We start from the raw sequence: 144,179 nt of genomic DNA, 5'->3' as shown, positions 1-144,179 counted from the left end.
CGTCCAGGTAACTCTCCTCCTCCCTGATGCATCGCAATGTCTGCAGCTTGTACTCCAGCTCAACAACTCTGAGCCGAAGTTCCTCGAGTTGCAGACATTTACTGCAGATGTGGTTGCTCGGGATCATGATGCTCTCCACAGGCTCTCACATGCTGCAATTACAACACACTACCTGCCCTGCCATCTCTAACCTTGTTTTATTTATTAATTAATTAGTTCAAAATTTTATTCAATCGATATTTTAGCTTTATTGTTTGATTATTTTATTTGGTTTAAGATATTAATTTAATAAGTACTAGCAAGTTACAGTTTCTCATTGGTGCAACAAAGGTTCACTAGTTTGATCCCTGGGATGAAAGGGTTGTCCTATGAGAAGAGATTGAGTAGATTGGGCCTATACTCTCTGGAGTTTAAACAATGAGAGGTGATCTTATGAAGCATATAAGATTCTGAGGGGGATTGACAGGGTAGATGCTGAGAGGTTGTTTCCCTGGCTGAAGAGTCTGGAACTAGGGGGCATAGTCTCAGGATAAGGGAGACTATTTAAGACTGAAATGAGGAGTAATTTCTTCATTCAGAGGGCTGTGAATCTTTGGAATTCTCTACCCAAAGGGCTGAATCGTTGAGTATATTCATGGCTGAGATAGATAGATATTTGGACTCTAGAGGAATCAAGGCAGGGAATCAAGGAGATCAGGCAAAAAAGTGGAGTTGAGGTCGAAGATCAGCCATGATCTTATTGAATGCTGGAGCAGGCTCGAGGGGCCATATGGCCTACTCCTGCTCCTAATTCTTATCTTCTAACATTCTTAGGCAGGGTGGCCATGATAATATCTTTGCCAATTCCTATCCCAATCCATTTCCAGTCTCTAAATCAAGTTTGCTGTTTCTGTAAACTGTGATAGGAAAAGTCAATATCAGTTCTTCTATCTAACCCTAATGGTTTTCCCTATACCCAACTTTCATATATACAATTTGCATTCTTCTCAGTGCATTTAATCTCTTAAGGGAGATAATAACAACAGGTAAATCTCTATGAAAAACTAACCAAAGGTAAATCCCAGAATATCAATCAAACTTTAGAATCATATGATTTGACTCATTGTGGTTCACAATTATGTGCCATTGTGACAACAACAACCAGCAACAACACAGCTGACACTTACACAGCACCTTTCATGTATCAAAACATGCCATGGTATTGCACAACAATGGGGAGAATGTATACAAAACTGGAGTAGGCGTGGGATAAAAGTTAAAGGAATGACTGAAGGAACGGCCAATGTAATAGGTTGTGAGGAAGCCTTTGAATGTTGAACCTCTGTCACCTCCAGTCCAGATCCAAGGTCGTGCCATCCTCTGTCATCGAATTACAGTAGGCAGACGACACTTGTGTCTGCGCACGCTCTGAGGCCGAACTCCAAACCGTCGTCAACACCTTTACCGAAGCGTACGAGAGCATGGGCCTTACACTAAACATCTGTAAGACAAAGGTCCTCTACCAACCTGCACCCGCCACACAGTACTGCCCTCTGATTATCAATTTCCATGACAAGACCTTGGACAACATGGACCACTTTCCATACCTCGGGAGCCTACTGTCAACAAGGGCAGATGTCGATGACGAAGTCCAACACCGCCTTCAGTGTGCCAGTGCAGCCTTCGGTCGCCTGAGGTAGAAAGTGTTTGAAGACCAGGACCTCAAACCCAGCACCAAGCTCATGGTCTGCAGAGCAGCAGTGATACCCACCCTGCTGTATGCTTCAGAGACATGGACCACGTACAGCAGGCACCTCAAAACACTGGAGAGGTACCACCAATGCTGCCCCCGCAAAATCCTGCAAATCCATTGGCAGGATAGGCGCACCAACGTCAGTGTTCTCGCTCAGGCCAACATCTCCAGCATCGAAGCTTTGACCACGCTCAATCAGCTCCGATGGACAGGCCACATCGTCCGCATGCCTGATACGAGACTCCCAAAACAAGCGCTCTACTTGGAGCTCCGACACGGCAAGAGAGCCCCAGGTGGGCAGAGGAAATGCTTCAAGGACACCCTCAAAGCCTCCTTGAAAAAGTGCAACATCCCCACTGACACCTGGGAATCCCTGGCCCAAGACCGCACAAAGTGGAGGAGAAGCATCTGGGAAGGCGCCGAACATCTCGAGTCTCTTCGCTGGGACAAACGGAAGCCAAGCACAAGCAGCGGAAGGAGCGCACGTCAACCCAAGCACCCCACCCACCTGCCCCTTCAACCACCGTCTGCCCCACCTATGACAGAGACTGTAGGTCCCGCATTGGACTCATCAGTCACCTGAGAACTCATTTCAGTGTGGAAGCAAGTCATCCTCGGTTCCGAGGGACTGCCTAAGAAGAAGAAGAAGAAGAAGAAGAAGAATGCTAGGAGAAGTATAGCAAGGTGCAAGGGTTTAGGAAAGGAATTGAAGAATGTAGGGCCATGGTAGCTAAATGCTCTGGCACTGTCAATAGGGAAGTGGGAGGGGGAATACATTATAGACAGTGTCAGAAGAGTGGAAGATGCAAGCTGGATCATAGACAAAGTTGCAGAGATAGGTGGGGTGATGTCATGGAGGGGCTTGTAAAAGAACAGGAGAAATTTGGAGGACAGCCAGATAATGAAGGGCAATAGACAGTGGTACTAACTGAGTGGAACCTAGTTTGGGGTAGGATGCAGGCAATAGATTATATATCATTGGAGCCTGGGAGTCCAGTGAGGATAACAGCTAGATGGTGTTCCATAGTGTTTGATCATCTGTGTCAATAGAAAGGGTTGATATAATAGCAGAAGCAATATGGATAGAACTGAGTAAAAATAAGGATGGCAAACTATTAACTGATAGCTGCAATAGACCACCTACACAAGGTGAACAGGCAGATGAGGAGCTGTAGAACATTGTAATGCACTAATCGTGGGAAATTTTAACATCCCACAGATTGAATGAACATATCAGGGTACAATCTGAAGGGAAGTGTGAGAATATTTTTTTTTAAATCAGTGAAACAGACAGGACTGGTTGTTCATACAACTTTTGAGCCAGGCTACTAGAGTCAGGCTGTGTTGGATTTGGTATTTAGCAATCAACCAAGGCTGGTTTGTAAATTGGAAGTAAACCTTTAAAAATGTGTTACTAATGTGCTAAGAAATGTGCAAAGATCTTGACGTCTATAATCTGGCAATACAGTCCTTACCACAACTAAACTAATCAATGATATAGTAATTTAATCTAAACAAAAGAAAACACCCAACAAAAACATGACATACACAGAATTGATCAGACTTCTGAAATGTATTTATGAAAAACTTGGCATTAGATTAACCCTTATGTTGAGCATTCAGAATCAAATAATTGGATCACATCTTACGCTTGCCTCAGGATTTTATATGTAAATGCTTTCCTTAGTTTAGGAATCCTGCATAATGGATGGGAATGATGCATTACATTTAATTTTGGCACTCAATTAGGGTATACCTTTATTTTGAGTCAACAGTTGTAAGGGGTCATTTCCCAACTCTGATTTACTAGTGGGAAGCCTCGCCTGCTTAGAATACATATCAGAAATTCCGAAGCATGCTACACATGATTTGACGACCATTTAAAAGAAAGGCTGAAAGCCCGAGGGCAGGGTGGCTGAAATATATCCAATAAGTTGGTAGGCAAGGTTCCTCCAAGTTGAAAAATTTCCCTCAATAATGTGCATTCTGCTTTATGCCTGACAGGCAATAGGTTGTTATAGACATAGCCTTGTGGAAAGAAGGACATAAATTTGATTTAGCAGTTTTATTGTTTTTGAGTAATTGCTACAGAATTTTTTGAACCTGTGCTTTCAAAAGTTTGACAAAACATTTGGCATTATAGTTCCAGGAAGAATGAATTGATCTGCTTAGTGTGTATGAGCTTCGTAATCCTCACAGCAACTATTACCACAAATGTCATAAGAGCATGGTAAATGCATCATAAAAGATTTAACTTCAGGTTTCTGGATTTATATGAACAGCGGCAGAATTGTGAATGGGATATCTGGTTAGTAACATCTGTAATGCACAAGCTTTCTGTGCAAAGTCTAACAAAAATTGTGTTTCCTGTGTGGTACCATTACAATTGAACTAGATAGGTCAGAAAGGTTCGTGATTCAGCTGATGGTCTGTGCTGAGATAGCTGGTTTCTGCCAGGGATGCGGTTTCAGGGCTACAATTGGTCTCTGTGCCCCTGTGCTAGGAAGGGAGAAAGAAAATCAGGAAGTGTTCCTACTTCTGATCATTATCAAATGACACCCGCTGGAAAGTGCACAAGTTGGGTGAGGAAAGGATCACTAGAGAACCATCTGTGGTTGAATGTCCTGCTGTTCAGCTATGGGGGGCGATTCCATGATCTGCTGCTCCTCGTTGGAAGCACTGAGTGCACCTTGGGAAATTGTGGGCCGACATTTGATGATTTTTTTTCAACCACTATGGATGGAAATTCATGAGCCATGTGATTGTGATTTTTCAAGGATGTGATCCCAATAAGTGCAACTTGCCTCCCCCCGGCAGTGGCATAGAAACATAGAAGATAGGAGCAGGAATGGGCCATTCAGCCCCTCGAGCATGTTCCACCATTTAATTAGATCATGGCTGATCATCCAAATTCAGTACCCTGTCCCTGCTTTCTCCCCATATCCCTTGATCCCTTTAGCCTTAAGAAATATATCTAACTCCTTCTTGAATATATTTAATGAATTGGCCTCAACTGCCTTCTGTGGTAGAGAATTCCACAGGTTCACCACTCTCTGGGTGAAGAAATTCCTCCTCATCTCAGTCCTAAATGGCTTACCCCTTATCCTTAGACTGTGAACCCTGGTTCTGGACTCCCCGACCATTGGGAACATCCTTCCTGCATCTAGTCTGTCTAGTCCTGTTAGAATTTTATAAGTTTCAATGAGATCCCCTCTCATTCTTCTAAACTCTAGCGAATACAAGCCCAATCGACCCAATCTCTCTTCATACGTCATTCCTGCCATCCCAGGTATCAGCCTGGTGATACTTCGCTGCACTCCCTACATGGCAAGAACATCCTTCCTCAGATAAGGCGACCAAAACTGCACACAATACTCAAGATGTGGTCTCACCAAGGCCCTGTACAACTGCAGCAAGACATCTTTGTTCCTGTACTCGAATCCTCTCGCTATGAAGGCCAACATACCATTTGCCTTATTAACCGCCTGCTGCACCTGCATGGTTACCTTCAACGACTGGTGCACAAGGACACCCAGGTCTCGTTGCACTTCCCCTTTTCCCAATCTATTGCCGTTCAGATAATAACGTGCCTTCCTGTTTTTGCCACCAAAGTGGATAACCTCACATTTATCCACATTATACTGCATCTGCCATGCATCTGCCCAATCACCTAACCTGTCCAAATCATACTGGAGTTTCTCTGCATCCTCCTCACAGCACACACGCCCACCCAGCTTTGTGTCATCTGCAAACTTGGAGATATTATATCTAGTTCCCTCATCTAGATCATTAACATATATTGTGAATAACTGGGGTCCTAGCACTCATCCCTGCAGTACCCCACGAGTCACTGCCTGCCACTCAGAAAAAGACCCGTTTATTCCAACTCTTTGCTTCCTGTCTGCCAACCAGTTCTCTATCCAAGTCAGTACCTTACCTCCAATCCCATGTGCTTTAACTTTGCACGCTAATCTCTTATCAAAAGCCTTCTGAAAGTCCAAATACACCACATCCACTGGTTCTCCCTTATCTATTCTACCAGTTACATCCTCAAAAAATTCCAGTAGATTAGTCAAGCAAGATTTACTTTTGCAAATCCATTTTGACTTTGTCCGATCCTGTCACTGTTTTCCAAGTGCTCTGCTATTACATCTTTTATAAGGGACACTAGCATTTTCCCCACTACTGATGGCAGGCTTACTGGCCTATAAGTCCCCATTTTCTCTTTACCACCTTTTTTAAATCGTGGGGTTACATTAGCTACCCTCCAATCCATGGGAACTGTCCAAAAGTCTATAGAATTTTGGAAGATGACCAGCATTGCATCTGCTATTTCTAGAGCCACTTCCTTAAGTACCCTAGGATGTAGATTATCAGGCCCTGGGGATTTATCGCCCTTCAATCCCGTCAATTTCCCTAACACCATTTCCTTACAAATACTGATTTCATTCAGTTCCTCCCTTTCATTGGACCCTATGTTCCCCGACATTTCTGGGAGGTTATTTGTGTCCTCCTTTTTGAAGACAGAACCAAAGTATGTATTTAATTGGTCTGCCATTTCTTTGTTCCCCATTATAAATTCCCCTGATTCTGACTGCAAGGGACCTACGCTTGACTTCACCAATCTTTTTCTCTTCACTTATCTATAGAAGCTTTTACAGTCAGTTTTTATGTTCCCTGAAGCTTACTCTCATAATCTATCTTCCCCCTCTTAATTAATCCCTTTGTCCTCCTTTGCTGAATCCTAAACTGCTCCCAATCCTCAGGTTTGCTGCTTTTTCTGGCCAATTTATATGTCCTCTCCTTGGATCTTATGCTATCCCTAATTTCCCTTGTTAGCCACAGTTGAGTTACCTTTTTTGTTTTATTTTTATGCCAAACAGGGATGAACAAATTCTGTAGTTCATCCATGCAATCTTTAAATGTTTTCCATTGTCTATCCACCGTCAACCCTTTAAGTAAAGTTCCCCAATCCATCCTAGCCAACTTGCGTTTCATACCGTCGTAGTTTCCTTTATTTAAATTCAGGACCCTAGTCTCTGAGTCAAATACTTCACTCTCCATCTTAATGAAGAGTTCTATCATCCAGAAATTCGGGTCCCCATGGGTGAGTATGTGCTGGGTACGCACCCGTAGGCCCAACGGAAGTGCCGGTTTCGTGCATGCACTGCGCACGTGTGGGAAACCGGAACTTCCGTTCCCTTAAAGGAAGGGGTTCAGAGGTCGAACGCGTACGCCGAAGAGGCAGTGCGTGCACCTAGAACTTACATTTTTTTTCCAGGATTCTCCGGGATGGTAAGTCTCCAGCAGTTACATTTTTAAAAAGCAGGTGAATTAATTAACATTAAAACATTTTTTCCACAGGTTTATTATTTTTAAATACTTTAAAGAAAGGTAAGTTTATTTTTAGCCCCGTTAGAAAATGTAATTAATTTTTTCAAAAATTTAAATTATTGTTTAAAATAGTTATTTTATGTAATTTATAGTTATTTTAAAAATGTGATGTTTTTATCGTTTTGACAGCTCTTCCTGTCAATTTTATGAATGGGCATTTCCCTGCTACCTTTGGCTCTCCGTGGCCCACGTGATCCCAGGGGACGCTTCGAACTAACTGCGCCCCTGGGATACGCAAGCACTGCGCGCTGGCAGTTGGAGGAGGCCCAGGATCGGAATCCCACGAGGGCCCACAGCACAACGGCCGGCGCACTAGGTAAGTGCAGATCGGAGGCTTGCACCTGCGGGAAGCCTCCAACACGCATTTCTGGGCCATCATGATCGCTTCTCCCCAAGGGGCCTCGCACAACAAGATTGCTAATTAATCCTTTCTCATTACATAATACCCAGTCTAAGAAGGCCTGATCTCTAGTAGGTTCCTTGACATATTGGTGCAGGAAACCATCCCGTATACACTCTAGGAATTCCTCCTCCACAGTATTGTTACTAATTTGGTTAGCCCAATCCATAAGTAGATTAAAGTCACCCATGATAACTGCTGTGCCCTTATTGCACGCATCTCTAATTTCCCGTTTAATGCCATCCCCAATGTCAGCATTACTGTTTGGGGGTCTGTATACAACTCCCACTAATGTTTTCTGCCCCTTGGCATTTCTCAGCTCTACCCATACAGATTCCACATCATCAGAGCTAATATCCTTCCATACTATTGCGTTAATCTCCTCTTAAACCAGCAATGCTACCCCACCTCCTTTTCCTTTTTGCCTGTCTTTCCTGAATATTGAATACCCCTGGATTTTGAATGCCCAGCCTTGGTCACCCTGGAGCCATGTCTCCGTAATTCCAATTATATCATATCCGTTTACATCTATTTGCACAGCTAATTCATCCACCTTGTTACGAATGCTCCTTGCATTAAGACACAAAGCCTTCCGCCTTGTTTTTTTTAACACTCTTAGACCTATTAGAATTCTTGGCCTAGAAATTGGGTATAGCCTCGCTTGAGGCGTTAGAACTGGCGGAGCGCTAAGTTTATAGCCAGACGAAAGTTATCGCTGCCTGGCGAGATATTGGGTTGCATCGCCCCCAAAGGGGATTGAGGCGCTAATTCAGCCGTTGCATGGTGCTCTTAAGGCGCAAAAGTTCAGGCGCTACTCAATATCGACGCGGACGGGCGCAGCGCAGGTGATCTCAATTACGGGAAACCACAAGACCTCCAGGCACCGGCCGGCTCTTAAAGGGGTGGGTCAGTCAGCTTGAGCTTCAACACCCAACGCCCTGTAGGCCTCAGATTCTGTGCTCGCCCTTGTCTGGCGGTACAAACTTGTTCAGCATGGAGAAGGTTAGACAGAGAGCAGAGCGCTTCACCACTGAGGCTCTGGACCACTTGGTGGCTGCAGTTGAACGCTGTCGAGAGGTCCTGAATCCGGATAATGGGAAGAGGCCGAATCAGAAGGCTTACCGACGATCTTGGAGGGAGGTTGCTGTGAGGGTCAACTCCAGCAGCATGGCGACCAGGACCCCTGTTCAGTGCAGGAAGAAATTCAACGACCTCACACGGATCGTTAGGGTGAGTGGTGGTTTAGCAATCTTCTGATTCCCTCCATCTGCAGCTGACTTCGGGCACCCTGCTGCAATGATGCCCCAATGGCCATCTGTCAGCATGCACCCATGGCCCTTTCTGGGCACACACATGGACAGATGCCTCAAGGCCTCATGTAAGGGCTCTTGCACCATGGGGGGCATGCGATGATCTCTCAAGGCCTCATGTAAGGGCTCTTGCACCATGGGGGGCATCCGATGATCTCTCAAGGCATCATGTTACAGAACTTCCCCTTCTTTCCCCTGCAGTCCAAGCTGGCGGTGATCCGGAAGGAGCAACGTCGAACCGGTGGCGGACCTCCACAAGTGGTCACTCTGACGGATCTGGAGGAGAGAGTGCACCAGATACTTGGAGGATGTCTGTCTGGTCCTGTGACCACTGCATCTGCAGACCCCATTACCGACAGCGAGGGTAAGACTCTCACCTTTTTCACCTGTTGCCTTCCACTTGTTCCCCCCGCCAGCATGCATCCTCAGTGTGCAGCCATGTCAGAGCCTTGCCGCAATCTGGCATGCCTTTCAGCAAACCTGTCCTTTTGCTAAAGCCACTCTTCCACCTCCCACTTTCAGATGAAGCAGCACCAACTCGGGCACAACGCGCTGAAGCTGCCAGTGCCAGTGCCACCGGAGGCGAGGACAAGGAGGAATCTGGACCAGCCGTTGCAGAATCCGGGGAGCTGACACATCTACAGACTGGGGATAGTAGTCCCCTGGAGGGGAGGGGGGGGCTCTGAGGATGAACCAGTTGCCAGACCAAGCGGCATGCAGCAATGCACGGGGGATAGGCAAGTTCGGCCACCGTCTCCCCGGAGGGCAAGGCAGGTCGTGATGACTGCTGCACAGAGTGCAGATGAGGTGCGTCGCCTGGCTGAGATGAGCAAACAGGCCCAGGTCAGACACACGGAGCTGATGGCTGCAGTCGAGAAGATGCCTGAGTCAATAGATGCATTGGCTAAGAGTATGTTGGACATCGGGGCAACAATGGAGAGGACTCTCCAGGGCTTTGGGGCAACAATGGACAGGACTCTGCAGGTGTTTGGGGCAACAATGGACAGGTCTATCCAGGGCTTCAGGGCAACAATGGACAGGACTATCCAGGGCTTTGGCCCAACAATGGAGAGGACTGTCCACGGCTTTGAGTCGGCTATGGAAAGGACTGTTCAGGGCTTCGGACAATCCCTGGCAAGGTCTGTGCAGGGCTTGTCCGAGGCAGTGGAGCGGTCGGCACCTGGCTTGTCCGAAGCAATGGGAAGAACTGTCCAGGCCTTCTCCGAAGCACTGGCACCTGGCACACAGGTCCTCACCGTTGCCACGCAGTCACTTGTTGGGCTCCTCCACAGCCAGATTGACGCAACGCGATCTCTCACTGTAGCCACCCTCTCTGCATCAGTTAGGATCACCCCGGGCCCTTCCAGTCCCACACAAGGCCAGCAATCAGTGGAGCATGCGATTGTGGCAGATGAGCCGAGCCGCTCCCCTCAGATAGCCAGTGTGTCGTCCGACCATGGTGCAGGTGTTCTCTCTCGGCAGGAGACCACTGCACATGCCAGCGCTGGGACGCCTGCATTGCAGCTGCCACCACCTGCAGGCCATATTGCTTCCAGCCATGGTCACATCAAGCATCCTGCGTCCGCACCCTCCAAGCCCAGAGGTCGGCCAGGCCGTCCCTCAGGGGCTTCTGCACTTCCAGACAGTCAGCAGGCGTCTCCCAGCCTTGAGGCCGCCACTGGGGTCCAATTACGTAGGAGCAGCAGGGAGGGAAGGGGCCGGGCGCGAAAGAGAAGTCGTTCTCCCTCAAGGGGCCAGTTGTAGAGGGAGGTGCTGAGACATTTGTTTGTCCAAATTCAAGGACACCCTCACCTGCTGTTATATTTGCAGAAGGTTTGTTGAGTTTTGCGGCTTTGCCGAACAGTTCACAGTTATTTTGAAAGTTATGGTTTCTGTTGACATTACGTTGTTTAGCTGTAATGAAAGACTTTTGTGCCAATAAACAGAAGTTTCAATGTGGCATGGTGCATGTGACTAGTTTCAGTGATGCTGGCATTCAGAGGCCCTCAAACATCCAAAGTGCGCATGAGTTAAGACTCTCATCATTCCGCCACAGGGGTCTCGACACGAGTCCAGATGAGCCTCTGACGTATGGCCCTTCCACTTTCAGCAGCCCTTCCATCTTCCTCCTCCTCCTCTACCTGCTCTTCCTCCTCCTCCTCCTCCTCCTCCTCATACTCCTCCTCCTCCTCCTCCTCCTCATACTCCTCCTCCTCCTCCTCCTCTGCCTGCTCTTCCTCCTCCTCCTCCTCCTCCCCCTCATACTCCTCCTCCTCCGCCTGCTCTGCTGGTCATTGAGGGACAGCTGGAATTGGCTGGGTGCGTCGATTCGCCAAGTTGTGGAGCATGCAGCAGACGACGACGATGTGTGGCACTTGCTGCGGCGAGTACTGCAGGGATCCCCCCGAATATTCCAGACATTGGAAACGCTTTTCGACAACACCAATAGTGTGCTGTTTACTGTGCCTGGTCGCCTGATGGCCGCTGCTGATCAGCTCTTCTGCTGGGGTGTCGGCCACACGGAGTGTTGTCATCAGCCATGGCCAGAGAGGATAGCCCTTGTCCCCAGTAAGCCAGCCTCGTCTTCGAGGCAGCCCCTCAAAAAGGTTACAAACTGAGGTCAACCGCAGGATAAAGGCATCGTGGCTGCACCCTGGGAAATGCGCGGTGACTGCCATGATGATTTGGCGGTGGTCACAGACCAGCTGCACGTTGAGGGAGTGCAACCCCTTGCGGTTGCGGAAGTCCTAAGGATGATGGCGTGGTGCCCTCAAAGCCACGTGTGTGCTGTCACTCGCCTCCTGCACCATGGGGAAGTCTGCAATAGAAGCGACACCCTGCGCGCCCTCCGCCTGCTTGTGCAGGGTCCAAGGGAAGGTCATGATTTGATGCCTTTGCCTATAAAGGGCTTCTGTAACTTGCCGGATGCAACAGTGGACTGCAACCTGAGCGACAGTCGCAATGTCCCCAATGGCTGACTGAAAGGATCCGTTGGCATAAAAATGGAGGCCATCAGTCAGTTTAGCCATCACGGACAGAAAGGTTCTGCAGCGTTCACGCGGCTGCAGATCCTGACCAAACAGGTGGCACAGATCAGTAACAATGTCCATCCAGAATCGGAGCCTTCCCAAACACTGCTCCTCTGACATGTCAAGGCTTGTCACCTGCTGCCTAAAGACCCTCGCAGCTTCCCGTTGGATTGGCCGACCTCCATTGCCCCTCCTCCTTCTGGCCAATCCCGGCCCTCTCTCCCGCCGTCTCTCAGCCCCTTCACAGTGTTGGGCGATGAGGCCGTCGCCCTCCAAACAAACTCTCATTCCGATGCCAATTGGTCAAAAGGCTTTTAGGTGTAGTGCTGCAAGTGCTTCGGACAGGTTTGAAGGACCCAAGTACTGTAAAGCTAAATTCCCAGAACTCGGCTCCACATTAGCTCGCCAACTCTCTCTAGCAACGATCGCAATGAGCAGGCCAAGTGGCAGAAGATTCTGCACTAAAGCTGTCCCCTTTAAATAGCGCCCCCCTACTCTGAGAAGGGCCTGTTAGCCCTCCTTCGAACTGTCACTAATAGCGCTGGGCGCTAAGGCTCCGGGCGCCACCCAATATGCGCTCAGGCGATCCTAGAAGGCATTGCACACTGAAATGACGTCATGAACTGCTTGCGCTCGCGGGCGCGCGCAAACACTTAGCGCAATAATATCTGAGTTGTCGCTATCTTCATAGCGTCCGCCCCAACATAGGGCTTCGCCCCAATTCTAGGTCTCTTTAGGCGCTCAGCGCCGGCGCTACCAACCCAATTTCTAGGCCATTATTTATTGTGGCCATGTTTGATTTACTCCATTGATTTCTCTGACTGCCACTTTTGCTTTTATCCTTCCTGTCTTTTGCTTCTATCCTTGCTTCCCTTTCCTCTGTCTCCCTGCACAGGTTCCCAAACCCCTGCCATTTTAGTTCAAGCCCTACCCAACAGCACTAGCAAACACTCCCCCAGGACATCGGTCCCAGTCCTGCCCAGGTGCAAACCGTCCAGTTTGTACTGGTCCCACCTCCCCCAGAATCGGTTCCAATGTCCCAGGAATTTGAATCCCTCCCCCTTGCACCATTCCTCTAGCCATGTATTCATCTGAAATATCTTTCTATTTCTACTCTGACAAACACGTGGCACTGGTAGCAATCCTGAGATTACTACCTTTGAGGTCTTATTTTTTAATTTACCTCCTAACTCCCTATATTCAGCTTTTAGGATCTCATCCTGGTTTTTACCTATATCATTGGTACCTATATGCACCACGACAACTGGCTGTTCACCCTCCCCCTCCAGAATGCCCTGCAGCCACTCCGAGCCATCCTTGACCCTTGCACCAGGGAGGCAACATACCATCCTGGAGTTTCGTTTGCAGCTGCAGAAACACCTATTTATTCCCCTTACAATAGAATCCCCTATCAGTATAGCTCTCCTGCTCTTTTTCCTCCCTTGTGCAGCAGAACCACCCATGGTGCCAGGAAGTTGGCTGCTGCTGCCTTCCCCCGATAAACCATCTCCCTCAACAATATCCAAAGTGGTATATCTGTTTGAGAGTGGGATGGCCACAGGGGACCCCTACACTACCTGCCTACTACTCTGCCTGGTGGTCACCCATTCCCTTCCTGCCTTTACCTGCGGTGTGACCAACTGATTAAACGTGATATCCACGACATCCTCAGCACCGCGAATGCTCCAGTATGTATCCATTCACAGCTCCAACACTGCAATGTGGTCTGCCAGTAGCTGCAGCTGGATACACTTCCCACACACATGGTCGTCAGGGACACAGGAAGTGTCCCTGATTTCCCACATAGTGCAGGGGGAGCATGCCACAGGGCCGAGCTGTGCTTCCATGACTTACCCTTTAATTAATTTAAATTAAATTAAATCAAATCAATGCCACTAATTACACTACAATTAAATGATATACTCAAGGGCCCTTGGTTACTAGCACTCCCCAAATACCACAAAAATTAAGATCTTCTAAATTTTATAAACTATTAATCTTAACTGTCAAACTATAGAGTAGTATAAATACTCACCTGGCCATACTCACCCAATCAGCTGCTTCCTCTTGCCCGCATCACTTTTTGAACCGTGGCGTGGCTCTGGAACGCCACCGCCGGTCTGCAAGATTGACCGGCCTTTGAAAAAAATCCTGCAAAAGTAAGTTTAAATATTCACTGTACTCTCCTGCTGCTCCCAACACCGGCCTCCAACTCGCAGCACTTTGTTCAATCCGCACTGAGTGAATCACAGAATCACCTCTTCAATGTCTAAGCTCATACAAAACATAAACAAAAATCACCACTTGGGCAAGGTACCAGAGGCATTTGGAACCATATCCTACCATGAGTCAATGACTTCAAGAGAGGAAAGTAGAGTATGAAGAGAAAACTATTAAAAGATTCTACAATATTTTCATGGTGTGAATATCTCTGACCTATTAGGTACAAGTCTATAACATATAAAATTTGAGGGGTCATTTTCTAACTTTACGATCCCAACAGGAAGCCTTGCCTGCTGAGAGTGCCTGTCATAAATTCGGGCTTGCAACTAGTTTGATTGAACAATCATGGTCAGTATGCATGTGAATTTCAAATATGTATTCTTGATGGGTGAGGCTCCCTGCTGAGAACATGAGGTCAGAAAATTATTCCTTTTTTATCTTATAATCTACGTCACAAAAAGAATCTTCAGTAAAATTTAAAAGCTAGTGATTTATTCCTTCAAAATTTGATTTCAGCTTTCCCCATATATTTAAAATGTTGCTGTTAAAGTGACATCTTTCCATTTTTTGGGTAAATTACAAGATATAAATGACAATGGCATTTTGCTAATGACCATGGATCTGAACCAGTAAAGTGAACGCTTTATGTTGGTCTTTTCTTTGTTTATAATCCTATGCATCTACCTATAGCCACACATTTTGTTGGCAACACATCTAATCCTTTTTAGCAGGCTAAAGTTTAATCCATGTTTACTTGTCTATAGAACATGACTAAAAGTAGAACTTGTAGTGTCCGTGTGTAGATAAAGACACTGAAGACAGGAGTTGGTTCATAGGTATTTACTAAGCAAGTCTGGGGGGGGTTCTAAAGGATATACACAATACACAGGCTTATATAGCCCAAGTGGCAATTACCGGCATTACGCACACCTGGGGCTCTTAAAGGCACATACACCACAATTCCTCCCCTTCTAGCTAACTATTACATCATATTTTAAGTAATTATTAATTACATGTTATATGCAAAATAATATACATTGCTGTATTAATTAATTATAAGTTAGTCTCTCAGGAGGCTTCCTGACTCGGTCCGGATAACGCCTCGGGGGTGTAGTAGTTTCTGGTGGTGTAGTAGGTTCTTCTGGCAAGGCTGATTCGGCTTGAAGGCCAGTGTCGGGTTCATCGGGTTCCAGTATCACCGGATCGGAGGTAGATATGGGTATCTCTACTTCATCGTTAGATGTATAGCGTGGTGGTGTAGGTTGTCCCTTTTCGGATGACTTGATGATTTGGTCAGCATGGTGCCTTATTATGCTTTCTCCGATGTCCACGGTATACATCAGTGGTCCTAATCGTGTGCAGATAGTTCCAGGCTGCCATTTCTCGGTACGGTAGTCCCGGGCCAAAACCGGTTGGCCTATCTGGAAGGCCCTAGTTGGCCTTTCATTCATGCCCTGAAACTGCCGGTTCTCCACGTCCCTTCGGATGTTGGGCTTGTCAAATCCAGCCGGCATCTTAGGTTTCTATTGTAGAACATCATGGCGGGAGTTTGGTTTGTAACCATATGTGTTGCATTCCTATATGCAAATAAGAAGTTATCCACCTTGTGCTGAAGTTTTATGTCTTCATTACCCATGGCCTTTATGGCCTTCTTAAAGGTCTGGACAAACCTTTCAGCCAATCCATTGGTGGCGGGATGGTATGGGGCGGATGTGTAGTGCTTTACCCCATTGTTCTTTAAGAACTTTCTGAATTCTTCGGACACAAATTGCGGTCCATTATCAGAACATATCTGTTCCGGCAGCCCATTCCTGGCAAATATGGTCCTTAATACTGTGATGGTTTTTTCCGTGGTGGTGGAGGACATCTTTATTACCTCCGGCCACTTGGAGTGTGCATCAACTGCGATTAAGAACATTGAGTCCATAAATGGACCAGCAAAGTCGATGTGCACCCTTTGCCAGGGAGATGAGGGCCACTCCCATGGATGTAGAGGGGCCTGTGGTGGAGCATTTTGGACCTTCTGGCATCCTAGGCAGCTCTTGGTCATGTCTTCGATGTCTCCATCGATACCTGGCCACCATACAAATGCCCTAGCTAGGTTCTTCATTTTCACTCCACCCAGATGCCCCTCGTGAAGCTCCTTTAGCACTTTGTCCTGGAGTTTGGGTGGAATCACCACTCTGGATCCACACATCAAGGTTCCTCGGCACACTGACAGCTGTTCTCTTCTTTGCGAGAATGCTGGCAACAGTGGTTCGCCATGTGCTGGCCATCCCTTCATTGTTAAATCGTAGACCCGTGAGAGAGTAGGGTCATTTCTGGTCTCCCTTTCAATGGCAGAATTTGTCACCGGTAAACATTCCACTATGGTAGAGTGGAATATCTCTACTGGGTCTACTGTAGGTGCCTCTTCTATCGTTGGCAATGGCAGGCGCGATAAACCGTCAGCATTCCCATGCTGTTTTGACCCTTTGTATTCAATGTTGTATTGGTGTGCCCCTAGAAAAAGGGACCACCTCTGTAGTCTTTGTGCCGTCATAATGGGGACACCTTTCTTAGGGTTGAATATGGAGATGAGGGGTTGATGGTCAGTCAGCAAGGTAAATTTTTGTCCGTGTAGGTAATGGTTGAATTTCTTCACTCCCCATACCAGGCTGAGTGCTTCCCTGTCTATCTGGGAATAGTTATGCTCAGCTGAGTTCAATGAGCGTGACGCAAAAGCTATCGGCCGTTCCGAGCCATCAGGGAATCTATGGGACAATACCGCTCCTATGCCGTAAGGGGATGCATCGCACGCCAGTCTGATTGGTAGTGATGGGTTGTAATGAGCCAAAACTTTCTCGGATGTGATTAAGTCTTTACATTTATGGAAGGCACGTTTACAGTCTTCGTTCCATTTCCAAATCACTCCTGTGTGTAGAAGATCATTAAGAGGGTGTAGAATAGTTGATAAGTTCGGTAAAAATTTATGATAGTAATTTATGAATCCCAGGAATGACCTCAATTGTGAAACATTTTCAGGTGCTGGGGCTTTTATAACTGCTTCAATTTTTTCAGGTGACTTATGCAACCCTTCCTTATTAATTATGTGGCCACAATATGATATCTGATTTTGGAAAAATTCGCACTTGGGGCGATTTGCTCGTAGGCCCCGTTCTTTCAGCCTAGTGAGCACCTGCTCCAAATTGGCAAGGTGCTCGTTGTCGTTTTCTCCTGTTATAAGGATGTCGTCTAGGTAACACTGAGTCCCCGGAATCCCTTGCAGGACTTGCTCCATAGCTCTTTGCCAGATAGCTGGAGCTGATGCTACTCCAAAAACCAGTCGATTGTACTGGTACAGGCCTTTGTGTGTGTTTATTGTGAGATACTTTTTAGAGGTCTCCTCAACCTCCATCTGTAGATATGCCTGTGCCAAGTCAATTTTTGTGAAACATTTTCCTCCGGATAGTGAGGCGAAAATATCTTCTATCCTCGGAAGAGGATACTGTACCGTGTGAAGGACCGGGTTTACGGTCACCTTAAAGTCCCCACAGATGCGAATTTTTCTCTGTTCCTCAGAGTTATTTTTCAATGCTTTTTTCATGACTGGAACGATGGGTGTTGCCCATTCGCTCCAATCTATTTTGGATAATACGCCTGCCTTTTCCAAATTCTCCAGCTCTGCCTCGACTGCCGGACGTATTGCGTATGGCACCGGTCTTGCCTTAAAAATTTTTGGAATTGCTGCATCTTCCACTTTTATTGAGGCGGTGATGCCTTTCAAGGTTCCTAATTTCTCTTGAAACACTTCTTTGGCGTTGGCCAAGATGTCTTTTAATCGTTCAGGTATGATGTCATCATTGTTTTTTTCCTTACTGGTCACCGTCAGTGCCTGAATGGAGTGCCAGTCTAAACGTATTTTCCTTATCCATTCACATCCCAACAACGGTGGACCACCATCTTGTAGAATGTATAAATACAACTTTTGTATTTCTTTGCCGTTGTATACCACAGGCACCTTTATTTTTCCTTTGGGGTATACTTTCTGCCCCGTATATGTTTTTAAGATAATGGATGTGTCTTTTAGAGGTATATGCGAAAATAGCCTCTCGTAATCTCGTCGATTTATTACAGTTAGAGCTGATCCTGTATCTAGCTCCATTTTAACTGGGGACCCTGCTATTATGAGGGTAACCCAAATGGTCTGGTAATCTTCTTTGGCAATTACATTATGTAATTTGAGAGAGCTTAGTCTCTTGTTCCCGGAGTTGCTATCGCTCTTCTGGTCTTTGGAGCTACTGTCCGTCATCATTTGTACCTTTCTGTGCTTTTCCTTATTGATTCTTTTCCCGTTAGTGGATTTTTTATTTTCAGATCGGCATACACGTGGAATGTGTCCCATCTTCCCGCATCGCCTGCATGCTTTTTCTTTGAACCAGCAATCCCTCTGGTCATGGTTGGATCTGCCGCAGCGATAACATCTCTTGAAACCCCGTGTCATTTCATGGGTGCCGAAGTCCTGTGGCCTTTGCTGTATCTTTGCCGTTCCTATTGCACTGAAAGCCTTGTCCAGTGTTAAATCTTTTCCAGAAGATACCTTTTTTGTGTTTCTACACTTAGGGGATCGCAGATGAATTTGTCTTGCAGAGAATCTGCCAGTCCTGCCTCGAATTGGCAGTGTAGGGTATCAACAATCTCCTCAAAATTCTTGTCCATCGGTTCGGCTGGAGTGATTAAGTTGCGTAACAGCTTGTATGTTTCTGCGCCCATTAGATCCAGAAGCACTGAAGCTTTTTTTTCATCTTCTATTCCATTTGCGGTGCAAAACACCTCCACTCTTTCTACATATGTGGTCCAATTCTCTATCTTGTTATCAAAAACATCAATATTGCCAAAGTTAGGCTCTGTTTCGTTATCAAAAGCATCAATATTGCCAGACTTAGGCATTTCAAAAAAAAAATATGGCGCTTCCCGCGCTTTTTTTTTTTTCTCTGTAGCAACGATATGGCGCTTCCTGTGCTTTCCCGCCGCTGCTACCGATAACAACACTGTTTTACTGTGGTTTCCGTTTATTCACTGTTGGAGACTCGTTCCCGACGGAGGTCTAAACGCTGACCTGCTTGCCGCGCCGGCCGTCTCCCGAGTGCACCCTCCCAGTCCGTTATTGCTTGCCTCCGATTTCGCTGCCTGTCTCAGCTGTAGAGCCCGACGCTGGAGCCCCAGCCTGACGCCCAGGAAGGATTAGCGCAGTACCTGCCACCAGCTTGGCCAGCTGGTGAAACCACAGTTTCTATAACTTCCTTGAGTCTTCTGGACGCTGGAGGAATCGATGTCCTTGAGGTGCTGCCAAATTGCAGGTAAGTCCGTTTCCACTTCGTCGCCACTGTAGTGTCCGTGTGTAGATAAAGACACTGAAGACAGGAGTTGGTTCATAGGTATTTACTAAACAAGTCTGGGGGGGGTTCTAAAGGATATACACAATACACAGGCTTATATAGCCCAAGTGGCAATTACCGGCATTACGCACACCTGGGGCTCTTAAAGGCACATACACCACAGAACTGATAGCAGCTAAAGTCTTGTCACTCTTAAAAATTGACTAAAATCTAAAAGACAACTAATGATGTCCAGGTGGAATGTCATGAAGTCCATTCTCTTTTGCCATAGTTATTTTCAAATACATGTGAAAATGAAACTGATCCCTGGGGCTATTCTGTGTAAATGGAATGATGCATGTTACAAATCTGATGTAATGTTGTAAAGTATAAAAAGGCAAAACATTGCCTTGAGGACAGACAGGTACTGATGTGCTCAATGTCTCATATTGCTTCTAACCTTTCAATATCTGACCATAACAGACGTTGCTGAATATTGATTTGTAAACCATTGAAAGCAGTGAGTGCAACAAATGTCATTACAGAGTTCCCTTTCTATACAGAAGTGGCTTCTGATTGTGGATATGGGAACCTAGTTCAAGTATTGATGAGATTGCTGGGTGAACAGGCAGGACACACTGAAATGTCATTGGGTATGTTTTTCCCACCCATCATTTAATTATTTTGAACCTAATTTCGATGGTTTACATGTAAATTGGTAGCACTAGAAAATGTTTTATACCTTGTCAAACTGAAAATCTGATGGCACTAAAGCCACAGCTTGTTTGATCGAGGTGCCATGTTAGTAAATTACTTCTTGAGGTTTCTGCTTGGTTAATAGCCATTCGTTAGAAATTGCAGCACCAATTGTTTCCCAAGTGCCCCATTCAACAACAACAACAAACGCTTGCATTTATATAGTGCATTTAACATAGTAAAATGTCCTCAGTTCTGAATAATTTTCCAGGTGTGTGCAGGTGGGATATTGTGTGGGTCAGACATTGCTGTTATGAACTGCATAATCCAGCTCCAACTTTAACCTTGAAAGATGGCAGGGATGAAATTGGAGCTCACTACGCCCGTTCTCGTGGGTAGGATGGGGGAGTAGCCCCCAAGCTTTCGTTGTGGGTCCCAGCGTAGCTCTTGTTCTTCCAGGCCCCACAATAATAAGTTTTACATTTATCTTACAGGACTTGGCTTGGTGTCCATCAGGTTTTACTGAGCGAGGTGTCCGCACAGGGTGCCCGTGCTAACTTGGCCAGCATGAAACTGCAGATAATTTTACTCTTCCCAGTTGATCGAGCCAAACTCTTAGATGGGGACTGATTCTGATCACTGTGACAACATCACTAGCTGTTACAGACAAAAGTATTTTTTTTGTTGAGAGAGGTGTGCAAAGAAGTGTGAAACTGGGCAAACAGAAGTCACAAAGAACTCTGCAGTTGGCAGAGAGGTACTTTCAAACCATCGAATGGATCGGATTTAAACTCAGGTTACAGAGGTGAAAGTGCAGTGTGCTCACCTAGGCCAATCTAGATTCGATAATCTGGTTCCAATACGTTAATTTTACTCAAAGACTCGTATTGTTTGATATTGAACTAGGCAAGAATCTCTTGAATGACTTATGGTAAAATGTTTCAAATTTTGGTTTGAACAGTACAAAAATAGTTACAAAACATTTGTGATGTTTGCAAGCTTTTAGTGTGAGTTTCTGTGTTCCCAGATTGTTTACAATATGATTTATTCTTCGCTTTTGTGATATTTAATATTGTGATGAATATAAAAATGTTCTTTACCATGGTATGAGACAGCAACGTGCGTCCTAGAACTTTGTCCTTTATAGATGTTTCCTGTGGCTAGTTATGAAAATAATGGGTGAGGTGACTCACTGGTAATAACATTTAAAGATGCTCTTTACAGAATATGAATCAGCTACTTTATTTAAAATATGGCATTCATTATTGTTGACCCACTTGAATTGTAGGCATGCAGGTATGATTATTTGGTGGTTCGCTTGCTTGAAAATGACTCTTAGAGTGGAATGCTTGAGAAGTAACCAAGCTTTTCTCAGTTACATCATAGGCCAGTTGGAACGAACGCACAGAGATAATTGGAGTCCATTACAAGTAGTGTACGCTATCCATCATTTATGCTATCTGAAAATGCCTGATGGATGTATTGGTGATTAAACAAAGAAGGTACAAAAAATGTAATTCATATGCACATTTATCACACTGCTGAGATAACTATCTTGAACCATCAAGTTAATAGGTTTGCATAAGACTTACTAAATGTCCCTTCTATGTTATTTAGCAGCAGCCTCTTTAATGATTGTTTAAACTATATTTTCAGGTAAATATAATGTTGTTTGTTTAGAGAGCATAATACTATAGACCTCCATCACTCATACTTATTTCTAAGCACATACATATGATGTAGTTTATGTACCTTTAAGAGAGAACTACTTTTACAGCTCCTGTACACTGTAGTACCGGCAGTGACCACACCTGTATATAAGCCTTGAGCATGCCTCTGTACCCCAGTCTTGAGATTACCCTACTCCAGTAAATACCTGGTGATTGTTAAGTTACAGCATCCGTGTGGTTATTGAAAAACATCATACTCTCAGAATCACGGATCTAACAGTGGCGACAAGTGTCAATTCGAATCTACCTGCAACTCTGCATTTCCCTTCGAGGATTCGCTCCGGGAGGGCGGTGGAAGAAAGTCGAGGCCAGAAACACGGGCATCGACCATGAGCAACCGCCCAGTCGCCCGTCAGAGAGTGAACATCGCAGGGGAGGCTGTGGAGAGCCGGGCTTGGTTCCCCAGCCACGACGATCAGCAATAGACTGATGACAGGTAGAGTTGAGACCCTTTACGGACAGCGGCGGCTGGAGCCGACCGACGGCGGAGACAAAGCCGAGCAGCGTCGACGGGGTAAGACAGAGGGTGAAGCGCACAGGGTGCAGCCGGGGGTTGAAAACCGAGCGGCGTCGAGGAAAAACAAAACGGAGAGAGAGAGGGTAAAGCAACAGCCGGGTTCAGGACCGAGCGGCGGAAACGGGAAAGGCGCACAAAAAAAAAAGAATGCGCAGAGCACAGGCAGGGCTCAAGGGCTGAACAGTGTCTGTGGGGAGAAGAAGGGAGAGCGCGGGAGATGCCATTGAACCGCGGAGAAGAAGGAAGAGCGCGGGAGACGCCATTTTTAGAAGCCGCAGCGGAGAAGAAGAGCAAGCGCGGGAAGGAAGGAAAGCGCGGGAGACACCATTTTGTGCCAGCGGAGAAGAAGGGAAGCGCAGGAGACGCCATTTTTGACAGTTAAATCACACCCAGGGATACAGAAGAGTGGCAGTATCTCTACGTTCGACAATGGAGTCGAAGATTGGGCGACATATGTGGAATGTATTGAGGTGTACTGCAGGGCGAATGAAGTGCCAGATGCTAGGAAAGCACTGGTTTTGTTAAATTCCATGGGTGCAAAAACTTATGGGTTACTGCGAAACCTAATAACCCCAGAGAAGCCTGTGAACAAGAATTTCGAAAGCATAGTAGAAATCCTACAGGACCACTTAAACCCCACACCACTGCTGATAGCAGAATGATTTAAGTTCCATAAAGGAACCAACACAAAGATGAAAGCAATGCTGAGTACCTAACGGAACTGCGCAAGCTATCGAAACACTGCCAGTTTAGAGCGGGACTAGCAGATACGTTAAGGGACAAGTTTGTGTGTGGGCTGCAAAGTGAAGGAACCCAGAAACGGCTTCTATCAGAAAAGGATCTTATGCTGGACAAGGCTTTCAGTATGGCAGTATCACACGAAGCGGCCGCAAGGGGCGCTGCAGAGATACAACGGAGACCGCAAGAATATGGCACCAATGAAATGTACTATGGAACAGGGAAGTGCTATCGCTGTGGCAGAACAACACATGACCAGAAGGATTGTTGGTTCAAGGACCAAGTGTGCAGACAGTGTGGAAAAGCAGGACACATAGCAAGAGTCTGCAGGTCTGGGAAGAAAACCAACAGTAAGAAATCTCCACAGGAGAAGTACAAAAAGGAACACCAGGTGATGGACAGTAGTTCAGACGAACAGAAAAGTGACACAGACTCTGGAAGCAAGGAGCTGGGTTGTCTGAAACTACATAAGGTAATCAAAATGGAGGATCACCAGACTATCTGGGTTACACACAGGATAGACGGAGTCCAAGTGAAAATGGAATTGGACACAGGATCAGCCCTAACAGTCATAAACCAAAGAGACTACAAACGGCTATTTTCACATATACCCTTGAAAGCTACAGAGATTATCTTGAAGACGTACACGGGGCAAAATGTCTACCCCAAAGGAAAAATAAGGGTGAAAGTGATATATAAAGGCCAGGAAATACCTAAAATGGACATATATGTATTGCCAGATGGAGGACCACCACTGCTAGGACGCGAATGGATCCGGAAGATACAATTAGATTGGCATTCCATACAGGCACTGAAGGTTGTGGCCAAAAAGGATGACGACGTCACACCTGGACGACTGTCAAAAATGCTAACTGACGCAAAAGAAGTGTTCCAGGAGGGACTCGGAACACTAAAAGGCATATAAGCAATGATTAAAATAGAGGAAAATGCAAGCCCAAAGTTTCTTAAGGCTAGACCAGTGCCTTATGCGATCAGACCAGCTGTTGAAGCAGAGCTGGAAGGGTTGGAACGTTCAGGAGTACTGTCCAAAGTAGACTGGAGCGAGTGGGCTACACCCATCGTTCCTGTAATGAAGAGGTCGTTGAGTAATACGCCTGGGGAACCAAAGAAGGTCCGCATCTGTGGGGATTTTAAGGTGACAGTGAACCCAGTCCTTCACACGGTACAATATCCGCTTCCACGAATTGAGGATATTTTCACCTCGCTATCTGGAGGTAAACGCTTCACCAAAATTGATCTAGCCCAGGCGTACTTGCAAATGGAGGTAGAAGAAGCCTCGAAACAATACCTTACGATTAACACTCATAAAGGTCTTTATCAATACAACTGGCTGGTGTTCGGGGTAGCATCAGCTCCGGCTATTTGGCAAAGGGCGATGCATCAAGTCCTGCAACGGATTCCAGGGACCCAGTGTTATTTGGACGATATCCTGGTCACGGGCGAAAATGACAGTGTTCACCTCGCCAACTTGGAGAAGGTGCTCACCAGATTAAAGGATTATGGGCTACGAGCTAATCGCCACAAGTGTGAGTTTTTCCAGAAGCAGATCTCGTATTGTGGCCACGTCATCGATGAAGAGGGGTTACATAAGTCCCCTGAAAAGATTGAGGCAGTAGTCAAGGCTCCAGCACCGGAAAATGTGTAACAACTGAGGTCGTTCCTCGGGCTGGTAAACTACTACCATAAGTTCTTACCAAATTTGTCCACAGTATTACACCCACTGAACACCCTACTGCAAACAGGGGTACCATGGAAGTGGAATGACGAACGTAGACGAGCTTTCCAGAAGTGTATAGAATTGATCACATCAAAAGAGGTGTTGGCCCATTTCAACCAAGCACTACCAATTCGTTTGGCATGTGATGCATCACCCTATGGTATTGGAGCGGTGCTGTCGCACAAATTCCCAGATGGATTGGAGAGGCCAGTAGTCTTAACGATTTGGAGGAGGGGACCGAGTGTAACATATCAAAGTTTGCAGATGATACTAAGATGGGAGGGAAAGTAGTGAGCGAGGAGGACATAAAAAACCTGCAAGGGGACATAGACAGACTAAGTAAGTGGGCAGAGATTTGGCAGATGGAATACAATACTGGAAAGTGTGAGGTTATGCACTTTGGCAGGAAAAATCGTAGAGCAAGTTATTATCTTAATGGCAAGAAACTGGAAAGTACTGAAGTACAAAGGGATCTGGGGGTCCTGGTGCACGAAACTCAAAAGGTTAGTATGCAGGTGCAGCAAGTGATTAAGAAAGCCAATGGAATGTTGGCTTTCATTGCTAGGGGGATAGAATATAAAAATAGGGAGGTATTGCTTCAGTTGTAGAAGGTATTGGTGAGACCGCACCTGGAATACTGCGTACTGTTTTGGTGTCCATACTTAAGAAAGGACATACTTGCTCTCGAGTCAGTACAAAGAAGGTTCACTCGGTTAATCCCGGGAATGAGGGGATGGACATATGAGGAGAGGTTGAGTAGATTGGGACTCTACTCATTGGAGTTCAGAAGAATGAGAGGCGATCTTATTGAAACATATAAGATTGTGAAGGGGTTGGATCGGGTGGATGCGGGGAGGATGTTCCCGATGATGGGTGAAACTAGAACTAGGGGGCATAGTCTTAGAATAAGGGGCTGCTCTTTCAAAACTGAGATGAGGAGGAACTACTTCACTCAGAGGGTGGTAGGTCTATGGAATATGCTGCCCCAAAAAGCTGTAGAAGCTACATCATTACATAAATTTAAAACAGAAATAGACAGTTTCCGAGAAGTAAAGGGAATTAAGGGTTACGGGGAGCGGGCAGGAATTTGGACATGAGTCTAGGTTCGGATCGGTCATGGCCCTGTGGGTAGCGGAGCGGGCCCAGGGGCCGTGTAGCCTGATCCTGCTCCTATTTCGTGCGTCTAATTCTGTTAGATTCAGGAGATGGTTCTGTGATAGTGGATTGGCGGTTAGGATCAGATCAGCCATGATCTTATTGAATGGCGGAGCAGGTTCGAGGGGCCGATTGGCCTACTCCTGCTCCTATTTCTTATGTTCTTATGTCTCGGTCACTAACCTCAGCCGAGCGCAACTACGCCCAGATTGACAGGGAGGCCCTCAGCCTAGTATGGGGAGTAAAAAAATTCAACCACTATCTGCATGGGCAGAAGTTCACCTTGCTGACTGACCACCAACCACTTGTCTCCATCTTTAATCCAAAGAAGGGCGTTCCAGTGATGACTGCACAACGGTTACAAAGATGGTCCCTGTTTCTAGGGGCAAATCAATATGAAATAGAATATAAAGGCACGAAACAGCATGGGAACGCTGATGGGCTATCACGCCTGCCACTGCCTACTGTGGAGGAAGCACCAGCAGTGGACCCTATCGAGATATTTTATTCGTCAATAATTGAATGATTGCCAGTAACGAACGCGGATATAGAGAAGGAGACCCGCAATGATCCGACGCTGTCTCGGGTATATGATTTGACGGTGAGGGGATGGCCAACACATGGCGACTCACTGTTGCCAGCTTTCTCATCCAGAAGAGAACAGCTGTCAGTATGCCAGGGGACAGTGATGTGTGGATCCAGAGTGGTGATTCCACCCAAGTTAAGGGAGAGACTGCTAAATGAGCTCCATGATGGTCATCTGGGGGGAGTGAAAATGAAAAGCCTTGCTAGGGCGTATGTGTGGTGGCCGGGAATCGATCAACAAATCGAAGACCTAACCAAGAGCTGCTCAGGATGCCAGAAGGTCCAAAATGCACCACCACATGCCCCTCTACACCCACGGGAGTGGCCCTCCTCTCCATGGCAACGGGTGCATATTGATTTTGCTGGTCCATTCATGGACTCAATGTTCTTAATAGCAGTGGATGCTCATTCGAAGTGGCCTGAGGTGATCAAAATGTCCTCAACCACTACAGAGAAAACGACTGCAGTCCTACGGACCATATTTGCCAGAAACGGCTTGCCAGAGCAGATTTGCTCTGATAATGGACCACAGGTTTTGTCCGAAGAGTTTCAAAAATTTATGAGAAGGAATGGGGTAAGGCATTATACATCCGCCCCGTATCATCCAGCCGCAAATGGATTGGCTGAGAGGTTCGTACAAACCTTTAAGAAGGCGATAAAGGCCATGTGTGACGATGAAATTCCACTACAGCATAAGGTGGACAATTTCTTATTAGCCTACCGAAACGCGACACATGCAGTTACCAACCAGACCCGGCCATGATGTTCTTTAACCGAAGATTGCGATCTCGTCTGGACTTGCTTAGACCAAATGTGCGAAGAAATGTTGCGGATAAACAATTCCAGCACATCAATGAGAAGCCGACAAGGAGCTTCAATGTCAGACAACCAGTCTTGGCCCGTGACTACCGAACAGAGAAATGGCAACCCGGAACGATATGCACACGGCAGGGGCCATTAATGTACACAGTGGATGTTGGGGAGAACATTGTGAGACGCCACGTTGATCAGATCTTAGCGTCACAGGAATGAGTCAACCCCATGTCTTGCGTACCTGGGGATGAACCCGACATACCGGTAGCATCTACCTCCGAACCAGTAGCAGTGGAACCCGATGAACTAACTGATGAAAAGGGGCCAGAATCGCCTCCGCACCAAGAACAAGAACCTCAGGAAAGGCGCTATCCCGAAAGGATCAGGAAGCCGCCCCAAAGACTGAATCTATAAATGGACTATTGTTGTTTAATGTACATGTTAAAGTGTTAATTGTTATTTGAATATTATGGGTACTACTAATCTAAAAGGGGAGGAATTATACTGTATGTACCTTTAAGAGAGAACTACTTTTACAGCTCCTGTATACTGTAGTACCGGCAGTGACCACACCTGTATATAAGCCTTGAGCATGCCTCTGTACCCCAGTCTTGAGATTACCCTACTCCAGTAAATACCTGTTGACTGTTAAGTTACAGCATTCGTGTGGTTATTGAAAAACATCATACTCTCAGAATCACGGATCTAACATATGACACTTCAAAACAGCACTGAAATTGATTGTGAATGGATTGTAAAGTAAGTTTCAGTTCCTGCACTTGACACAAGTGTTTGGTCATCCTGACTGGGTGCTGCTATTAAACAGTTCCTAACTCCTATTGGTAATTGTGAAGGATGGCTGGTTTGTCCAACCCTCAGTGGTGCCATAAAGCTGCATTATTAGACACTTTACAGAAGTGATAATAATCGGTCTCTTGCATAGCACTTATGCAGCAAGTGGCTTGCCTTTCTGTACGTGTTTCCATCTTTCTCTATTTGTAGAGTTAGGAATCTAACTATTAATATCAGCTCCATGAGTCAATGCAGAAAGAAGTAATTGCTGTTTATCACTGAGGTATGCCATCAATTTAAAACTTAATTTAGAAGATTTACTTCAGGATGGTAACCAATCGCATCTTATGTAAAGATTGAAAGCCACTCAAAGGTCGCGATTTCCCCTACCTCGGCAGGTCCAGTGCGACCCCGCTGCTGGCACCAGCCCGCTGTCCAAAGTGATCTTACACTGATTGGGCTTGTTAAGCCTGCCCAGCACATTTCCCGGTCAATTGAAGGAAGCGGGTCTGATGACATCACTTGATGACACGTCATCAGCTGGTTTCCTTAAAGGGACCATGCGCAAATTGATTTTGACAGTTGTGCTGTTAGTGTTCTACAGCATTGAGGTGTACCCAGGCTCTCCCATGACTCCCTCCATATGCTTGTGGAGGGAGTCACAGCACGCAGGGATGTCCCCTTCCCTTCCGATGGGAGGAAGAGGCCGCCCCAGGAGGTCAACGCAGCCTGGTTGCACATTGCACAGGAAGACACAAGCAGAGATGTCGTCAGAAGGACCAGGCTGCAGTGGCACAAACCTTTCAATGATCGCAGTAGATCACGAAACGTTACTGCAAAGTCACACTCAACCTCATCCTGCTGTGCCACTCATCACATCCCCATCACTTTGCCTTCCCTACCCTACTCCTGCACATCCTTACTCACACCATCTTACCTTGCACTTCCACCCATCCCTCCCTATCTACATCATCATATCCCCATCTCACCAGCCACCCCTCACACTCACCCTCATCCTAGTCCAATCATACCAACTAACAACATACAAGAGTAGGCACTTGTGTGTTTTAGCCAATGTTCATGTGAAGTTTCTGTTAATGAGCTGTCAAACATTGAAATCTTTATTTTCAAAATGTTGCGTTGTTGAACAGATTTGTGTGCACTTTGGAAGTGGCTTAGTAAGTTGCAGTGAATGTTGAGACATAACGGTACCACCTGCAATGGCGATGAATGTGAAAGGAATGGCTTGGACATTGTAGGGATGCTTTATGGTATTGGTGTGGGGCGATGCCAGCTGCCGCATTATGTAGCAGCCAGGGTGTACAACGTCAAGTGAAATAAATCTAGCTATGGTGAGGGCATCCTAGGCAGCAATGTGCTCGGGCGCTGCTGCCCTCTGTCCTGTGCAGCATCAGTTGATTGCAGAGAAGGTTGGTGTTGTTGGCGCTGCTGGTGTGCCTGGTGCTGCTTGTGTTGGGGCTGATTATGGTGGGATTCTGAGGATCAAGGTGAGATAGTTTCAAGGCCACCAATACTGATGGAATAGATGGCAGGTGAACTTGAGATGACAGAAATGATCTGTCAATGGTGAGAGAGGTTGTTCCAATGAGGTGACTTTGGATGGAATGTTTGCTCCAAACACTTGCAAGCTGCATAAAGCTCAATCTATCTTCCAAATGCAGTAAGCAACAGCTTCTGACCTTGGAAAGTGAACAGCTATGAAATGGGAGCTTTTATAGACCATTGCAGCTGTCAAGTAAGAAATGATCCCATGCTGACACAACTCCCGACCTCCTTACCTGACGTGATCCCCGAGCAGCAGGGAAGCCATGGGCGAACTCTTAAAATCTAAAGGTGAGCTTAAAATAGCCTTTTAACAAGCTCTTAATCATCTAAATTGACTCTCCCGCCGTTTGGTGTCAGGTCTGTTCAGCGATGACAGACCCGACATCTGGGAAACTAGCAAGGCGATGGGTTGACAGTGGGTTCCTCACATTTAGAGGAAGGAAAGCAGCACACCTGTGATTTCCCAATACACGTATCCAGCTTGCAAGGCTCCCAGCTTGTGGCATGCATTCATAAATATTGGCCCAATATGTGTTTATGACTTCATGACTTAAGAGTGGAATAAACTAATTATTTCACTTTCGCCATAGTGTATCATCTGTGTAGAAGATGAAAAACAATTTCAACTCTAATTTTTAATAATTTAATTGGAACAGACACTGGGACAGGAGCTGTAATAGATGGCACTGTATTCTATACTCACGTGATCATTTTTTATGACTGAGTGAGATATGAATTATCATCATCCTTCGATCTCGGGATTTTTTTGGGGGAGCTCTTTGCTATAAACTGGTGTAAAATAATTTAAAAAGAAGCCTTTGTGGAACTTATTAGACACTTTATTTCCTTCAAAGTGAATGATATATTCTTACTTACAAATACATAGACATAGAGGTTATAGCAGTTCTACGTGGGAAAAGGGACAGGCTTTTATAATTATTTTAACATGGTGTTCACCAAGATGCCTGTTTAAGATATTTTCAGTTCTATTTGGCTTTCCCTTTTTTTCTAAGCTTTTCTTCAAAGAACTCATTGCAAGCAACAGTCAGAGCAGCAACTAAAATAACAAATTCATTGAAATCCACCTCATTATCTTTATTGGAATCAAGATCTTTCATGATATTGTCCACTAGAGATGGGTCCTTTTGAGACTGAAAAAAGAAGAGAAAGATAATTAGACATATTTAACTTAATAAAAGGTATGACTCATTGAAATATCACTGAAGAAAATTAATGTAAATCATACAAAATTGTTTAAATACTCCTATCCTACACAATGGGGGGAATTTTTCATGGGGTCAGCAGGCGCGTTCGGTGGTGCGTCGGGTGGGAAAAAATGTTTTTGACAGCAAGTCAGGAACCCGCTGTCAACCCACCGCCACGTGACTTTTCCAGATGTCAGGTCTGTCAGGGTTGAAGAGACCCAACACACAGCGGCGGGGGAGGCAATGCAAGTCATTATGACCTTGTTAACAGCCCACTAAAAAGTATCTTGAGCTCACCATACCATTTTTCGAGGTCGCCCACGGGGTCCTTGCTGCTCGGGGATCAAGTCAAGTATGGAGGTCGGGAGTTGAATCAGCATGGGATCATCTCATTGCTTGACAGCTGCAATTGTGCTATAAAAGCTCCCATCTCAGAACTGTTCACTTTCCAAGTTCAGAAGCTGTTGCTTACTGCATTTGGAAGACAGATTGAGCTTTATGCAGGCTGCAATGTTTGGAGCATTCTCTCTATCCAGCGTCACCTCATGGGAACAACCTCGCTCGCCATTGACAGATTGCTTCTGTCATCTCAAGTTCACCTGCCATCTATTACATCAGCATCAGTGCCCTTGAAATTATCTCACCTTGGTCCTCAGAATCCCACCACGATCAGCCGCAACACCAGCAGCAACAGCCACAGCAGCAGCAGCAACAACAACACCAAACTTCTCCGCAATCAACTGATGCTGCACAGGACACAGGGCATCAGCATCCGAGCACATTGCTGCCCGGGATGCCAGGGATGGCCTCATCATGGCCAGGTTTATTTCACTTGACGTTGTACACCCTGGCTGCCACCTGATGTGTCAGGCTGGCACCACCCCACACCAACACCATAAAGCATCCCGCCAATGCCCAAGCCATTCCTTTCACACTAATCACCATTGCAGGTGGTACCGTTATGTCTCACCATTCATTGCAACTCACTAAACCACTTCCAAAGGTGCACACAAATCTGTCCAAGAACACAAAGTGTTGAAAATAAAGATTTCAATGATTGACAGCACATTAACAGAAACTTCACATGAACATTGGCTAAAACATCCACGTGCCTACCCTTGTGTGTTGTTAGTTGGTATGACTAAACTAGGATGAAGGTGAGTGTGAGGGGTGGCTGGTGAGATGGGGAAGTGATAACGTAGATAGAGAGGGATGGGTGGAGGTGCAAGGTAAGTTGGTGTGAGTAAGGATGTGCAGGAGTAGGGTAGGGAAGGCAGAGTGATGGGGATGTGATTAGAGGCACAACAGGATGAGGTTGAGTGTGGCTTTGCAGTAATGTTTCGTGATCTACTGTGATCATTGAAAGGTTTGTGCCACTGCAGCCTGGTCCTCCTAACAACATCATTACTTGTGTCCTCCTGTGCAATGTGCAACCAGGCTGCGTTGGACTCCTGGGAAAGTCTCGTCCACCCATGGGAAGGGAAGAGAACCTTCCTGCCTGCTGTGACTCCCTCCATAAGCTTATGGAGGGAGCCACGGGAGAGCCAGGGTGCAGCCGTGCACCTCTGTACTGTGATTGTCAGTGTTTGCAGCACTTCAATGCTGTAGAACACTGACAGCACAACTGTCAAAATCAGTTTGCGCATGGTCCCTTTAAGGAAACCAGCTGATGACACGTCATCAAATTACGTCATCAGACCTGCTTCCTTCAATTGGTTGACAAACACGCTGGGCGGGCTTAACAAGCCCAATCAATGTAAAATCATTCTACAGAGCGGGCTGGAGTCGGCAGCCGGGTCAGGACCCGGCACCGATGTCACCCGCCATGGATCTGCTGAGGTAGGGGAAATCGCGGCCAATATTGTTGAATACTAAAAAAAGGGAGAAAAAAACTGATCACAATAGCATAGAAAACAAAATGAATAAGAATGAACACTTTTATGAAAATGTGGCTTCTAAATTTCAATGGGTGGGTGGATTGTCCCCACCCTTGAACCTGTACACTATTAAATGTCACAAAGACACCCAGAGGTAGGGAAACACTTGAATTAAAGCTTTATTTTACACTAGGCACAGAATGGAAATTAAGGCCCATATCAAAATTGTAATAGCTGCCATTGAAGAAACACTTGTTCTGGTGTTCAAAACTGTCTACTGCAAAAGTAGAATTATTTCATCACATACACCCAACAGCCTTTCCAAAAAGCTATGCTTTTATTAATGATTATGTGCAGGCATTTCAATCGTGTGCTTTTAATGCTGACAGTTTTCATTTTCTTAGAATTTTCTAGAGCATGCCAAACAATTGAGTTATGTGAAAGTTTATTTTCTTCAAGACTAGCTGCAGAGGTGTTTTTGATACTCGAAGACTGTTCCTGTTGTGAACACATTAACTGGCTTTACTTGAGCATTCCTGTCATTGCATTTGCCCAATTGCTGGAGATAAGAAACAAAGTAGAGGCTTGGAAAGGTGATGAGTTTTACTTAGTTTAAACAATTACCCTGAGATGCCTACATATACGATTTTACTACACTCTGCTATTATGATGTATCGTTCAGACAGTTGGCGGGGGGGGGATTTTAACTCAGGTGCGGGATGGTGTCGTGTTATCCGAATTTCGTGTTTCCCACACAAATCTAAATGGATGTGGGAGATTGATGCAATTTTAACTGAATTGGCTAATTGATTTCCAACGTGTGGGAAGCCTTTGCAAATGGGTTTTTCATGACTGAAAGTCCCCTCCGATGATGTCATCATTGCTACTGCATTTAAGGTCCACAGCAAGCCTTGCTTCTTCTGCAGACTGCCAAGCTAATTGGCTGTGCAGTGTGAGGGAGCTGCAGTAAATATGACAACCGGGAGGGCCAGATCAGCTCCTCGCTTTGACGAGGTGGTACTGCAGGCATTAGTAGATGGGGCTAGAGCCAACAGGGAGGTGCTCTTCCCTTCATCAGGGAGGAAGAGGCCTCCCACTCAGACCAAGGCAGTGTGGTGCAGGTGGCTGAGGTCAACTCCTTGGGAGTCACCCGCAGAACCTGGATACAGTGCAGGAAAGATTTCATGACCTTTAGCGCACTGGAAAAGTGAGTATGAATTTCCCATCACCCTCAATCTGATCCCCATTGCCTTTCCTCACCACCACTCAGCTTTAGCAATCTCTTTCTCCACATCCCACTTGACACTGACATCCATGCACCCTTACCCATTCCATCTCTCTCTATACTCACAGTCACATAGCTATTCGACCATGCAGCCCTCACACTCCCTATTACTCTGATGCTTTGAACACAACTGACAACACACAGGGAGGGCCCTTGGTCTTGCAACCTCACTCCATCTTTGTCTCCTTCTAAGTATCTATGCTATGCAATCTCTACACTCACTCCTTCATTCTCACTCAACCTCCACTTGTCTCCCTCATTGCAGGAAAAGAGAGCTCACAACAAAAGAGAGCGAGCCAGGACAGGAGGAGGGACAGCCTCAATAGCCCACCTGACCCCCTGGGAGGAGGCCGTCCTGGAAATTATGGGAATAGAGGATGATTCGTGCGTGGGGGACGGAGAGACAGGTGTAACACAGCAAGCTGGTGACAGAAAAGTTTCCCATCTCTCTCTTTGACATTGCATGAATCGCTGATAATGATTGTGAAGCTGTAACAGATGGACTTATGAGCATCTGCAAGAAGCTATGTGCATGTAGCCTTTGCATCACATCTCTGACTTTCCTTTACTCCCCCACAGGACCATCACAAGCATCCGTCGCCCCTAGCCAGGAAGAAGAGGTTGAGCAGCCAGACTCCTCGGAGGAAGCTGCAACCTCTGAGGGCGCAGCGTCAGCAGAATTCATCGCACCCAGCACCAGCGCAGACACTCACACCTCGGTGGGACTTTCGGGACATAGAGTAGTGTAGTCACCTGGTGTATCACAGCTCACAAGTGAGCATCAGCAGATTGTGGAGACAGGGACAGCAGTGGAGAGTCCTAGTTGGCAGGCGCAGTACTCTGCCAGCTCGGCTCAGCAGCATGTCGACCCTCTGCCTCTGGGTCCATCCTTAAGATCAGAGGTGATAGAACTCCAGGCACAGATGCAGGAGTCTCTGGCAGGTTTTGTCTCTAGTTTTGTCGCTGTGAGTATGGAGCAAATGGAGGAGTCCATAGCGAATATGAGCAGAGCCTTCGTGGAGTCATTGGCGCATGAACGCATCACCGCGGAAAGGATGGCAACCTCCGTGGAAAGGATGGCTACCGTAGAGGAGAGGATGGCTATGGTAGAGGAGAGGATGGCTACAGCCATGGAGGAGCTTAGTCGCCAGGGTATGGAAAACATGGTCATTGTTCAGAATAGAATGACATCTCTTGAGGAGCGATGAGCATCTATTGAACAGAGAAACCAGACCTTCATGGAAGTCCTTCTGAGTCGGACTGCCATTGCAGATACGGGTCCCCATGGCCCCCCTGATGTGCAGCAAGGTGCTCTCCAGCCACTTCCAGGCGCTGGCCCCTTCTGGTCTGTGCAGCTTCAGGTGGGTGAGTAACAGCCTGGCGCTCCTGCTGCTGCTGATGTTGCTGTTGTTCCTGGTTCTGCTGGTGCCGTGGCTGGTGCTCAAGCTCCTCTTATGCCCAGATGGGAAGGAAATAAATGGCTCCCATGCTTCTGGTATATGCCTCCGTTGAGGAAGCGCTGAGTGAAGGTGACGAGAGGGGTTTCCCAGGAGGTCACACTGGAGATGGGTGAGGTTCCAACCTTCCACAGGTATGGTTAAGCCTTCTAAAAGTTGCCCCAGACCTGAGACCACTAAGTCCTGCCACCTGCAAATGATGGCTGATCAAATCTCCTCTTTAATGGTTGACCTGCAGTTGATAGTCAGCAATCCAATAGTGCTCCCGCCAGGTTTCACATTCGTGTTTCCCACCAGGCGTGTTTTACGTGGGAAAAGGGTTAAATTTGCAAGGGCCTTTTAAAATAGGATTACAGAGGCCATTTAGTGGCTATTAAGGGCCTTAAAAACCAGTCCCGCCTGTTGGATGCGGGACAGAGTCGGGGCCATCAGACACGCCTGAGTTAAAATTGCTCGGAGTCGGGAACCAGGCGGGAGGGGGGGGTCCCGCCCGCCAGTTTTTGCGATTTTAACCCCCCGCACGCCTCCAAGCCCGACTCCACGGCTCAATGAAAATTGAGCCCTTGGACTGTTTTGGGGTGAGTTGCAGTGACCAGTAAGGTTCGGTAACTTTGAAACCAATTTTCAGTTTGTTTAGACACTCACGGTGGATATACCTTTATTATCATGCATTAACAGTGAGAGAACTCACACCATCTATAGTAGAGCGGAAAACATCCACATGGACATGTAAGGAGGGATTGATTACTTTGTGAATCCTTCCCGAGGGGAAGAAAATAGGAGTGCCCTGTTCTTCGGCCCTGCTCAGGTCTCAGGTTCCCCCCTGCTCAGGTCTCAGGTTCCCCCTGCCGGAGTAGCATCTGGGTGGTTGCCTCAGCTGCACTTCTGTGGGAACGGGCCACCCGCCCCAACTATTTAAATGACCCTGTCCCCACAATTTTTGATGGAGTCAACTCCAGGGAACAATGGCAGCTGGAATTTACACCCCGCCACCCCCCCCACCCCCCGCCCCCATACTTCAAGGAGGGGAGCAGGGACACCTGAATTCCAATTTTCTGTATTTTTTTTAATGATTATAGTGTGGAATACGATTTTATTTCGAGGAGAATAAACCTTTTCCAAGGTGTCAAAAGAGCAGAAAACAGAGCACTGCTGGCGATAATAGCAGATGAATGCGTTCAAATGCAAAACATGCAAAAAAATAGCAGAGGTCCTGGCGAATGGGCAAGATACAAAGAACAGCAAAGGGATCACAAAACAAATAGAAAGAGCTACAAAAATGGGATAAGAAACTCGCAAGGGATATCAAAATCAACACAAAGAATTTTTACAATTATATTAGGAAAAAGAGGATGGTCAGGCGCAATTTTGGCCACTTAAAAACTGAAAGTGGTGATATTGTCAATGATAATAAGGAAATGGCAGACATTTTGAATAATTGAATGGCGGAACAGGCTTGAGGGGCTCAATGGGGCCTACTCCTGTTCCTATGTTCCTATCTTCCTCCATCTGCTGTATTAATGATGGACATTAAACCCTTTGGGTTGTAATTTGCAGCACCTATGAGTGCATATGTGGTGTGTACGCACCCGTAGGGGCCACGCAAGTTCCTGGTTTAGGCATGCGAAGCACATGCGGGAAAACCCAGAACTTGCAATCTGTCAAGAATCTTCTTGACAGATCCAATGCATCCCCAGGAAAAGGGCATCTACGGGTGGAGAGTTGGGCTATTTGCCCAACTTCTGCCCAGCGAATGCCCATGAAATTCTTACGCCTGGTAAAAGTAGGCGTAAGGCCTGCTTTTACCAACGTAAGAGTTTAAATTAATATAAAAATAAATTATTATCAATCATTAAAAAACCTGTACAATAAGATAAGGGCCCAGAAATTCGGGTCGGGGGCTTCCCGCGGGTGTAAGCCCCCAACCTGCACTTACCTTGTGCGCTGGCAATTGAGCTGTAGGGCCCCGTGGAATTCCGCTCCGGGGCCTGGTCCAGCTGCCGGCACGCTGTGCTTGCGTGTCCCAGGGGCGTAGTTAGTGCGATGCATCCCCTGGGATCACGTGGGCCATGGGCAGCCAATCGGCGCAGGGAAAAGTCCATTCATAAGTAGTGACAGGAAGACCTGTCAAAACTTATAAATACTACGGCCCCAAAATAGTCGTAAACCTTCAAATAAATTTAAAAAAATCATCACACTTTTTAAATAAACTATAAATTACATTAAATAACTATTTTAAACAATAATTAAAATTTTTGAAAAAAATAATTTTATATTCTAATGAGGCTAAAAATAAACTTATCTTGCTTTAAAGTATTTAAAAATAATAAACCTGTGGAAAAAATGTTTTAATTTTAATTAATTGACCACTTACCTTTTAAAATGCAGGCCTTACGCCTGGTTTTTACATTTCTAAAATCTAAAGACTTACCCTCACGGAAAAACCTGTAAAAAAAACGTAAGTTTAAAGCGCACGCGCAGACTCCCGCGCGCACGCATTTGACCCGAATTTCTGGGCCAAAGTTATTTTTAGCCCCTTTACAACATTTAAATTTAGTTTTCAAAAAAGTAAATTTTTATTTTAAATATTTAATTAAATGGCATTTTAGTTAGTTTTAAATATATAGGCCTAGAAATTCGGGTCCCAACGCGTGAGTACGCACGGGGTACTCACGCGTGGAGCCAATGGAAGTGCCGGTTTCTTGCATGCACTGCGCATGCGCGGGAAACTGGCACTTCCGTTCCTCTGAATGAAGGGGTTCAGAGGTCGAACGCGTGCGCGCGGGAGTCTGCACGTGCGCTTTGAACTTACGTTTTTTTTACAGGTTTTTCCTTGAGGGTAAGTCTTTAGATTTTAGAAATGTAAAAACCAGGCGTAAGGCCTGCATTTTAAAAGGTAAGTGGTCAATTAATTAAAATTAAAACATTTTTTCCACAGGTTTATTATTTTTAAATACGTTAAAGCAAGGTAAGTTTATTTTTAGCCCCGTTTTTTTATAAAATTATTTTTTTCAAAAATTTAAATTATTGTTTAAAATAGTTATTTAATGTAATTTATAGTTTATTTAAAAAGTGTGATTTAAAAAAAAAATTATTTGAAGGTTTACTGTTATTTTGGGGCCTGTATTTTCATAAGTTTAGGCAGGTCTTCCTGTCAATCTTATGAATGGGCTTTTCCGTCCTCTGATTGGCTGCCCATGGCTCACGCGATCCCAGGGGATGCATCGCACTAACTACGCCCCTGGGGCACGCAAGCACAGCGTGTCGGGAGTTGGAGCAGGCCCCGGAGCGGAATTCCACGGGAGCCCAGAGCTCAACTGCCGGTGCGCAAGGTAAGTGCAGGTCAGGGGCTTGTGCCCGCGGGAAGCCCCCGACCCAAATTTCTGGGCCATTATTTTTTTAATCTGATGTGTAGATGTACTTTTTGGGGTATTCCCATTCATACTTACGGGGTTTCCGTACGTTCAGGAATCTCCACAAGCATGAATGGGGATTCCGTTCTTTCATTCGTTAGGCCGGCCCACGTGATTCCAGGGGCGCTTGCAAACCGTGTGCGCCCCGGGATAGGTGGGCCTCTTCCCGCAGGTACCCAGAGAGGCCCAGGACCACGAGTCTCAGTACCTCCCGGACCACCAGGTACGTGGGCATTTTATTTGCGGATCGGAGGTATTTCTCCGCGGGAAGCCTCAGGCCACAAATTCAGGGCCTTTGTTTCAAGCAAGTTAAATCACCCTGTTAGAAAAACAGAGTAATGTCATTCGAGCATATTTTGGGGGAAAAATTCAGTTGCTTTGTGCCTCCTGTTAGTGCCATACTAACGGGGCGCAAAGCAACTAGCACCCGGGCGCGGCGCCACCAACGCCTCCCGTGAAATTCAGCGGTAGGTTAGCGGCGGTGGTAACCGTTAGCGCCCTGATCGCCATGCATAGCGCCCCACTCGCGCCCCGGCTGCGATCTTCGGTAGTGCCCCCTGACTTACCGCTGGACGCTATGTCCGACGGGGTCGGGGGGCCTACCTGCGGCCGGGGCGGCGTTAACTAAAGGCGAGGTGCCGGGCAGCCATTTTTGTTGCTGGCTGCCTACCAGCACCAGCCCCCGTTGCCGTCCCCGGCCTCCTGAACAGCCCCCCCACCGCGGAGTGCCGGCTGCACTCCGTGAGCCCAGCACTCCTCTTGAGTGCCGGGTTCTTTTGCCGGCACTCCGATCCCTGGTGGCCCAGCTGGGCCCTGCGTCACGCTGCGCAAGGCCCCTCCCCTTTATGAAGGGGAGGACGGCCTGCAGTACCGCGACACATAGCGCCGCAATATTCCCTTGCAGCGCCCCAAGAGGGAAGCGAGGCACTTCCAGTAGCGCCCCGCTTCCCTCTTGGGGCGCTGCTGATGAATTTCAGCTGCGGGGGCGCTAATTTATTTGGGGCAATAAAAGTAGCGCCCTGGTGAAGTTAGCACCCCAAAGGGGGCGCGACTCAATTTTTCCCTCTAAGCCTTTATCTGCTATTATCACCAATGGCAATTTGCGGCTTCATATGTTAGAAAATGCTGGAAATGCACAGCACGTTGGCGAGCATCTAAAAAAGGAAATAGCAGGTTAATGTTTACGTGTGACCCTTTATCACAACTCAGTTCTACTTTCTCTTTTTTAATGATATTGACTCACCCATATCCATCCTGAAGCTCCTCAAAAATAATGGTTTTTATTTAAAGTAGTTACATCAGCTTACTCTCAATTCATGTAATCCCACGGCTGTCGGTGGGGATGGAGACAGGGTGCAGATGCTATAATGAGGCAACTTGCTTTGTACATGTAGATTGTATTGCTGCATGAGATTATGGTAGGTGTGTGTTGTAAAATATTTCAGTTAACAAATTAACATGATGTATTTGGGGTCAGTTTTACAGGTACTTTCATTTTCACATTTAAAGTATCTGTAATCCATTTCAGAAGAAATTATTTTCAGCTCAAAATGCTAAAAAATAAAGGAGGTGACTTTCGACTGTCGGCCGTCTGTTCCTCGCCAGAAAATTGGTGCGGGGGGCGGGGCTACCTGGACACTTCAGGTCTGCCTCATGCAATCTTCAAGCACGCCTGTAAATTGGCAAGTAACATGCAACCAGAAGGCTGCTTAAATATGCAAATTTGGGTCCTATGCTGGTTACAGGACCCCGATTGTCATTTTCAGGAACGAATGGGTGGACCGTGTACTGTGAACACTCTGCCCATTTGTACCAGGCATTGAGTGACCTAACCAACAGCCTTTAAAGGGAAAACGGTGGCCACTCAAAAGAACAGCCCAGCAAACTTTAATTTTTTTTGGCGGGCTCAGGAGGCCCTTTCAATCTAACCCCTAGCCTTCACGTGCCGTAAGGCCCACATTTATGTCTGTCAGCTTTTTGAGGGCTGTATCATCTTTTTTCGGTCAGTTTCTGCCAATTTTCCAGATTACATAGAAACATAGAAGATAGGCGCAGGAGTAGGCCGTTGGAGGGTCAGCAACTTGGACCACCCTCGCTCCACTTTTAGCAATGATGGCAAAAGCTTAGGAAACATAGAAACATAGAAGGTAGGAGCAGGTGTAGCCCATTCGGCCCCTCAAGCCTGTTCCGCCATTTAATAAGATCATGGCTGATCATCCAAATTCAGTACCCTGTCCCTGCCTTCTCCCCATATCCCTTGATCCCTTTAGCCTTAAGAAATATATCTAACGCCTTCTTGAATATATTTAATGAATTGGCCTCAACTGCCTTGTGTGGTAGAGAATTCCACAGGTTCACCACTCTCTGGGTGAAGAAGTTCCTCCTCATCTCTGTCCTAAATGGCTTACCCATTATCTTTAGACTGTGACCCCTGGTTCTGGACTCCCCCGCCATCGGGAACATCCTTCCTGCATATAGTCTGTCTAGTCCTGTTAGAATTTTATAAGTTTCAATGAGATCCCCTCTCATTCTTCTAAACTCCAGCGAGTATAAGCCCAGTCGACCCAATCTCTCCTCATAAGTCATTCCTGCCATACTAGGTATCAGTCTGGTGAATCTTTGCTGCACTCCCTCCATGGCAAGAACATCCTTCCTCAGGGCAGCACGGTGGCATAGTGGTTAGCACTGTTGCCTCACAGCGCCAGGGACCCGGGTTCGAATCCGGCCTCGGGTGACTGTCTGTGTGGAGTTTGCACATTCTCCCCGTGTTTGCGTGGGTTTCCTCCGGGTGCTCCGGTTTCCTCCCACAGTCCAAAGATGTGCGGGTTAGGTTGATTGGCCATGATAAATTGACCCTTAGTGTTAGGGGGATTAAATACGTGGGGTTACGGGGATAGGGTGGGATATGTGTCGGTGCAGGCTCGATGGGCCGAAATGGCCTCTATCTGCACTGTGGGGTTTCTGTGATCTGTGATCTGTGATCTGTGAAGGTGACCAAAACTGCACACAATACTCAAGGTGTGGTCTCACCAAAGCCCTGTACAACTGCAGCAAGACATCCTTGTTCCTGTACTCGAATTCTCTCGCTATGAAGACCAATATACCATTTGCCTTCTTAACCGCCTGCTGCACCTGCATGCTTACCTTCAGCGACTGGTGCACAAGGACACCCAGGTCTCGTTGCACTTCCCCTTCTCCCAATCTATTGCCATTCAGATAATAATCTGCCTTCCAGTTTTTGACACCAAAGTGGATAACCTCACATTTATCCACATTATACTGCATCTGCCATGTATCTGCCCAATCACCCAACCTGTCCAAATCATACTGGAGTTTCTTGGCATCCTCCTCACAGCACACACGCCCACCCAGCTTTGTGTCGTCTGCAAACTTGGAGATATTACATCGAGATCCCTCGTCTAGATCATTAATATATATTGTGAGTAGCTGGGGTCCTAGCACCGATCCCTGCGGTACCCCACTAGTCACTGCCTGCCACTTGGAAAAAGACCCATTTATTCCAACTCTTTGCTTCCTGTCTGCCAACCAGTTCTCTATCCAAGTCAGTACCTTGCCCCCAATCCCTTGTGCTTTAACTTTACACGCTAATCTCTTATGCGGGACATTATCGAAAGCCTTCTGAAAGTCCAAATACACCACATCCACTGGTTCTCCCTTATCTATTCTACCAGTTACATCCTCAAAAAATTCCAGTAGATTAGTCAACCACGATTTACCTTTTGTAAATCCATGTTGACTTTGTCTGATCCTGCCACTGTTTTCCAAGTGCTCTGCTATTACATCTTTTATAATGGACACTAGCGTTTTCCCCACTACCGATGTCAGGCTTACCAGTCTATAATTCCCCATTTTCTCTCTAGCACCTTTTTTAAATAGTGGGGTAACATTAGCTACCCACCAATCCATGGGAACTGTTCCAGAGTCTATAGAATTTTGGAAGATGACCAGCAATGCTCTACTATTTCTAGGGCCACTTCCTTAAGTACCCTTGGATGTAGATTATCAGGCCCTGGGGATTTATCGGTCTTCAATCCCATCAATTTCCCTAACACCATTTCCCTACAAATACTGATTTAATTCAGTTCATCCCTCTCATTAGACCCTATGTTCCCTGACATCTCAGGGAGGTTATTTGTGTCCTCCTTTGTGAAGACAGAACCAAAGTATGTATTTAATTGGTCTGCCATTTCTTTGTTCCGCATTATAAATTCCCCTGATTCTAACTGCAAGGGACCTACGCTTGACTTCAGCAATCTTTTTCTCTTCACATATCTATAGAAGCTTTTACAGCCAGTTTTTATGTTCCCAGAAAGCTTACTCTCATATTCTATTTCCCCCTTCTTAATTAATCCCTTTGTCCTCCTTTGCTGAATCCTAAACTGCTCCCAATCCTCAGGTTTGCTGCTTTTTCTGGCCAATTTATATGTCCTCTCCTTGGATATTATGCTATCCCTAATTTCCCTTGTTAGCCATGGTTGAGTCACATTTTGTTTTATTTTTATGCCAAGCAGGAATGAACAAATTCTGTAGTTCATCCATGCGATCTTTAAATGTTTGCCATTGCCTATCCAACATCAACCCATTAAGTAATGTTCCCCAATCCATCCTACCCAACTCGCGCCTCATACCATTGTCGTTTCCTTTATTTAAATTCAGAACCCTAGTCTCTGAGTCAAATACTTCACTCTCCATCTTAATGAAGAATTCTATCATATTATGATCGCTCCGCCCCAAGGGGCCTCGCACAACAAGATTGCTGATTAATCCTTTCTCATTACATAATACCCAGTCTAAGATGGCGTGATCTCTAGTTGGTTCCTCGACATATTGGTCCAGGAAACCATCCCATATACACTCCAGGAATTCCTCCTCCACAGTATTGTTACTAATTTGGTTAGCCCAATCTATATGTAGATTAAAGTCACCCATGATAACTGCTGTGCCCTTATTACCACGTCTCTAATTTCCCATTTAATGCCATCCCTAACTTAGCATTACTGTTTGGGGGTCTGTACAGAACTTCCTCTAACGTTTTCTGCCCCTTGGTATTTCTCAGCTCTACCCATACAGATTCCACGTCATCAGAGCTAATATCCTTCCTTACTATTGTGTTAATCTCCTCTTTAACCAGCAATGCTAGCCCACCTCCTTTTCCTTTTTGCCTGTCTGTCCTGAATATTGAATACCCCTGGATGTTGAGTTCCCAGCCTTGGTCATCCTGGAGCCATGTTTCCGTAATCCCAATCATATCATATCCGTTTACATCTATTTGCACAGCTAATTCATCCACCTTATTACAAATGCTCCTCGCATTAAGACACAAAGCCTTCAGGCTTGTTTTTTTAACACTCTTAGACCTTTTAGAATTATTATTTACTGTGGCCATGTTTGATTTAACCCCTTGATTTCTCTGACTGCCACTTTTGCTTTTCTCCTTCCTGTCTTTTGCTTTTATCCTTGTTTCCCTTTCCTCTGTCTCCCTGCACAGGTTCCCAACCCCCTGCCATTTTAGTTTAAACCCTCCCCAACAGCACTAGCAAACACTCCCCCAAGGACATCGGTCCTGGTCCAGCCCAGGTGCAAACCATCCAGTTTGTACTGGTCCCACCTCCCCCAGAACTGGTTCCAATGTCCCAGGAATTTGAATCCCTCCCCCTTGCACCATTCCTCTAGCCACGTATTCATCTGAAATATCCTTCTATTTCTACGCTAACTAGCACGTGCCACTGGTAGCAATCCTGAGATTACTACCTTTGAGGTTCTATTTTTTAATTTACCTCCTAACTCCCTATATTCAGCTTTTAGGACATCATCCCGGTTTTTACCTATATCGTTGGTATCTATATGCACCACGACAACTGGCTGTTCACCCTCCCCCCCCCACAGAATGCCCTGCAGCCACTCCGAGACATCCTTGACCCTTGCACCAGGGAGGCAACATACCATCCTGGAGTCTCGTTTGTGGCCACAGAAATGCCTATCTATTCCCCTTACAATAGAATCCCCTATTACTATAGCTCTCCCACTCTTTTTCCTCTCGTCCTGTGCAGCAGAACCACCCATGGTGCCAGGAAGTTGGCTGCTGCTGCCTTCCCCCAATAAGCCATCTCCCTCAACAATATCCAAAGTTGTATATCTGTTTGAGAGGGGATGGCCACAGGGGACCCCTGCACTACCTGCCTGCGCCTACTACTCTGCCTGGTGGTCACCCATTCCCTCCCTGCCTGTGCAGATTGACATGTATGTGCATGGAGCGATTTCCCACCTCTGTAACTTGCCTCTAAAATTATTGGCCCTGAATTTCAGTGGGTTTTGTCCCAATCTCCTGCAGTAACTTCAGCGGGAGATCGGAAGAACCCCAGGAGAAGGAAGTTTTTTATCCGTTTATGCCATTTCTCTGAGGATTCCGCCGATCTCTTGCCAAAGTTGAGGTCTGGACAACCAAAGTTGAAATCCCCCACCTAGCAGAAGATCCGGTTAACCTTAACCCCTATAAGCATTCAGGGCCACTGATGTGTGCTTTACCTAAAGTTACAAAAGCATTTGTGTGTACTTCAGCAAAATATTAATCATGTTTAAATAAATCAAATCTATCCTGCAAAAGGAAAAAGAAAAGAAAGAATTTACAACCCGTGCGAACATATCAAATCCAAAGTGGATTCAAATGGAAACTAAAACAGAAAAACAAAACTTTAAGAACTAATAAGTTGTTCCATTGGTTAAATACTGAGCTTTAAAGCTTGTCTGACACAGCTAAAGCATACTGTATTATGAGAATCAGGCTGAATATAAGAAGTACAGAGGAGAAGTGAAAAGGGAAATAAGAGGGGCAAAAAGACAGTACGAGAATAGATTAGCGACTAACATAAAGGGAAATCCAAAGGTCTTCTATAGGCATAATAACAGTAAAATAGTTGTCAGAGGAGCGGTGGGGCTAATTAGGGGCCAAAATGGAGAACTATTGGTAGAGACAGAAGGCATGGCTGAGGTACTAAATGAGTACTTTGCATCGGTGTTTACCAAGGAAGAGGACATTGCCAAAGCTATAGTAAATGAGGAGGTTGCTGAGATACTGGATGAGATAAAAATAAATAAAGAGGAGGAACTGGAAAAGCTGGCGGTAATTAAAGTGGATAAGTCACCTGGTCCGGATGGGATGTATCCTCAGTTACTGAGGGAAATAAGGGTAGAATTTGCAGAAGTGCTGGCCACAATCTTCCAATCCTCCTTAGATACAGGGGTGGTGCCAAAGGACTGAAGGATTGTAAATGTTACACACTTATTCAAAAAAGGGGAGAAGGATAAACCTGACAATTATAGGCCAGTCAGTTTAACGTCTGTGATGGGGAAGCTTTTAGAAACAATAGTCCAGGAGAATATTAACAGCCACTTGGAGAAGCATGGACTAATAAAGGAGAGCCAGAACTGATTTGTTAAGGGCAAATCGTGTTTGACTGACTTGATTGAGTTTTTTGATGAGGTAACAGAGAGGCTGGATGAGGGCAGTGCAGTTGATGTTTTGTACATGGACTTTCAAAAGGTGTTTGATAAAGTACCACATACTAGGCTTGTTAGCAAAATTGAAGTCAATAGGATAAAAGGGGCAGTAGCAGCATGGATACAAAATTGGCTAAGGGATAGAAAACAGAGAGTTGCTGAATGGCTGTTTTTCCCCATGGTTCAGTACTAGGACCTCTGCTGTTTTTGATATACATTAATGACCTGGGCTTGCAGGTAAAGGGCACAATTTTGAAATTTGCAGATGACACAAAAATGTAGCACATAGTGAGGACGATAGTAATAGACTTCAAGAAGACATAGACAGGCTGGTGGAATGGGCGGACACATGGCCGATGAAATTCAATGCAGAGAAGTGTGAGGTGATACATTTTGGTAGGTAGAATGAGGAGAGACATACACACTAAATGGTACAATTTTAAAGGGGGTGCAAAAACAGAGAGACCTGGGGGGTTAACCTGTTGGCAGACAGGTTAACAAAGCAGTTAATAAAGCATAGGGGATCCTGGGCTTTATAAATAGAGGTATAGGGCTTGATTTTCCAAGCCCCGAGGAGGCAGGTTTGGAGGCGGGAGTGGTGGGAAAATTGCAGAATCGGGGGGGCAGGAACCCATCCCGCCCCCAACCCACCTCCGTGCCAATGTCCCAGGAGGCGGGTACCCGACCTGTGCTGGGAGCCGCCTCCCCGAGGCGGGAAGGGGATTAGTGCCCATTAACTGCCTGTTAACAGGTAGTTAATTGGCAGTTTTTTGCCTAATCCCTATTTTTAGCCCTGAAGTGTGGGCTGTCCGACAGCTCTGAACCACGCCAAGTTAACGAGGCAGACTGTCGGTCTGCAGGGATTGGAGGGGCCGAGATGTCCATTGTGCAGGTGAGTGATGGGTGCATGTATGCAGAGGTAAGTGTGTGAGGTAAGTGTAAAGTGTTTTAATAAGTTTTACTTACCTTTACTTTCTCCTGCAGGCTTCCTTCCTTCAGTTCTCGGGAGTCCCTCAGCTCACCAGCACAGAAATCAGAATGGCCGCTGAACTGTCAAAAGCTGCAGCCTCTGCTTTCTGGTCTGGAGAGCCCTCTAACTGAGTCTGAGTAGAAGGACTCAAGTTAGAAGACAGATTGTCAGTGTTTGACAGCTTCACAGAGCTGTCAAACGCTGATTTTTCATCTGTCAAAAGCTTTTGACAGATGAAATTTCAATCGCTGACATCACCAGTAACCAGGTGTCCCTTAATTGGCCTGCTGAGCTCGCTGGGTGGGCTTAACAAGGTCAATCAAGGGAAAATAGCGTGGGTTGGCCACAAGTCGATGGAGGCGGGACTACAACCCAAAATGTCCTGCCTCCAAAAGCTCCCCATTGACAAAATCGAGCCCATAGAGTACAAAAGCCAGGACATTGTACTAAGCCTATCTAAAACACTAGTTCGGCCCCAGCTGGAGTATTGTGTCCAATTCTGGGCACCGCACTTTAGGAAGCACGTGAAGACTTTGGAGAGGATGCAGAACAGACTGCTTGGCATAAACAAATATATTAGCCTTACAGTATGCTGTACATAAAATGCAACTATTTGTTTTGCATTATATACTGTTCAAACTATTTGTGACATATTTATTCCATTTTATAGGGTATCTTTGGCCCCCAACATGTTGAAAACCATTCAACGACCTGTTTCCTGGTCTCTGTCAATGGGGCTCTGTAACGAGATGCTAAGAAGTGGTTGAGAATGACGTTGGTTGATTTGACTTGCCCTTTGATTTCCATTCTTCTGTGCTCTCTAGGGAAACTCTTCACTTCCACTCAGTGCCTTTCCTGACAATCCAACTAAGGTCAGAAATTCATCATATGTGGAAAAAAAAGGTCACACCACTCCATTTAACACACACACACATGAACAGGCCATCCCATCTGTTATCTTATCATTTGGATGACAAGACATCCAAATGCAATGCTTCTCAAAAATTTCCACAGGGATTCTCCAGGGGGGGATTGGCAAAACTACCGGAGAAATGTAGTCAATGGCTGAAAATGGTTATTTACACTATTTGTCCAGGGATTCTGCCACTATCCCTCCCAAGTTATGGCTGGAGATCAGAAGAACACCACAGAAATTCAGGGCCCATCTGTTAGATGCTCTTCTATTTGTCCTTAACTGAAGCGTCACTATGTCAGTATATGTTTACAGAAATTAAATTTGGCTCCTTCGTTGATACGAAAATCATTATTATTTTTATGCTACCCTTTTTCAATTGATCAATTTATACTGATCCTTTCAATAATGCCTATCTGCAAGGTAGAAAGGGAATGTATCCCAGACTGTTAAGAGAAGCAAGGGAGGAAATAGAGGAGGCTCTGACCATCATTTTCCAATCCTCTCTGGCTACAGTACTAATCGTCATTTAGAAAAGCACGGATTAATCAAGGACTTCCAGCATGGATTTGTTAAGGGAAGGTCATGTCTGACTAACTTGATTGAACTTTTTGAGGAGGTAACAGGAGGGTCCATGAGGGTAGTGCGTTTGTTGTAGCCTACATGGATTTTAGCAAAGTTTTTTACAAGGTCCCACATAACATACTGGTGAGAAAAGTAATAGCCCACGGGTTCCAAGGGAAAATGACAAGTTGGATCCAAAATTGGCTCAGTGGTAGGAAGCAAAGAGTAATGGTCGACGTGTGTTTTTGTGACTGGAAGGCTGTTTCCAGTGGAGTTCCACAGGGCTCAGTACTGGGTCCCTTGCTTTTTGTGGTATGCATCAATGATGTAGACTTCATTGTAGGGGGCATGATTAAGAAGTTTGCAGATGATGCAAAAATTGGCTGTGTGGTTGATAGTGAGAAAGAAAGCTGTGGACTGCAGGAAGATATCAATGGACTGGTCAGGTGGGCAGAAAAGTGGCAAATGGAATTCAATCCAGAGAAGTGTGAGGTAATGCATATGGGGAGGTTTAACAAGGCAAGGGAATATAGATATGGGTTTTCCCCATCAAATTCCTGAGCATTCAGCAATGCATGGATTAATCAAAGACAATCAACACAGATTTGTTGAATGGCAAGTTGCATTTGACAAATTTACAAGGGTTTTTTCAAGAAGTGACTGAATGGATTGTTAAAGGGACTGCAGTACATAGATATTCAGAAGGCATTCAGTATGGTGATTCACAGGATTCTTTTTCACAATATTTGAGCATAGGGAATATAAGAGGAACATGGGTAGAAAGTTGGTTGATGGATGGGAAACAAAGCGTTAAGGTAAATGGGTGCTGCTTGGATTTGAGAAGAGTTCAAAGTGTTGTACCCTTGGAGTCAGTGCTAGATGCACTTTTGTTCTCGGTGTATAGATCGCTAATTTAAACTTGGACATAGGGAGCATGTTATCAAAGTTTGTTGATGAAATAAAAGTAGGGGATTTAGCAAACAGTAAGATGGACTGTAAAAGGTTTCAGGATGACACAGATAACAACAATAACTTGCATTTATATAGCACCTTTAACATAGTAAAACATTCCAAGGATTTTCACAGGAGCGTTATCAAACAAAATTTGAAACCAAGTCACATAAGGAGATATTAGGGTAGGTGACCAAAAGCTTGATCAAAGAGGTAGGTTTTAAGGAGCATCTTAAAGGAGTAAAGAGAGGTGGAGAGGCGGAAAGGTTTAGAGAGGGAATTCCAGAGCTTCGGGCCTTGGCAGCATGACTGGCCATGGTGGAGCAATTAATATCGGGGATGTGCAAGTAGCCAGAATTGGAGGAACACAGATATCTAGGGGGGTTGTGGGGCTGAAGGAGATTACAGAGATGGGGAGGGGCAAGGTCTTGGAGGGATTTGAAAACAAGGATCAGAATTTTAAAATCGAGACGTTGCTTGACCAGGAGCCAATGTAGGTCAGCGAGCACAGGGGTGGTGGGTGAACGGGACTTGGTACGAGTTAGGATACGGGCAGCTGAGTATTGGATGAGCTTAAGTTTATGGAGGGTGGAAGATGGGAGGCCGGCCAGGAGTGTGTTGGAATAGTCAAGTCTAGAGGTAACAGGTTAGCAAAATGAGTAGGAGAGCAGGTGAAATTTAACATGGAGAAGTGTGAGGTTATGCAATTTTGGAGGAAAAACAAGGAATGGGAGTATACAATCAATGGACAGATGATAAAGGTTTTCTGCGTTCGCTGATTTCAGCTCAAGATCTTACTTTCGGGCAGAACAGAGGTGTTCAGCAAAGTGATCACTTAATCTATGTTTGATCTTCCCAATGTAGAGGAGAGTATTCGCTGCTCACAATACAGTCTCCTCTACATCGGAGAGACCAAACGTAGATTAGGTGATCAATTTGATGAACCTCCATTCTGTCCATAAGTGCAACCCTGAGCTCTCTGTTGCTTGCTACTTTAATTCACCATCCCACCCCTACTCTGACCTCTCTGTCCTTGGCCATCTACACTATTCCAGTAAAGTTCAGTGTAAGCCTGAGTAAGAGTACCTCACCTCTCTACTAGGCACAGTGCAGCTGTCTGGCCTTAATATTGACTTCAACAACTTCGTGCCTGAACCACACCTCCCATTTTTTCCCTGACAGTAAGTACTGGTAAAGTAGCTTCAGTGTACCACCGCTTCCGTGAATGGGAGAGGGGAGTGAGTTGGTGGTTGGGATGAAGATCTCCCATCAGCACACCATTGGCAGGGTGGTCGGCACCCCTGGTGCTGACTTCCCTTTTCCTTCTACCAGACTTCTGGGCCACTAAGCCCTGCTCCACTTTGATAGATTTTCATGCTTCCCCTCTCTAACTAAACTAACCTGCTTTAACGAATTACAGATTCTGGGTCTCGTATATATCTTTTATTTCTCTGATTTTTGTCATCATGCTTCCTTATGCTATTCTCACTTCTGTCACTTAACCATTCTCTGCTCTGCCTAATCACTTTACAGCTTATTCTTTTTCTTTGCTTTTGTATGTGCTTTTCCCTGTTTCCCTTATTCTGTTTCTTCGTTTAGCTGTTCGTCTGTAATATCTTCCAGTTCTGTTGAAGGGTTATGCCTGAAACATTAACTTGTCACTACTCCACAAATGTTGTGTCTGACCTGCTGAATTTTTCTGTTTTGGTTTCAGAATTCCAGCATCCGCCGTATTTTATTTTTTGTTTCCCAGAGCCATGGAACCAGGTTCTCATCAGATCCCACAATATCTCTGTAGTGTCCTGTCTAATTGATCATTGACCAATCACATTCTATCAAAATAAATTTCTGTAGCATACAAACACCATAATAGTTCTTCACCCAGCCCACTTTATACCCTAAAAATAAAATGTATAAATTCAACAATCCAAAAATAACAAACTTACCCATAAACTTTGCTCCTCCACACCCTTCAAGAAACAGCACAATGCACCTCAAGGAGCCTCTGAGCATTTGTGACCAAGAGTACAATCCTTACCCTGCCTACTGAATCTCCACTGATATCTGGAGGCACAAAGTAACAGCCCAATGCAATCAAACTAAAAGTACACGAGCTTGCTTCCAGGCACAGGAGCCTGCTTCCAGTGTACAAGAACATAATTACCAATAGCCTGTGCATGGCTAGTGCTCCAATGCATGTGTAACAGAAAACACTTCTTCCTTCACGAGACCAACTTATGCCTCGATGTATGATTCCATCTCTAATGAACTTCTGATTTTATTTAATTGATTTCTTTCATCAACAATCTTGCTGCCTCCTGGCCTCAACCTTAATCTGCCTGCTTCCATACAACAGGTCAATTGAAAATGTCAGAACTGAGATTGATAGATTTTTGTTAGGCAAGGGCATTAAAGGTTATTGAACCAAGGTGGGTAGATGGAGTTAAGATACAGATCAGCCATGATCTAATCAAATGGCAGAACAGGCTCGAGGGGCTGAATGGCCTACTTCTGTTCATATGTTCCTAACCACCAAATTATTGTATTATTTCTTCCTAATCATGGCTCTAATGTGACAGCCAAATAGCCACAAACAGACCTGGACTTGGGGCCACAAATTCACAGATTTGGCTTCTATATAATCCTCCTCCCAGCTTTCCTTTCCCTTGTCCCAGGCAAGCCCTCACCAGGCCTCAGCCTCTTTTCCTTCTAGATGACAATAATAATCTTAATAATTAGTGCAATTATAATACAGACAATCCACAAAAACAATAAATGTATCCTACCAGAAATAATATATAACTAGCCAATCCCCTGTGCTGTTGCTTGTGGTGAGTTGGAAGAGGCGCTGTTTTACGATCAGGATGTGTATCCCATGTAGGGGATAACATCTACCCTCTGATTTACAGTGATTAAAAAATCAAATTCTATTTTTATTACATAGCACAGGGGACAGTTCTGGATGTTAGTAGCACTGGGGAAAAGTCCTGCTGAACTTTAGCAGAACTGGGTGGAAATCCTGGAACGTGACATCACGGTGAGATCCTTAGACCTGGATGTGCTGTGCAAGGAGAAACTTGGGGGTTGACAGAACAAGGGACAGAATGTGCAGTGTGACTCACTGGTGGATTCCCTGGTATCCTGCATTATTTTATTGCAGCAATCTTTGCTTCCCCTGAATATTTGATTAGTGCATTGGTGCACTAGGAACCTGTGCGCATAATATATGCTCAGACTACAGGATCTTGCTATAGCTTATAGAGTCACTGCTCTGAGCAAAGTTAAGTCCAAGTACCAGGCTTTTGGGAGAGGCCGTGGCCTTCAGATAAAATATTTAATTAAGATCTGTTATAATTCAATGATAAATGTAATCCTATTATTGTGAAATATGTATTTTTTTATTTTAGACATGGAAATTTCAATTGTTGAGGGGAAAAAAGTAAATTAATTTTGAGTGATTTGATTGGTTCATCAACTAACCATGATAACAAATATTTACATATGGTTTTCCCATTATAAAATATTGACATGCTTAGAAAGGGTTCCCCCACTATAAATGTTTACATAGACAATTTCCATTGTAAATGTTGACATAAATTTGTTACAGAAAGTAACAACTGTGGACAGGAAGTGTGCATCAAGATTTTTAATAACATATAAATATTAGATTATAAAACAGAAGGGCACAGTAGCAATAAGATTATGGATGATATGTATTCCTGGTAGGTGATGCCCTGAGCTGCGAGTGAGAATGATTCATAAAATTACTCAGATTTTGATTGTCTCCAAAAAGCTTTTATAATGTATAGCATTGTAAATTTGCAAATCAGATACAAAAGTTTGAACTTCTTACACTAGATATCTCTTGTACACATTAACAGTCTCTATCTTATTGAATCCCAAAGTTCTTCTCATGTTCCCACAGGTGACAGGCAGCAACCAAATGAGCAGTACAGTCCTTGCTTTATATATTGATTTATTTTGGTTCCAGCAAAATCTTTAGCAGTGCAGCGTACACAACATTGTGATGTGAAGGGGCAGCAGGGTGATCTGCACTGCACTACCAAGAAGATGGTTGTCTCCTGCCAAAGTGCATCACGTGCACAGTGTTGGCAAACTGCGTTACGCAACGAGTTGTTCTGCATTCAAGAGTCAGCAAACAAGTGCTTGCGTGAGGCTGTATGAGTCCATTATTTACGTTAACGTTATTTATCAACTTAGCAAGATTGAAAAGATAGGTCAAAACTGTGTAAGGCTTGTGCATCCCTGCATCAGAGGCTCTCCTTGAGTCAGGGGCCCACTGTGATTGCAGAATTTACAAGTGCCTTAATGCCACGTTTATGAAACTCCAAGCCTCCACATCGAGTGGCGCTGGCTGAGGTCTCCCAACAGATTTTTCTACCTTTGTGGAGGAAATAGGGTTTGGGGACCAAAAGCAGGCAGAAAAGAAAAAAAGCAATTTAAATGGGGGGTGGGGGTTTGGGGGAGGGGGCTGGGGTGCGTGCGGGTGAGGTTACATAGGACTATATCCTGTTTTAGCGCAATCACTTGCCAAAATAGCTGAAACAAGATAACATAATGTAATCCAATGGTACAATACTGACTGGTTACAAATTGTGAACTATTGTCCAGAGCTACAGACCTGATTACAGGTGTCTAATGATGACCTTAGACCCTGTCTTCAAGCATTACAGGAAACTCATGGCCACTTGCAACCCTCACAGCAAAAATTTACTGGATCAAACTGGCTGTCCAATAATGTCTTATCCCAAGAAGTTACTTTCTGTTGGTGGGATTTTCTTTCTGCAAATTGGGAAAAAAATTTTTTAAAAGAGGCTTTCTAAAAAAAAATCTGTGACAGTAATGTGCATGTGTGACACCCTAAGTGTGATAGATGTGTCTCAAAACTATTATATAAATATAATAGATAGTAAAAACATATGTCAGGGAGGCCGTGAGCACTTTGGTTGATGGTCATCTGTACCATTGACCACTCAGGTTTTCAGCTTGTAATAATAACTAGTAATGTCATTTTCACTAATTGGATCATATTAAAGGCCTAATGTATTAAAAGCAAATTCTGTAAATGTTATTTAAGTGCACAGGAGGTGTTGCTGCTATCTGTAGCACTCTTCTGGTACAGAAATCCCTCTAGAATTGATGTTCTCTGAACAGTTCTAATGAAGACCAATTTGGCATTAATTGTCAAAGTTATTCAAACAGGATGTTTGGTTTGGTGTGGGAAATGGCAAAAATGCCAGACTGGTGCAGTAGGGGGTGCTCTTTTGAAGATGGGTTTTAAGTACATTATTGGGGTTTTACTCTGTAATTGGTTGTACTGTGCCTGATTCGGGAGTTATTTGATGCCCACGCTGGGTGCCTGAAATGGAAAGAGTTCCATTCCCCAGCACTGATATCCACCCTCTTGCTATAAGCAGAAAAAAATCAAAATGACAAACTTCAACAATAGGGTCTTCAAAAAAAATAATGGCCACAATTTCACCAGTGGAGGCGGGATCACGGCAGGGGAAGTGTTTGATGGGTTCCGGTCCTGCTCCCAGCTGCAGCCACTCTGTAAAAAGGATTTTCCATTAATAGGGCTTGTTAAGCCCACCCTGCGGGTTTCCCAGCCAATTAAAAGGAAGTGGGTCTGATGACGTCATTTGATGACGTGTCATCAGCCGGGTTCCTTTAAGGGACCATGGCCACATTCATTTTGACAGTTGTGCTGTCAGTATTCTGCAACATTGAGGTGCTGCGAACACTGACAAGCACTGCACAAAGGTGGACGGCTGCACCCAGGCTCTTGCATAACTCCCTCCATATGCTTATGGAGGAAGTCACAGCATGCTTATGGAGGGAGTTGCAGCACTCTCTATCCACTGTCACCTCCTTGGAGCAAGCTCTCTCACCATTGACAGATCACTTCTGTCATCTCAACTTCAGCTGCCATCTATTCAGCAACATCGGTGCACTTGAAAAAATCTCATCTTGGATCTCTGAATCCCTCCACGATCAGCCCCTACACCAACATCACCAGGCACACAAACATCACTAACAACAACACCAACCTTCTCCGCAATCACCAAGGGTGGAAGAGATCTCCCCAGGACACCAACCCAGCCTGGTTGCACATTACACGGGAGGGCAAAAGCAGGGATGTCGTCAGGAGGACCAGGCTGCAGTGGCACAAACCTTTCAATGATCTCAGTAGATCACAAAACATTACTGCAAAGCCACACTCAACCTCATCCTGCTGTGCCACTCATCACATCCCCATAACTCTGCCTTCCCTACCCTACTCCTGAACATCCTTACTCACACCAACTTACCTTGCACCTCCACCCATCCCTCCCTATCTACATCATCACATCCCCATCTCACCAGCCACCTCTCACACTCACCCGCATCCTAGTCCAGTCATACCAACTAACAACACACAAGGGTAGGCACTTGGGTGTTTTATATAATGTTCATGTAAATTTTCTGTTAATGTGTTGTCAAACATTGAAATCTTTATTTTCAACACTTTGCCTTATTGTACAGATCTGTGCTCACCTTTGGCAGTGTCTTAGTGAGTTGCAGTGAATGGTGAGACATAACGGTATCCCCCACAATGCTGATGAGTGTGAAAGGAATGGCTTGGTCATTGTAGGAATGCTTTATGATGATGGTGTGGGGTGGTATCAACCTGGCACATCATGTGGCAGCCAGGGTGTACAGCATCAAGTGAACTAAATCTGGTCATGATGATGCCATCGCTGGCCTCCGTGGCAGTAATGTTGTTGGGTGCTGATGCCCTGTGTCCTGTGCAGCATCAGGTGATTGCGGAGAAGGTTCGTGCTGTTGTTGGTGTGCCTGGTGATGTTCGTGTTGGGGCTGATCGTGGAGGGATTCTGAGGACCAAGGTGAGATTTTTTCAAGGGCACCAATGTTGCTGGAATAGATGGCAGCTGAAGTTGAGATGACAGAAGCGATCTGTCAATGGCGAGAGAGCTTGCTCCAAGGAGGTGACAGTGGATAGAGAGTTTACGCCAAACACTTCCAAACTGCATACAGCTCAAAAGTGTCTTCCAAGTCCTGAAGGCTTAAGCTTCTGACATTGGAAAGTGACCAGCTGTAAAATGGTAGCTTTCATACCACTTTTGCAGCTGTCACCTATTCACAGCAATGGGGAGACATAGAGAACCCGACCTACTTACCTGACATGATCTCTGAACGACGTGAGCCCCATTAAAAATGTGGTAAAATAGAAAAAGACTGGCAAAATAGTAGTAAACAAGCATTTAACAAGCAATTGAGTACCTTAAATGCCTCCCCCGCCACTTGGTGTAGGGTCTGTTCTGAAATCGCAGACCCGACACTTTGGAAACTTACATGGAGGCGGGTTCGCAGTGGGTTCCCAACCCGCTGTCAATTATTTCAATTTTGTCAGCAGACCCGCCTCCAAACCCGCACTCTGAGCACAGCAAAATTCAGCCCAATGTTTCTTTTGAATTTTACATGATTATGATCTTGTTTGTGATGAAATTGCGAATTATGACTTACAAATGAAGTTAGTATAGACATAAAACAAAAAAGAAAAGAGGGCGCCAAAAAAACAAATGGGTAGCAGTGAAAATCTGAGATCTGAAATGCGGACAGATGCAAGCTAATCCGGTCCTCATTGTTCTTGCGCCCATTTCATGACAAAGCAACCCCATGAAAATCTCTTCAGTGCAGACCATGCAGCAGAGGCTGCCAGCTAATACCAGATTGAGTCATTGTCACATACAGTTGAGCAATTACATAGAATTTTACAGCACAGAAACAGAGCATTCGTCCTAACTGGTCTATGCCGGTGTTTATGCTCCACACGAGCCTCCTCCCATCTTACTTCATCTCACCCTATCAACATATCCTTCTATTCCTTTCTCCCTCATGTTTTTATCTAGCTTCCCCTTAAATACATCGCTGCTATTTGCTTCAGCCACTCCCTGTGGCAGCGAGTTCCACACAGAATCCCCCAAGCCTGGGCTTAAGAGATAAATACAGACCAGGAAGGCCACTGGGCCGATCTTAGCTCAGCTGTCCTGGCGGGAAAAATCTACACTCCTCGCATTACAGTATCCAACTGGATTGGCCCAACATTCTCGAACCCTTTCGATGCTTGGCCTCACACTGCACGAATAAATTATATAAACTGGTTAAGTCTATTGTAAGAAGTAATGTTACTCAGACCAGTCTGCTGAAAAGGTTTGTGCTAATTGAACACAAGATTTATTGGTAAAAGAACCAAAGGGAAGATGGGGAGGATTTTTTTGTGCAGTGAGTTGTTATGACCTAGAATGCATTACCTGAAACGATGGTGGAGGTAGATTCAATGGTAACTTTCAAAAGGGAATTAGATATATAATTGAAAAGGAAACATTTGCAGGGCTATGGGGAAAGGGCAGGGTAGTAGAGCTAATTGGATAGCTCTTTCAAAGAGCCGGCACAGGCTTGATGGGCCGAAGGGCCTCCTGTGTGTATGATTCTATGATAACTGCATTTTAATCATCCCCGATGGGAAGTGGAAGGTGTGGGAATAGGCTTCAGAGAGCAAGCAGATATTGAATAACTGCTATTTAGTTTCCTTATAATTACACTCCAGTGTTTAGAACAGGTTTTAGTGCTTAATACTAGAAACTGCAGAACTCAAGTAATCTTCACATTAGAGTCACAGGGTAAAGGAGGGGGGGTCACTATGGAGAAGTCATACACTGTTAACAGAGAAAGTAAGAAAGAAAAGGAGAAAGAGAAAGGAGCCTGTTGTGTTGAAGCCAATGTGCCCTTTCCCCTTCGCAGGATCCCTTGATGCTCTTACCGTCAGGAAATTATCCAGCTCACTCTGCAGAAGGTCCTTGAGTTCGCCTTTGTTGAGTTTGTACTTATCCCCCTCTTTGCCGGAGTAGTTGTGGAAGACGTGGATCAGTGTATCCATGGCACCCTCCAGCTGGGATGGCATCTTGGCAGAGGTCTGAGAAACAAGGCACAAGCAGAAATCCACTCCTTAGTACAATGCAACTCTACCTACCTCCTACATGCACCAAACAACAAAGCCATAAATGCAAGCGATCCCACTAAATAGGAGGGGTATACACGATCTAATTATCAGAAAAAAAGAGTACAGTTATAGCCGGGTAAATCTATCCCAGTCAATAATACAATAATGCCAGTCTTAGTCCTAACAATATGCATCCAGCACAGGTATGAACACTAGCAGTAGTGTTAGCCCTGTACAACACTGCAGAATATGTGCGAATAATGAACGTACTGTCACTCAATAGTAATTTCTACAAGAAAATGGTTTAAAAGGTGTTCACAATAATACCTTAACCAACTGGAAGATGAAAGGAGCTCAGCAACCCATAAAGCAAAACAAGGGAGTGATTACCTGCTGTACGAAAGGCGGCTAGAATTAATCGGGATGATAGACAGTGGACTGACTAGTAACTCTTTTTCTGCAGGATTTATAGCCGAAATATTATTTTAAGCACACCTATTTGATTAATGCATCAACCAATAATAATTAAAAAACAGTTTGGTTGGTTAAATACAGAATCATAAACAACAGTCCTCCCAAGATACTGAACTAAGTACTCAGATTAGTGCTGGATCATCAGTTCAAGGTTGTCACCTGTGAGGGTCACCAACAGTAATTTCCTGTCTCTGTACAACTGTTTAGATGAGTTACTCATCAGCAGTGGCTCCGCTGCACTTTGTAAATAAGAATCATACAGCGCCTTTTAATGTGATCTCTAAAATCGCCCCCACCATGTTATAACTGACATTTTATATACTCACTGTAATCTAGTATAAAATAATTCCTACTCTCACTGGCCTCTTGTTCTCTTTGCCAAACCTGCATTGATAGTATCAAGTTATCGGTGTTTGTTATTCTTTCTACTGCATCCTCTGGCAGGTGTCTCAATCCCCTTGTTGGAAATACTTTTTCCTTCCTTTCTGTCTCTCTCTGGGAAATAGATACGCTCAAAGATATCATCTATTATAAAACAACAATGTCCCCCATTTCCGCTCCCTGGCTCCCTTTCTCTCTATGCTGCAGTACAGTCCCATAGGCAGTGGCAATCTAATACAACAACAACTTGCATTTGTATAGCACCTTTGCCAGTAAATCATCCCAAGGCACTTCACAGGAGAGTTTATAAACAAAATGTTACACCAAGCCAACTAAAGAGATATTGGGATAGGCTTGGTCAAAGAAGTAGGTTTTAAGGAGTGTCTTAAAGGAGGAAAGAGAGGTAAAGAGGCAGCGAGGTTTAGGAAAGGAATTCCAGAGCCTCGGTGTTGCCAGACTGGGAGACAATGTAGGTCAGCGAGCACAGGGGTAATGGATGAACAAGACTTGAGTTAGGATAAGGTCAGTAGAGTTTTGGATGAGCAATGGCACTGTTAGTCTTTTGGTACCTTGCCCAAGTGACCATTCTTCATGTGTCAGCCTAGATATTGAATCTTTGTAGCTTAATATAACCCCGGGAATGTCAGTGAGTCCAACTCCTTCACAGCCTCAACATGTGCACTTTAAAACAGGAGCACGGATAATGATCTGGAGTGGGGACCCTGGCTAATTAAATGATTATAATTACCATTATAATTACAATTTAAATAGGAACATTGACAGTGTCCATTTCAAAATTAAACTGCTTTTAATATCACACCATTTGGTTGATTTGTGCTGTAAATGATTTCTTAATATTGAGGCTGTCAGCCCAACTACCTTAACCTCCTCTCGCCCCTTCAATATCCCGGACTAGCCTCAGCTCACCCCCAACCTAACTCTTACCACAAAACCATTTATACCTTCTCCCCATCTCCGCTCTAGCCATCAACAGACTCACCTCCTTGTTGAGGTCCACCTCATGTTCCCTTGGCCACCCACTCATGCACCATTCAACTGCCCCTTATCAGCCCAATGCTTGCCATCACAGTCAATTGCTCAGTTTCTTCAGGGTCTGTTATCCACTTTCTGAAAAGACCATAAACACCCTGTTTCTTAGGAAGCCAACATTGACCTCTGAATCCTCTGCAACTACTGTTCTATCTCCAACTCTCCTTTCTCTAAGTTTCTGGAATGTGTTGTCTTCATCCAACTCTGTGCGCACCTGTCCTATCACTTCATATTCAAATCCTTATCTTCTGGCTTCTGTCCCACCCACAGCACTTACACCTGCTTTTACCAGGTGTAAGATTTTTAAAGGTTTTCAGCGGGCGGAGGTTGTGCAGAAAGCAGAACTCTCTGTCCGCGGTGGCCCTTCTCCTGGGCAGGCAGATGATCTGTCAAGAAGATTCTTGACAGATTGCAAGTGCCGGGTTTTAGCGTATGCGCTTCATATGCCTGAAACTGGCACTTGCAAGGCCCCTATGAGTGCATATGCACCCATGGGGGTCGAAAAATCTGGCCCAATATTATCATAAATACGGGGTCAGTTTCATATGTATGCCAGTAATGACCAACATTATCTCTCCTCCATGGATTCCGCAAGTGTTGATGTGCTGTCCAAGTGTCCTGCCTACATGTGTCACTTATGCAGTGCAAAATACCCTTCAAGATCTGGCAAGGGAGAGTCCATTTTCCAAGTCTATGCAGTTGTGGATGAATGGGTCTCTGCACTGCAGTCTGTCATGGAGTACATGACAACTCCTATGGCACATATAGCAGACTCTTCTTTTGTGTAGGCCTTATGTACACTGGGAGTGTCTTTCATGATTACTCAGAATGCTGTTATAGAAGGTATGGGCTCAAATCTAAAAGAGGCCCTCTTATCCAGCTTCAACATGCTAGTTAAAGGGATTGAGAAAACCTTAGGCAGGGATTTACTTGGCTTGAGCATGCTTTCTAAATAGCCCAAAGTGATCACTCAGTTCTCATTGCAATAATAAAAATTCTTGACAATTCAAACTACCACTATCCCTAAAGGGAAGAAAAGAAAATCTATTTTATTAGTTGTCGCGAAGGCTTATTGAAGGTCGCTTAAGCCTAAGCTATGCTGAAAATGGTTATGGAGGCCTTCCCATGGCGTAAACATCTTGCATTATCTGTATAATAAGATGGATAATACTCTTAAGCTGGTGGCACTAAAAACAATGATCTAGCAATTGGGCCGTGACCATTTTTGTGGGTGTGGGGTGGGGGGTGTGAATGGTAAGGCTTGAAGCTCTCTCGATGTTGGGCCTCAAGACTTATTTTAATGTTCCCGGCGAAGCGTGAAGAGCCCACCAGCAAAGAGGAGTCCAAGTTTGGGCCACAGTTTGTGGTTCAGTGATCCTCAGGTAAATGTTGTTGGCGAGCACAGCCAAGGCCGGGGATCGGGATGGGGTCCTGGGTCAGGGATCAGGATTGGATCCTGGGTCGGGGATCGCGGGGGTTGGTGCCAGGAGCAGAGTGGAGATTGGAGCTGGGTATCAGGGTTCTGGCCAGGAGTGGTGGTGATGGGGGATGTTGAGATCAGCGGTGATGGGGAGGGGTTTGTGAGCAGCAAGCAGGTCCTTTAATGTGGGGTCAGGAGGAGCACTCCTGCTCCTCCCAGCTTCACATTCAGGTAAGTTACTTACCTTCTTTGTTGCAGGCGAACCCGGAGTCCAGCCTGTGCTGTCGCCGCTGCCTCAGGGCAAACCAATCTTACAGAAGAGGGCCTCAAACAGGCATTAGGGGAAGCTAACAAACCTGTTCAAATACATTTCTTGCGGCAGCAATAGTAAAGATATTGAAGTTTTCACATCATAGATTAATTTGAGGAACGCATGATTTGTGTATAAAACATATTTTCTAGGAGGTAATTTTTAAAATTAAAGTGAAAGATATAAATAATGAGGAATGGAGAATTTCCATGGGGATTCAATGATGGAAGGAAAATATTTTCTTAATGGTTGATAATTTTTGACAACTATGTGCACTGCAGCTTTAAGATGTGTGAAAGCGAGATTTTTTAAAGAAGAGAATAAGCTTAGTGGACTTCTGACACAGGCTGGAATTTTCCTTACTTTGGCGGGTCCGGTGCGGCCGGTGTTCGTGCCGGGTCCCGACACCGCGGCTGGCTCCATCCCGCTGTACAGAATGAACTTACCGTAATGGGGCCTATTAAGCCCACCCAGCGCGTTACCTGGCCCATTGAGATGGAACGGGTCTGGTGACGTCATTCATGACGCGTTTTAAGCTGGGATCCTTAAAGGGGCCATGGCCACATTAAATTTATTTCAGTCTGGCATAGTAGGTGTTGAATCTTTATGGTACAATCATAAAGTAAAAGTTATATATAAGTGACAAAGAAATATTTAACTAAAATTATCATTAAGTAATATGACTCCATCTACAAATACGATCAAAATCATATAATTTAAAAAGTACATTAATTGTGAAGTTATTGGTGTTTCAGTCACAAATCTACAGACTTTTGTATCAGTAACTGGTATAAATAAAAGATGTGTGTGTATAGGTAATACAGAAAATTAAGCAGATTTTAAATGTAATTGTAAAGGGGTGGATTTACAATCTTCTGCAAGTTCAGCGGAAGAGCTGCGGAAACCCTGACAAACAATGTAATTGATGCTTACAATGTGTTTCTGGGATTTCTGCAGCTCTTCTGTTGAAGTTAACAATGGACAAGTGAGAGAACCTCTGCAGAAATTCACCCTAAAATCTCAGACTGAAAAATTAAATAGTTATATTCAGGGACTGAAAGCAAATTGAACCAGTGGAATGAGTGATGAGAATGAAATTGTTATGGTTGATGACTTGATTTAATGTGTAACTGGATAATCACAGTATACTGCGAGAAAAACCTGGCCAGAAACAACACAAAAATGTATTTATATGGTATATGTAATTTTTATAGTGCAGATCAATTCACTGCAATTACTGTTCAGTTGGAAGGCAACAGTCGAGAATGGCCAGTGAAAAATTAACATTTACCAGCAGCTTTTCAAGTAGAACAGAATCTCCATCAATCTGTTAGCTGATGTAATCAACATGTTTTTATCTTGGTTTGTTTTTCATGCTGTCAAGTAATCAGCTGGAGCAATGGCCACGGAACTCCCGCCTCAGGTTGACAGACGTGGTTCCCGAGCTGTGTGAATCCTGTGGCCATGCAGGGAAATTTAAAAAGTGGGGGGGAAAAAGGCTGTTAAGTACCTAATAATGATTTCAATTGGGTCCCCCGTCGCTGCAGGTCAGGTCAGCTCCACACTGATAGATGCACCTGTGGGAAAGGCACATGTGGGTGAGTTGACTGTGGGTTCCCGACCCGCTGTCAAAAAAACCAAGTTTTTCACCCAAGCCGCCACCGAACGCGTCTGCTACCACCACAGAAAATTCAGCCCTAAGTAGGGTATGTGATGGGAAAGTATTATTTCCATTAAATATTAAAATAATAATGTTTGCTCAAAGTGGATCTTAATAAATTATTGTAGCTTTCCAGATTTCATGCCAAAAACTTAATAGGGTAGATATTCCAACAGACAAGCTTCACATGTAAACTTGCTCATCCTTCTTTCCTGTGTGTGCTGCTTTAACGCAGCTGTTCATTCATTAAACACAAACTCTTATCCTGCAACTCGCCAGAAATTGAGAATCTGGCAGAATGGGGGTGGGCCAAACCGGCACTATTCTACTTTATGGCACTGCAGCTGGCACTGCAATTCTGGCGGAGCTTTGCTGCCCCTGATGGAAACTTTCAAACCTAGTAAAACATCCCAAGACGTTTCACAGGAGTGTAATTAGACAAAAGTTCACACCGAGCCAAAGAAGGAGACATTAGGACAGATGACCAAAAGCTTTGTCAAAGAGGTAGGTTTTAAGGAGTGTCTTAAATGAGGAGATGGAAGTGGAGAGGTGAAAAGGTTTAATATTATTTCCATTAAGGAATTCCAGAGCTTAGGGGCTAGACGGCTGAAAGCACGGTCGCCAATAGTGGAGTGAAGGAAATGGGGGATTCATAAGAGGCCAGAGTTGGAGAAGTGCAGAGTTCTTAGAGGGTTGTAGGGCTGCAGGAGGTTACAGAGATAGGGAGGGGTGAGACCATAGATTTGAAGATGAGGATGAGAATTTTAAAATCAAGGCATCACTGGACTAGGAGCCAATGTAGATCAGTGAGCACAGGGGTGACGGGTGAACCGGACTTGGTGCGAGTTAGGTTATGGGCACTGGAGTTATGGATGAGCTCAAGTTTATGAATGCAATAAATTCCTCATTCTTCATTAGTGGCATTCTGAAACAATCCTTTTATTTTGCATGTATTACAGACAATACTACATGTGTTATTTAACATAAGCTTTCCAGTATAGGGTTAACAGAAAAAAATCAATGGGACTTCAACCAAGATACCAAGGATAACAGCATAACTAATAGACTGAAAGAGGCAGGACTCCTCCTGTTTAATATAGCAATGTGTGAACTATGGGCTGTTACCCAAACTGGCTTCACCGAAATAGATAATGGCCCGGATTTTACCGCCTGCACGGTCGTAAGTGCCCTGCAAGTTCCAGGTTTCCACATGTGCTGCGCATGCGCGGAAACCTGGAACTTTCGATCTGTCAAGTTTCAGCTTGACGGATCATCTGCATCCCTGGGAAATGGACATTCGCTGGTGAAGAGTTGGGCTATTGACCCAACTACTGCCCAGCGAATGCCCACAAAACCCTTATACCTGGTGAAAGCCGGAGTAGGGCCTTCTTTTACCAGCATAAGGGTTTAAATAAATATTAAAATAAATTTTTAAAAGTCATTTAAACATTCTAAAACCTTTAAAATTAGTTTAGGTTATTTTTGACCCCTTTAAAAATATTTACATTTATTTTTCAAAAAATTACATTTTTTGTTTTAAATATTTAATTAAATTGTATTTTAATTAATTTTAAACATGTGATGATTTATTTTTATTTAGATTGTGTGAAAGTGTTTTTTATGTAATTTCTATTATGCTTATGGGGATTTCGTACGTGAATGGAATCTCCATAAGCATAATGGGAATCCCCCTTTTTGATTGGTTGGGCCAGCCTACGTGATCCCAGGGATGCTTGCGAACCGCATGCTCCCCAGGATACGTGGGCCTTTACACAGGTCCTGCAGGCCCAGGAGTGCAAGAGTCCGAAGATACAGAGGCATCATGTAGGTGCGCACTTTTCTTGCAGATTGGAGGCATTCACTCGCCGGAAGCCTCCGACCGCAATTTCAGGTCCATTAGCTTGTAAAACATACCTGAAGCCATACAATGCAGCTGGGGTAATGACTGCATAGGCCACTGTCTGTCTATTGATTTAGTCTGTTTCCTTGCACACATGTACCTTAGATATGTTGCCAGTCGGACTGCCCATGAGATGTCAGACAGCGTATCTGCAGGGAATGTCGATGGAGCTTCAAGTGCCACTATAGCTGGGCTGCTCCCTGATTCTGTTACAGAGCTTGTGCAATTTCCTCGACCTAAATCTGTAAAGAACCACACAAGCACTTGGAGGTGTCTGGTGGTCATGAAAGGCACTATATAAATGCAAACCTTTTTTTAAATGGTTAACACTGAAAAATATATACAAAATATATCTACTTTTGTCTGGATTACATCCAAACTAAATTATTTCAACAATGCTACTTTTCATTTTTCTGATTTGATTTGTTTGAAGGAGCAGGGTTGGCAAGTGAAGCATTTTTTTCTCATTCCTTAGCCTCTCATCTTCCTAAAGACTCTTTCCATTGTTTTCTTACGGATATTACACAATACAGTGAAACAAAGCACATAAAACATTCAGAGAACATTCTAATGAATATTCAGCTGAAAATTACATTGTGCAATATTATCATATAAACACTTTGGCCTAGAAATTCAGTAAGGCCCCGCCAGCTTTGCGCCCAGGTACCGCCGAAAGAGGGCTTCTGCGCCAGAAGAGGAGGCTGCGCTGATATTCAGCGCAGCGGGAATGGCGGCGGTAGCCGGTAGCGCTGCGCCGGCACCGATGACGTCATCGGTGTGCGCAGTGCCCCGGTTCCGGCCCGACCCCCATATTTAGTTGCGGCCGCCTCTTCCGTGGCGGCCGCAAACAACGTTCAGAGACCGGGTCCGTAATGCAGCCTTAGTGGGGCGCTTTAAGGTGGAGGTGCGGCCGGCCGCTTTTTCGGCGGCCGCCTGCCCACACCTCCTTCCCCGGCCTCCTCCACCCCCTCCCCCCGCGGCATTGCCGGCTGGTTTCCGGGAGCCCGGCACTTCTCCGTTGTGCCGGGCTCTTTTGCCGGCACTCGTGATCGGGGCTCCGGCTGTTGCAGGCACCTCCCCCTTAAGAGAGGGAGGAAAGCCTGCAGTACCGCAGCCTGCCGCTCCGCTGCGGGTGGCGCTGCGGCAACTAGCGCACCGATATTCAGTTGCAGCGCCCCAAGCGGGGGCGGCCACACCCTGGAACAGCGGCCGTCCTCGACTTGGGGCGCTGAAACTGAATATCGGATGGGCGCGAGTGGCTCCGCGCCCAGCGGTAAATTCTGGGCGCAAGCGAGCTGGCGGGGCTATAGCTAATTTCTAGGCCTTTATTTTTTTTTTTTTTATTCATTGATGGGATGTGGGTGTCGCTGGCTAGGCCTGCATTTAGTGCCCATCCCTAATTGCCCTTGAGAAGATGGTGGTGAGCCGCCTTCTTGAACTGCTGCAGTCCATATGGTGTAGGTACACCCACAATGCTGTTAGGAAGGGAGTTCCAGGATTTTGGCCCAGCGGCAGTGAAGGAACAGCGATACAGGTCCAAGTCAGAATGGTGTGTGGCTTGGAGGGGAACTTGTAGGTGGTGATGTTCCCATGCGTCTGCTGCCCTTGTCCTTCTAAGTGGTAGAGGTCGCGGGTTTGGAAGGTGCTGTTGAAGGAGCTTTGGCGAGTTGCTGCAGTGCATCTTGTAGATGGTACACACTGCAGCCACAGTGCGCCAGTGGTGGAGGGAGTGAATGTTGAAGGTGGCGGATGGAGTGCCAATCAAGCGGGCTGCTTTATCCTGAATGGTGTCGAGCTTCTTGAGTGTTGTTGTTGCATTTATATCAGATTCCTTTATCTGTTATTTTAATAGAAGCATTAATTTATTTAAGGTAGTGGACAGAGGAATTTGATACATTTTCCTGCAATAATATTGCACAGCGTAATTTTCAGTCTATGAAATCTTTGAATCATGTAAAGGGGAGAATATATCGTGTGTTTGTTATTACAAACCAAACCCTCAAAGGGTTTCTGGTTTGGAAGTAAATACTCTGAAGATGTTTCCATTAATTTATAGATGCAGTTTGCTAAATCATAGATGTGGTAACTTATGCTGCTACAGCTCCCTCTGGTGCTGAAGTACAGCATTTTATAGCGGGATGAAAACACGCATACATCTTTTGTGTAACTTTTAAAATTAGTAATAGTTATCCATGGCAGAATTAACTCTTAGAACGACATGTGAGTTCCAATTGAGTGTCCACCTGAATAACAAGCACAGCCTACAAAGGCTACAATTACTCAACTGAGTTAAATCTGCTTGCTTCCCAAAGTGCCACCCTCCAGGAGGAAAGCTTTACTAAAATCTATTTTGGAGTTTTAAGCTTATTCTGCTGATGTAAACATTCTTCTTTTCTGTGGTTTGATGCAATAGTGACAAATGTCTTCTGTCGTACCTACCTCTCTATTTCTATGCACAAGGGCTGTATGACACACTTTTTAAAATATTTGAAACAAAAACCCTTTGAGCGTTTCATATTACTCTACATCTCATGATTAATTAGATATTTTCAGAATGGATTCAATGAGATATTGCAACTTCATTGCCCATCTTCACCAGCAGGGAATCCACTTTTGGGGTACATCCTCTCTCTGATTGGAAAGGGGGTAGGGGGCAGGCAGCAAACAGATAGGACCCAAAGATAATTCTTTTTTTCAACAGGGATATTGGGTCAGGGATTGGTGCTGGAGACCTTCTGGTTGTTGTTTTTGGACGATGGCCAGTAGGCCCCAATCATTGGTGGCCATTGCCACTGCTGCAGCAACGGGTGAATTTCCTCCCTCCCCCACTTTCACAGGCCAAGCCTCACCTGGAGGAGCATCTGGGACATTTAAATAACTTAAATATCAAAATACAGGCAAATACAGGCCATTGCAGGAGGAAGGCACTTCGGGTGTGGAAAGGCGCTATGTAAATGAAAGTCCTTTCCTTTCTACTCCCATTCCTTGCTTTACTTCTTAATTTTGGATCCCCGCCTACCAACTGTTCAGGGCCTCCTTGGGGACTAATCCCTCCCCAGACAGAGTTAACCTAGAAAAATAAGTTATAAAAAATAGGCTAAAAGGGCCCAAAACAGGAAATCATCAGGGCTAGATGATATTTATTCCAGGTTACTGAAGGAACTTGGGTGGGAGATTTGTGAGGCATTGCCAATCATTATGATGTAGTCACTGGACACTGGGGTGCCAGCAGTTTGGAAGCAGCCCAACGTAGTGCCCATATTCAAAAAGGACAACAAATCAGAAAAAGACAACTACATACTCATTAGTCTTACTTCAATGACATGTAAATTAATTGAATTGACTATCAAATCTAAACTTGAAGATTATCTATAAAATAGTTCTTTAATAAACAGCAGTCAACATGGATTCAGAAGTAAGAAGTCCTGCCTGACCAATCTCCTTGACTTATTTGAAGAAGTGACATCCAAAGTGGACTGTGGCAAGTTTCACAATGTGTTGCACTTAGACTTCCAAAAGACATTTGACAAAGTTCCATATGAAAATCTATTAGTTAAGCTCAAAGCTGTGGGTATTCAGGCTAAATCTTGGGTAAGGAAAAAAAATTGGCCAAAGGATGGAAAACAACAGGTGCTTGAGGAGTTATTTTGAGATGGGAAAAACTACTGATTGGGGGGCCCCAGAGATGAGTGTTGAGATCACTACTGTTTCTAATTTACGTCAATGATTTGGACTCAGAAACCCAATGCAAACTTACGCATGTGATACTAAATTAGGAAGTGCAGTGGAATTAGAGGAGGCAGCACAGAAATTACAGAATGAACTCGACAAAATATGTAAGTGGGGTACACAATGGCAGATGAAATTTAATGCTGACGAGTGTAAAATACTGTGCATAAGAAGGAAAACAGGCAATACCTGTAATTCATGATTAGTGCTCAAAGAGCTTAGGATGAAGATGAAAGAGACTGGTGGTGGATTTTAACTTCTGAGCGGGCAAGTGGAGGAGCACATTGCACAAAGAGGTTGAATGATCTCACAAGGGTGGCCAAGGTAAGTCAATGCTCTGGTGCCAATACACATTCTGTACTACTCATACTGTTACAATCACCCTTTACCTATCATACTCTTCTCTGTCAGCGGGGTGACATGGAAACTCACTTCTGCTAAGGGCAGCCTCGCCAAAAACTCAAGATCTTTTTTTTTACACCAAAACACTCTCACAACTCATTGTGCCTGCCACAAGGACTTCTGCTGGTCTTCAACAACACTTTGTTTAAAGGAACAAGGCACCTTCACCACTCATCATCATGGTATGCATGATCTCAAATCAAAAAAAACAAAAGGGCATACAACCAGCACCACAGAAGGACAAGTGCAAGGGAAACACAATCACTGAGAACACTGGGTCTGCAGGATGAAGAGGCATTAGGCAGATGGAAAGGAGAGGGTGTAGGAGGGGGTGAAGTTGGAGGTGAGCTGGCAAGAGAAAGTTTGTTGAGGCTGGACAAGACTTATTGGGGGAAAAAGTGAGTCATGCCCCCTTTGGGGCGCTAACTTCGCCGGGGCGCTACATTTAGTGCCCCGAAGAAATAGCACCCCCGCGGCCGAAATTCATTGGTAGCACCCCAAGAGGGAAGCGGGGTGCTACTGGAAGTGCCCCACCTCCCTCTTGGGGCGCTGCGAGGGAATATTGCTGCGCTATGTGCCGCGGTACTGCAGGCCTTGTCCCCTTCTTAAAGGGGAGGGGCCTTGTGCAGCGCGACCCGGGGCCCAGCTGGGTCACCAGGGATTGGAGTGCCGACAAAAGAACCCGGCACTCAAGAGAAGTGCCGGGTTCACGGAGCGCAGCCGACACTCTGCGGGGGGTCTTCAGAGGAGGCCGGGGATGGCAGAGGGGGCAGGTGCTGGCAGGTGGCCAGCAACAAAAATGGTTGCCCGGCACCTTCCCTTTAATTTGCGCCACCCCGGCCACAGGTAGGCCCCCCTGACTCTGTCGGACATAGCATCCAGCGGTAGTTCAAGGGGCGCTACTGAAGATCGCGGCCAGGGCGCTGCGCACAGCAATGACATAATCGCCGGTGGCGCAGCGCCACGGGGCAGTAACGGTTACCGCTGCCGCTAACCTCCCACTGAATTTCGCGGGAGTCGTTGGTGGCGCCGCGCCCAGGCGCTTGTTGCTTAGCGCCCCGTTAGCACCTTTTTCCACGCAACCGAATTTTTAGGCCATTATATGTAGGGCTAGATTTCCCTCCAGAACGGTGTTCGGGCGGTTGGCCGGGGAAACTGCTGATAGTCCCGACGGGAGGCCCAGTTTATTTTGAGGGTTGGGACTTCAGTATCATAGGGCTGGCAGGCTGCGGATGGAAAAGGCTAACTTGGGGCACCCCTGTTGCATTTGCAAAGAAAATCCAGAGGCCGTAAGTCAAGCACAGTTCATGTTGCTTTTAATGGCTGATCCAAAAACACCCTACAGGCAAAAGCAATCGAATACCTATATCCAATGTCAGACACAATACAACGATAATAGCACTATCAAACTCCATGTGCTCAGGCCAAGGCAATCGAGTACCTATCACCAATGTCAGACATAACATTTCCTCCCCCCTCACAGAATTTCAAACATGAAATGTAGTGACAAAGTCCTGTAGGTGGCCAGGGCGAGAACGTGTACGAACAGGCCGAGGTGTGGACTGGTGAAGAGCAGGCCGAAGTGGGGACTGGTGAGGAGCAGGCTGAGGCACAACATCTGCTTGAGGGTTGGCTGGCTGAGCCACATGTGCATCCTGCCACTCTGGGGGTAAGGCTTGGGGATTAGGTCCGTATAATCCCGCATCAGGGGGTGCTGGCACCTTCCGAAGGCGGCTGGCATGCCACCGAGAGCTGTCAGTGAGGCAGAAAGTGGCTGGTCCAAGTTGGCGGCTCATTTGGAGAGGGGAGGACCAGAATGAGGCCATCTTATTGTTGTGGTGAGGCCTGCGGACTCTGACCCAATCGGAGACTGAGATGTTGGGCGCCTTGGCCCTCTTCGACTGGTCGAAGCGGAGTTTCATCTTCTCCTGCTGTCTAGCGACTGTGGCTTGAGCTGGTGGAGCAGGGCTCTGAGTTAGCGAGGGGCGGAGCCTGCCAAGGGGCAGCATGAGCTCACAGCCTAGCATGAGGGATGCAGGTGAGACCCCTGTATTGGAATGTTGGGAGGCTCTGTAGTGTAGTAGTGTGTGGAGGAGCCCTTGTCAAACGCACACCCCTGGGATAGGTGTGCTCTGAGGCCATTTTTCAGTGTCTGGTTAAAACGCTCCACCCCGCCATTTGACTCAGGGTGGCGTGACGGATGCCCTTGCTCTCAAGGTAAGAGGAGAGTTCCGAAGAGACCATTTGGGGGCCATTGTCTGTGGTGATGGCCTTTGGATGCCCCCAGCGGGAGAAGAGGGACTCAAGGATATCGATGATGACCCGAGAGGTGACAGAGCCCACGGCAGTGACCTCTGGCCATTTTGAGTGCAGCTCATAGGTCACCACTAGGAACCGTGCGTCTGGGCATGTGAGCGGTGGCACCATGGATCTCCCCGCAGACGTCCAGCTGCAGGTGCTCCCAGGGCTGAGAGGGCCAGGCAAGGGGTTGCAGTGGTGGAGGAGCTTGGTGGCCAGTCTTGCCACTTACAAGGCAGGCTGCACAGTCCTTGACCAGGGCCTCGAATTCCCTGTCGATACCCGGCCACCACACTCGGTCTCGGCATCGTTGTTTGAGCTTCACTATGCCCAAGTGGCCCTCGTGCGCCATGGATAAAACACGCGCATGAAGGGCACTTGGGACCACAGTGCAGAGCCCACGTGCAACACAGGAATCATTCCAGCAGGAGAGCTCCTCTTTAACTCTGGAGTAGGCAGACAGCACCTCAGGAACCTTGCAAGGCCAGCCATCTCTGATGAAGGTGCACAGCTGGGAGAGGGCCGGATCCTGTTCAGAGGCCTCTTTGAGCTCCTGGAGAGAGACTGTGGTTTGGAGAGGCGTGTGCAGCATCTGGACGATATCCTGTTCCACATGCTCAGACCCGACGAGTGGGGCTGGGGCTGGGGCAGAGACAGTGCGGGAGAGCAGATCTGCAACAACATTGTCACATTCTGGTGTGAACTGGAGACTGAAATTGTATTGGCGGAGGCGGTCAGACCAGCGGTGTAGACGCAGTGGTCTGTGGCCCGTGCCGGATGTCGACAGCAGTGCAGTGAGAGCCTGGTGATCGGTTCGCAGGGTGAAGGCATGGCCATACGTGTACAGGTGCCACCGCTCACATGCCCAGACACATGCCAGCGCCTCACGCTCGCCTACTGAGTACTTCTGTTCAGTGGGGCTAAGGGCTCGAGAGGCAAAGGCGATTGGTTTCTCCACTCCATTCTGTATCTGCGATAACACCACCCCCACAGCTGCAGCGGACGCGTCACAGGTGACGAGGGTGGGGCTGGCGACGTCAAAGTGAGCCAACACTGGAGGCGACGTGAGCTGCGATTTGAGGAGGCGAACAGCTTCCGTACAGGCTTGTGACCACACCCAGGGCTCATCCTTTCGCAGGAGCTGGCGCAGTGGGGCTGTGGTGGCTGAGTACTGGGGCAAAAACTTCAGGTAGTACCCAGTCATGCCAAGGAAGGAGGCAACCTGTGCTGCAGAGCTGGGTTCTGGGATGCTGTGAATGGCATCCACGTTTGACTGGAGTGGGTATATACCGTCAGCCGACAACCGAAACCCCACAAATCCGATCTCGGAAACAGCAAAGACACACTTTTCGCCATTCAGTGTGAGCTTGTGTTTTGCTAGAGCCGTGAAAACTCTGTGAAGGCGCTCGTCGTGAGTGGAGGTCGAGGGCCCATGCACGACGATGTCATCCAGGTGGATGGCCACCCCAGGAATGTCCGCGAGCACAGAGGACATCACCCTTTGGAAGCAGCTGGGTGCAGAGCTAAGTCCAAATGGCATCCTGGTGTACCGAAAGACGCCAGCATGTGTCACAAAAGCAGTGAGGTCCCTGCTGCTGGGGTGGAGGGGAACCTGTAGATAGCCCTGTCGAAGGTCCAGTTTCGAGAACAGGATGGAACCATAGAACTGCGCTGTGAGTTCCTCTGACGTGGGCAGTGGATATTTGTCAGGGATTACGGCCTTATTCACTGCTCGAAGATCGACACAGACGTATAGACCACCTGACTTTTTCGTTGCGACCACTAGGTTGGAGACCCATGGGGAGGCATGAACTGGTTCGATGATGCCAGCTTCCAGTAGCTGCTTTAGTTCAGTTGTGACCCCATCACGGAGAGCAAGCGGGATGCGGCGCAGTGGCTGAATGACAGGGGTAACAGTGGAGTCAACCATGGGCTGGTGGGTGAAGGCAATCAGGCAGCCCAGACCCTCGAAGAGTGCTGGCCATGTTTGGTGCCACGGTGAGGCAATGTGCAGAATCGCAGACCCGCCGGTGTCCAAGAGAGAAAAACCCAGGTCAGTGAAAAGATCCAGTCCCATCAGGTTCGCTCCTTGGCGTGCCACATGAAAACAAAAATCTGGCAAAACTTTTGTTCCATTGCGTACAGTGAGGTTGACTGAGCCCACTAGACCAATTTTCGAATTACCATACCCGCAAAGGGCAGTGGAGGGCGCAGAAAGTGGCAGGGAGCTGAAAAGGCGTTTGAATATGTCCATATTCAGCAGTGAGACGCTGGCACCGGTATCCAACAACAGCGGGATGAACACATCATTCAGGTTAATTGTGCATGACTTGAAAGCCACGACTGGCCCAGAGCTCACGTTGTGAATTATAGTGCTTGAGGACTGAGAGTGTTCATTTGTAGCAACCAGGGCAGAGCGGCAGACATTGGCAAAGTGATTTTGTTTTCCACAATTGCGACAGGCTTGGGCCACGCGCGGGGCAATTCTGCGCTCTGGTAGCATGTGAACGAGATCCGCAGTTTCCACACTGTTGCCGCGGTAGCGCGCGTTGCTGCCATCACGCGAGCATTACTGTGTCAGAGCTGTTGGGGCCGAGGGCGCTGTCACTGGGTGTGTGTGCTAGTTTCGCTGCACATTCGCCTGCAGACTCCACTAAAAAGGCAATGTTGACTGCCTGTGACAACGACAGATCGTCGGACTCGAGTAACAGTCTTTCACGCACTCTCACATTGTTGGTGTGCTCTATTAGTTGATCACGCACCATCTCGTCTTGTAGTGCCACGTATTGATGCACCGACTCGCCGGGGAGCTGGTGACGCTGTCTAAAAATGAATCGCCGCAGGAGGGCACTTTGTGGGGCAGAAAAGTGTGTGCTTAACAGAGCCACAGCCTCATCATATGATTGAATTGAGTCTGCTGTGCATAATGTCCCAAGAACATGCTGGCCCTCTGCTCCCAAGCAATGGGATAACGGTGCCTTTTTCCATGATGTACTCACATTTTCCAGTCCAAGAGCAATGAGGTAGGTTTCAAAGGACTGTTACCAGCGAACCCATGGGATCGGCGGCTCACCGGGTAGTGCAAGGAAGGGAGGAGGTGGTGGAAGAGAGATTTCAGCCATCCTTGTTGCCAAATGTTGCATTTGCAAAGACAATCCAGAGGCCATAAGCAGAGTTCAGTTCATGTTGCTTTTCATGGCTGATCCAAAAACACCCTACAGGCTAAAGCAATCGAATACCTATGTCCAATGTCAGACACAATACAATGATAATAGCACTATCAAACTCCATGTGCTCAGGCCAAGGCAATCGAGTACCTATCACCAATGTCAGACATAACAGCCCCAGCTTGCTTCCAGGCTACAAGAAGGTAGATCCGGGGGAAGGTCCTTTCTTGGGAGGGGGATTCTGGTGCAGCAACTGCCCAGGTTATTGTTGTGGAGCTCAGAGGAGTACTCCTGCTTCTCCCAGCCCCACAAAAGTAAATGAACATTCTCCACCAAACTCCTCTTTGCCTGGAACACGATTTGATACTGTACAGTGCGTAATCTGCATCATAGGACCCTAATTTGCAGAATAATAAAAGGATCAACTGCCTGACTCAGGTGGGCACTCCAGCCATCCAGTGGTAGGCCCCAGGGAAGATACAGATGACCACACCGTCAGCAGCAACAAGGAAATAATTCATTCCCCTCCATTTTCCTAAGGCCCCCTCCAATCGCTTCACATGAGGGAGCTTCAGGAATGGGCCCGGCACGCCTTAATACACCATGCACCAGGCTGCTCACTCTGGGATAGTAGATGCTCCTGAAAAGAGAGTCACCTCAGGTCTCTAAGGTTCCAGGGGAATCATCCCAATCACCACCTCCCACACTCGAATTCATCTCACTCGGGGAACACTTCATATGAGTAATATTTATCCAATAACGATTATAACATGATCAACTTCAACGTAGCGTTTGAAAGGGAGAAATGTGAAACAGCTACTAAGATTCTAGAGTTGGGTGAGGCTGACTTCAACGGGATGAGACAGAGACTGTCCACAGTAAACTGGGCCAATCTGTTAATGACAGAAGATCAGTGGGAGATGTTCAAAAAATAATTTAACGTGATATAGAACCAGTTTATATCCCTGATGGCCAAGAGCTCTACTTGTTGCCAAATAAAACAGTTATGGACGACTAAAGAGGTAAGGGACAGTATAAAACTAAAAGAAAAATCATACAAAAATGCAAAAAATAGCATAGATGCTGGCAAATGGGAAAGATACAAAGATCAGCAACAGGTCACAAAACAGATAGTAAGAGCCACAAAAAGGAGTATGAAAAGAAACTTGCAAGGGATATGAAAAACACAAAGAATTTTTACAATTATATTAGGATAAAGAGGGCAGTCGGGAGCAATGTAGGCTCCTTAAAAACTGAAAGCAGTAATATTGTCAATGATATTAAGGAAGTGGCGGACATGTTGAATAATTACTTTGCGTCAGTATTTACAGTCGAGGAAGAGGATAACATGCCAGAAGTCCCAAGGAAACTAATATTGAATCAGGGACAGAGACTCAATAAAAGTAATGTAAGTAAAATAACAGCACTAAAGAGTAGGGTTGCAAAATTCCGGGAATTTTTAAAAGAGGAAACTTACCATGGGAATTTTGGGGAATTTATGGGAATTTTGGGTATTTATGGGAATTTTGAGTTTTTTTGCACACTGATGGTTTTTGTCTCTGACCCTTATATTGGCCCAGAAATTCAGGTCTCCACAAATGAGTACGCATGGGGTACTCACCCGTAGGCCCAACGGAAGTGCCAGTTCTGTGCATGCACTGCGCATACGCGGGAAACCGGAACTTCCGTTCCCTTAAAGGAAGGGGTTCAGAGGTTGAACGCGTGCACCGGAGAGGCAAGGCGCAAGGCCTGCTTTTAACAAGGTAAGTGGTGAATTAATTAAAATTAAAACATTTTTCCCACAGGTTTATTATTTTTAAATACTTTAAAGAAAGGTAAGTTTATTTTTTCAAAAATTTAAATTATTGTTTAAAATAGTTATTTTATGTAATTTATAGTTATTTTAAAAATGTGATTTAAAAAAAAAAAATATTTGAAGTTTTAGTGATGTTTTGGGGCTTATAGTATTTATAGCTTTGACAGCTCTTCCTGTCAATTTTATGAATGGGCATTTCCCTGCTACCATTGGCTCTCCATGGCCCACATGATTCCAGGGGACGCATCGAACTAACTGCACCCCTGGGATACGCAAGCTCTGCGTGCCGGCAGCTGGAGCAGGCCCAGGATCGGAATCCCACGCAGGCCCACAGCTCAACGGCCCATAGCTCAACGGCCGGTGTGCTAGGTAAGTGCAGTTTGGACGATTGCACCCACGGGAAGCCTCCGACCCGAATTTCTGGGCCAATCTTTGTCATCAAAATAGACATACTGTTCCATACAAATAAAAACAGGCTTTCAAAACTTTATTTAGGTTATAATTTTGAACTTTCTTGAACCCCCACAAAAAAGACCTATCTAAAATAAAATAAAAAGAGCGTCAGCTTATTTAGCTTGTAATTTGTCCTTATTTTGTCCCTTTGAGTCTTCTACTCATGAGTCTTCTGAGTCTTCTACTCATCATTGCTCCTCCTGATTCTCTGACTCTGGCTCTGACGTGTCCATTACCTCCTCTGTGTCACTGTCTAGCTGTGTGGTGGACACTTCTGTATCTGGCTCAATAAGTTATAGGTTCGCCCGGATAGCCACCAGTTTCTCCACTCTCTTGTTAGTCAGACTGTTGCGCACCTTTGGATGCGTATTCCCAAAAAGTGACCAGTTTCGTTCAGAGGCCGCTGATGAAAGTGGGATTTGGAGTATCACCGATGCAATGGGTGACAGGGCCTCAGATGCACAAAGTCCCTTCCACCAAGTATGTGCACTGATATGCTTGCATGATTCCCATATCCCGTCCCCATGCCAAAGACCTTGCTTGGTAGAGAACTTTGCCAGACGTCCCAGAACTTTGCCCACGACCAGATTGAGGTGACGTGAGAGGGTAGAAATCACACTGTAAGTGCTATTGATCTGTTCTCCAGAAAGCATTGGTCTCCCAACATGCTTTGGGTCCAGAATGTATGCTGCAGCATGAATCGGCTTGACACAAAATTCTTGATGCTTCTGTATGAATTGAACAATTGCCTTCTCCTCTGCTTTGAGCAGCAGGGATGTGGGTAGGGCAATGCTGATTTGATCTTTTAAATCAGCAAAAAGCCTGAGAACATCTGACAAGACAGCATCATCTCCTTCAATCTGAGCAATTGCAGATGCTACTGGTGAGAGTAGTTTAAGGCTGCTAACCACTCTCTCCCAAAACACATCATCCAGCAGTATTTTCTTGATGGTGGTTTCCATCTCCCCAGACTGGGATATTGCCATTTCTTGCAATGACTCCTTACCCTCCAGAAGGCTGTTGTACATTATGACAACGCCACCCCATCTAGTGTTGCTGGGCAGCTTCAGTGTGGTGTTCTTGTTCTTTATCGTTTGCTTGGAGTTGTAAGTTGCTGTTATACTCAGCCTCCAGCAAATAAGTAGACAAAGCATGTCTGGTGGGAGGACAGTATGCAGGGTGAATAACATTGAAAAATCTCTTCCAGTACACATTGGCTGTCAGCATGAGGGGTGAGCATGCCGCATATACAGCTCGAGCAAGGCACTCATCTGCATTCTTCTGGCTATAGTTATCCATTGTATCAAAGAACCTTCCAAGTGGGCCAGGAGTTGCTGATGATAAGGAGCCTAATGCTGAATGTGAACCATCATTTTCTTGAATGGAAGCAGAGGAACTCTGGGCTGACTGCTGTGAGCTTTGAGTGAAGTTGATGCATTTGGATAAATGCTGCTGCATCTTTGTGGCATTCTTTACATATGGCTTTGTACAGTGTTTGCACATGTACACAGTCTTTCCATCTTTAGTGCCTGGGGTAAAATGCTTCCACACATCCGACGGTAAACGTGGCATCGTTCTATGCAGAGAAATAAAGGGCATTCGCCTCTGTGTCAAACTGCGGTCAATCAGCACGATTGCAACAGGGTGAGTAAATTTTTCCTGATGCTCCATGTGATGGAAGCATGACCTGTGCACACATAACGCTACATCACCAATAGAGGGAGCTAATCGCTCATCCACTTAACCAAACAATCAGGACACGTTTGTTCACAGTCACACACAAAACTTGTAATTATTAAAACAAGCCAAGTAAGAAGATAAATGTATATTGATTAAGAAATTCCTTAATAATTAAGATTCCATCTCTGTTAGTAATTTTAAGAGAGGACCTGTGAAAAAAAATGAAAGAAATACAAAAAAAAACAATATTATGCTAGCATGTGCTTTTTTGGGCAAAATTCCCCAAATTCCCAAGCTAAACTTCCCATGGAAAATTTCCAGAAATTTACCGGAAACTTTCCACCCCTTCGCAACCCTACTAAAGAGTGACAAATCCCCAGGACCAGATGGTTTCCACCCCAGGGTTTTAATGGAAGTAGGTGAGCATATTGCAGATGCCCTAACTATAAGTATAATAATACTTATATAACTATAAGTTCTCTCGATTCAAGAAGCGTTCCTTTAGATTGGAAAATTGTGCATGTCACTCTGCTATTTAAGAATGGCAAGAGAGGGAAACCAGGGAATTATAGACCAGTTAGCCTAACATCTGTTGTCGGGAAATTGCAAGAGCCTATAATTAAGGATAGGGTGACTGAACATCTCGAAAATTTTCAGTTGATCAGAGAGAGCCAGCATGGATTTGTAAAAGGTAGGTCATGCCTGACAAGCCTGATTGAATTTTTTGAGGAGGTGACTAAAGTAGTGGACAGGGGAATGTCTATGTCTATGTTATTTATATGGACTTCCAGAAGGCATTTTATAAAGTCCCACATAGGAGACTGTTAACTAAGGAAGAAGCCCACGGAATTGAGGGAAAATTATGGTTAGGAAATTGGCTGTGTGGCAAGAGACAGGTAGTAGGAATAATGGGTAAGTACTCAAATTGGCAGGATGTGACTAGTGGTGTCCCGTAGCGATCTGTGTTGGGGCCTCAACTATTCACCATATTTATTAACGATTTAGATGATGGTACAGAAAGTCATATATCCAAATTTGCCAATGACACAAAGATAGGTGGCATTGTAGGCAGTGTAGATGGAAGCTTAACATTACAAAGGGATATCGACAGATTAAGTGAATGGGCAAAACTGTGGCAAATGGATTTCAATGTAGGCAAATGTGAGGTCATCCACTTTGGACCTAAAAAGGATAGAACAGGGTACTTTCTAAATGGTGAAAAGCTAAAAACAGAGGAGGTTCAAAGAGACTTGGGGGTCCGGGTACATCGATCATTAAAATGTCATGAACAGGTATAGAAAATAATCAAAAAGGCTAATGGAGTGCTGGCCTTTATATCTAGAGGACTAGAATACAAGGGGGTAAAAGTTATGCTGTAGCTATACAAAACCCTGGTTAGACCACATCTGGAGTACTGTGAGCAGTTCTGGGCACCACACCTTAGGAAGGATATATTGGCCTTGATGGGAGTGCAGCGTAGGTTTACCAGAATGATCTTCAAACTTCAAGGGTTAAGTTACAAGGAGAGATTACACAAATCCCTAGAATTTAGAAAGTTAAGGGGTGATTGGATCGAAGTTTTCAAGATATTAAGGGGAACAGATAGAGTAGATAGAGAGAAACTATTTCCGCCGGTTGGTGATTCTAGGACTAGGGGGCATAGTTTAAAACTTAGAGCTAGACCTTTCAGGAGTGAAATTAGGAAACATTTCTACACACAAAAGATGGTAGAAGTTTGGAACTCTCTTCCACAAATGGTAATTGATGCTAGATGAATTGTTAATTTTAAATTGGAGATTAATAGCTTTTTGTTAACCAAAGGTATTAAGGGATATGGGCCAAAGGCAGGTTTATGGAGTTAGGTCGCAGATCAACCATGGTTTCATTGAATGGCGGAACAGGCTCGAGGGGCTGAATGGCCTACTCCTGTTCCTATGTTCCTAGTAGATTAAAAACTAGAGTAAGTAATTTTGCTGGCACAAAGGGTGCTTAAGAAGTAGTTTTAAATTGCAGGAATATATTCTGTTGGCACTTCCTGGTGAATGTTGTTTCAAATAAAGATAACTTGATCACATGGAGTTGTGTTCATTTCTGTGTCTGCTTTTAACTTTTGGGAGTCAGATGATGGCAGGGGAAATGTAGGCTTCTGTCCTATGAAGGAAGTAGCAGAAGTCTTGGAAAATGAGGGGCTTTGTGAAAGGGTGTGGGGGAAGAGCAGGTAGGTGTGAAGTGGCTTTATTTGGTGAGTCAACCTTCATTTATTAAAAGTTCCAGACTCTTATTTGTGCTCTCCTTGGTTTGATAACAGGCTGCTAGCTCTTCTGTACTACTTCCTTTCCTTTTTGTTCACCCTGCTCATGCTGTGGGGATCCCAAAGTAAAAACTTCTCCATCTGTATACCCTGAGGAGTGAGTGTCAATGTGTAGGGAAGATACTTTTGGAGATGCCTGACTCCAAGGGCTCCAACCTAACCTCTTCTATGCGTTCCTCCTCCTCTACATAACATCAAAATAAAATGTATTCCCACTGAGAAATTCATTTTAAAAGTGCAAAGCAGTACTTTGAGCAGAGCCGAGTATAAGTAGCAACAAAAATACTTACTCAACCCCCAAAGTACTAAAAAATCACTATGCAGTCAAAGAAACATCCACTTTCAGTAAAAGCACATACAATTGCCTCCATAATGTGTTAGCCATCTCAAGGATATTTTGCAGCAGCTCTTACTGCCACTGATACAGTGGTGGTAATTACTTGGGGTGGGTTTGGATGGAAATGGAGGGGAATCTGTCAGAGAGATTAGCCATGCCCCTTTGACCCTATTTAAATGTGTTGGAACGGGAGTATGGTGAGCCTTAAAATAAACTGGCAGCTTTTGGGGAGAAGAATTCAGGTGCAATTTTTTTTGTGGCGGATTTGAGATGGTATTCATTATGAATGCATTTTACTCTGTTGATGCCCTAAATCTTCTCCAAACTGAGAATCCAGGCCTTTGTGTTCACCAGAAGGACATAGAACAGTATTTAATATAAATAACTTGGTAACTTGTGCCTTGGCTTTCCACCAGAGCATTTATAACAAAAGTCTAACCCTTGATAAGATTAAATGTTTAGCATTTGACAGGTTTGCATGTGATAGACTGGCTATTTATTTAGATGCGTCACTAGAATGCTCCATTGCTGAATCCTCAAATTAAATATTACAGGTGGGTGCCCGCAGCACTGTGGTGAATCTCAGGTGCCCATCATTGTATAGGAGGTGAATATTATGGCACAAGAAAGCAATTCTGGGGGGAAGGAAGGAGTTCTTATATCACTGACAAGGAAGAATAAAAGATGTGATCCCATCAACCCTTTTTATAAGGTAGCTAAAAAACATTTAGGCAAATCCTTAGGTGTCCAGGCAAAGTCCCAGGCTTGGATCCACAGCTGATCTCCACTTTTGCCAGGCAGCGGGTCGGTACGTCTCCTTCCACCTAGTATACCAGCTGTCTGGGCATGAGGGCACCTCTATCCTGGGAGTCTCCAACCCCTGGCCACATGCCCTCTGATGTTTCTTCCCCATTTGTGCCCAGATACTGTAATCTGGGCGCAAACAAATTATGTGGGGCTAGAAATTCGATTGCCCTTGAAAACGGGTGTGGGGATTGTAGTGTATGTACCTTTAAGACAGAACTACTTTCACAGCTCCTGTATACTGTAGTACCGGCAGTGACCACACCTGTATATAGGCTTTGCGCATGCCTCTGTACCCCCAGTCTTGAGACTACCCTGCTCCAGTAAATACCTGTTTATTGTTAAGTTACAGCATCCGTGTGGTTATTGAAAAACATCATACTCTCAGAATCACGGATGTAACAGTGGCGACGAGTGTCGATTCGAATCTACCTGCAACTCTGCATTTCCCTTCGAGGATTCGCTCCGGGAGGGCGGTGTAAGAAAGTCAAGGCCAGGAACACGAGCATCGACCACGAGCAACCGCCCAGTCGTCCGGCAGAGAGTGAACATCGCAGGGGAGGCTGTGGAGAGCCAGGCTTGGTTCCCCAGCCATGACGATCAGCAAGAGACTGACGACAGGTCCAGCGCAGACCTGTCCACAACAACTCGGACCCCCGGCGCTTGTGGCAAGGCATCCAGTCCATCACTGACTACAAGGGCAAAAACACCAGCCCCCCGGTTAGCGATGCCTCCCTTCCGGAGGAGCTTAACAACTTCTATGCTCGCTTTGACAGGGACAACAGGGAGCCGGCTACCAAAGCCTTGCCACCCCCGGAAGACCAGGTGCTCACTCTGTCGACCTCCGACGTAAGGGGAGTTCTACGCGGAGTGAACACACGAAAGGCTGCTGGACCGGATAGCATCCCTGGACGGGTACTCAAGGAATGTGCCGATCAGCTGGCTGATGTCTTCACCACCATCTTCAATCTGTCATTGGCCCAGGCAGTAGTCCCTACATGCTTCAAGACCGCTACCATTATTCCTGTGCCAAAACAAACGGCTGTGACATGCCTGAACGACTATCGACCTATCGCACTCACACCCATCATAATGAAGTGTTTCGAGAGACTGGTCCTGGCTCACATCAAAGCCAGTGTTCCCGCCTCTCTTGACCAACACCAGTTTGCCTATCGTGCAAACAGATCAATGGAGGATGCAATCACAACTGCTCTACACTCGGCACTGAATCACTTAGATGGTAAAGAGACCTACATCAGAATGCTGTTCATAGACTACAGCTCAGCATTCAACACTATCGTCCCCAACAAGCTGGCCACCAAACTCCAAACTCTTGGCCTGAACACTTCCCTCTGCAACTGGACCCTGGACTTCCTAACAAACAGACCCCAATCTGTCAAATTAGGTAACCACACCTCCCCCCACCTGACCCTGAACACGGGGGCCCCACAAGGATGTGTGCTGAGCCCCCTCCTCTACTCCCTCTTCACCCATGACTGTGTGGCTGTTCATGGTTCCAACACCATCATCAAGTTTGCGGATGATACCACGGTAGTAGGCCAGATCACCAACAACGATGAGTCAGCCTACAGGGAGGAGGTCCAACATCTCGTGAAGTGGTGCGCCGATAACAACCTGGCCCTGAACATCAAGAAAACCAAAGAAATCATTGTGGACTTCAGGAAGTCTAAAGGCGGAAGTCACACCCCCATCCACATCAATGGGGCTGTGGTGGAAAGGGTGGACAGCTTTAAGTTCCTCGGAGTCCACATCACGGAAGACCTCTCCTGGTCCCTCAATACCTCCTCTCTGGTGAAGAAGGCCCAGCAGCGCCTATATTTCCTAAGGAGGCTGAAGGGATGTAACCTGTCACCCCTGATCCTCTCTAACTTTTACCACTGCACAATAGAGAGCACCTTGACAAACTGTATCACAGTATGGTATGGCAGCTGTAGCTACTATGACCGGAAAGCCCTGCAGCGGGTAGTCAAAACTGCCCAACGCATTACCGGCACCCGGCTACCGACCATAGAGCACATATACCAGAAACGCTGTTTACGGAGGTCACGGTCCATCATCAAAGACCCCACCCACCCCAGCCACAGTCTGTTCGCCCTCCTGCCATCTGGGAGACGCTACAGATGCATTCGCACCCATACGACCAGATTTAGGAACAGCTTCTTTCCCAGGGCTGTCATCCAACTGAACTCCACAAATAAACTCTAAAGCCTGCACATCTGCCAATGCACTTTATTATGGTTATGCTTATGTTAATGTATTACAAGCCAAATGTATGTTGAATGTTTAAATGTCTTAATCTAAATGTACACTCTCGGGAGCCGCAAGCGTACATTTCGTTGTACTGCACTTGTGCACTAACAATGACAGTAAAAGTTGATTTGATTTATTGATTTGATTTTCCCGGACAGCGGCGGCTGGAGCCGACCGACGGTGGAGAGAAAGCCGAGCAGCGTCGATGGGGTAAGACAGAGGGTGAAGCGCACAGGGCGCAGCCGGGGTTGAAAACCGAGCAGCGTCGAGAAAAAACAAACAAAAAGAACGCGCAGAGCACAGCCAGGGCTCAAGGGCTGAACAGTGTCCGCGGGGAGAAGAAGGGAGAGCGCAGGAGACGCCATTGAGCCGCGGAGAAGAAGGAAGAGCGCGGGAGATGCCATTTTTAGAAGCTGCAGCGGGGAAGAAGGGCGAGCGCGGGAAGGAAGGAAAGCGCGGGAGACGCCATTTTGTGCCAGCGGAGAAGAAGGGGAAGCGCGGGAGATGCCATTTTTGACAGTTAAATCACACCCAGGGATGCCGAAGAGTGGCAGTATCTCTACGTTCGACAATGAAGTCGAAGATTCGGCAACATATGTGGAACGTATTGAGGTGTACTGCAGGGCGAACGAAGTGCCAGATGCTAGGAAAGCACTGGTTTTGTTAAATTCCATGGGTGCAAAAACTTATGGGTTACTGCGAAATCTAATAGCCCCAGAGAAGCCAGTGAACAAGAATTTCGAAAGCATAGTAGAAAGCCTACAGGACCACTTAAACCCCACACCGCTGCTGATAGCAGAACGATTTAAGTTCCATAAAAGGAACCAACACAAAGACGAAAGCAATGCTGAGTACCTAACGGAACTGCGCAAGCTATCGAAACACTGCCAGTTTGGAGCGGGACTAGCAGATACGTTAAGGGACAAGTTTGTGTGTGGGCTACAAAGTGAAGGAACCCAGAAACGGCTTCTATCAGAAAAGGATCTTACGCTGGACAAGGCTTTCAGTATGGCAGTATCACATGAAGCAGCCGCAAGGGGCGCTGCAGAGATACAACGGACACCGCAAGAATATGGCACCAATGAAATGCCCTATGGAACAGGGAAGTGCTATCGCTGCGGCAGAACAACACATGACCAGAAGGATTGTTGGTTCAAGGACCAAGGGTACAGACAGTGTGGAAAAGCAGGACACATAGCAAGAGTCTGCAGGTCTGGGAAGAAAACCAACAGTAAGAAATCTCCACAGGAGAAGGACAAAAAGGTACACCAGGTGATGCACAGTAGTTCAGACGAACAGAAAAGTGACACAGACTCCGGAAGCAAGGAGCTGGGTTGTCTGAAACTACATAAGGTAACCAAAATGGAGGATCACCAGACTATCTGGGTTACACTCAAGATAGACGGAGTCCAAGTGAAAATGGAATTGGACACAGGATCAGCCCTAACAGTCATAAACCAAAAGGGACTACAAGCGGCTATTTTCACATATACCCTTGAAAGCTACAGAGATTGTCTTGAAGATGTATAAGGGGCAAAAATTCTACTCCAAAGGAAAAATAAGGGTGAAAGTGATATATAAAGGCCAGGAAATACCTAAAATGGATATATATGTATTGTCAGATGGAGGACCACCACTGCTAGGACGTGAATGGATCCGGAAGATACAATTAGATTGGCATTCCATACAGGCACTGAAGGTTGAGGCCAAAAAGGATGACGACGTCACACCTGGACGACTGTCAAAAATGTTAACTGATGCAAAAGAAGTGTTCCAGGAGGGACTCAGAACACTAAAAGGCATAACAGCAACGATTAAAATGGAGGCAAATGCAAGCCCAAAGTTTCTTCAGCCCAGACCAGTGCCTTATGCGATCAGACCAGCTGTCGAAGCAGAGCTGGAAGGGTTGGAACGTTCAGGAGTACTGTCCAAAGTGGACTGGAGTGAGTGGGCTACACCCATCGTTCCTGTAATGAAGAGGTCGTTGAGTAATACGCCTGGGGAACCAAAGAAGGTCCGCATCTGTGGGGATTTTAAGGTGACAGTGAACCCAGTCCTTCACACGGTACAATATCCGCTTCCACGAATTGAGGATATTTTCGCCTCGCTATGTGGAGGTAAACGCTTCACCAAAATTGATCTAGCCCAGGCGTACTTGCAAATGGAGGTAGAAGAAGCTTCGAAACAATACCTTACGATTAACACTCATAAAGATCTCTATCAATACAATCGGCTGGTGTTCGGGGTAGCATCGGCTCCGGCTATCTGGCAAAGGGCAATGGATCAAGTCCTGCAAGGGATTCCAGGGACCCAGTGTTATTTGGACGACATCCTGGTCACGGGCGAAAATGACAGTGATCACCTCGCCAACTTGGAGAAGGTGCTCACCAGATTAAAAGAGTATGGGCTACGAGCTAATCGCCACAAGTGTGAGTTTTTCCAGAAACAGATCTCGTATTGTGGCCACGTCATCGATGAAGAGGGGTTACATAAGTCCCCTGAAAAGATTGAGGCAGTAGTCAAGGCTCCAGCACCGGAAAATGTGTCACAACTGAGGTCGTTCCTCGGGCTGATAAACTACTACCACAAGTTCTTACCAAATTTGTCCACGGTATTACACCCACTGAACACCCTACTGCAAACAGGGGTACCATGGAAGTGGAATGACGAATGTAGACGAGCTTTCCAGAAGTGTAAAGAATTGATCACATCAAAAGAGGTGTTGGCCCATTTCAACCCAGCACTACCAATTCGTTTGGCATGTGATGCATCACCCTATGGTATTGGAGCGGTGTTGTCGCACAAATTCCCAGACGGGTTGGAGAGGCCAGTAGCCTTTGCGTCTCGGTCACTAACCTCAGCCGAGCGCAACTACGCCCAGATTGACAGGGAGGCCCTCAGCCGAGTATGGGGAGTAAAAAAATTCAACCACTATCTGCATGGGCAGAAGTTCACCTTGCTGACTGACCACCAACCACTTGTCTCCATCTTTAATCCTAAGAAGGGCGTTCCAGTGATGACTGCACAACGGTTGCAAAGATGGTCCCTGTTTCTAGGGGCGAATCAATATGAAATAGAATATAAAGGCACGAAACAGCATGGAAACGCTGATGGGCTATCGCGCCTGCCACTGCCTACTGTGGAGGAAGCACCAGCAGTGGGCCCTATCGAGATATTTTATTCGTCAATAATTGAACGATTGCCAGTAATGAACGCGGATATAGAGAAGGAGACCTGCAATGATCCGACGCTGTCTCGGGTATATGATTTGACGGTGAGGGGATGGCCAACACATGGTGACTCACTGTTGCCAACATTCTCATCCAGAAGAGAACAGCTGTCAGCATGCCAGAGGACAGTGATGTGTGGATCCAGATTGGTGATTCCACCCAAGTTAAGGGAGAGAGTGCTAAATGAGCTACATGAAGGTCATCTGGGGGGAGTGAAAATGAAAAGCCTTGCTAGGGCTTATGTGTGGTGGCCGAGAATCGATCAACAAATCGAAGACCTAACCAAGAGCTGCTCAGGATGCCAGAAGGTCCAAAATGCACCACCACATGCCCCTCTACACCCATGGGAGTGGCCTCCTCTCCATGACAATGGGTGCATAGTGATTTCGCTGATACATTCATGGACTCAATGTTCTTAATAGCAGTGGATGCTCATTCGAAGTGGCCTGAGGTGATCAAAATGTCCTCAACCACTACAGAGAAAATGATTGCAGCCCTACGGACCATATTTGCCAGAAACAGCTTGCCAGAGCAGATTTGCTCTGATAATGGACCACAGTTTGTGTCTGAAGAGTTTCAAAAATTTATGAGAAGGAATGGGGTAAGGCATTACACATCTGTCCCGTATCATCCAGCCACAAATGGATTGGCTGAGAGGTTCGTACAAACCTTTAAGAAGGCGATAAAGGCCATGTGCGACGATGAAATTCCACTACAGCATAAGGTGGACAATTTCTTATTAGCCTACCAAAACGTGACACATGCAGTTACCAACCAGACCCCGGCCATGATGTTCTTTAACCGAAGGTTGAGATCTCGTCTGGACTTGCTCAGACCAAATGTACGAAGAAATGTTGAGGACAAACAATTCCAGCACATCAATGAGAAGCCGACAAGGAGCTTCAATGTAGGACAACCAGTCTTGGCCCGTGGCTACCGAACAGAGAAATGGCAACCCGGAACGATATGCACAAGGCAGGGGCCATTAATGTACACAGTGGATGTCGGGGAGAACATTGTGAGATGCCACATTGATCAGATCTTATCGTCACAGGAACAAGTCAACCCCATGTCTCGAGTACCTGGGGATGAACCCGACATACCGGTTGCATCTACCTCAGAACCAGTAGCAGTGGAAACCGATGAACTACCCGATGAAAAGGGGCCAGAATCGCCTCTGCACCAAGAACAAGAACCTCAGGAAAGGCGCTATCCCGAAAGGGTCAGGAAGCCGCCCCAAAGACTGAATCTATAAATGGACTATTGTTGTTTAATGTACATGTTAAAGTGTTAATTGTTAGTTACAGCATCCGTGTGGTTATTGAAAAACATCATACTCTCAGAATCACGGATCTAACAGGGATCGCGATGCAGGATCAACCTGTGCCCATTCAAAGTGATGCAGGCAGCACGCCAACTTCATGCTGCCTGCTGATTAACATGATTGTGGCATGCAACCCAGCACTAAACATGCTGCGCAGAGGCTGTACGCTCAGCAAGTTTGTGCGAGGCTAGCACCAGTTAAAGCAAGCCTGCACATCTTAAAGGCAGTCTGCATCTCTTAAAGGGGAGGTGCATTCTGGCTGAAGCATGTGATTCAACTGGCTGGGGAACAACACCAAACTCTTCTACAAACTTACACAGAGCCAGTAGAAATTAATCAGCAACTAACCTGAGAGTGATTGATGATCCCTTTAAATAGCATTGGTGAGGGATCCTTGCAGCTGGTGAACTCACGTTCAGCTGTGTGATGTGAAGATGGGGGGGGGGGACTTTTGCCAGCCCTGGGGAGGCAGGTATGGAGGCGGGACTGCCAGAAAATTGGCAGAAGCTGGGAGCAGGTATCAACCCCGCTCCCAACCCGCCTCCGGGCCATCTTCCCGGGAGGCGGGTCGCCAACTCGCGCAGGGACCCGTCTCCTCAAGGCGGGAAGAGGATTACAGCCACTTAACTGCCTGTTAACAGTTAAGAACATAAGAACATAAGAAATAGAAGCAGGAATAGGCCACTTGGCTCCTCGAGCCTGCTCTGCCATTCAATAAGATCATGGCTGATCTTGAGCTCAAAGCCACTTCCCTGCCCACTCCCCATAACCCTTCACTCCCTTATCTTGCAAAAATCTGTCTATCTCCACCTTAAATGTATTTAATGACCCAGTCTCCACAGCTCTCTGGGGCAGAGAATTCCACAGATTTATGTCCATCTGAGAGAAGAAATTCCTCCTCATCTCAGTTCTAAAAGGGCGACCCTTTATTCTGAAACTATGCCCCCAAATTCTAGATTTCCCCACGAGGGGAAACATCCTCTCTGCATCCACCTTGTCGAGCTCCCTCAGTATCTTATATGTTTCAATAAGATCACCTCTCATTCTTCTAAATTCCAATGAGTATAGGCCCAACCTACCCAACCTTTCCTCATAAATCAACCCCCTCATCTCTGGAATTAACCTAGTGAATCATCTCTGAACTGCCTCCAATGCAAGTATATTCTTCCTTAAATAAGAAGACCAAAACTGTACGCAGTACTCAAGGTGTGGACTCACCAATACCCTGGACAGTTGTAGTTATATTATAGGCAGTTAAGAGGGTTAGCCCCATTTTACCCACACAAATGCGGGCTTCCCGATGGCTGCAAACCTCACCAGGGTCAGTGAGGCAAGCAGTGGGTCTGCGGGGGTGAGAGGGGTCGAAAAGTGTACTGTGGAGGTGAGTGATGGGTGCAAGTATGGACAGGTAAGTATGAGAGGTGAGTGCAAAGTGTTAGAAAAAGTTTACTTACATTTGCTTCTTTCTGCAGGCTTCAACCCTTCAACAGCAGAGATGACAGAATGGCTGCTTCATTCTCCGATGCAGGAGCCATCTGATTTCTGCTAAGGAGAGAGGTTTGGTAAGTCTTCAGTCCAAGGGCTTACATTTGAACAGAGATTGTCAGTGTTTGACAGCTTCTCAAAGCTGTTAAATGATGACAATTCATCTGTCAAAAAATGTTTGACAGATGAAATGTCATACGCTGAAGTCCTCTGTCACCGGCTTTCCCTTAATTGGCCGGCTAAGCCTGCAGGGCGGGCTTAACAAGGTCAATCAAGGGAAAATAGCGTGGGTTGGCCGAATGTCATTAGGTGAGGGACTGAAACCTGACAAGCAGCAGTCCTGCCCCCAACATGTCCCCATTGATAAAATCCAGCTCAGGGTGTTTGCTCCAACGCTGAGAATGAAAATGGCAGCGCTGGCATCAAATCAGCATTGCACGCTGATTGATGTCACAATCTGCCTACACTACATACTTCGGTGCATGCTCTTTGTTATAAATCTCATCATTCATCAAGAAACTACTCGTGAAATAACACTGGACGGCCAGCTGGTGGCGCCGTCCAAGGAGTATAAATACTCGGGTGTCGGGCCCAGCTTTCCAGGGACATTTTGTAAGACAAGGAACTAGTGAAGTACAACTAGACCTCCATGTTCTGAAACAAGTTGATTAAAGCCTTGCTTTATGCTCAAATCAAGTGCGTAGTGAGTTTTATTATGTCAATTTAATCAACTTGATATCGACTCCACACTTTGGGTGATTCGGGAACAGCCAGCTATGACTTGAACTGTAGAAGGGAACTCGGACAAGTAATCGATCCATCATGGAGAAACTACTCAGACCCGACCGTCTCGACTTGAACCTGAATTCACTTACAGCCGCTAACACTGGAAACACTGGTATCGTACTTTCAGCAACTTCCTCAGGGTGTGTGGTGAAAATGTTCCTGATAAATCAGAGATACTTGCTAATTATGTATCCCCTCATGTGTTTGATTATATCGAAGACTGTGTAGACTATGACGCCGCTATCCAAATACTACAGCAGCTATATGTCAAGTCCCCAAATGAAATTTTTGCTCGGCATCTACTGGCCACAACTCGACAACAACCCGGGGAATCACTTGATGAATTCCTTCATAAACTTCACAGGCTCAGCAAGGATTGTAATCTTAAAGCTGTTACAGCTGAGCAGTAGCAGGAGGAGTTAATTTGTGATTCCTTTATTAATGGGATTGCATCTCCCTTCATACATCAGCATCTGTTGGAGAATAAAACCCTCAAGTTACAGGCTGCCTATGACCAGGCATGTTCTCTGGACTTAGCAAAGAGGAATGCAGACACCTATCTTTCACCACGTGCACGGGCTGCTGCTATCACTTTTAGTGACTCTTTCGATAGGCCTGGGGCGGAAGCCCTCACGGATGATGACTCCAACCCGGCTGATGACAACCCTACCCTAGAAACCTACACTGATGATGACCCCACCCTAGCGGCATCTTAGCAATCTGGAAGGAAGTGTTTCTTCTGTGGCGGTGCGTTCCATTATTGGAAATTTTGTCCTGCTCGTAACGCAACCTGCAATCATTGCAGCAAGAAAGGTCACTTTTCTAAGGTATGCCAGTCAAGAGCCACTGTTAATAAGAAAGGCCACTTTTCTAAGGTATACCGGTCGAGAGCTCCTGTTAGTTTTGCAGCTACTATCTATAAAACTGCTCCTCCCTCAAGAGCCTCTGCTAAGGTTACAGCTGCAACCTATAAAACTGCTCCTACCCCAAGAACCACCACTAAGGTTACAGCTGTCAAGGGTAAAACTGCCCCTCCTCCCATCACAGCTGTTTTTCCCCAAAGTCTGTCCCATGCAGCCACAAAGGTTTCGGTAAATGGGCACATTTTGAGAGCACTAATCGACTCATGCAGCTCTGACAGCTTCATTAGTGAGCGGGCTGTCAGTAAGTTAAAACTGCATATTTACCCCTCAGACAGGGAAATTGCAATGGCTCTGACGACACTGACCACCAATTCTTCCGGCTTTTGTCTTGTCGACCTTATTCTCAATGGCCGCACTTATTTCTCCACCCGGCTCGGGGTGCTCAAGAACTTTTGCAGTGATGTGCTCCTGGGACAGGATTTCCAGAAACAACACAAAAGACTCACTTTCGAGTTTGGAGGGTCAAAGCCAGAGCTTACTATTTCCAAAGTAACGTTTTGTGCGCTTTCAGCGGCTTCGCTCGACGAGCCCTCCTTGTTTGCCAATCTTTCCCCCCGATGTAAGCCCATAGTCACTAAATCACGATGTTTCAGCCAAGATGATCGATCCTTTATCGAGACAGAAATCTCTCGCCTTCTAGCTGACGGTATCATTGAGCCATGTTCATCTTCCTCGCGGGCTCAAGTCATCATTGTTAAAAATCCTCTGAAGCAACACAAGAAATTCTTTGCATCGATTACTCGCAAACTATTAACCAGTATACCGACCTGGATGCCTACCCACTACCACGTATCGATGACATGGTCAATAACCTTGCCAACTACAAAGTATTTTCAACTTTTGATTTAAAGTTCTTGTCCTTTAAAGGACTCTGACAAGAAGTATACAGCCTTTGAGGCCAATGGTCGGCTTTACCAGTTTTGTCACCTTCCATTTGGGATCACCAATGGGGTGGCCGTCTTTCAACGGGCAATGGATAGCCTAGTCAAACAGGAGAACTTAACGGGCACTTTTCCATATCTGGATAATATCACCATTACTGGTCATGACCAGAAGGAGCATGATGCCAACCTCCAGAATTTTTTTGACGTTCTCCGTCGTCGCAACTTAACCTTAAATGAGTCCAAATCTGTGAAATCAGTACCATCAGTCAACATCCTTGGCTATTGGATGGGCAACGGTGTCATCAAACCAGATCTGGAGCGACTTCGTCCGCTTCAGGAGCTCCCTCCCCCTACGAATCTCGGCTCTCTTCGTCGGGCACTTGGCATGTTCGCCTATTATGCAAAATGGATACCCCACTTCTCCGACAAGGTCCAGCCCCTGCTTCACACAAAGTCATTTCCATTAGAGGCAACGGCTATTTCAGCTTTCAACCTCCTCAAGCAACAACTGGAAAAAGCCACGCTTCGTTCCATTGATGAAAATCTTCCTTTCGTGGTCGAGTGCAATGCATCGGATGTGGCGATCTCTGCTACCTTGAATCAAGGTGGTCGACCCGTTGCATTTTTGTCCAGAACTTTGCAGGGTAGCAAGCTCCATTATCCTCCTGTCGAGAAGGAGGCTACGGCCATCATCGAAGCGGTACATAAATGGAGTCATTTTCTCGCTTGTCGCCATTTCACACTTATAACCGATCAGCGCTCCGTGGCCTTTATGCTGGATAACTGGAAACGCACTAAGCTCAAGAACAACAAAATACAACTCTGGAGGATGGAATTGGCCACCTTTGGATACACCATACATTATCGACCCGGCAAAGAGAATGTGGCCCCGGATACACTCACGCGGGCATTCTGCTCTTCGATGTCAACTTCGACTCTGGCGGATCTTCATACTGACTTATGCCATCCTGGCGTTACCCGTATGTTGCACTTTGTGCGATCTAAAAATCTCCCATTTTCTGCGGAAGATGTGAAAAGAATGTGCTCCTCCTGTAGAATTTGTGCGGAATTAAAACCGCAATTCTTCCGTCCATCGGATGGCTCGCTCATACACGCTATGCAGCCTATGCAGCGACTCAGCATTGACTTTAAAGGGCCATTGCCTTCCTCAACACGAAACACCTACTTACTGACTATGGTGGACGAATATTCACGCTTTCCCTTTGCTTTCCCCTGTCCCAATATGTTTACTTCCACAGTGATCAAATGCCTTGATCAAGTCTTTTCCCTTTGCGGTACGGCCAATTTCATCCACTCTGATCGGGGTCCCTCCTTCATGTCAAGCGAACTCAAAAGTTATCTCTCCCAACGGGGAATCACCACAAGTAAAATGACACCGTACCATCCCATCAGTAATGGACAGGTTGAGAGATACAACGCTATCATTTGGAATGCTGTTCGTCTTGCGCTGAGGTCACGTAACCTACCAGACCAGCAGTGGGAAACTATGCTCCCTGACGTGTTGCATTCCATCAGGTCTCTCCTTTCTACGCCTACCAATGTCACACCTCACGAGCGATTCTTCAGCTTCCAGCATCGCTCCACCCATTGGGACGTCTCTACCGTCATGGTTGGCAGCTCTCGGCCCCGTGCTGCTCCGAAGATTCGTCCGATCATCTAAAAATGATCCTCTCGTCAACGAGGTAGAACTCACGGACGTCAACCCCACGTACGCGCACGTGCAGTACCCTGATGGCTGGGAGTGCACCGTTTCACTCCAGGACTTGGCTCCCTGTCCGGCCGGTTCTACGGACCCAACTGATAGAGGGACCCACGTGCCGACAATCTGCGCTCCCCCGAAGATGGGGCATTGAGAGATCTGCCAGCTGCCCCACTGGATCCACTCAGGGAGCCGAGCACTCCCCGTGGGATGGCCACCCGAGGCCAGGACGCCAGTCAATCCCCGGCTATCCAACAGGATGGAGCCAGTTCTGCGCCTGTGGGGACCCGCAACCGGAGTCACGATCTCCCCAGCCTCCCTCAGGTCGATCAGAGCAACACGGGCCCTGTCGATCTACCGGTATGGATCAAGCGGCCCAGGGACCAAGACATGGTCCGGGGAGACGTGCCTTCTAGCCATAAACAAAAATCTAAAAGACTGTGGCTATTCATGGTCCGCCTGATCCACTAAGAGGAAGTCGTTGGACTTCCAAATCTTTTAGGCAGGAAGAATGTTATAAATCTCATCATTCATCAAGCAACTACTCATGAAATAACGCTGGATGGCCAGCTGGTGGCGCCGTCCAAGGAGTATAACTACTCGGGCGTCGACCCCAGCTTGCCAGGGACATTTTGTAAGACAAGGAATTAGTGAAGTACAACTAAACCTCCATGTTCTGAAACAAGTCGATTAAAGCCTTGCTTTATGCTTAAACCAAGTGCGTAGTGAGTTTTATTCCGTCACTCCTGACGCCTGCCCTACTGCCCTGCCAAAATGGCTTCCAGTGTGGCCTACACCAGAAGTGTTATGCCATTTTCATCAAGAAAATGGCAAATTGGGCGCTACAGAACCAAATTTCTAGCCCGTGGTTTATAGGATCACAAAACTTTAGGCATAAGTGAATTAAGTGCATAACTCCAATACGCCCAAGTCTCCTCGATCTTTTACATCCATCCATCAAACTTTCCTTCTGAACGAATCTACACAAAGATATCAAATTAGAAGTAGTCACAAACTACCAGGAAGAATGCAGGTTATTACAGAAGGACATAACCAGGCAAGGAGATTCAGCAGTTAAGTGGTCCATGCAGTTTAATAAAGAAAGATGTAAGGAAATCTATTTTGGGAACAAGAAAAAAACTGGAAATAAGTGGTAAATTTCTCAAAAAGTGGAGGACAAAATATTCTAGGTGTGCAGATATTTAAATCTTAAAAAGTGAGTGGGCAGGTAAAATAAAAGCCATTAAAAAGGCAAATGGGTATTTGGAGATGTGTATCTAAAGGGATAGAATAGAAAAGCAAAGATATTGTGATGGTTAGATAACTTCGGGAATACTACTCTGGCTCCACTCTTTATGTGATTGAAGGATGAGGAAAGGCTGGAATCATTGTATTCCCTCAAACAAGATTGAGCCGATGGTGTTCAAATTGCTGTGTTTTGGCAAATGAAATAAATACTGAACAGTTTTTCTTCGATGAAGACAGTTCCCCTTTCATTGTTGGTTACTATATAGGTTTGTGAAGGAAATTGAAATCTGAACAGTGTAAGACTACAAATTTGAGTTTTTCCCCAAATCCGACGTGCTTCTATTTATTATAACCAGCTCTTTTTTCCCCGTGTTTGTTCAAAATGTCCCAGTTCCTGAGGAGAGGAGCCCTTGTCCTTTAAAGCGCTCATACAGCGGTAAACACCACCGCTACCCGCCAGGCGGCCCATGTGGCAAAGGAATCTCTCCCCTCCATCACAACATCTTTGTCTTTGGATCTTCACTGTAAAACTAACAAAAACGGAGTCAGTGTCAACTTTGCTGAGCGGCTTTTAAATTCTGTATTTGCCGTACTGTAATATTGAAAATCACTAGCTTCTTAACCAACCTTACATTATTTTTATTTTATTTTTTTTTGGGGGGGGGGCTCTGTTGCAGTGTACAGGGGAAGTGCGGGAAATGAGCAGGAACCAGCAACCAAAAATAGTTTGAGAACTCAAAGTGCTCTTAATTCTGAAGCGAGTTCAATGTGCAGTGTTTGGCTTCCCGGTTACATTCTGTTCTAGTCTTTCCACTTTTCTATTTTTTAAAGAACTTTCCACAACCCCTTCGTTTGTTCTCATTCCTGTTACTTCAGTAGGTGTTAAGATGATAAATGCGCAGGCATAGATTTTCTTTTTAACGTGTATGGAGGCAGAAGGAGGGGGTTTCATTCGACTATTTTCTTGAAGGGGAGTGAGTAAAAAGCGTTTGTTTTTCTTTCACTTTTATTGAAGTTCGCTGATTTCTGTTAAAATGTACGAGATGCAGCCCCTTTGAAGGCTGCATTTTTCTTGGCGTTATACAACAGGGGAAATCGCACAAGGGAAAAGCAAAATACTGCAAATGCTGACAATCTGAAACAAGAACAGAAAAGAATGAGCTTTGAAGAAGAGTCCGCACCCGGAACGTTAACTTGGCTGTCCCATGCTGCCGAACCTGGTGTGTGTTTGCACCGTGCTGAGTTCTGCATTTACTTCAGATGAATTAGCATTTTCATGGGAGTGGGAGTTTCCATGGTTGAGTCAGATTTGTATTTGGACAGTTAATTTACCCAACTATACCGGGTTTTTTCTTTCCCCCTCCATATGACCTTTGGGTTTTCGAGTGCGCTCCAGGGCCAATCGGAGCTTTTGGGCGTCTCCAACAAAGAGCCGCTCCACAGGCAAATGATATTCGGCGCAACCCCCGACATTGCTATAAATATAGGTGCAACGCACCGACCCACCACTTCCAAGCTGAACTTCAGTTCCAGCAACGATCATAACGAGAGAGAGAGAGAGAGAGCGAGAGAGACTTCGGCAAAAGTGGAGGAAAAACTAGCTACAGTTTTAACGCTTGAAAAATCCAAATTTCTTCGCGTCAATTTCAGAGTCTCTCAAAGTCTGCTTAGAGTTGGGCGGGAAAAAAAGCTGCAAGTTTGTGCACCTTCACTTGTGATCGCCCAACAAGCGACTTTGTGCCGTCTATCCTGATGTATTCCATAGGTTCGAGCAGAGTCTTCGACCCTTACGTGCAGGTAATCCAAAATGCCAATATCACCCAGTACATCTGGGACAAGTCCTTGCTGCAACCCTTGTGGGACTACCTGCGCTACAACCACCAGGATGCTCTCCGATCGCCTCTCTTCCCCGTTGTCATCTCGGTCTCCACCTATTTCGCCGTGTGCACCTTCTACATGATGCTCGACTTTCTGGCTCCCAGATGCCCGCTCATCAACAGATACAAGATCCATCCCGAACAACATGTAACGTGGGAAGACATCTTCAAGACTCTGTGGCACACCGCCTACAACCACGTTATCTTTGTCTTTCCAGCTGCCGTGGGTCAGTGGTACTGGAGACCACCGATCCCACTACAGGAGGAGGCACCCCGGCTCTCCGAGTTTCTCATTGGCATCCTGGGCTGTACAATACTCTTCGATTTCCAGTATTACTTTTGGCACATGATGCACCATAGAGTCCGGTGGCTCTACACTACTTTTCATGCTATCCATCACAAATATTATGCCCCCTTCTCCTGGTCAACTCAGTACCTCTCTGCCTGGGAACTGATCAGTGTTGGCTTTTGGACCACTATCGACCCAATTATCCTACAGTGTCACTGCCTCACAGGGTTCACATTCATGGTCTTCAACATCTGGATCTCGGTGGACGATCACAGCGGCTATGACTTCCCCTGGGCCCTTCACAATATCATCCCTTTCGGCCTCTGGGGTGGCACTGTTAAGCACGATGCCCACCATCAGAAACCCCAGAGCCATTTTGCCCCTTTCTTCGCTCACTGGGACTGGCTTTGTGGCACTTGCGGTGACTACAAACGCTCGCCCGCCGTCTTAGAGATGCAAAAAAAGAAACGGAAAGCAAGTGAAGACTAGAGCTGAAACCAACAATAACATGTCTCCCATCAGACTGTTGCTCGCAGCTGCATTTCTCCATTGTAAAACCTGATGTCGAATGAAACGAATGGAGGTGACGGACACATGGACTGGCAGTGGAATAGTATCAATCTTGAGGAATGTGACGAGGTATATTCTGATGCTCACAGTCTCTTCCAGTATTTATTTGGACATTTAAAAAAGCGAACAAAATACTTTGAGTATAGCTAAGTGTAATATTTACGATATTAAAGAGTCTTCCATTTTTATTTGTAAGGCAAACATGTCATAACAACATCCTGTTTTAACAATGTGCCAGATTTATTAATGTTTCAATGATCTTGTGCAATGTATAGTGGAAAGAACGAGACGACGAATCCCCTGTATTATCGATTCGGTCTACTTTCCAACTGCATGCCGCATGTATTTAAAGAATACGATGTGTGTATTTAAGAGGAGGTATGGAATACATACAACAATGTAAATATGTCTTTGGAAAATATTGTATGTCTTCGAATTCAAATAAAAGCGATCACTTTGTATACACTTCTGAGTCTGTGCTCAATGTTTCTCCTCAGAAGGAAGTATGAGCAGAAGGGAGCATCCTACATAAAGTTTTAGCACAAAAACTTTTGAGCACTACGAAACTACTCGAAAATATATGGTGACTGCCTTTATCATATCTGTATTAAATACGTTTGAACATTATTTTCATTATACATTTGATGAAACGCTACAATATAATTAACAATCCCTGGCGCTGTTCAAAGGACATTCTAACCTGGCATCAAAACCAAAAGTGCAGGTCAGACAGTATCTGTGGAGAGAGAAACAGAGTTAGCGTTTCAGGTCGATGACCTTTCATCTAGTATAACCTGACCGTTACGTTGTTCTCTGACTATTCCTCTTTTCCTACTGGACGGATTGTCCATAGGTGACCCGATCACCATCCAAGCAGCTTTTAGTATTTCCAACCGAGTGTAGGTAGTACATTTAAAATTATACGCATTCCACCTAAAAGCTACTCACCCCTGTGCTGTGCGCTATTATTATACATTCCTAGATAGTGTCTTTGGGCATCTGCTCCCACCCGTCCCTCCCTGTGCAAAAGTTTGCATCCTATATTAAAATAGTATATTCTGGTTAATAAAACAATTGAGTCCATTTATGTGAGGTTGATCATTACAGTATGTTGAATCAGATGTTCGAGGTGAAAAAGCTTTTATAAATAGGGACATAGAGTACAAGAAAAAGAGGTTACGGTAAAATTGTACAGGCAATGATTATGCCGCAATTAAAGTATGGGTGCAATCTTGGATGTTCATTTTAGAAAGTCATAGAGTACACAGCGGGGGTTCACAAAATGATACCAGAGATGGAAAAGGAAAGTTATGAAGAGAGACTTTAGATATTGGGACTTTTTCCGTGGAAGCAGAAAAAGCTGAGATTTAATAAGTGTTTTATTAATTATGAAAGATTTTGATAGAGTGAATAAAGAAAGACTATTTCTGCTTTCCTCTGGTTGGGAGTCAATGGTGAGGAGTTAACATTTTTAAATTACATTTAAGAGAGTGAAGAGAAAGGTTAGGATAAATTTCCTGACACAGCAAGCTGTTGGAGCATGGAATGTTTTACCACAATGAATAGTTCAGGAAGTGAACTATGTTGTTTAAGAGAAAAGTGGATAATGGTAGGGCTGGATTCTCTTCTTCGGGGTAGAGTCCTGGTGAGTCAGGACATCTGTCCGCCCCTCCGAATCCATTCCAACTCATTTCCCTGAATCTGGGTTCATCCCATATGGATAGAGAACTCCTGGTGGGATTCCCACTGCCAAGACAGAGCCTGCCAGGGTGCTACAGCACTGATGGTGCTGTAATAAGGACATTGCTGCAGCACCTGAAGAAGTAGCAAGGGATCTAAATGGGGCAGAAGTGTCCCGTTGATCAGTATCACAGTCCCACTGAAGGCCTTGGCTGAGACCAAGCCTTCAGTAGGTAAAAGTTTTGGGGCTAGACAGGAGGAAGAGGAGAACACTGCAAGGCCCTCTCCTCCAATCGCTCCTCAAGGCCATTGCCACTGCTGCCTGGTGCCAACTGCCACATTCTCATGGTGGCCCTGGAAATCAGCAGTAAGTGGGGCAAACACATGAGAAATCCTCCAGAGACCCAGTCCCCAGTAGGCCTCACTGCCCAAATTTCCCCCCATTCTCCACCACAATTCTGCTCAATTTCAGGTGGGAATGTGGAGGAGAATCTGAGCCTTCAACTAGGGGAAGATAGAGGGCTACAGGGAGAGAGTGGGGCAATGGCATTAGTTTTGGATTACTCTGGCAAAGAGCTGGAACAGATATGATGGTCTGAATTACTTCCTTCTCTGCTATAAACATCTATGGTTCTTCTGTGGCTCTATATGGCAATTTTTTCATTAGGTGAAAAATGGGCAGTGACATCACAATTAATATGAAATCAAAGATTGTGTTTATTGCAAATTTCCTCAACAACAAATTAGGGCAATAATGATGGAAACTGTGAATTCACCAGGACAATCTTATAACTAAATTTCTTCTTCTACTTTATCACTAGTCATTGAAAATGAACAAGAAGAATACTGCCTGACGTACTTGGTAAAATAAACAAAAATGCATAACAAATTCTAGCATTTAGTTTAATATTTGTTAGCCATGAAATTTATGTAGACCGTAAATAAAATGTTCAGGTTATTTATCAATTAGCACACAAGCCGTAATCTACATTTACACATTTTTGTACTTGACAGATATACACATGTCTTCATTCAATTTCAGCATGCTTTTAACTAATTGCTTCATCTCATGCTTTGGTCATCATAAGAAGATAAGAAATTTGAGAGTGAGCAAAGGCCATTTAGGGCACAAAGCCTGCCCCATTCAGAGTCAATGTATGATTATTATATATCATGGATTGATCCTCCCTGCTCCCCCCCCCCACCACCACCACTATCACATATGTCATTTGTTGATCCCCTGTTCAATGCACACCACTTTCTGTCCTTAACTTCTCCTAAGAGACTAAACAATAATCAATTAATTAGCTTGACAAGATAATCAGAAAACAACTCACACTTAATATGTTGGAAAGTCTTTTGAACCCCAAGGCCAGAATTATTCGGGGTGTCAGGGGGCGCGTTTGGTGGCAGATCAGCTGAGAAAATGTTCCCTACCCGCTGTCAACACTAGTCTCCCAGATGTTGGTTCTGTCTGTCGGCAGGGGAGGCAATTTAGATCATTAGCTGGATTGTTAAGAGGTAATTAACTAGTATTTTAAGCTCACCTTTAGATTTTTAGAAATAACAACAGAAAATGCTGGAAAAACTCAGCAAGTCAGGCAACATCCGTGGAGAGAAATTTGAGTTGACGTTTCGGGTTTGACCCTTCTTCAAAACTGGAGAGAAAAGGAACTAGATCGAAGGCAGGGCTGCGATCGGACAAAAGAATAAAAGAACCAAAAGAAGTAAAAGAGATTAGAAGCTAGACGAGATGGTAATAGGCTGTGATTAGGTGTAAAGTGTACTGGCAGGGCAAAAGATAGCTGCCAGGTGTGAGAGAGAAACAAAAGGAAAGGGGGGGGGGGGGAAAGGAAAGGAGTGGAAAAATATAAGTGAAAATGAAATAGGGGCCGAGGTTATGATCTGAAATTGTTGAACTCGATATTGAGACCGGAAGGCTGCAGACTGCCTAATCGGAAGATGAGGTGCTGTTCCTCGAGTTTACGTTGAGCTTCCGTGGAACAGTACAAGAGGCCAAGGACGGTGAGGTCCGAGTGGGAATGGAGCGGTGAATTAGATTTTTAGAGTTTGCCAATGGCTTCCCCGCTGCTTGGGGATCACATCGAGTAAGGAGGTCGGGTGTTGTGTCAGCATGGGGTGATTTCTAAACTTGACAGCTGCAAATGGACTATAAAAGCTCCCATTTCATAGGTCTTCACTTTGCAAGGTTAGAAGCTGTTGCTTACTGTATTTGGAACGCATATTGAGCTTTATGCAACTTGCAAGTGGAGCAAGCTCTCTATCCAGTGTCACCTCATTGGAAAAACCTCTCTCACCATTGACAGATTGCTTCTGTCATCTCAACCTCACCTGCCATCTATTCCATCAGCATTGGTGCCCTTGAAAAAATCTCACCTTGGTCCTCAGAATCCCACCATGATCAGCCCAACACCAGCAGCACCAGGCACACCAGCAGCACCAATAACAACACCAACCTTCTCCGCAATTAGCTGGTGCTGCACAGGACACAGGGCACCCGACCACATTGCTGCCCGGGTGGCCAGGGATGGCCTCACATGGCCACATTTACTTCACTTGATGCTGTACACCCTGATGTGCCAGGTTGGCACCACCCCACACCAACACCATAAAGTATCTCTACAATGCCCAAGCCATTCCTTTCACACTCACCGCCATTGCGGGGTGTACCATTATGTCTCACCATTCACTGCAACTCACTATGCTACTTCCAAAGGTGCACACCAATCTGTCCAAGAACACAAAGTGTTGAAAATAAAGATTTCAATGTTTGACAGCACATTAACAGAAACTTCACATGAACATTGACTAAAACACGCAAGTGCCTACCCTTGTGTGTTGTTAGTTGATATGATTGGACTAGGATGAGGGTGAGTGTGAGGGGTGGCTAGTGAGATGGGGAAGTGATAATGTAGATAGAGAGGGATGGGTGGAGGTGCAAGGTAAGAAGGAGTTGGATATATTTCTTAAGGCTAAAGGGATCAAGGGATATGGGGAGAAAGCAGGGACAGGGTACTGAATTTGGATGATCAGCTATGATCTCATTAAATGGCGGAACAGGCTCGAGGGTTGAATGGCCTACTTCTGCTCCTATCTTCTATGTTTCTATGTTTCTATGTAAGTTGGTGTGAGTAAGGATGTGCAGGAGTAGGGTACTGAAGGCAGATTGATGGGGATGTGATGGGTGGCACAGCAGGATAAGGTTGAGTGTAGCTTTGCAGTAATGTTTCGTGATCTACTGAGATCATTGAAAGGTTTGCACCACTGCAGCCTGGTCCTCCTGATGACATCCCTGCTTGTGTCCTCCTGTGCAATGTGCAACCAGGCTGCATTGATCTCCTGGGGAGGTCTCTTCCGCCCATGGGAAGGGAAGAGAACCTCCCTGTGGGCAGTGACTCCCTCCATAAGCATATGGAGGGAGTCATGGGAGAGCCTGGGTGCAGCCGTCCACCTTTCTGCAGTGCTTGTCAGTGTTTGCAGCACCTGAATGCTGTAGAACACTGACAGCAGAACTGTCAATATTAATTTGGGCATGGTCCCTTTAAGGAAACCGGCTGATGACGCATCATCAAGTGATGGCATAAGACACGCTTCCTTCAATTGGCTGGCAAATGCGCTGGGCGGTCTTAACAAGCCCAATCAGCATAAAATTCTTTTCACAGAGCAGGATGGAGCCAGCAGCAGGGTCGCACCCCGCCACCGACCCCGGCCGCCCCAGACCCGCCTCGGTAGGTGAAATTGTGACCCATCTGTTGGTGAACTGTTAGAAGATAAAAGGGAAAGCAGAGGGAAGCCTTTTTGGGGAGAAACAGGAAAGCCCTGAGGTCATTCTAGTTTTATTTAAAGCTTTAGGTATAGGAACAGGAGTAGGCCATTTAAGCCGTCAAGCCCTTTCCACTATTCAATTAGATCATGGCTAATCTGTACTTCAGGCTCATGAAGTTAGTCCTTCTGGAGGAACAGTTAGAAGACATATTGTTTAAGTTAAGTAAGATGACCCACTTATATGGAGAAGCATGATAAATTCTTTATTTTGTATCATTACTTTGTAAATTTGTTTGACTTAACCAATTGTTTGACCCTGACACCAAATCAGTTATAGAACTGATTTTTTTTGAACAAAAGCAAGAATCAATACATGTAAGTATTTAAGCAATAGTTTACAGAAGATAAAGAATCATATTACCCCGTTATCTTTTGACCGTAACTCAGCTGCAATGTTCGACCTTCTCTTCGTGTTTCGCGGAATCCTCCCAATGGTCCCTTCGCCTATCTCTCCTTCTCTATCCTGAGTTAATTTGTGAGTTGCCTACTTATTCGCTGAATGTTCCTGCCCAACCTTTAGCGTCGCACACCCACTACCATTATTACAGCCTAACAGATTTCTCCCATCTGTTCTTCTCCCTTTTCTTTGAGCCAGTAAAAATAAAGAACAACTCCACACCTTATTGTGACATCCTAGTATACATGACTATGGCCAATGTTCCTGTTAAGCCAGTAGATGCAGGAAGGATGTTCCCGATGGCCGGGGAGTCAAGAACTAGGGGTCACAGTCTAAAGACAAGGGGTAAGCCATTTAGGACTGAGATGAGGAGGAATTTCCTCACCCAGAGAGTGGTGAACCTGTGGAATTCTCTGCTACAGAGGGCGGTGGAGGCTAATTCATTAAATATATTCAAGAAGGAGTTGGATATATTTCTTAAGGCTAAAGGGATCAAGGGATACGGGGAGAAGGCAGGGACAGGATACTGAATTTGGATGATCAGCCATGATCTCATTGAATGGCGGAGCAGGCTCGAGGGGCCGAATGGCCTACTCCTGCTCCTATCTTCTATGTCTATGTCTATCTATGTTAAGCTGAACAGCCACGCAATGGTTTGGCATTCCAGCGGCTTTCAAATGGAAAAACCGTGCATGTGCGGAAATTCGAATAGGCCACGCAGTCCAGTAAAGGGGCCACGCATCCCCCCCAAAAAAAATTTAGTGGGAACATTGATTATGGCTAAGGCGTAGACTATAAAAATACTAATATTGACAGTTTCATGTCCCAACATCTGTTACCAAAGCAATTCTCATTCCACCCAACAATTTGTCAACTATGCCTTGAGCCTTAATCTTCCTTACTAGCTTGACATGAGGAACTTTGTCAAATGTCTTTTAAATATCCAAGTAAACTACATTAATCTTTTCCATTATATTAGTTACCGCATCAAAAAATTCCAGTATGCTTGTAATATATGACCTATTATTTCTAAGACAAAACTGATTGCTGGCAATGATAGCCATGCTCTGAAAATGTTTATTCTTCTATTTATTTTTTATACATTCATGGAATGTGGGCATTGCTGGCAAAGCCAGCATTTATTGCCCATCCCTAATTGCCCTTGAGAAGGTGGTGGTAAGCCTCCTTTTTGAACCGCTGCAGTCTGTGTGGTGAAGGTACTCCCACAGTGCTGTTAGATAGAGAGTAACAGGGATTTTACCCAGCGACGATGAAGGAACTGCGATATATTTCCAAGCCAGGATGGTGTGTGACTTGGAGGGGAACTTAGAGGTGGTGGTGTTCCCATGCGCCTGCTGCCCTTGTCCTTCTAGGTGGTAGATGTCACGGGTTTGGGAGGTGCTATCAAAGAACCCTTGGTGAGTTGTTGCAGTGCATCTTGCAGATGGTACACACTGCAGCTACGGTGCGCCAATGGTGGAGGAAGTGAACGTTTAAGGTGGTGGATGGGATGTCGATCAAGTTGGCTGCTTTGTCCTGGATGGTGTTGGCTTCTTGAGTGTTGTTGGAGCTGCACTCATCCAGGAAAGTGTAGAGTATTCCATCACTCTCCGGACTTGTGTCTTGAAGGTGGTGGAAAGGCGTTTGGGCATCAAGAGGTGAGCCACTCATTGCAGAATACCTAGCCTCTGACCTGTTCTTGTAGTCACAGTAGTTATGTGACTGGTCCAGTTAAGTTTCTGGTCAATGGTGACCTCCAGGATGTTGATGGTGGAGAATTCGATGATAGTAATGCTATTGAATGTCAAGGGAGATGGTTGGACACTCTACTTTTGGAGATAGTCATTGCCTGGCACTTGTGTGGCGCGAATGTTGCTTGCCACTTTTTAGCCCAAGCCTGGATGTTCAGGTCTTGCTGCATGTGGGCATGGAATGCTTCATTATCTGAAGAATTGCGAATGGAACTGAACACTGCAATCATCAGCGAATATTCCTACTTTTGACCTTATGATGGAGGGAAGGTCATTGATGAAGCAGTTGCAGATGGTTGGGTGTAGGACACTGCCCTGAGGAACTCCTGCTACGATGTCCTGGGGCTGAGGGGTTGGCATCCAACAACCACAGCCATCTTCCTTTGTAGAGACTCCAGTCAGTGAAGCATTTTCCCCCTGATTCCCATTGACTTCAATTTTACTAGGGCTCCTTGCTGCCACACTCTGTCAAATGCTGCCTTTATGTCAAGGGCAGTCACTCTCCCCTCTAGAATTCAGCTCTTTTGTCCATGTTTCGACCAAATCTGTAATGAGGTCTGGAGCCAAGTGATCCTGGCTGAACCCAAACTGGGCATCAGTGAGCAGGTTATTAGTGAGTAAGTGCCAGTTGATAGCACTGTCGATGATACTTTCCATCACTTTGCTGATGATTGAAAGTAGTCTGATGAGGTGATAATTGGTCGGATTGGATTTGTCCTGCTTTTTGTGAACAGGACATACCTGGGCAGTTTTCCACATTGTCGGATAGATGCCAGTGTTGTAGCTGTACTGGAACAGCTTGGCTAGAGGCACGGCTAGTTCTGGAGCTCAAGTCTTCAGCACTACAGCCGGGATGTTGTTGGGGCCCATAGCCTTTGCTGTATCCAGTGCGCTCAGCCACTTCTTGATATCTCATGAAGTGAATTGAATTGGCTGAAGACTGGCATCTGTGATGGTGGGGGCCTCAGGAGGAGGCCGAGATGAATCATCCACTCGGCACTTCTGGCTGAAAATGGCTGCGAATGCTTGAACCTTGTCTTTTGCACTCACATGTTTGGCTCCTTCATCAGTGAGGAAAGGGGTATTCATGGAGCCTCCTCCTCCCGTTAGTTGTTTAATTGTCCACCACTATTCATGAGTGGATGTGGCAGGACTGCAGAGCTTTGATCTGATCCATTGGTTGTGGGATCGCTTAGCTCTGTCTATAGCATGCATATAGCCCTGTGTTGTAGTTTCACCAGTTTGGCACCTCATTTTTAGGTATGCCTGATGCTGCTCCTGGCATGCTCTTCCATCTCTTCATTGAACCAGACTTGGTCCCCTGGCTTGATGGTAATGGTAGAGTGAGGGATATGCTGGGCCATGAGGTTACAGATTGTGGTGGAATACAATTCTGCTCCTTCTGATGGCCCACAGCGCCTCATGGATGCCCAGGTTTGAGCTGCTAGATCTGTTCTAAATCTATCCCATTTAGCACGATGGTAGTGCCACACAACACGATGGAAGGTGTCCTCAGTGTGAAGACAGGACTTCATCTCCACAAGGACTGTGCAGTGGTCACCCCTTCCACCTGCATCTGTGACAGGTAGATTGACGAGGATGAGGTCAAGTAGGTTTTTCCCTCATGTTGGTTCTCTCACCACTTGCTGCAGGCCCAGTCTGACAGCTATGTCCTTCAGGACTCGGCCAGCTTGATCAGTAGTGGTGCTACTGAGCCACTCTTGGTGATGGACATTGAAGTCTCCCACCCAGAGTACATTCTGTGCCCTTGCTACTCTCAGTGCTTCTTCCAAGTGGTGTTCAACATGGTGGAGTACTGAATCATCAGCTGAGGGAGGGTGGTAGGTTATAATCAGCAGATTTCCTTGCCCATGTTTGACCTGATGCCATGAGACTTCATGGGGTCCAAAGTCAATGTTGAGGACTCCCAGGGCCACTCCTTCCTGAATGTATACAACTCTGCTGCCACCTGTGGAGGATCTATCCTGCCGGTGAGACAGGACATACCCAGGGATGGCGATGGAGGAGCCTGGGACATTGTAGCATCTTGTAGTGTGTCATTAAGCACTTTTCCCACCAAGAATGTTTGGCTAACCGGCCTGTAACTACCTGGTTCCTGCCTTATTTTATATGTGCTATGGATTTCATACCCTATTTATTATGGCTGGAATTTGTCTTCAGTCCTGTTTTATTAAAATAGATGTTGTAATGTATTATCACATGATTTGGTATGAGCATGCTTAGTTTGCTCTGGCCTAATAAAGCAAGCACATGGACTAGCAACTCATCGTGTCTCTGCCCTTTGTGGTGTATGTGCCTTTAAGAGCAATTATGGTGTATGTGCCTTTAAGAGCCCCAGGTGTGCGTAATGCCGGTAATTGCCACTTGGGCTATATAAGCCTGTGTATTGTGTATATCCTTTAGAAACCCCCCCCAGACTTGCTTAGTAAATACCTATGAACCAACTCCTGTCTTCAGTGTCTTTATCTACACACGGACACTACAGTGGCGACGAAGTGGAAACGGACTTACCTGCAATTCGGCAGCACCTCAAGGACATCGATTCCTCCAGCGTCCAGAAGACTCAAGGAAGTAAGAGAAACTGTGGTTTCACCAGCTGGCCAAGCTGGTGACAGGTACTGCGCTAATCCTTCCTGGGCATCAGGCTGGAGCTCCAGCGGCGGGCTCTACAGCTGAGACAGGCAGCGAAATCGGAGGCAAGCAATAACGGACTGGGAGGGTGCACTCGAGAGACGGCCGGCGCGGCAAGCAGGTCAGCGTTTAGACCTCCGTCGGGAACGAGTCTCCAACAGTGAATAAACGGAAACCACAGTAAAACAGCGTTGTTATCGGTAGCAGCGGCGGGAAAGCGCGGGAAGCGCCATATCGTTGCTACAGAGAGAAAAAAAAAAGCGCAGGAAGCGCCATATCTTTTCTGAAATGCCTAAATCTGGTAATATTGAGGCTTTTGATGGCGAAATAGAAGATTGGACCACATACGTGGAAAGAGTAGAGGTTTATTGCACTGCAAATGGAATAACAGATGAAAAAAAAGCTTCAGTACTTCTGAACTTAATGGGCGCGAAGACATACAGGCTGTTATGAAATTTAATCACTCCAGCCAAACCAAAGGAGAAGACTTTTAAAGAAATTGTTGATACCCTGCAGGAGCATTTAAACCCAACACCGCTGCTGATAGCGGAACGATTCAAGTTCTTCAAGAGAAATCAACACAAGAATGAAAGTAACGCTGATTACCTAACCGAATTAAGAAAGCTATCAAAGTACTGCCAATTCGGAGCAGGACTATCGGATTATCTTCGAGACAAATTTGTTTGCGGTCTCTTAAGTGAAGGAACACAAAAAAGACTGCTTTCTGAAAAAGATTTAACATTGGACAAAGCTTTCAGTATGGCTGTATCATACGAAGCAGCAGCAAAAGGAGCTGCAGAGATACAACAAGAGACACAGGACTTCGGCACCCATAAAATGACACAGGAGTTCGGAAGATGTTATCGCTGCGGTAGATCCACCCATAACCAGAGGGACTGCTGGTTCAAGGGCAAAGCATGCAGGCAATGTGGTAAGATTGGACACATTGCACGGGTATGCCAATCTGGACAAAATAAATCCACTGACAGAAAACAATTAATCAATAAAGAAAAGTACAGGAAGGTACAAATGATGACGGACAATAGCTCCGAAGACCAGAATAGCGATAGCGACTCCGGAAACAAGAGACTAAGCTGTCTCAAATTATATAATGTACTTGCTGATGCGCCATCAATTACTCAAAAGACTGAAGTTGAGCGAGTAACAATCAGGCTTTTATTAACTAAAGAATGAAGGTCTTGTCTCGAGTGGTCGACCCGTCCAGAATACTAAGGGACTGGGAGGTAGTCACTTATATACCTGGAATAGTGGGAGGAGTCAGCCGAGGCATGTCCAGACCTGTACCTAGTGGAATACACATACAGACACAGACAGGTATGACAGTGGTTTACCACATTCACCCCTTGTTTAAAAATGAGTCCGGCGGGGTGAAGTGTATTTAAAAGTTCGTGTATTGGAGTCTCTCCGGAGGTCTTGTCTGCCGCTGTGATCGACGTGGCGACGGCAGGGGTGGTGGAGCTTCCGGCGTCGCGTCCCGTGTAGGCTGGGGCCCTGGAGTGTAGTCCTCATGGGTGACGGTCCAAGGCGAGCCGGCTGCTGGGGTTGGATATCGGGTCGTGGGGGGGGGTGGTAATGGGTAGTGGGTTACAGCGGTCCCCGAGGGTGCGAGGTCTCGTATGGAGACTGTGTCCTCCCGCCCGTCCGGGTACGCAATGTAAGCGTACTGGGGGTTGGCGTGGAGGAGGTCGACCCTCTCGACCAGGGGGTCCGTTTTATTGGCCCTCACGTGTCTTCTCAGTAGTACCGGCCCTGGGGACGTCAGCCATGGCGGTAACGATGTCCCCGATGTGGACTTCCTTGGGAAGACAAACATTTTCTCGTGAGGGGTGGCATTGGTGGCAGTGCAGAGAAGTGACCGAATCGAGTGGAGCGCATCGGGGAGCACCTCCTGCCAGCGGGAGGTCGGAAGGCCCCTAGACTTTAAGGCTAGTAGGGCAGCCTTCCAAACAGTTGCATTCTCTCTTTCCACCTGTCCGTTCCCCCGGGGGTTGTAACTGGTGGTCCTGCTTGTGGCAATACCCCTAGCGAGCAGGTACTGGCGGAGTTCGTCGCTCATAAACGATGAGCCCCGGTCGCTATGGATATAGCTGGGGAAACCGAACAGGGTGAAGAGGCTGTTCAGACATTTAATGACCGTGGCACTGGTCATGTCCGGGCAGGGGAAAGCGAACGGGAACCGGGAGTACTCGTCAATGATGTTGAGGAAGTACACATTGCGGTCGGAGGAGGGGAGAGGCCCTTTAAAATCGACGCTCAGGCGTTCGAAAGGGCGAGTGGCTTTTATCAGGTGGGCTCTGTCTGGTCTATAAAAGTGCGGTTTGCACTCAGCGCAGACTTGGCAGTTCTTGGTCATGGTCCTGACCTCCTCAATGGAGTAAGGCAGGTTGCGGGCCTTGATGAAGTGGAAGAACCTGGTGACCCCCGGGTGGCAGAGGTCATTGTGGAGGGCCCTCAGCCTATCGATCTGCGCGCTGGCGCAGGTGCCACGCGATAGGGCATCTGGGGGTTCATTGAGCTTCCCAGGCCGGTACAAGATCTCGTAATTGTAGGTGGAAAGTTCGATTCTCCACCTCAAGATCTTGTCGTTTTTGATTTTGCCCCTCTGCTTGTTGTTGAACATAAAAGCAACTGAACGCTGGTCAGTGAGCAGGGTAAATCGTTTTCCGGCCAGGTAGTGCCTCCAATGACGCACAGCCTCCACGATAGCCTGGGCCTCCTTCTCGACCGCGGAGTGTCTGGTCTCCGGGCCCTGGAGGGTTCGTGAGAAGAATGCCACAGGTCTCCCCGCCTGATTAAGGGTGGCGGCCAGAGCGAAGTCGGACGCATCGCTTTCCACCTGGAAGGGGATGGATTCGTCCACTGCGTGCATGGTGGCTTTGGCAATGTCTTCCTTGATACGGTGGAAGGCTAAGCGGGCCTCTGCCGTCACGGGAAAAGAGGTGGACTTGATCAGCGGACGGGCTTTGTCTGCATAGTAGGGGACCCACTGAGCGTAGTAGGAAAAAAACCCTAGGCACCTCTTCAGAGCTTTTAGGCAGTGGGGCAGTGGGAGTTCCATAAGGGGACGCATCCGGTCCGGGTCGGGACCGATGACCCCGTGTTCTACAACACAGCCAAGGATGGCGAGGCGGTCTGTGCGGAATATGCACTTCTCCTTGTTATATGTCAGGTTCAGGAGTTGGGCGGTGCGGAGGAATTTCTCGAGGTTTGCGTCATGGTCCTGCAAGTCATGGCCGCAGATGGTCACATTATCTAGGTAAGGGAAAGTGGCCTGCAGCTCGTTTTGATCGACCATCCGGTCCATCTCCCTTTGGAAGACGGAGACCCCGTTGGTAACGCCGAAGGGAACCCTAAGGAAGTGATAGAGGCGGCCGTTTGCCTCAAAAGCAGTATACTGGCGGTCTTCAGGGCTGATGGGGAGCTGGTGGTACGCTGATTTCAGGTCAATGGTCGAAAAGACGCGGTACTGCGCGATCTGGTTGACCATGTCAGCTATGCGGGGGAGTGGGTAGGCGTCCAGCAGGGTGTAGCGGTTTATTGTTTGGCTGTAGTCGATGACCAGGCGTTGTTTCTCGCCGGTCTTAACGACCACAACCTGGGCTCGCCAGGGGCTGGAGCTGCCCTCAATAATCCCCTCCTTCAGGAGCCGTTCCACTTCGGTTTTGATGAAAACCCTGTCCCCGGCACTGTATCGCCTGCTCTTTGTGGCGATGGGCTTACAGTCAGGGGTGAGGTTAGCAAACAGTGGGGGGGGTGGGACTCTGAGTGTGGAGAGGTTGCATCTAGTGCGCGGCGGGCAATTTGGAGGCTGCTGGCTGCGGACTGTGAGTGGGGGGAGGGGGCCACCGTACGCCATCGTAACGCTTTTGAGGTGGCACTGGAAATCCAACCCCAGTAGAACGGCAGCGCAGAGGTCGGGCAGGACCAGGAGTTTAAAATTATTGAACACAGTCCCGTCTACTACTAGTGTCACCACGCAGTAGCCGCCAATGTCCGCTGACTGGGACTCGGAGGCCATAGAAATCCGCTGGTGCGCAGGCAGGACTGGGAGAGAGCAACGCCGCACCGTGTCGGGGTGGATGAAGCTCTCTGTGCTCCCGGAGTCAAAAAGGCAGTTTATTGCATGGCCGTTTACCTTAACGTCCATTTTGGACCGAGCTAACTGGTGCGGTCTCGTTTGGTCCAGCGTCACAGAGGCCAGCGTAGGGGTCGGTGTGTCGCTGCGAGTATCAGATGGGTGGGGGTTGGCGGTCTGCTGCGTCCCGGCTGGTGTCCAAGATGGCGGCGCCCATGATTCCCATGTGGCTGGAGTCGTCCAAGATGGCTGCTGCTGCGGTGGTTCGCACATGGCTGGGGAGGCCCAAGATGGCGGCTCGCACGGCCCACACGCGGCGCTGCTGGCGTTCGGGGTGGCTTTGGCCTTGCAGACGCTGGCGTAGTGTCCCTTTTTCCCGCAGCCCGAGCAGGTTGCATTCTTCGCCGGGCAGCGCGCTCTGGGGTGTTTGGCCTGGCCACAGAAGTAGCATTTCTGGCCTTGGGATACTGCTGTCTGGCTTTGGGACACTGCTGCGGTAGTTGGGCCGTTGTTGGGCTGTGGCTGGGGTGGCACGGTGCTATGGGGCTGTCCTACCGTGTCCCAGGTTGTCGTTCCCCGCGGCGTCCACGGTGCAGAGGAGTAGGCATCCATGCCCCGGAAGGCTGCGTCCAGCGTTAGTGCGATGTCGGAGGCTTTGTCGAGGGTGAGGTCACTCTGCTCCAGCAGTCGCTGTCGGGTGTAGTTGGACCTGTGGCCCGCTACGAAGGCATCCCGGATCAGTTCCTCCGTGTACTTAGTGGGCGTTACCGCCTTACACCCACAGGCCCGGCCAAGCACGGACAGTGCTTGGAGGTATTCCTCAGTCGATTCCCCAGGTTGTTGCTTGCGACTCCCCAGAAGGTGCCTAGCGTAAACTTCGTTCACAGGGCGCGTGTACTGGGTCTTGAGGAGCTGGAGGGCGGCTGTGTACGAGGTCGCATCCCGGATGACTGAGTACACTCGGTGGTTCACCTTGGAGATCAGGACAGACAGTTTGTCCGCATCCGTTTCGACCGCAGTGGAGGCAGTCAGGAATGTCTCGAAGCACGTGAGCCAGTGAGCAAACTTGGTGGAAGCGTCCGCTTCCCGACTGTCCAGGTCCAGGCATGCTGGTGTGAGGATCTTCTCCATTATAAAAAATTTAGTTAATAAAATTGATGCGCCATCAATTACTCAAAAGACTGAAGTTGAGCGAGTAACAATCAGGCTTTTATTAACTAAAGAATGAAGGTCTTGTCTCGAGTGGTCGACCCGTCCAGAATACTAAGGGACTGGGAGGTAGTCACTTATATACCTGGAATAGTGGGAGGAGTCAGCCGAGGCATGTCCAGACCTGTACCTAGTGGAATACACATACAGACACAGACAGGTATGACAGTGGTTTACCACACTTGCCAAAGAGGATTACCAAACCATTTGGGTTACCCTCACAATAGCAGGGTCCCCAGTTAAAATGGAGCTAGATACAGGATCAGCTCTAACCGTAATAAATCGACGAGATTACGAGAGGCTATTTTCGCATATACCTCTAAAAGACACATCCATTATCTTAAAAACATATACGGGGCAGAAAGTCTACCCCAAAGGAAAAATAAGGGTGCCTGTGGTATACAACGGCAAAGAAATACAAAAGTTGTATTTATACATTCTACAAGATGGTGGTCCACCGTTGTTGGGACGTGAATGGATAAGGAAGATACGTTTAGACTGGCACTCCATTCAGGCACTGACGGTGACCAGTAAGGAAAAAAACAATGATGACATCATACCTGAACGATTAAAAGACATCTTGGCCAACGCCAAAGAAGTGTTTCAAGAGAAACTAGGAACCTTGAAAGGCATCACCGCCTCAATAAAAGTGGAAGATACAGCAATTCCAAAATTTTTTAAGGCAAGACCGGTGCCATACGCAATACGTCCGGCAGTCGAGGCAGAGCTGAAGAATTTGGAAAAGGCAGGCGTATTATCCAAAATAGATTGGAGCGAATGGGCAACACCCATCGTTCCAGTCATGAAAAAAACATTGAAAAATAACTCTGAGGAACAGAAAAAAATTCGCATCTGTGGGGACTTTAAGGTGACTGTAAACCCGGTCCTTTACACGGTACAGTATCCTCTTCCGAGGATAGAAGATATTTTCGCCTCACTATCCGGAGGGAAACGTTTCACAAAAATTGACTTGGCACAGGCATATCTACAGATGGAGGTTGAGGAGACCTCTAAAAAGTATCTCACAATAAACACACACAAAGGCCTGTACCAGTACAATCGACTGGTTTTTGGAATAGCATCAGCTCCAGCTATCTGGCAAAGAGCTATGGAGCAAGTCCTGCAAGGGATTCCGGGGACTCAATGCTACCTAGACGACATCCTTATAACAGGAGAAAACGACAACGAGCACCTTGCCAATTTGGAGCAGGTGCTCACTAGGCTGAAAGAACGGGGCCTACGAGCAAATCGCCCCAAGTGCGAATTTTTCCAAAATCAGATATCATATTGTGGCCACATAATTAATAAGGAAGGGTTGCATAAGTCACCTGAAAAAATTGAAGCAGTTATAAAAGCCCCAGCACCTGAAAATGTTTCACAATTGAGGTCATTCCTGGGATTAATAAATTACTATCATAAATTTTTACCGAACTTATCAACTATTCTACACCCTCTTAATGATCTTCTACAGACAGGGGTGATTTGGAAATGGAACGAAGACTGTAAACGTGCCTTCCATAAATGTAAAGACTTAATCACATCCGAGAAAATTTTGGCTCATTACAACCCATCACTACCAATCAGACTGGCGTGCGATGCATCCCCTTACGGCATAGGAGCGGTATTGTCCCATAGATTCCCTGATGGCTCGGAACGGCCGATAGCTTTTGCGTCACGCTCATTGAACTCAGCTGAGCGTAACTATGCCCAGATAGACAGGGAAGCACTCAGCCTGGTATGGGGAGTGAAGAAATTCAACCATTACCTACACGGACAAAAATTTACCTTGCTGACTGACCATCAACCCCTCATCTCCATATTCAACCCTAAAAAAGGTGTCCCCATTATGACGGCACAAAGACTACAGAGGTGGTCCCTTTTTCTAGGGGCACACCAATACAACATTGAATACAAAGGGTCAAAACAGCATGGGAATGCTGACGGTTTATCACGCCTACCGTTGCCAACGATAGAAGAGGCACCTACAGTAGACCCAGTAGAGATATTCCACTCTACCATAGTGGAATGTCTACCGGTGACAAATTCTGCCATTGAAAGGGAGACAAGAAATGACCCTACTCTCTCACAGGTCTACGATTTAACAGTGAAGGGATGGCCAGCACATGGCGAACCACTGTTGCCAGCATTCTCGCAAAGAAGAGAACAGCTGTCAGTGTGCCGAGGAACCTTGATGTGTGGATCCAGAGTGGTGATTCCACCCAAACTCCAGGATAAAGTGCTAAAGGAGCTTCACGAGGGGCATCTGGGTGGAGTGAAAATGAAGAACCTAGCTAGGGCGTTTGTATGGTGGCCAGGTATCGATGGAGACATCGAAGACATGACCAAGAGCTGCCTAGGATGCCAGAAGGTCCAAAATGCTCCGCCACAGGCCCCTCTACATCCATGGGAGTGGCCCTCATCTCCCTGGCAAAGGGTGCACATCGACTTTGCTGGTCCATTTATGGACTCAATGTTCTTAATCGCAGTTGATGCACACTCCAAGTGGCCGGAGGTAATAAAGATGTCCTCCACCACCACGGAAAAAACCATCACAGTATTAAGGACCATATTTGCCAGGAATGGGCTGCCGGAGCAGATATGTTCTGATAATGGACCGCAATTTGTGTCCGAGGAATTCAGAAAGTTCTTAAAGAACAATGGGGTAAAGCACTACACGTCCGCCCCATACCATCCCGCCACCAATGGATTGGCTGAAAGGTTTGTCCAGACCTTCAAGAAGGCCATCAAGGCCATGGGTAATGAAGACATAAAACTCAGCACAAGGTGGATAACTTCTTATTTGCATATAGGAATGCAACGCATATGGTTACTAACCAAACTCCCGCCATGATGTTCTACAATAGAAACCTAAGATGCCGGCTGGATTTGGTCAAGCCCAACATCCGAAGGGACGTGGAGAACCGGCAGTTTCAGGGCATGAATGAAAGGCCAACTAGGGCCTTCCAGATAGGCCAACCGGTTTTGGCCCGGGACTACCGTACCGAGAAATGGCAGCCTGGAACTATCTGCACACGATTAGGATCACTGATGTATACCGTGGACATCGGAGACAGCATAATAAGGCGCCATGCTGACCAAATCATCAAGTCATCCGAAAAGGGACAACCTACACCACCACTCTATACATCTAACGATGAAGTAGAGATACCCATATCTACCTCCGATCCGGTGATACTGGAGCCCGATGAACCCGACACTGGCCTTCAAGCCGAATCAGCCTTGCCAGAAGAACCTACTACACCACCAGAAACTACTACACCCCCGAGGCATTATCCGGACCGAGTCAGGAAGCCTCCTGAGAGACTAACTTATAATTAATTAATACAACAATGTATATTATTTTGCATATAACATGTAATTAATAATTACTTAAAATATGATGTACTAGTTAGCTAGAAGGGGAGGAATTGTAGTGTATGTGCCTTTAAGAGCCCCAGGTGTGCGTAATGCCGGTAATTGCCACTTGGGCTATATAAGCCTGTGTATTGTGTATATCCTTTAGAAACCCCCCCCAGACTTGCTTAGTAAATACCTATGAACCAACTCCTGTCGTCAGTGTCATAATCTACACACGGACACTACAAGGGCAATGTACTAAATAGTGATTAGGATAGTAGCAGACTTCAGGAGGGCGTAGACAGACTGGCGAAATGCCTAAACAGTCACAATTCATAATTTTTCTTAAAATTCATTTTTATGGGATGTGGATGTCGCTGGCAAGGCCAGCATTTATTGCCCATCCCTAACTGCCCTTGAGAAGGTGGTGGTGAGCCACCTTCTTGAACCGCTGCAGTCCGTGTGGTGAAGGTACTCCCACAGTGCTGTTAGGGAGTGAGTTCTAGGATTTTGACCCAGTGACGATGAAGGATCGGTGATATATTTCCAAGTCAGAACGGTGTGTGACTTGGAGGGGAACTTGGAGGTGGTGGTGTTCCCTTGCACCTGCTGCCCTTGTCCTTCTAGGTGGAAGAGGTCACGAGTTCGGGAGGTGCTGCCGAAGAAGCCTTGGTGAGTTGCTGCAGTGTAACTTGTTGATGGTACACACTGCAGCCATGGTACGATGGTGGTGGAGGGAGTGAATGTTTAAAGTGGTGGAGGGGGTGCCAATTAAGTGGGCTGTTTTGTCCTGGATGGTGTCGAGCTTCTTGAGTGTTGTTGGAGTTGCACTCACCCAGGCAAGTGGAGAGTATTACATCACACTCCTTACTTGTGCCTTGTAGATGGTGGAAAGGCTTTGGGGAGTCAGGAGGTGAGACACTCGCTGCAGAATACCTAGCCTCTGACCAGCTCTTGTTGCCACAGTATTTATGTGGCTGGTCCAGTTAAGTTTCTGGTCAATGGTGACCCCCAGGATGTTGATTGTGGGGGATTCGGCAATGGTAATGCCGTTGAATGTCACGGGGCAGTGGTTCGACTCTCGCTTGTTGGAGATAGTCATTGACTGGTACTTCTGTGGCGCGAATGTTACCTGCCACTTATCAGCCCAAGCCTGAATGAGCAGAGGGACCTCAGGGTACATATTCACAAATCCTTGAAGGTGGCAGGGCAAGTTGATCAGGTACTGTACTTAAGAAAGTGTATGAGATACTTGGGGGGAAAAATTCGGTTACTTTGAGAGTCCCATTAGCGCCCTAAGAGGGCCCTAATGGGTCGCAAAGCAACGAGCGCCCAGGCACAGCGATGTTTGTGTCACTCGCAAAATTGACCTGACATTTTGCGGCGGCGCTAAACACTACCACCACGATCTCCTGCATCCGCAGATCGTGACGTCAGTCGAGCGTGCAATGCCCTGGCTGTGCCCTGGACCGGATATTGAGTGGCGCCCCCTGCCATACCGCCTGCCGCTAGCAACGACAGGTTGAGGGGAGCGTTTTGCAGTCAGGAAGGGACTGGGGGAGCGCTATTTAAAGGTGACCGCTTCCTGCCTTTTTTTTCAGCGACATTTTTGCACCACGCATTCTGAGAGAGAGAGAGAGAGAGAGACTTCTGGAGACATTCAACACTGTGTGAAGGAGTTTTGGGTACTGAGCACCACTTTGCAGGTTCATTTTGATTTGACCTTCCTTGCATCAATTTAGAAGAGACTACGGGGGCTGCACTCTGAGCTCTTTCCCTGGGCTTCTCCATTGTTCTTTCCAGCAGATTTGATGTACAGGTCTCTCCAGGCCGAGGTTCAAGGCTGCAATGAGCAGGGTGTGCTTGGAGAGCAAGATCGACCCTCCCCTTTAAGAACTGGCCACGCCAGTGTGTCTGTGTTCCATTGCTGACTGACATCACATGAGCTTCACCAGCGCTCTGAGTTAGCGCCTCGCTCCTCAGCGTTAGTGCCTTAAGAGAGGTGTGTAGCGCCTGATTTAGCGCTCCAATCACCTCCAGGGGCGATAGAAGCCAAGTTTGCAGTCGGAGGCGATAATTAGCACCAGGCGCTAAACTTTGCGCCTGGCCGATAATTGCGCTCCAAACGGGGCGATATCTAATTTCTCCCCCTTGGTTTTGTAAATAGGGGCATTGAATACAAAAACAAGGAATTATGCTAAACCCTTACAAATCACTGGTTAAGTTTCAGCTGGAGTGTTGTGTACAATTCTGCGCACCACACTTTAGGAAGGATGTCAAGGCCTTGGAGAGAGTACAGAGGAGGTTTGCCAGGATGATACCAGGGATGAGAGAGTTCAGTTATGTGGAGAGATTGGAGAAGCTTTAAGACAGTATTCTTATGAACAATGATGCATTACAATTTTTCATGAATTATATGCAGCAGACTGGGGGACAAGCACATCTCTTCTGGCTAACTGTGGAAGGATACAGAGTCACTGCACAGCAGCAGATGGACATTTTACTAAGTGTGCAAAAGGATGGAAAAAGACAGCGCAATCAAACCAACAGAATGCTGCGTGTTGCAGCTGTTGTTGTTTATGATCAGTATTTGTCAGTAACCATTCTAAGCTGAGATTGCTCTCCCTCGAGCAGAGAAGGCTGATAGAGGGCAGTAGGTTCTGGTCCACAGACCCACTGTCACTCCCCCAGGTCGATACCTCAGCATTCCTAGCAATCTGTTGGAGGACAGATTGCTGGCCTGCTGCAATACCCTGCAAGCCCCTTTTGACACTGGTAAACCCAACCACAATGGCATCAGTCTGTGCTTGGGTGGCAGTAAGCTGAAACTGCTGGAGAGCGGTCTGCACTTCCACTGCAGCACTGAGACATTGGGTCGCTTCTGCCTGTGCTGCAATAGAAGCCAAGGTGTCAGCAATCACATGCAGCATCTTGTCTGTGTTCACAAGGTCTCTCCTGGAGTTGTCCATCATTTCCATCCTGGAAATCCTGGGCTCCAAGCTTTACTCAAAGCCCCGTCCAATGTCAGAGCCGGACTCCTCCATGCTCCTTGACATTGCCAAGAGGCTCTCTGGCAGGCTTGCCATTGCACCTAGTATTTTGGTGTGCATACCCATCACCCTTCTTCAGAAGGCCACCCCATTGAGATCATCAGCTGAGTCGTGTGCAGCAGAACTCACGTGCGGACTCGCCCTCTGGGGAGCTGGCCCCCAAGCTACCCTTTCCCCCTGGCCTTACTGCAGCCCACTCATGCAAGGTGCCTCACCCTGTGCAGATCCCGCATCTATACTACACTCTAAATTTCACACAGTGCCAGTTTCTGAGCTAGTGTCTGCGAGTGTCAGATGCAGCGACAGTGTGCCTTCTTCTCCTTCACTCTCCTCCATTTCTTCGGGGACAGGCTGTGCAGGTGGCAGATCTTGGTCATCTGAAAGCAGAAAGGCACAAGAGTCGGGTTATGGTGAGGTGGTGGTGGGGAAGCAAGATATCCATGCATTCAGCATCAGCAGCATGTAAGTGAGAAGAGATTGTGGGATGAGGGGGAAGTGGGATGTGAAAAGAAAGATTAGGAATGAGCATACTGTTATTGTCTCCAAGGGCTTCAACTTCGCCCATTGCCACAGCCTCAGTGACTTCCCCTCCAATGATGTCGAGCATCCTCTCCTCCAGCTGGCTCAAGTTCTGTATTGCAGATTGGTTGCCTCCCATCTACCGCTGCTCACGGTGATTGTGCACCACCTTGGCCTGCAAGCAAAAGGGAAGTGTGTCAGTGTGTGTGTGGTGCAATGTGTTTCAGTGATGTACCTGCCATAGTTGAACAGCTGTCTGTGTGAGCAAGGTGTGATATGTTGGTGTGAGTGTTGCAGCAGTGGTAAGGTTGTGAAGGTGAAGTGACGCTATTATTGTGAGGTGTGAATGGTGATAGGTAGAGATTGTTGATAGGTGAGAGGTGAGGGTGTGGTGCATTGAGCAGTGTGTGAGGCTTGTGGTGCAGATGGTGGGATATGGCATTTGCCGAAGCCTTCACTCATCTTGCCTGCCATGTGAGGTCATTAAACTTCTTGCGGCACTGGATCCATGTTCTCGGTACCATACTGTTGGCCGTCACATACCCAGCTATCTCTTGCCACAGTCTTCTAGATGTATGGGCTGATGGCTGCCTGCCACCCTGTGGGAACAGGATAGCTCGCCTTCTCTCCATGGTCACTACCAATGCCTCCAGAGCTGCATCTGGGATCCTTCTGGCTCGTTCTCTCTGCTGGTGCTCAGCCGTGTGTTCCAGCATAAAGTGAGATTCCAATTTGAGCTCCAACTACAATGACAATGAGGTGCTACTGCATCAAAGCACCTCCCCTTTCAGTAGTGGATAAAGACTAGGCCAAACATTACTGGCCATTAGACTGCACCCGATATTGGCCCACCTGTTGAGCGGTAAGCCAATCAGCAGCGCGTTTAGCGCAGAGATCAGCACTACAATCATGTAAATGAGCAGTCAGCACAAATTTTGGTGCTGCCTGGACCACTTTGAACCGGCACAGCTAAATAGTGCTGGGCCATGACACCGCCCATTTTTGGGCCATATCCAATTTCTAGGCCAAAGATTCTAAACTATTCCTCTTAATCAATTGTGAACTGGAATTAGGAATCAATTAAGCACCTGAACTAGCACTGAGAGAACAATGCTACATGTTTACTGATCAAAATTGCTATATAATTGGGTGTTAGAGAGTGATGAAAGACAGTTTTAGGACTGCAGGCCCTCCTGCAAGAATTTGCAGATAGGGGGCTCGCAATTCATGAGAATGATGCCACCCTCCTGTCTAATACTTGTTTCATGCAGACCATAAATAAAATGTTCAGGCTATTTATCAACTAGCATGCAAGCCCTAATCTACATTTACACATATTTGTACTTAAGAGATATACACATGTCTTCATTCAATTTCAGCATACTTTTAACCACTTACTTCATTTCATGCTTAGGTCATCATAAGAAGATAAGAAATTCGAGAGTGAGCAAAGACCATTCAGGGCACAAAGCCTGCCCCATTCAGAGTCAATGTATGATTATTATATATCATGGATTACACCAACCCCCCCTCGCCCCTCCCAACATACACCATTTGTTGATCCACCGCTTTCCTTCCTTAACTTCCCCTAAGAGACTAAAGAGTAATCCATTAATTAGCTTGGCAAAATAATCACAAAACATCTCACACCCAACATGTTGGAAAGTCTTTTGTTCCCCACCTGTTGGTGAACAGATAGAAGATAAAAGATGGACCAAAGGGAAGCCTCTTGGGTGGCCCTGAGGTCGGTCGATTTTGTTTGAAAGCTTTAGGCATAGGAACAGCAGTAGGATTCAACCCCTGGCCTGTAAATGGGCCTAATGAATATCTCACTGGCCAGCTGCTGGCCCGAAAAGAGCTTTCACAAGCAGTTCGCTGGCTTTGTGCCTATGAAGATCGGGTGGCCCAGAGGCCGCCAGGTCAACAGTCAGGTAAGTCACAGGGGAGGGGTTGTGAGACTTTTGCAGGTGGGAATTGGGGGAGACTGGGACGTCTGTGGTTCAGGCTTTCATTGTGGGGTTCAGAGGAGCATTCCTGCTCCTCCAAGCTCCACAATGATAGGTTTTACACTTACCGCCGCTGGGTTTTTGCCAGATTTTACTGAGAGGGGTGTCCGCAGCGGCTCCCACTCAATAGGCAGCTAAAATAGTATCGGGATCCTACTTCAATGATAGGATTCCAATTTACATGCATTTATGAGGCATCCACTTGAGTCACATGGGTGCCTCAGCCGCCCAAGCAAACAGTGGCATAAAATTAGCTGTGGGATGGAAAACGAACGTTAAATGTACTGTTGGAATTTAACTCCCGTTCCACTCAGTTTCTGCTGGGAGGAGCAAGTTAAAATTCTCCCTGTTGAGTCAGTTTGAAATTTTCAAAGTGATAGGTCAGGTCTGTTAGCTTTCAGAATTGCTATTAAAAGAGAGAAGTTGTCTGATCTGCAGTTAGAGCGTAAACTCCTAAAGTAAATTGACTGTTTGAAATCCGGTATATGTGATGGAGAATATTCATAACTTTTCTTGGAAAAAAATACTGCTTAAAAATTCCTATGATGGAGTAAGGGTGGGGTGGGGGTCAAATAATTATACAAAAAGAACTTTAACTATGAATTGCTGACATCTGACAAAACCATTGTTGATTCTGAGAAGCAGCACACATTGAAAGAGACTGTATACAATGAACATACTGGAATGATTTCAAACTTAAATTTGTGCAAGAGTGTTGGCATAATCTTCAGTTAACTGATGCTGTGCAAAAAACTATAGAGATGGTTGCATGCTGATATGCAAACAAGAGATACATTGATAGATTAAGCAACTCAATCGCATCAGGATTGATTTTAGAATGACCCAGCACTAACTGAGAAAGCTCTGATAATACAGAGAAACAACTTTGTGGAAAACTATCACATGCGATTAATGATCTGGAAATCGAACTGTTCGGGACTGAAGTGCCAGTGATGGACTGAGTTAAGATCCCTTACTGAACTTGTAAAAGAAGATATTACTGTCGTATTTGGGTAAAAATCTAACATTATCACTATTTTATACAACATGGAATTTTGGATGTGATTCAGTTTTAGCCACTATTGCAAGCTGTTCCTATTTTGAAATGTCTCTTAATGGACACTAACCATCACCATCTGCCGGTCATTTGAATTTCCTCTCTTCACACCAATAAATGGGGATTGCTCCAAAGTTAGGGTGGCAGAGTGGGAGAAGCCTTGAGGAAATTCACCCTCCTCTAAAAAAAAATCAACTGGCCTAAATACTCTGAACATATTGCAAAATAAACAAGCAATATAAACTTTGAAAATCAAATTTTCATGTGTCTCACATCCCTCTTTAAAAATGTAAGTCAATTGCTGGAACAAGAAGAAAAGTGTAAATAATATTATTCAAAAACCTTTCCCACATTTTCATCAGTAGATCAGTACATTACATCTCTATTCCATAATGGAGTGCAAAAGTAGTTCTACCAACCAGTTAGTTCATTATTTCAATCTCCTGTGGTATTGCACAGGGCAGCTGATTCAATGTCAGACACTTTACACTAGCTCCTAAAGTCAAAATTACTCCCAAAATTACTTCAGGAGAACAAGTTAGAGTGAGGAAAATTAGACTAGGGTGAACAGACATAATTCAATCCCCATTTTAAATGCATGCATTCTGCATTTTTATATATTTTTTTAATATAATAATCTGATTTTATATTATAAGTCTGAATTAAATAGCAATACTTACAAAAATTTAGGCAACAGATTTCGTTAGAGTTCGTTAGACCATAGGAATTTGTCTGCAGTACAGGCTGAGGAGATGGGAGACATAAAACTGAAGCAATAAAACACCACCACTGATGGGAGGGTGTAATTATAACATGACAAGTTTAAATAGGCTATTTCCATTATAAATGTGGACTTGGGAATTTATAATGGCAAACCATAGTCGTGACCACAGGAAGTAAGATTTTGTAGACAGGAAGTGTGCGGTGATGTAAGACATTTATGCCTAGGAACACTGGAAACCTGCCGGTAATAGTGGCGGCCAAGGATAACAGCTGCCGGCCAAGACAGCGCAGGCAGTATCAGCATTTTGGTACTGCCCGCTCATTATCATCAGCGTGGTGGTGATTTGCTAGTGCAACGCGCTCTTTACAGCGCTAATGTCAGAAGAAGGTCAAAGGTTGCCTCTGTCTCCCACTCGCAGTGTAGGGGAGCGAAATACTGGAGTGGTTTAGTGCGGGCAGCAATACGAGCGGAGAATTCCAAAATGGATGAGCTGGTGTCAACTCAGTGTTGCACGGCGATTGACGTCACACTCCACCTCATCAAAATACTCTCGCCGATAATAGTTAACCATAGCGCTGACGGCCTGCCGAAAATGGTTTCCGCCGCGGTACCCACCATCAGCTGGCGGAAGAGCACCAGGGCCGTTTTATTGCCATTTCATGGTGCTAACGGGCAGCACAAACCACCCAAAATTCTAGGCCTCAATATATTGTAGATGAAAGAGCATGCTCATTATTGCGGGCTATTTAATAGGCTGACTTTCCTGAGGATAGCATCCCAGTAGCATCTGAACAGGAGACGTAGTCAACCAGAAATATGGGCAGACACCCATAAAGCTGACTCGCTGCTCCCATTGGACTGCGGACAAACTTCCTGTCCTTAGCCAAGAAGGCCCATGCAGTACTGTGCCTAAAAGAGGTGCAGTTATTCAAATTAATAATTTTGTTGTTTTTGTGACATCAGAATGATTGCGACCAGATTTACTGCTCCAATGCCATTTGCAAGTTGTATGCTAGGTGCCCACATATAAAAGGTACAGCTCTTTCGAGCCTGAGCCAACATCAATCCTGCGGAACAGAAACTTTAATTACTGAGAAAACGTCATTGTTTTAGTGCTACATCTAGACCTTAAAGCAATAATGTCTCCCACAATCTTTGGCGCTGTGAGGACAACTATCAAAGCTGCAGGATTAGGGTCCCCTTTGGAACCCCTCTGTATTAGCACTGTCTGGGGCAGTGGAGGAGGAAGATAAGCAGGAAGTTCTTTTGAATGCAAGTGCAGGCAGGTAAAACCAAAGGAGTAGAGTACCAACTTGGGGGGCATCCAGCCGCGTGGGTATATAGGCCCCAATTGACATTCTTGGACCTTATTTCTGGAGGCTCCAATTTAGTATGGAGGTTGTCAGAGTGTTGTGTCACCTGCCATGACAGGACCTGAAACTATGGTCTTGAGCCTCCACCACCCTGCCTGTTCCAATGAAGATCACCACAGCATTCAGTTTCTACGCCAGTGGAGAGTGTTTTTGTGGTGAGGAGGGAAAACCAAGGACATTGGTTGCATAAGCTAGTCAGCGGTGTATAGGTGCATCCACCAGGTCATGGGTGTCTTGCGTGCCAGGGCAAATCAATATATTATGTTCTCTATGGATGCCATGGAGCAGCAAACATGTGCCCTTGGCTTCTACTGACTCGTTGACTTGTCTAGGGTGCAGAGCATGATTGATGGAACCCATATGAACCTGTGGGCTTCCATGGAGAAGACTGTCCCTTGCATGAATTGAAAGCAGTACTACTCCATTAATGTCCAGCTTGTGTGCGTTCTCCAGCACAAAATCATGCAGGTGAATGCTAGATTCCCAGGCAGCTCCCACAATACTTTCATCCTCAAACAATACTCCCTTGTTTGAAGAAGGGATTGGGAAGGGCTGGCTGCTGGGGGTTCTTGGCTTCCCACTGTTGCCATAGTAATGACATCCTTGCGTGCCAGGGCAAATCAATAACACATGAAGCAGAAGTTTTGATGCCTGCATCATTCTGGGGGTGTCCCGCAACATAATCCCAGGAAGATATCCAGGATTGTACTGGCCTGCCGTGTGCTCCTCAGCCTGGCCATTGATGAGGGCATCCACCTGGAGGAGCAAAATGTGGAGAGGGCAGAGGAGGAGCAGGAAGATATATCATTTGAGGGAGATGAGGCACTGGTCACATGGCAGTCAGACTATTATAGGCTGAAGCATCCAGCAAAATCTCATCCTGGAAACCTCTTGACCATGCCATCCAGTACAAACTCTACATTCCATCCCTCCCTCTTGAACTTCCTTTTGAATAAAGACATCCCTGAAAAACCTACTCTGAATCCACGACAACCCCTCTCACCACCAATGAACCTACCTACTACAAAAAACTTAACTCCCAGTAACATCAAAAGGGCTTTGCACAAAACAGAATCTGCAGCTAATAGATTTATTGGACATACATTCATTGTGACTATCAACTTAATTCTTTCCACCACCTTGCTTCTCCTTTCTAAAAGTGGCTGTCTTCTGTGCCCCACTAGCCTGGTGTTTTATCTAAATGGCTTTGTCTAAGCAGCAATAGGGCAGGAGCATGGCAGCCTTATGTCAGGTTCCAGGACCTGAGGTGGCTCTTGATCTCTGTGAGCTCACACACTAAATAGATGGATTCAGGCTTCAGCTCATTCAAAGCTGCTGCAGGAAGAGCCTGGTAGATTGCAAACTTTTTTTCACAACTTCCACAAAATCTTGCTCCTTTTTATAGATTGTCATCATGTCCCTTTTCACCAATCATCAGGCACTGTCCCTGGTTCTAAGAATTCCCAGTAGGCGATGTCATATTTCATTAGTTTCTTCCTTAGGTATCTGATGGTGAAATTCACCTGGATCTCGGGCTTTGACGTTGTTCAATACCTTATGCCTGCAAATCGTGCCTTTACCACTTACATCAGTCTTCTTAGAATCTCTTCATTGCACCAACAATAGAAACTTTGCAGAACTTGTTTCAGTTCCAATTCATGGAAAGCATGATTGTAAATACTTTGTTGCTGTTTCTTTGGCAATTTATTTTCACAAATATGGATGTTTTTGAAACTTACAACTAGTTCCTCTCTTTCTGTCGGTTAATATAGGTGTGGTATCTTGAGGTGGCCATAGATGGAGACGGACACAGGTTAACTCCGTAACATGGTTTAATCAACACTTGCACATAAAAGCTTCTGCCATGAGGCAGCAAAAACAAAGAGTACAACCAGTACAGATCAGACTTAACTCAGGAGACCAATTGCCACAGCACCACCTGGTGGATCAGGTTACTCATAACCTCCCAGGTTACTACACTCCTCCCCCCTTAAGATTGCCGTATGCAATTCTTAAACAATAACCCTTACTAGGTACTATGTTTTAATTAACCAGTATGCTCTAACCATGGTTAACCCCTGACTAATTTAACAGGTTTGTATAAGTCTTTCTGGTTGCTTGCGAATCCTTTGTGAACGTCTTAATTCCACTTGTGGTGGATTCTCAGATTCATTCGCACTTGAGATTGGAGTAGTCTCTGATGTTGGTCTTACTCTGTCCCGCTGTGGCCTGGCAGTACCAGTGTCCACTGGCACCTTATAAGCCATGCTGGGTCCTGGAACAGCCTCCTCTACTGCCCTTTGTTCCATCTGAGGCAGTTCCCCCTGCTGCCGGCTGAAAAGCTGATCCACATGCCGACAAACCCCTCGACCATCCCCTAGTAACACGGAGTACGACACAGGTCCTGTAATGTCCTGGATTAGTCCTGGTATCCAATTAGGTCCATAGCCAAAGTTCCGGGTGTACACAGAGTCCCCTATGGCGAAATGGCGAGCTTTAGTATGTTTGTCATGGTACGCTTTTTGGTTTGTTTGTTTTGTCTCAACCTTGCTTTTGAGATCTGGGTGTATCAGATCTAACGTGCACCGCAACTTTCTCCCCATCATCAACTCAGCCGGAGAAAGCCCCGTGGTAGCTTGGGGTGTTATACGATAACTAAACAAGGCTCTATTGAGCTTGGTCTCCAGGGTGTCACCTGAGCTCTTCCTCATGAGCTCCTTAAAAGTCTGCACGGCTCGCTCGGCTAACCCATTTGAGGCTGGGTGATATGGAGCCGAGGTGACATGTGTGATTCCATTCCTTACCATGAATTCTTTGCTCCCTTCACTAACAAAACACTGTGCATTGTCGGATACAATCATTTCTGGAATACCATGCGTGCTGAAGCTGTTCCTGAGACAATTCAGTGTGGCATCAGTCGTTGCAGAGCTCACTGGATAAACATCGATCCACTTTGAGTGAGCGTCTACCAGCACCAAAAACATTTTGCCCCTAAAAGGTCCCGCATAGTCTATGTGAATTCTCCTCCAGGGTTTGCTGGGCCACTCCCAGGGATGGAGTGGTGCCCCGGCAGGTGCTTTCCTCTGTTCCTGACATATAGTGCATGACTTTACCTTGGACTCAATTTCAGCATCCAAGTTAGGCCAGCACAGGTAGCTCCTAGCCAGTCCTTTCATTCTAGTCATTCCTGGGTGCGAGTGATGCAACTGTTCCATCAAAGTAGGGCGCCCCCGCTCTGGGACTATGATGCGTGCTCCCCATAGCACACATCCATCTTGGACACTGAGCTCGTGCTGTCTCTGTCTGTACGGCGCGAACTCTGGTCCCTCACGGTGATCTGGCCAGCCTTTCAACACATACTCACAGACCCTTGACAGAACGGGGTCCTTGGCTGTACAGCCCTGGATTTGCGCTGAAGTCATCAGGGGACTGATCTCCTGATCCAGCATCAGGATGTGCTCCTCAGGGGAAGTACTGCGAGGAGATTTTGAGAGGGGCAGGTGGCTGAGAGCATCCGCGTTCCCGTTTTCCTTGCCGGCTCTGTACGTGATCACATATTCATAGGCTCTTAGTATTACTGCCCATCTCATTATTCTCTGTGATGCCATTTGAAGCACCGCTTTCATCTCATTCAGTAAGCTAATAAGAGGCTTGTGGTCAGTACTGATTACAAACTTCCTCCCATATATGTACTTATGGAATTTCTTTACTCCAAATATAATGGCCAACCCCTCTTTATCAAGCTGTGAATAGTTCTTTTCCGCAGCTGTGAGCGTGCGTGAAACAAACCCGATGGGCCTTTCTGCTCCATCTGGCATGCGGTGGGCCAACACTGCCCCCACTCCATAGGGTGATGCGTCGCAGGACATTATCAGCTCCTTCTTCTCGTCATAATGCACTAACACCCCGCTGGACTGAAGTAGCTCCTTTGACTGCTGAAACGCTTTCGCTTGCTCTGGCCCCCAACGCCATGGCTCCTCCTTTCTCAGCAGTTTGTGCAGGGGTGCCAGCAGCATCGATAAGTTTGGAAGAAACCGGTTATAATAATTCAGGAGCCCTAGATAGGCTTTCAGTTCAGTCATTGAGGTGGGCGCAGGTGCATCCTGCACTGCCCGCACTTTCCCTGGTAATGGATGGAGGCCTGTGGCATCCATCTGATGTCCCAGGAATGTAACTTCCTTCTCCATGAAACTACACTTACTCCGTTTCAGGCGTAGCCCCGCCTCTTCCAGCCGCTGTAGCACTTTGTCCAGTGTTTTTAAGTGATCCTGATCGTCACTTCCTGTTAGCAGAATATCATCTAAGTACACGGCCACCTTTGGAATGCCCTGCAGAATGCCCTCCATAGTCCGTTGGAATATTGCTGGGCTAGAACTGACACCAAATGGTAACCTGGCATACGTGAACAGCCCCTTGTGCGTGTTCACCGTGACAAACTTTTTTGATTCTTCATCTAGCAATATCTCCTGATACGCATGACTCATGTCCAGTTTGCTGAATCTTTCTCTCCCAGCGAGCGATGTTAACATGTCCTCCATTCTCGGAATGGGGTACTGTTCCAGTGATGATACTCTGTTCACTGTTAACTTATAGTCACCACACACGCTTACGTTACCGTCGGGCTTCAATACCGGGACTATTGGTGCCGCCCAGTCTGAAAATTTCACTGGTTCTATTACTTTGTCCTTTAGCAGGCAATCTAGTTCCGCCTCAACCTTGGTTTACATTGCAAAAGGTACCGACCTTGGTTTAAAGAAACGAGGCATGGCATCACTGGCTACATGAATCTTGGCTATGGCTCCCCTTAAGGTGCCCAGTTCGTCCTTGAACACTAACTCATGCTTCATCAGCACTTCTTGCAGTGCCTCTGTACTGTCCTCCATTTTATTCATTGCCTGCCAGTCCACACTCAACTCACTGATCCACCCTCGCCCTAACAGGTTTGGCCCTGACCATGCTACCACTACCACCGCAAGCTCTTTGGTGACTCCTTTGTGTTCCATTTGTACTTCGGCCGCCCCCAAAATGTCCACCTTCTGTCCTGTGTAGGTTTTGAGACTAATGGGGCATGTACCTAGCTCTGGTACTTTTGCTTCCCCCCATAGCTTGGCGTACTCAGTCTGCGACATTATGGTTACACTACATCCGGTGTCAATCTCAAACTTTACTTGACCTCCGTTCACTATCAAATACTGAGTGAGAGGGGGTACGTTGGGCCTTGAAGTGTCTATCTATATATATAAATCGGTCGATCTGTCTGTCCTTCTGTCTGTCTGTCCTTCTGTCTGTCTGTCTGTCATCACGTGTGCGTCTGTCTGGTATGCGTTCGAAAGTTATAGAGCGTACCTACGCGTGCGTTACGTTGAAAGAAAGCTTACCTTTCCAAAACGGTCTTAAGCATATTTACGTTTCGGCCGGGCAAAAATCGCGCCCGCGGTATCCGAAAAACCTTCAACATTCTGCTCATTAGCATCTCATTATCCGCTCATTAGCAACAGAGTGACCTCGAGGTCTTATCGTTCTGAACCAAGGTGAGTAGTCGCCATCTTGCTTCCATTCTTTTTCCTGCTTTCTGCGTCTTTCTTTTCAAATATACATTTCCAGCAAAATAAAATTGCTTTCATTACATTGTTTTAAAAAAAACTTCATTCATTTGTAAATATTTTCTCTAACCTGAAGATTCTTTTTCCTACCTTTCCCCGTTTTTGTTAGGCCTGAAAGCCTGGGGCTTTCTTGCCCAGCCAGGCCCGAGCTAGGTAATTGTCCCACGGCTTCTGCAAAGCTCCCCCCCCCCCACCCCGGTGTCACATTACCCGGGGCAACGGCGTCAGCCACGAGGGTCAGGGTGCGCGCGCAGCAGGAGCAGCTGAGACGCGGCATCTCTCTCTCTTCCCCGCTTGGCTCGGGCGGGGGGGGCGGGGCTCTCGGGAGTGCTGATCTCGGCTGGGGCTTGGTGAGCGGGAAGGGTTACCCCGGCAACCGGGCCCGCCGGCCGTCTCACAGCCGCAATCGGCGGTCTTGAGGCCAGCTCGGGAGGGCGGGGCTCCGGAGGGCGGGGGGCGGTGCTCGGAAGATCGGGCCTCCGGAGTTCGGTGCTTGGCGGGGGGTGGGTGGGTTGGGGTGTTGGGGTTGGGGGGCGGGGCCAACCTCGGGAGTTCGGGGGGGGGTGAGCCTCGGGGGGGCGGGGATCAGGGGGCTCGGGAGTTCGGGGGGGTGGGGGGCGAGCCTCGGGGATCAGGGGGCTCGGGGAGTCTCCCCCTCCCCCCTCTCTCCCCCCCTCCCCCCCTCTCTACCCCCCTCTCCCCCTCCCTCCCTCCCTCCTCCCCCTTCCCCCCTCCCCCCTTCCCCCTCCCCCCTCCCCTTCCCCCCCTCCCTTCCCCCTTCCCCCCTCCCCCTCCCTCCCCCCCACCCTCCCCTCCCTCCCCTTCCCCCCTCCCCTACCCCCCTCCCTCCCCCTCCCCTTCCCCCCTCCCTCCCCCTCCCCTCCCCTTCCCTCCCTCCCCCTCCCCCTCCCCTTCCCCCCTCCCCTTCCCCTTCCCCCCCTCCCCTTCCCCTTCCCCCCCCCTTCCCCCCCTCCCCTTCCCCTTCCCCCCCTCCCCCTCCCCTTCCCCTTCCCCCTCCCCTTCCCCCCCTCCCCTTCCCCCCTCCCCTTCCCCCCTCCCCTTCCCCCCTCCCCTTCCCTTCCCCCCCTTCCCCCTCCCCTCTTCCCCCCAGTCGCTCTCTCTCTTCCCCCCAGTCGCTCTCTCTCTTCCCCCCAGTCGCTCTCTCTCTCTCTTCCAACAACAACATGCCCTCAAAAGACCCTCGGCACCGCCGGGCACTTCAGCTAGTACTGTATATAGTGAAAACCTCCTCACTAGACTCACTAGACTCTTCCTCCTCTTGTATGTAATTTGCCCGCTTTGTGTACTTCTCCCTCTCCCCTTTGGCATGCTTTGCCCCTTTAGCACTGCTTCTCTCACTCACTGCCCTTTTACAGACTTTCTTTTAGTGCCCTATTTTTCCACAATTGTGGCACTTTGCCTTTGCAAACCTGCAGTCCTTTGCATAATGGCTCGTCCCGCCACATCGGTAGCAATCCCCAACCCCAACTGGTGGACTTTTCGCGCCAGCTTCCATCTTGAAAACAGCTCCTCCCACTGGTTTACTCCATTTCTCCTTGCTCATACTGTTTAAGTCCTTAATGTCCTTGTTAGCCGTCTCCATGGCTTGTGCTTTTTTAAGTGCCGTCTCAAACGTTAATCCTTCTTCTGACAGCAACCTTTGTTGTATACTGTCGTCGTTAACTCCGCATACTAGTCTGTCCCTTAACATGACTGTGAGCGCATTTCCAAAATTACAGTCCTGTGCGAGCTTCCGAAGCTCCTCCACATACTCAGTAAGGCTTTCTTCCGGCCTCCTAATCCTCGAATTGAATTTCCATCTCTGTACTATTTCACTAGGTTTCGGATTGAAATGATTCTTTAGTGGACTCACCAACTCGTCAAAAGATTTTTCTCCTGGCCGCTCCAGGCTCAGCAGATTCCTCATCCATGTATAGGTTTGCACTCCCACACAACTCAGTAAAATGGCCCTTTTCTTTTTAGCACTGTCCACCTCGTTTGCCATAAAGAAATGGCCCAGTATTTCACAATACTCCTCCCAAGACTGCGACTTGCTGTCAAAAGGTGCCACGGAGCCTACCGTTCCTGCCATCCTTGGAGTCCGGTCACTTCAGCCAAAAAATCAAACTCCGTTTCGACTCCCGCGGCCCAGCTCGTGCTTTTCCGACTAGTTTGCTAACCAACCCGAGCACCTCTTCCGAATACTCCCTAACTATGACTGATCCACCAAAACTTTTCCGTCCTTTATTCTCGTCGCCATATGTGGTATCTTGAGGTGGCCATAGATGGAGACGGACACAGGTTAACTCCATAACATGGTTTAATCAACACTTGCACATAAAAGCTTCTGTCATGAGGCAGCAAAAACAAAGAGTACAACCAGTACAGATCAGACTTAACTCAGGAGACCAATTGCCACAGCACCACCTGGTGGATCAGGTTACTCATAACCTCCCAGGTTACTACAATAGGAATATTTTTTTCCACTTCTATTTTTACTTAAATAATCTGTAAACACTTGTAGTGCTCAATTCAAATCATAAACTGTCTTGTCCTTTTCATAAATAATGGCAACATGCAAGTTAAACAGACAACATTTTCCATTGTTTTATCAATGCTTCATTTTGAACATCTTAGAGTAGTTTTAATGGGCCAGAATTTGCTGGAAATTTGCGCCTTCGTAGTGATGCATTAACGGCATGCGCCATTATTAATACCGAAAAGTTCCAGAAAATAATGGAGTAAGAGAGTTATGTCGTAATTTGCTGGGACATTTGTGCCACTCCGCCGATAGCCTCACCTAAACCGATAAAAGATCCTTCTCATCATTCAGCCCACCTTTGCAGTCAATGGCGGTCGCCAATTTGCTGGATTTGCACCACAGCCACTTAGAATAATGGCATAAATGACCTGGTATTGACATGATTTATGGCCCTCATATGACTCTCAACCTGGGAGGCCAACAAAGAGACCATTAAAGCTTCACCCTAGCAGTCTGGAAATTGTTCTTAGAGTTTTCATTCTCTAATTTTCCCAGTTTTGGCAGTCTTTTCTTGTCAGTTTTGCCATCCAATGTCCTGTTAGTGAAGGCAACTAATTTCAGGACTTCCACCTTTTTCTACATGTTAGGAAGGTGAAAGCATTGTAATGGCCTATCCACTGGACATTCCCCTGTTCTTGATTATCATGGAGAACCTGGAGGAGCAGCAAAGGTCGCTTAAGGCACCATGGCCAGTGACTGAACCGATCCCGCTATTACACCCCAGAGAGTGTATAGAGAAGGAATGTTATTTGAGGCACTGTCAGAGAAGTTGTGCATGCATAGACTGCACTTCACCAAGGAAGCAATTGGCCACCTTTGTGAGATGCTCCATGAAGACCAGAAACTGCAGTCTACCTCCCGCAGGGCCTTGTCAGTGGCAATGTTGACAACGGCCTTCAATTTCTATGGCTCTAGTTCCTTTCAGTCAGGCACTGGAGACTTTTGTAATATCTGCTGTGAGGTCCTGCATTTAATAGGTGATAGATGCTATCTTCTGCAGGACATTCGGCTTCATTAAATACAACATGACCCCTGCACAGCAAAGAGACAGATCCAGCTATTCACAATATATATTAATGATCTAGACGAGGGAACTAGATGTAATATCTCCAAGTTTGCAGATGACACAAAGCTGGGTGGGCGTGTGTGCTGTGAGGAGGATGCTGAGAAACTCCAGTATGATTTGGACAGGTTGGGTGATTGGGCAGGAGCATGGCAGATGCAATATAATGTGGATAAATGTGAGGTTATCCACTTTGGTGTCAAAAACAGGAAGGCAGATTATTATCTGAATGGCAATAGATTGGGAGAAGGGGAAGTGCAACGAGACCTGGGTGTCCTTGTGCACCAGTCGCTGAAGGTAAGCATGCAGGTGCAGCAGGTGGTTAAGAAGGCAAATGGTATGTTGGCCTTCGTAGCGAGAGGGTTCGAGTACAGGAACAAGGATGCCTTGCTGCAGTTGTACAGGGCCTTGGTGAGACCACATCTTGAGTATTGTGTGCAATTTTGGTCGTCTTATCTAAGGAAGGATGTTCTTGCCATGGAGGGAGTGCAGCGAAGATTCACCAGGCTGATACCTGGGATGGCAGGAATGACGTATGAGGAGAGATTGGGCTTATACTCGCTGGAGTTTAGAAGAATGAGAGGGGATCTCATTGAAACTTATAAAATTCTAACAGGACTAGACAGACTAGATGCAGGAAGGATGTTCCCGATGGCGGGGGAGTCCAGAACCAGGGGTCACAGTCTAAGGATAAGGGGTAAGCCATTTAGGACAGAGATAAGGAGGAATTTCTTCACCCAGAGAGTGGTGAACCTGTGGAATTCTCTACCACAGAAGGCAGTAGAGGCCAATTCATTAAATATATTCAAGAAGGAGTTAGATATATTTCTTAAAGCTAAAGGGATCAAGGGATATGGAGAGAAGGCAGGGTCAGGGTACTGAATTTGGATGATCAGCCATGATCTTATTGAATGGCGGAGCAGGCTCAAGGGGCCGAATGGCCTACTCCTGCTCCTATCTTCTATGTTTCAACCTTCACTGGATTGCTGGTTTCCCCAAGGTGCAGGGAGCTATTGACTAAAGGCTTCACTTGAGGAAGCTGCCACGTTCATCAACAGGAAGTATTATCACTCATTAATTGTGCTAATTGTCTTTGATGCCCAACTGAGATCCTCCATGTTAACTCAGAGCATCGAGCAAGCACTCACAACGCCTTTGTCTTTTGCCACTCCACCATCCATGACTTATTTAGTGGTGAGGAACAAGGTGGTGTACGGATCCGGAGGAACAGAATGTTGCAATCTTTTCCTTAAATCTGCCTTCAACATTTCTATGGGAAAAGGATGTACATGGATACAAAATTGGCTACGGGATAGAAAGCAGAGAGTGGTGGTGAATGGTTGTTTTTCAGATTGGAGGGAAGGATACAGTGGCATCCCCCCAGGGTCGGTATTAGGACCACTATTCTTTTTGATATGTATTGGCCCAGAAATTCGGGTCGGGGGCTTCCTGCGGGTGCAAGCCCCCGACCTGCACTTACCCTGCGCGCCGGCCGTTGAGCTGTGGGCCCCCGTGGAATTCAATCCGGGGCCTGGTCCAGCTGCCGGCGTGCAGTGCTTGCGTATCCCAGGGGCGCAGTTAGTTCGATGTGTCCCCTGGGATCACGTGGGCCGTGGGGAGTCAATCAGAGCAGGGAATGCTCCATTCATAAGATTGACAGGAAGAGCTGTCAAAACTTATAAATACTACGGCCCCAAAACAGCACTACAGCTTCAAATAATTTTTTTTTTTTAATCACATTTTTTAAATAAACTATAAATTACATGAAATAACTATTTTAAACAATAATTTAAATTTTTGAAAAAAATAATTCTATTTTCTAACGCGTACGACCTCTCAACCCCTGCTTTCAGGGGAAAGGAAGTGTCGGTTTCCCACGCATGCGCAGTGCATGCAGGAAACAGGCACTTCCATTGGGCCTACGGGTGAGTACCCCATGCGTACTCACTCATGGAGACCCGAACTTCTGGGCCAACAGTTGACACGAAACTCGGAAGCGTCGTCAACAATAACAGATTTTGGGAGGACATAGACAGACTGGTGAAATGGGCAGACACATGGCAGATGCAATTTAACACAGGGAACTGTGAAGTGATGTATTTTGTTAGGAAATATGAGTAGAGGCAACTTAAACTAAACAGTGCAATTTTAAAGGGGGTGCAGGATCAGAGACCTGGGAGTATATGTACACAAATCTTTAAGGGGGCAGGACAAGTTGAGAATGCTGTTAAAAATGAATGCAGGATCCTTGGCTTTTTAAACAGAGGTATAGGGCTCAATTTTACCAGGCCTGAGGAGGCGGGTTTGGAGGCGTATGAGTTGTCAAAATCGCAGAAAATGGCGACCGGGCCTGATCCCGCCTCCATCCCGCCTCCAAGCAATTTTCCCACATTCGTGTTTTCAGACCCTGTTTCCAACCCGTCTCCAAGAGGTGGGATAGGCCCTTAAGGCCCTTAACAACCACATAATTGCCTCTATAATCCCATTTTGAGAGGCCTTTCTGATTTTTAGACATTTCCCCCATCCTACACGCCTCCTCTGGAACATGCCAGGTAATCCTGGCGGCCTCACAATTGGATTGCTTACTAACGGCTGCAGTTCCACCATTAAAAAGGAATTTTCACCAATGATCACTTGCAGGTGGCAGAACTTTGTTGTCTCAGGTCTGGGGGAGCTTTTAGCAGGCATACTCATTGTTGTGGAAGTTTGGAGCCTGACACCCATCTCTAGTGTGACCTACTGGGAAACCCCTCTCCCCACCTTGACTGGGCGATTCCTCAACTAAGGCATATACCAGAAGCATGGCGAACATTTATTTCCTTTCCTCCTGGACATCAGATTTGGACGAAGACTAGCCACGGCAGCAGCAGACCCATGAGCAACAGCAGCACCAACAGTAACAGCAACAACAGGAGCATCAAGCTGCTGCTCACCCATCTGAAACTGCACAGTGCACGACCACATTGCTGGCCGGGATGCAAGGGATGCACTCATGTTGGCCAGATTTGCTTAGCCTGCACAATCAAACACTTCTGCCTCGCACCTTCTTACCAGACCATCAACAATGGGCAAGAACCTGCGGATTCCTATTATTCTGACCACCATACTGACAATTGCAAGTCGCCCTAAGCCCTCAATGTGGAAGTCCCATTTGCGAAATGACACAGGCCACAACTTCAACAGTTTGCCATCAAATCTGTTTATGATAAGATGACAAGGATGGCTGTTCAAAAAACAATACATCACATCACCCAAGTGACTATCCTTGTGACTACTTGTGCTTTATCTTCCTCTTACGCGTGCTGCTACGTGGCGCTTCCCCTATGTCTTCAGCAGATGTGGTGGCCCCTTGCTCACTTTCTTGCTGCTCCTGTCTTGACACCTTTGGCGGGCGTCCTCTGGGGTTGTGAACCTGTGAGGGCTCGGCATCAGTCTGCTGCTCCTGCAGCTGTGCAGGGGCTGAACTGCCCATCTCAGTTGGGTGAGGACTCTGGTGGGGGTCTGACCGAGGGTTTTGCAGTGGCATGGTCGTGTGAGCACTTGGAGAGGAGCCCCCACTTCCTTGTTGTCTGCCACCAACATCCCTCTCATGGGCCAGCCCCACTTCAGTGCTAGCAAGTGGCTTGACAGCACATTGCTGCACTGCAGGGGGGCCATGAGGACCCGTTTCTGCACTGGAAGCCCTACTCCAGAGGATTTCCATGAAGGTCTGGTTTCTATGCTCAATAGCTGACCATCGCTCCTCAAGAGATGTCATTCAATTCTGAGCAATGGCCATGTTGTCAAGACCCTGGCGACTAAGCTCCTCCATGGCTGTGGCCATTCTCTCCACTACGGTAGCCATCCTCTCCTCTATGGTAGCCAGCCATACCATGGAGGTAGCCATCCTTTCCACGGAAGCTGCCATCCTTTCCGCGGTGATGCGTTCATGCACCAATGCCTCCACAAAGGCTCTGCTCATGTTCGCGATGGACTCCTCCATTTACTCGACACTCGCAGTGACCCAGGAGACAAAACTTGCCAGAGACTCCTGCACCTATTCCTGGAGTTCCATCACTGCTATCCTTCTGGATGGACCCGGAGGCACAGGGTCGACATGCAGCTGAGCCGAGCTGACAGAGTCCTGCGCCCTCCGACGAGGACTCTCCACTGCTGTCCCTGTCTCCACCATCTGCTGATGCTCACTTGTGAGCTGTGATACACCAGGTGATAACACTACTCTATCTCATGAAGGTCCCACCGATGTGTGAGTGTCTGCGTTGGTGCTGGGTGCACTGAATTCTGCTGACGCTGCGCCCTCAGAGGTTGCAGCTTCCTCTGAGGAGTCTGGAGGTTCAGGCTGTTCCTCCTGGACAGTGGGGACGGGGGCTCTCGATGGTCCTGTGGGGGAGTAAAAGAAAGAGTTAGAGATGTGTGGTCAAGGTTACATGCACATTGAATAGTGCAGATGATCATAAGTCAATCTTTTAGAGCATCAGAATCATTAGCAGTGACTCATGCAATGTTAATGAGAGAGATGCCAAACTATTCTGCCACCAGCTTGCTGTGATGCATCCGTCTGTCCGTCCCCCACTTGGGAATTGTCCTCGATCCTGGCGATTTCCAGGGCCGCCTCCTCTTAGGCGGTGAGCTGGGCTACTGAGGGTGGCCCTCCTCCTGTCATGGATCTTTCCCTCTTATTGTGGGCTCTCTTTTCCTGCAATGAGGGATCACAAGTGGAGTTTGAGTGAGAATGAAGGAGTGAGTGTAGAGAATCCATAGCATAGGTGCTTAGAAGGAGACAAAGGGTCCTCCCTGAGTGTTGTAAGTTGGTGTCGTTGCATCACAGTGATAGGGAGTGTGAGGGCTGCATGGTCAAATAGTTAAGTGAATGTGACCATAGAGAGAGAGGGAATGGGTAAGGGTGCAGGGATGTAAGTGCCAAGTGGGATGTGAAGGAAATGGTTGGCAAAGCAGAGTGCTGGTGAGGAGAGGCGATAGGGATCAGATTGAGGGTGATGGGAAAGTCATACTCACTTTTCCTGTGCGGAGAAGGTCATGAAACCTCTTCCTGCATTGCAGCCAGGTTCTGCGGCTCATCGAGATGGAGTTGACCTCCTGGGCCATTTGCAGCCACACAGCTTTAGTCTGCTGGGGTGGTTTTTTTTCCCTGAGGAAAGGAAGAGCACCTCCTTATTGGATCTTGCTCCCTCCACCAGAGCTTGGAGGGAGGGCTCATCGAAGCGTGGAGCACACTTTGGCCTACTGGTGGACATAGTTGATCAATGAAGTGCTTACTACAATGGCCATAGAGTTTGCAGTCTCCAGAAGAAGCAAGGCTGCTTGAAGGCCTTAAATCCAGCAGCATTGATGACGTCATTGGAGGTGATTTTCTGTATGATAAGACTCATTGGGCCAGGGGGTCCCACACACTGGAAATCAATTGCCCAATTAGGGGAAAATCGCACTTTTTCCCCACTTCACTTCGGAGTCAGGGTCCTGACACGAATGCCACCTGACACGCCCCAGCCCGCCCACACTGGCAAAATCCAGCCCATAGAATACAAAAGCAAGGAAGATATGAAGGAATTATGGGGGTCCAGTCACAGATTCATCCACATCCTTGTCCCTCACTGCTGTCTACCATGCTAATACGGAGGGGAAGTAGCAAGACTGCTCCTTTAAAGAACTCCAGTTTTGAAGTCTTGCCAAGAAGAGTGGTCCTCTTCGGAGCTTGAACAGCCTCCAATCCTTGCCCATATGTATAATGCTTGGGCTGGGATGTTAGAGTGCATGAACATGAATCACACATACATATGAAATGGTAGAAAATGAGGAAGACGGCACTATTCCAACTTTTTATGTATGACCTTATGATGACTGCTAACAACAATTCACCTTAGCACTACATCATACAGATAACAATCACAGCACTCAGGTAACAGTTCATCTGGTTGGCAAATACACAAGCATGTTGATATTGCTGCAGAATACACTTTGTTGGTGATACAGGAAAACACCTGTAAGGCCACACATGCGTCTTTCAAGATAGGGCCACCAAATACACTGTAACACAAGCTATCTGCATGTTGTGTGCTGATTGACTTGCATAAGGAGACCGTTAGCTTGCACACATAGGTGACACTCTCTCAGCTCTTCTCAATTCCAACATTATTTCTTTTGTATCTGCTTACAGAATAAAGTTGTACATAATAGACAGGAGCAGATGCGAACTGGTGGGGGCCGTCCAACCTGAGCTATTGATTCCCAATGAGGGAACCACAGGACCCACTCCCTCCACATTCTTCCCATAACTTGCAACTCCCCCCCCACCCCTAAAAATACTGCTTGACCTTGACATCCCATCCCAATAGTAGACCTTTTTCTCAGTGCTTCCAGATCCCAGAAGAACCTCCAAAGTTGATAAGTTGCTAGTCCTGGTAATAGTACTGGTCCTGGCATAACATCTCTGTTCTTATAAATCCTCTGATTCACCATGAACAATGTCACAGCAGATCTGCTCCTGTTTTATTAAAATTTGTTGCTTTAAAATTTTTAGAACACAACACAGGAAAAGGCCATTTGGTCCAACAATTCCATTGTAATTTGATTGAGTACCATCTCGTCTACATACTTCCTCACCATATGAGGATGTGTCAGAATTTCTAACGTGACTGTGGTAATTCAGGGAAACAGTGCCACAAATGACGCAACCTTCATGTTTAGTTAAATTTGTTCACGAAGTTAATAACCTGTGAAGGACGGTAAGTAATTTGAATGCACAGAACAGGCAGTGACCAAAACAATGAATTAGAAAAATGAAAAGAACAACCTAATAGTTAATAATTAACAACAACAACTGTCATTTATATAGCACATTTAACTTGGAAGAATGTTCCGAGGTGCTACACAGCGATGTAATCAAAAAAAATGCACACTGAGCCAAAGAAAGAGTTATTAGGAGGGGTGACCAAAAGTTTGGTCAGAGATGGATTTGAAGAAGCAGGAGGTGGTGAAGCAGAAGGATGAACAATTTAAATTTGTGGTGTTGGGAGACTAGGCGTCAATGTAGGTAAGTGAGAACAGGGAGCGGGATTGGAGTGGGATAATATAAGAGCATCAGAGTTTTGGAACATGGAGGACAGGAGGCTGGTCAGAACATTGGAATAGATCCATTGGGGGTGAAATTGGACTCGGTAGCACCTGTTCTTTGAGCGCTATGAGGCCCCTTAAGGTTCAAAATTGGCATCCGTGGGCGCACGCACACTTCTGACAGGAAGTGCGCCAGATGCCATATTGGTGAAGGGGTTAGCGCGTGCACATCTAACGTCCGCCGACAGCATGCAGAGCAGGCAGATCATGACATCAGTCAGTGTGCAATGCTGATTTGATGCCAGCGCTGCCATTTTGGAGCTCCACGCTCCAGCCTACACCCTCTCTGAACTTCGCACAGCTGAACATGACATTAAGCAACATGAAGCACCCCCCACCAGTGCTATTTAAAAGGATCATCAACTACATAT

General features: G+C 46.5%; 2 protein-coding genes across 5 annotated transcripts; one reads left to right on the top strand and one right to left on the bottom strand.

Annotated features, from left to right (window-relative positions):
• Positions 1–30,404: 30,404 nt before the first annotated feature.
• s100z (S100 calcium binding protein Z) lies at positions 30,405–126,208 on the bottom strand. 4 transcript variants are annotated; one of them, XM_085990787.1, is made up of 3 exons: positions 126,053–126,208; positions 58,774–58,926; positions 30,405–30,926 (listed from the first exon to the last, which is right to left on the bottom strand). In XM_085990787.1, the coding sequence occupies exons 2-3, from the start codon at positions 58,912–58,914 to the stop codon at positions 30,762–30,764; spliced, it is 306 nt and encodes a 101-aa protein (XP_085846913.1). In that variant the 5' UTR covers positions 58,915–58,926; positions 126,053–126,208; the 3' UTR covers positions 30,405–30,761. The 4 variants fall into 4 exon arrangements, with proteins under 4 accessions (XP_085846913.1, XP_085846922.1, XP_085846897.1 ...); XM_085990796.1 differs by lacking the exon at positions 126,053–126,208 and adding an exon at positions 59,754–59,822; XM_085990771.1 differs by lacking the exon at positions 126,053–126,208 and adding an exon at positions 59,344–59,451.
• ch25hl2 (cholesterol 25-hydroxylase like 2) lies at positions 98,520–100,217 on the top strand. Its single transcript, XM_085990762.1, has one exon. The coding sequence runs from the start codon at positions 98,769–98,771 to the stop codon at positions 99,669–99,671; it is 903 nt and encodes a 300-aa protein (XP_085846888.1). The 5' UTR covers positions 98,520–98,768; the 3' UTR covers positions 99,672–100,217.
• Positions 126,209–144,179: the final 17,971 nt, after the last annotated feature.

Source organism: Somniosus microcephalus, chromosome 1 (assembly GCF_052327205.1).
Source record: "Somniosus microcephalus isolate GS21.2 chromosome 1, FLI_Smic_1.0, whole genome shotgun sequence".
NCBI classification, from domain to species: Eukaryota; Metazoa; Chordata; class Chondrichthyes; order Squaliformes; family Somniosidae; genus Somniosus; species Somniosus microcephalus.
Note: the sequence above shows the minus strand (reverse complement) of the source record. Positions and strands in the feature narration are given on the sequence as shown.

Excerpts from the sequence above, each read along its gene's own strand:
- ch25hl2 (XM_085990762.1), top strand. The coding sequence starts at position 98,769 with ATGTATTCCATAGGTTCGAGCAGAGTCTTCGACCCTTACGTGCAGGTA.
- s100z (XM_085990787.1), bottom strand. The coding sequence starts at position 58,914 with ATGCCATCCCAGCTGGAGGGTGCCATGGATACACTGATCCACGTCTTC. Across the intron at positions 30,927-58,773 it reads AGCTGGATAATTTCCTGACG|TCTCAAAAGGACCCATCTCT; the intron begins GTAAGAGCATCA and ends TTCTTTTTTCAG.